The sequence below is a fragment of the Oxyura jamaicensis genome, chromosome 2 (genome assembly GCF_011077185.1).
Source record: "Oxyura jamaicensis isolate SHBP4307 breed ruddy duck chromosome 2, BPBGC_Ojam_1.0, whole genome shotgun sequence".
NCBI lineage: Eukaryota > Metazoa > Chordata > Aves > Anseriformes > Anatidae > Oxyura > Oxyura jamaicensis.
In genome coordinates this window covers 137,018,604-137,144,470 of record NC_048894.1, presented here as the reverse complement: position 1 = coordinate 137,144,470, position 125,867 = coordinate 137,018,604, and the positions used below count along the sequence as shown (strand labels likewise).

General features: G+C 40.8%; 3 protein-coding genes across 8 annotated transcripts; 1 reads left to right on the top strand and 2 right to left on the bottom strand.

Annotated features, from left to right (window-relative positions):
- Positions 1 to 9,844: 9,844 nt before the first annotated feature.
- Positions 9,845 to 69,829, top strand: RNF19A (ring finger protein 19A, RBR E3 ubiquitin protein ligase). Of its 4 annotated transcripts, none has more exons than XM_035317614.1 (11): positions 9,845 to 10,009; positions 12,669 to 12,756; positions 47,870 to 48,631; positions 54,047 to 54,255; positions 56,264 to 56,408; positions 56,959 to 57,121; positions 60,876 to 60,990; positions 64,645 to 64,806; positions 65,825 to 66,038; positions 67,032 to 67,175; positions 67,548 to 69,829. In XM_035317614.1, exons 3-11 carry the CDS (start codon positions 48,036 to 48,038, stop codon positions 68,236 to 68,238), a joined length of 2,439 nt encoding a protein of 812 aa, XP_035173505.1. In that variant the 5' UTR covers positions 9,845 to 10,009; positions 12,669 to 12,756; positions 47,870 to 48,035; the 3' UTR covers positions 68,239 to 69,829. The 4 variants fall into 4 exon arrangements, with proteins under 4 accessions (XP_035173505.1, XP_035173503.1, XP_035173506.1 ...); XM_035317612.1 differs by having other exon boundaries at positions 12,669 to 12,829; XM_035317615.1 differs by lacking the exons at positions 9,845 to 10,009; positions 12,669 to 12,756 and adding exons at positions 23,673 to 23,684; positions 29,226 to 29,230.
- A 6,817-nt stretch (positions 69,830 to 76,646) lies between these two features.
- Positions 76,647 to 119,768, bottom strand: SPAG1 (sperm associated antigen 1). Of its 3 annotated transcripts, none has more exons than XM_035318310.1 (19): positions 119,346 to 119,768; positions 118,103 to 118,244; positions 117,401 to 117,560; positions 113,522 to 113,647; positions 108,612 to 108,679; positions 107,347 to 107,465; positions 106,764 to 106,869; positions 105,701 to 105,831; positions 104,931 to 105,037; positions 101,774 to 101,936; positions 96,732 to 97,094; positions 96,256 to 96,355; positions 92,498 to 92,650; positions 87,424 to 87,599; positions 84,646 to 84,787; positions 83,611 to 83,737; positions 80,284 to 80,448; positions 77,994 to 78,368; positions 76,647 to 77,872 (listed from the first exon to the last, which is right to left on the bottom strand). In XM_035318310.1, exons 2-19 carry the CDS (start codon positions 118,240 to 118,242, stop codon positions 77,741 to 77,743), a joined length of 2,853 nt encoding a protein of 950 aa, XP_035174201.1. In that variant the 5' UTR covers positions 118,243 to 118,244; positions 119,346 to 119,768; the 3' UTR covers positions 76,647 to 77,740. The 3 variants fall into 3 exon arrangements, with proteins under 3 accessions (XP_035174201.1, XP_035174203.1, XP_035174202.1); XM_035318312.1 differs by having other exon boundaries at positions 118,103 to 118,245; positions 119,331 to 119,519; XM_035318311.1 differs by lacking the exons at positions 117,401 to 117,560; positions 118,103 to 118,244; positions 119,346 to 119,768 and adding an exon at positions 116,462 to 117,311.
- A 1,014-nt stretch (positions 119,769 to 120,782) lies between these two features.
- On the bottom strand, positions 120,783 to 124,611 carry POLR2K (RNA polymerase II, I and III subunit K). Its single transcript, XM_035319343.1, has 5 exons — positions 124,468 to 124,611; positions 124,303 to 124,351; positions 122,663 to 122,726; positions 121,798 to 121,890; positions 120,783 to 121,347 (listed from the first exon to the last, which is right to left on the bottom strand). Exons 3-5 carry the CDS (start codon positions 122,721 to 122,723, stop codon positions 121,325 to 121,327), a joined length of 177 nt encoding a protein of 58 aa, XP_035175234.1. The 5' UTR covers positions 122,724 to 122,726; positions 124,303 to 124,351; positions 124,468 to 124,611; the 3' UTR covers positions 120,783 to 121,324.
- Positions 124,612 to 125,867: the final 1,256 nt, after the last annotated feature.

The window sequence follows — 125,867 nt, the reverse complement described above, 5'->3', positions numbered from 1 at the left end:
AAAAAAAAAAAAAAAAAAAAAAAAAAAAAAAAACATTGAACAGGTTTCAGTGTCAAGTGTCATTTCCAACCCTTTAGGGATAAATGTGGTGCAGGAATAGCTTCCAGAAAGCGATGAGTAGCACTGCAGTCTCCAGAGAGGACTCACTTCTGCAGGTCTCGTGGTAGACTGCATCTGCAGTGAGCACAGGATTAGGAACGATATCTGAGGGGAGAAAGTGATCTCCCAAAAAGCAGGTGAAACCCTAACCCTTCCTTCTAATCACCCAGACTTTGTGAGTCATTACCCTTGGGTGAGAGGAAATCTCTGTCCGTATATCTTGGTCAAAATTGAGTGCGGGGGGGCAGAGGGAAGGGCGCAGAGTGAGTGAAGTCTTAGGTGTCATGTGTCCAGCTGATCTAATGCAAAAATAGAAAGGAATCAGGGGAAAAGAAACCCTGTGAAGACAAGCCAAGAGGGAAAAAAAAAAAAAGAAAAAAAAAAAGGAAGCAACACCACCACACACTGCACCTTCTGCAGACATCATCCTCAGAGGAGCCAAATCCACTCGTTCCTGCCTTGATTACTTTGGGACAGTAGGCAAATTCTGGCATAAAAGAAAGTAAGAGGCTAACTCAAGACACCTGGCTGTAGAAATTAACAACTGTGGCCTAAAGCATATGTTAAACGTATTTCACATCAAATCAATTCAGTTTTCTTTCTGAGGACAAGCAAAGCAGGCACACCCCCCAAGAGCTGCATCACCCCATCTGTAGCACGGCAGAGGGGAAGCCAGACGGAGCTTCCTGGGAACCTCATTGGACAGCAGTGAGAAGACATATAACAGCATTTTCCTCGCTTTCTCATCAATGCAAATGCACGTAAACTCCCCCATGAATGAACTGTGCAATATGTTTTCTAGTCCTGTGGTTTTAAGCACGATACAGGACAAGACTCTGCTAGATGTGCTCCAGAGGATTATCCCGTAGCTGGCCCTGTTACGGAAAGCCTTATGCACAGACCCACTGCCCATTCTCAACCATGCGCAGCTGATCCTCTGCCAGGTACCATGGTCTGCAGCCAATCTGAGGTATTCACAGGAATGTTTGGCCAAGAATGTAGTTAAAGAGCTAATGGACAGCATTATATAAAACATCCAGGCCTTCCCCTTGAACCGGTGGGATTCACTTCTTGTCTTTCATGGGCCGACAACCTATGTGTTGTTTCACTGAGTAAAGGCAGACGAGACTGTTCATCCTTATGCAGGCAAGAAACTGAGCTGTCAAAGGCTTCAAGAGTGCAGGGAGGAGCTAGCAAGCAGACAGAAGTACTTCAGCTTCCAAACAAATACTAATAGGTTGAAACAGGTATTGAAAATGCCCGTTTACCCTTGAAGTTGCTCTTCAGGCAAACTGAAAGAAAGGACTCCACAACGCTCCTGGGCTGTTCTCACCCCTCACAAGCCCTTTTGGTACACAGACTAGAAGGAAGAAGCTTGAGGGACATCCTCCCTTCATCTCTCTCCAGGCCTGGAGCTCACGGGGACTGCCTTTGAAGTCTCAGGCCAAACACTTCAGGGACCATCTGCCAGCTCAGCTTCCTTTCTTGAACAGCTATGAAAGCTTATTCCCACCAGGGGTGGATCTGCAGCTGGTGGTAATACTGCTGGATGTAGCTGTATTGCCACTCCTCTGACGTGATGTCCTAGAGGGCCCTACTGCAGCATGGATCCTGAGGATACTTGAAGTCTTCATTGATATTTCCCCTTCCCTGTAGCCTGGTCAGATTGTTGAGTAGCCTGAAAACCTTTGGCTGCTTCAGATACTTACCTTGGGCATGGAAGGGACATTTGAGACCAGCAGTTATCTTCCAGTCATGCTGCATCATGGACAAACTAGGCACGTCCTGGTATGATGCCCACCATGAATCAAAGCTATTTAGAGCTTTCTGTTCAAAGATTTAGCTGTGTATCGTTTGTTCCTGGGTAATCTCACAGCATTGAAACCATTGCCATCCCTCTGTGCAATGACTGGCCCAGGAGGGACTTGAAGTCATGGAAACTACTGGAGAGATTGGTGGATCTGGACCCTCTTTTCCACAGGACCTTGCTCTGTTACTGCCTTGTGTCTGTAGCCAGCTTCATATGAGGGAGCAAGAGGTTCAGACCTCGCTCTGGAGGCAGTCTGGAAGGCCCACTTCTGGCTAGGTTGAGGAAGGAGAGAAAACAGAGGAGACTTTGGGGCAAAAGGTAAAGGCTGCAATTGATGCTTAACGAGGGTCATGCTGAGAGCAATCGCAGTAAACAGCAAACTCGCCAGAGACCTTGGCAAGGAGGCAAGCACAGTCACAAGTGCAATGCTCGTGGTGGAACTGCCATCCTGGTGGTGGCCTGAGCACACAGAGGAGAGCAGCTCTGCCTTGCATGCAGAACTCACCCGTGGACACTGGGAAGGCCCAGACTCCCTCAGAGTGCCCTACTCACATCCCCTGCCCTCAGGCAGTAGCTGGGCCTGCAGGCTGTTTTATTGCGAGTGGGAATTGCTGGACAACCTGGTGTAGCTGTCTGCACCTCCCCACGCTGAGCGAGAATGAGTCTGCCCCGGTGAGGCCAGGAAAGCTGATGCAGTCCTGGAAAGCTCTCCCTGTACAGAGGTCCTGTGTCCTGCTGCTGCTTGCTCCCAGCTCTCAGAGCCTTAGTCGTCATATCAGACACCATTAGCCCTCTAAGCAGGGACTAAAGGCAACCACTCCTCAACAACCTGCCTCTGTCCCTTTCCACCTGATTGTACACACTGAGCTCTGCCTTTATGACCTCATCCTGATATCAGGGATGGTGAAAGCCATGTGGAGTCTCTCCATGATGATGTGTCAGGACACTGAGAACACCCACAGCCCTGACCTCCCCAGGCCTCCCTCCCTACCCATGGCCTAAGACCCCCTTTCAGCCCCCCTGGGACACAAGAGAGTCAGGCTGTGATGGCTACATGATGGCTGATCTAGAGTCAGGCTACATGTCCAGCTGAGGAGGACACCTCCCTCGCTGTCTTTTTTGGACATGGGCTCGGGCTGGACGTGCATTGCCTGGCACAACCGCAGGTGAGTGTAGGGAAATTAAGTGGCATGGTGTCATGCCTACCCAGAATCTCCTCTTCACGTTGTCCAGGCTGGCAGCTGGCATCCTGGGTGCAAACATGGGTCCACTGATCTCCTTGCAGTTGGCTTGAGGCAGCTCATCAGACACTGTGGGGTGCTGCTACAGAGAAATGCTCTGATCAGCGGCCTGAGGACGTGCAAAGGGACAAGACTGCAAGCCCCACTATGACACTTCTGGAGGTCTCTGCACCATCAACAGCAGACCATGGACATAACACACATCAAGGTGGGACCTCCAAGTGCCTCCCCACTGGCCTCCCTCATCCAAGTCCGTATCTAAGCTGTAGATACACTGCAGATGAGACACCCTATCAAGGGTTATGCAGCAACAGGGCAACTAGTGGACTAGGACTTTGGGGTGCAATTAAAGTGTCACCATGAAAATATGAATGCTCTGTTTGTGACTCTGAGGACAGCTAACTCTGAGCAGACTCTGAGCAGAACTCCTCATGGAAGGGTAAACCGAAATATTGTCTGGCTTTGTTGAAGATGGACTGTACATACAGCTTGAAGGGCCCTCTAGCTGATTTGAGACCAACTATAAAAAAATAAGCTTTCCTAAGCAGGGTTATTTCTGCCATGACTTTAATCTTTTCACATCTAGTGTTGCTGATGAAAAAGCTATTTAAAAAAAACCTCAAGCACTTTTCCCTTTATACAATTCTTTCCCCCTATCCCACTGTCCTCATACTTAAAACAGCAAAAACAGTCTTGCTCAAGCTTTCCAGAAACAATTTCACCTTTGGGCAGAGACTAAGCACATAACTCCTCAACCCAGAAAAACAGAAGTTTCAGTCTGTTCTGAGTAACAGAGGAGTAAAGCCCAGGGGACTAGAATGGAAACAGCATTGTGCAATAGAAACGATAGTCTGCTGCTTTTCACAATATTACTCTTGCTGGATTTTTTTTTTTTTTTCTAACAAATTAGAGCTACCCAAGGATACAGGGAATGATAGCAACTGACCTTTAAAAAGGGCTAGCTCCAAGAAAGTACATAGTTATCACATGAGCTCCATGCAACTCCTCACCCATAGATACCTGACTTCCAGAAGTCATCAGAACTTAAACATTATGTGCAGAGGTGGAGTTTTAGGTGTTCACAAAATTTTAAGCTCATTAATGATGCTTCTGCAGACTTTTGGAGCCTTGCAAGTTGAGTGATATCTGATCTGTGTCTAGGAACAACTTTCTGGCACACAGAGTTCTCTAAATCGTTCTTTTTAGGTCTTTTTAGGGGGAGGCATGGCTCTAAAAAACGAGGAGAAACAGTGCATTATAAAAAGACATCTTAAAAAAAAAATGGAATTTTGAAACAGAAAAAAAGAACAAAGAAAGCTCAAGTACATAATTTTACCTACATTGAAAAATGTTAATGATGGCTTTGTTATGCTGCAACAAATGTGCTTTTCTAAAAATGCCTACCAGATTGCGGAGGAACTGGGACGATATAAGGATTTCTAAGATTTTAGAATTAGAAAATACGATTTTTTTTTTTAGAATTTCAGGATTTATTTTTATTTTTATTTTTGGCAGGGTAACAAAGAGTAATTCCCACTTTCCACCTTACATGCTGCTTATGATCATAATTTACCAGCTGGCACTAACACAGAAGAATATGGCTCCCTGCTATGTGGTATACCTTACATACTGTTGTTTGTTTCCAGTATTTCTTGTCAAGCAAACACTGCACATTTCATACACCATGAGATTTCAGTACTGGACTAAATAACTACATAAATAAATAAATGGGAACTTTCTCTAAAGATCATAGAAAGTGCCTTGCAGAGACATCTGGTATGTGCAGAGAGATGGACTGGATGATTTCCTACTCTTTCCCCATGTACACTGTGAGACTAAGAGTTTCCAGAACTTGGCATAAAACACAACCTGTCACCCGAATTCAGTTGCCACATGGCTTGCACAACTCTTTGTTAACTAGTTGTCTAGTCTCTTCAGCGTCGATTATATCAAATCTGTTGTGCCACGAAAAAAAATGTCCATATGACCAGTTGTCACTGTTACTATATTGGATGAGCATAAAGTGCCCCAGAAATGTGACAATAATTAAAATTACTGATGGGAAACTTTAAAAATCAAGGGCTTCCTCCTTCAATCGAGTTATCCATTTACAAGGCTCCAGCTTGTGCCCGTTACTCAGACAGAGCTTGCTGAAGTCAGTAGAACTAACCATAGCAGACAATGCGGTATTAAGCCCTGGGAAAACATAGTCTTCTTTTCCAGTTTCACAAGAGCTGGAAATTAACTTACTCAATTCTTTTAAAGAGATCTTATTTCTTGGGGCAGGCATGTTCTGGGGCCTGCAGTTCTAGGTATCTTATATTTTCTATCCTTTTTTAGTCTTTATTGACTACTACAGTAACTGATTCGAACAGATGATGTAACTGCACGATATAGATGCTTGAAATGGCTATGGAAGCCTTCATCTTTAATGTTTTATGACATGCTGAGAATTTGGAAATTCTCTGCCTGCACATTATTTACTGGTATCTTGCCATTTTGTAGCTTGGATCAGTGAGAGCATCTACCTCATCTTGCTCTATCTGATACTAATCCATTCTCCCAGGCATTTTAAATGTGCTTCTTATTATAGTATTCCTGTATTTAAATATCCTTTCATTTTATCTTCAGGTTAATTATACCTTTTGAGAAAATCTTAATCTGTATTTCTCCCGTTGTATATATTTTTTAATCTACTCCACTCAATACAACTGATGACAATCAGCACATGGCAAAATATTTTTTCACAGAGTCACCAGAAAACTGACAGAATTGAACACCTATCCCAGTTCCTGTGCACTTTGTATCTTGGCCATACTAATACATATTTATCAATATTGACATTTATTAGTATTGCATATATTTTTCATGCCTGGTCTAAAGATATATTTTGCTATCAATGGATTTGGCAGATATTTTACTTTTTCAAAGGCCTTTGTCCTTTCTTCTTCAGGTGCAAGTCAGAGTACATTTCTACACTAAATTTTCTCCAATGGCAAAATTGATCTAAATTCTCTGTGTTTCCCATGACGCTTGCTGCTGCTGCCACATCAATCTTCTGCCATGCTTTTTGTGCAAATACAGCCATTTGTGGGGCAACACTGCAAGACAGATTGGTAAAATGAGGGGTGCTAAAAATAAACTCACCAGAAAGAACACTTTTGGCAAGAGAGATTAGCTGGTAAATGTAGGAAAGTAGTGGATCCTCAAACAGGGGGAGTTCTTCAGAACATGATGAAAGATCAGAGACACAAATGTGTTTGTCAGAAGAGAAAAAGCTGAGGATGTCTCTTTCTCCCTCAAAACAATGAACTGGAGACCAGATGATGGCAGAGGCTGTAGGAAATATAAAATTATCAACAGGAAAAAAAAAAAAAAAAAAAAAAAAAAAAAGGTGATTGGCTTTGGAGATTTTATGTTTAAGATGTTGGAATATTCACTAAAAGATTTCAGAGAGAGTCAGATGTGGGATCAGACGGATGGAAACATTTAGCCATCATGTTTGATTCTCTTCCAATATACGTGAAAAGAACTGAACATAAACACTTGAAGTTCTGGCCCAGGATGCAGTACCCTTTCATATGAGATACGAAGCTATGCTGAGATCAGCAGTCCATACTAGCATAGATTATGAGAATATACTATATTAACAGGTTATCCATGTCACACCCATTCTCCATTCCCTTCCACCAAGGGAAAAAGCACTTTTCTTTCTCAGTTCTGTCCACTCACCTCCTCTGTGCATGCTGATATGACTGCTGCCCTTCCACATTCCACAGTGTGCTGTGTGTGCTTGTATCTTTTTAGGGCGTACCAGCTGCTTTGTTTGGAGGGCAGCATTTTTGTATTCTGATATACTACTTTGTACTTTTCTGCCAGCAGCTGTATTAAATACCCAGCTATCTAGACAGAATGTTTCAATCCTAGATGTTCTCCAGAAAATGATTTGGAAAGATAGTCTTGTTTGTTTTCATAAATTTTGTATACTTCAAAAAATGCACTGTGCATGAGGTATTTCCTCTTTGTTAAAAGGTCTGGGCAGCCCCTACTTTTCCTCAGTACCTCTTTGTCATCCTGTTCTATAATAGTAAGAAGAAAGCAAGCAAACACATAAATATATCCTCCCTATAAATCAAAACAAACGTCTGACATTTTTTGGGTGTATGGCTTGTGTAGAAAAGATTCTCCTTCCTCCCTGTGCTTTCTGTATTTTGCTAATTGACTATTTTGAATGCTTCTGTCAAAAAGCACCTACTTAGCTGCAGGGTCTCTGCTGCATAGCTCTCAGGAGGGCAGCTGGCTGGAGGTTTCTGTTTTGTCCCTCATCAGCTTCAAGGAGAAACCATCTGACCGCCACAATGACCACTCTATCTCCCAGAGCAGAATTTTAAAACGCCTGGACTCTGCTCCCCTCCTGTTTTCCAGCATTAGCCAAGAGACCTCAGAATATTTTTACTGAATTGCTGAATCCCTCTGGACATTTAGAAACCAATACATTACTGCATTACTTTGCTTTTGTTGTTGCTGTTTTTCCTTTTAGTGCAATTGGCAATTGCACATTTGAGTTGGTAAAATGGTCTGCTGTTCCTGTCCCAGTCATAATTTGCCTTATCATACTATTCTGTATGCTGTCTCTTCCCCTCGTTTTCTACCCCTCATTCGTCTTGTCTTTCCTTTTGCCCCCTCGTTTTATGGACGTCACTTCTCTACTTCATTTCTCTGTACCAAATGTAATGCATAAGAAGTATCCAAGACTTTACCCAGCAAAGTTATATATAACATTTTTCTGCTTATCTTGTTGAGATAATACAGTGGCACTACTGACAAGCCTTTAAAGACAGGTACACGTTTGCAATAGCAGAGCCCAAGTAACTCCCCTTGCTACTAGCTTTCACAAGCAAAGAAGAAACTGCCATTGTTTGCATAACAGCAAAACTTCAGCATAATTTTATTGCTGTTACCCTCATTTCCCATTTGCCCTCCCCATTTGTTGTAATTGCCTATTCTGTTATTTCAGATTTAGTGTCTCACCATGGAAAGACTTGTATCCGCACTTAATTTTAATCCACACTGGAAGCAGTCCTGCTGACTTAAATAGATCTATGCACATAAATGAAGCTAAGTATATGTGCAATCCTTTAGCAGACCATACATTGCAAATTCCACAGGAAAAGCATGGCACATTTTATTCATTTTACAACATTTGCACATTAAATGAAGGTTGGATAATTGGTAACTATTTACAGAGTTAAGCTTTTAGGTGTCAAACCAGCTTAACGGAAGCACCACTGTTCATCTATAACCAGGGGATAAACTCCGGTTCTGGAGAATTCAGAGTTGACGTTAGAAAGTATGAATGATTAACTGGAGAAAACAAAAGACACAAGATTTAAGACCAATGTAATAACTACATATACATAACTTACAGCACGCCAGGGGAGAGTGATTTGGAGTTGACCTGAAGTAAAGGTCAACAAAACAGAGGTCAACAAAAAAGACAGCTACGGTATTATTGCAGATAGGGAGTCCTGTGAGAAAAGTCAGGAAGGTCAGCAGCAAAAGGAAAAGGAACCCAAGAGTGGGGCAGCTGAGCACATCAAACACCCCTTTAAAATAATCTATGATTATTCTCACCCCGGCACCCAGAAGCTAGACGCTGACTGCAGTTATGGAAAGGGAGAACAGGGCTGCACAATCAAAGCTGGGGGGCTACTGGGCAAAATTTTGGACCGGGTTATCTTTCCAGTGGCCTGATCATGAGCTGGCAGCGTGCCCAGGTGGCCAAGAAGGCCAACGCCATCTTGGCTTGTATCAGTAGTGTAGCTAGCAGGACCAGGGAGGTGATCATTCCTCTCTGCTCTGCTGATGCCACACCTTGGGCACTGTGTTCAGTTTTGGGCCCCTCAGTACAAGAAGGGCATTGAGGCCCTGGAACATGTCCAGAGAAGGGCTACGAAACCGATGAAGGGCCTGGAACACAAGTCCTGTGTTCCAGGAGTGGCTGAGGGAACTGGGGGTGTTTAGTCTGGGGAAGAGGAGGCTCAGGGGAGACCTTATTGCTCTCCGCAACTGCCTGAAAGGAAGGTGTGGGGAGCTGGGGGTCGGCCTCTTTTCACAGGTAACTTGCAATAGGACTAGAGGGAATGGCCACAAGTTCCACCAGGGGAGGTTTAGGTTAGAAATGAGGAGACATTTCTTCAGAAAGAGCAGTCAGGCATTGGAACGGGTTGCCCAGGGAAGTGGTGGAGTCACTGTCCCTGGGGGTGTTCAAGGAAAGGTTGCATGTTGTGCTTAGGGACATGGTTTAGTGGGTGACATTGGCTGTAGCATAATGGTTGGACCAGGTGATCTTGAAGTTGTCTTCCAACCTTAATGATTCTATGATTCAGTGCCATACCATGGCACCAAAGCTCTGCTTGCTCATCTCCACAACCGCACCAGCCCTCAGCGGCCCGACCCCGCCGAAACGCCTCAGCAGCTCGCTCTCCCCCGGACACCTTTACCCGTTACCGGGTACCAAGTCCACACAGTGTTAAATAATTATGTATTAAATAAAGGACGGCGGGAAGGCACGGCGGGGGGGGGGAGGGCACCCCCAATACCCCACCGAGCCGGGGGTGGCGGGCAGCGACTGTGGCGATCTGGTCCCGCCCCGAGGCGGCGCCGCCGCCGCCATACGCGTGAGCTCAGCGCGTCGCGGAAACCGACGGCCCCGGCGCCGCCTCCCCTCGGCGGGCAGGGCCGGCCCCGGCAGCGCCGCCCCGTTCTCTCTCTCGCCTTCTCTCCCTCACACACAGGGACACGGACACGGGGAGACGCTTCCTGCGCCGGGCCGGCTTCTTCTGCCGCCGCCCCGCAGGTACTCGGCGGCGGGAAGGCGTCGTCCCCCCCCCCCCCCCCGCCCCCGGTCCCCCGCCGGGGGCTGGCAGCCGCCGCCCTGAGCGTGGCGGAGGGGGGCGAAAGGGGAAGGGGGGGTGGAGCGGAGCCGCCTCTGGGCGGGGGAGAGGGGGCCGGGGGGGGGGGTCCGGGGAAGGTTCGAAGGGGGGGGCGCTGCCCCTCGCATTGCTGGAGGGTGAAGTCATCGAGCCCATTGTCTCCCCCCCGGGCGGGGCGAGGGGCCTGTCCCGCCCCGAGGAAGAGGAGGAGGAGGAGGAAGATAGGGAGGGGGGTCCGGCCCGTGCCGCCCCCCAGCCCGAGGGGAGCCGCCGGGTGGGTTTCCTCCTGGGGGTGGTGGTGGTGGTGCAGGGGGGGAGCCCCCGGGGAAGTCATGCGCTGGAACTTGCAGGGCAAAGCCCAGCCGGCCCTTCCCCGGCGCTTCTGCGGCCCTGGCGAGGAGAGGTGGCGGTGTCCGGGGGTGTTGGGACCCCGGTTCCCCCCCGTGGAGGTGCGGGGGGGGACAGGAGGTGGCAGCGGGGGCGGTTTCCTTGCCCCCGTCCCCCCGCAGCAATGGGGGTTTGCACCTGGCAGCGCGGCGTGCTGCGGGCGCGCCGGGAAAAGATGGGGGAAAACGGGGGGAAAAACGGAGAAAAATGGTGAACGACCACGGGAAGGGCAGCAGGAGGGTGTGGGGGAGTGCGTGTGGGGTCCCGGTGCCACACGGTGACCTGGAAAGCTGGGGGGGGGGGGCCCGGCCAAGGGGCAGTGGGGAGAGGGCAGCCCCTGAGCAGAGAGATGGGCCTCCCTGTCCCCGGGGTCGCTGGCTGGAAACGTGCCTGGGTTTCCCTGCGAGGAGCACAGCAAATCCTGGGGCTGGTAAAATACCGGAGCTGGCGTTGGAAGCGATTAGGGCTTTATCTCGGTTGTCATCGAGGACAGCAGTATTTTTTTTTTTTTTTGAAAGGCAAAGGGCAGGTTGGGAAATGGAGCTTGCAGGATTTACTTCTGCAGAGGAGCCTCATAAACTCATGTTTTAAAAATACCCACTTTCATAATTTTTACTTAAAACTTTTTTAGAAAAAAAGTTTCATTTTTTGTCAGATAAAGAGCTGTATTTCCCTATCTGATGAAATGCTGTGGTGGTGTTGTTGCTGCTCAGTGGAAAAGAAGGCTTTCGGTTCAACGTTCAGAGGTACAGAGGCTGAGCTGCCCACTTCACGGAATTCACTTGCATACGTAGAATTGATGGTTGTGTAACAGCACTTGCTGCATTCTGAAGTTTTACCATTATTTCACTCGTAAACATTTATATACTTGCACTTGAAACTTTCAGAAAGCTGAGAAACTGCTTTGTTTTAATTGCACGTGAGCTAGACCCATTTGGACCAGAAAATGAAAATGAAAGTTTTTTTTGCATAATGGCAATAATGCTGCTCTTCAGCTCACTGAAAGGTTTACAGGAAATCCCTCTTCTTTATGTGCGTTTTTTGAACCATGCCAGAGTTTTAGCAGTGCTTTATAAAACTCAGCATCTGTAAAACGCTGAATTCTGACTCTTGTCTTTACGTCGTCAGCTGGTTTTGAGTTTGAGGACATCAGATCATAATTTCTATGAGGGGGAATTGAAATGTGTATATGCGGTTTTCTTCCATCCACTTCCCCTTAAATCCACTAGACAAACAATGCTTTTCTTGTATAGAGCAGTCATCAGATTGTATTTAATTATGCTTGTTGAGGCACAGGAGGAAGGAAGGCACTTGATAGATGTATTTGTTTACCTTCATGGTGTGTACAAATCCTTGTCTCTGCCTTAGTAAATGAATCATTAAAACTCCCTTAGCCGTGGGATTCCCAGTTAGCGTTAAGATATGCGTTAGGACAACTCGTTTTGTGCGAATATTTTCAACTTGTGAAAAGCACAAGTCCTTGAATTCTTTTGTCAGTTGGGTAGAGCCTTCTGATGGAAAATGGGCAAGCTTTTTTACATTATTCATTAACAGTATTTTACTATTTAACATGGCAAAAACTTTAGACTTTGAATTTGTCAAGTGGGTAGGGGATTCTTCCTAACCTTTCATTTTCCCCTTCCCCCCCCCCCCCCCCCCCTTTACTTGAGCTTTTTTGATCTTCACGAAGTCTTATTAAAAAGACTCTTGACAAGGATACCTTTTCTTTCTTTCCAGTAGGATGCCTGAATCTTTTCAAAGGAGACTTCAGAATCCTCAATTGGAAGTGCTAAGAAAGGTCTTTGAACTCTAAACTGCAGCTACGCTGTGCTGTGCCACAGTCTGATGGCTTTTAGCCAAGCTTGTGGTCTCTATTATGGGGTCAGTTTACTCTGGCCCATGGTCAGACATCCGTAATTAGCTTTGTGATTGGTTTTCTGAATTGTACCTAAACACTGCATACCAGCTTAGTAGGAGAAATTTTAATACCTGACTGGAACAAATTGATGGATACGTGTTTTAGGTTTTCCATTTCTTAGTGTGATTTCTGGCATGTAGCTGAGTTATGAGTCAGTCAGATTCGTAGGGTAAGCAAATGCTCTATGAAGGACTAATAAAAATAGTCATTCTAACACTGGCGTATCCACAAGGAAGTTAATGTCACTTTTTTTTTTCCTCTTTTTGTGTTTGTCTTAGGTCTAAGTTTCTGTTGTCACTTCTGTATTAACTGATGGAAGATGTGTAGCTGACTGAAGTGGTGTACGTAACACGGCTTCAAGATCCGGTGAGAATGGTGTTGGGTCTAAAGTCGCTAGATGCGTCTGAATCGCACCCGGAGGTAGACTTCTACTAAGAAGGTAAAATGTTACACTGAGCCTTAGCGAAATGGTTGTTTTTAACTGTGTTGGCCTTTGATTTCAGCAGTGTGCTTTTTGTTTTTTTTTTTCTTTTCCCGTATGAAGAATATGAAGGAGGCTCTGTCAGTTCCTAGGAAATTGTTTTTTTAAATGTTCCTGAGATTTCACAAGAGGGGACTTCCTTCTATTTTTGATTCTTCGAAGTGGAAGTTTTATCCGTCATCTAACCTAATGTCAGTTGATTTCTAGTAGTTTATCTTTCAAGTCATTGGTGAAATAATCTTTAAGGAAAACTGATTTTTTTTTTGGCGTTGTAGATAGGTTAGATTTCATATATTCTGTGCTCTACTTTAACTCAAAGAAAGAAAGCTCCAAATAAATCTGTTTAGTTTGAACTAAGGAATCCAGCCCCAACCAGGCTTCTATGCATTTTTCTGTTCAGAGTAGAATTTCAGTCTTTTCCTCCTAAGTTGTCATTAAAAGGTTACTTCAGAAGATTTCTCTAGTCACTCTTATTTATTCTCAGTGTCTTCTAAGTTATTTGGTCTCTGGTCTACTGCTTATATTTATCGAGAGACAGATTTATTCCAAACTTCTGAAAAATTGACGCTCACCTTGTTATCCTAGGCTTCCTTGTAAGGATATTTTTTTTTAGTTGACAAGATCAGTGGAAGAGACTTTCATCATCTGAGTCGTAAGACGGCTTAGTCTTCTTTCTTCAGTGATCTCTGGTTGTTTCATGTATGTGTGTGGCATTTTTCAGGCACCGCAGAACTGTGTTTCACCTTGGTTTTTATTGCTGGTCCTTCTCTGGCATGCTCACTTCTCTTAGTGCAGTGGGCTCAGTGTAGTGACTCAAGGATTTAAAACACAACAATGATATCTAAAAAGAACTGTAAATGTGATGTGGGACTAGAGTATTACAGGCCTTAATGACAAGTTTTTTATTGTGTGCGTGACTTAAACTAGCTTGAGTTCTTGAAAGACGGAATTGAGAGAAGAAGAAAGCCCCACAGCTGAGCAGAAAGATGTCATTTGTGGTACCACTCTCGCTTTCCTCATTAAGACCAGAGAGGAAGGCTTTCACTCTCTTCTGCTCGACTTTTGTGGAAGTTCTACGAGAAGATTTAACCCTATCTTGAGGTTTATCCACCGAATGAAAAAGTAGGAGTGCTGCTTACGTTACTCTTTTGCAGTGGAAGAGTTACAGTAGGCTTTTCCACTCTTAACCTGTGGATTGAAGTCAGCCATCTGCTGGATGACTCTTAGCATCTTGATGAACGGGGAGTCTAAACACTGCAACTGCAATTGCCTTTTACGAGGTGAGCATAGATAGAGAAGAATATTTTTTTTTTTTTTCTGAAGGATGAGTTTCTAGCAGGTTTCCTGCGTTTCTAGGTATATTACACCAGACTGGAAAGCTGACCGAAGAGTTGCTTTATCCTAAAGCAACCAAGCAAAGAGATGTAATGAAATGAGCTTAAAAAAAATACATGTGCACAGGTGTTTCCTCAGGCATTAAAACTTCCTTTCTTTAGAGGCCATCCTCTAATGATGTCTTCAGCAAGGTGGTAGAGCACCACTGGAGCCCCTCTCCTATGCAGACAGGCTGAGGGAGTTGGGGTTGTTCAGCCTGGAGAAGAGAAGGCCCCGGGCAGACCTTACAGCGGCCTTCCAGTGCCTGAAGGGGGCTACAGGAAAGCTGGGGCGGGACTCTGTGTCAGGGGGTGTAGGGATAGGACGGGGGGATGGTTATAAGTTGAAAAAGGGGAGATTTAGATTAAATATTAGGAAGAAAATCCTTACTCAGAGGATGGTGAGGCCCTGGCACAGGCTGCCCAGAGAAGCTGTGGATGCCCCGTCCCTGGAGGTGCTCAAGGCCAGGCTGGATGGGGCTTTGAGTGTGAGGTGTCCCTGTCCATGGCAGGGGTTTGGAACTGGGTGATCTTTAAGGTCCCTTCCAGCTCAAGCCATTCTATGAATCTGTGGGCATCTTGCTGAAATAAATTTGAAGGGCATCTTGCTGAAATAATTACTTGTAGCAATTGAATTTGGTACAGTCACTTGTTTTTGGTGTGTGTGTTTTTTTTTTTCTGTTTGTTTGCTTCCTACGTGAAGCACCGCTCTGCTAATGCAAGTATCCTGTTATTGTTCAGCACAAACTGTCATTGTGGAACTATGTCAGTTCTGTTTCCATTTATAGTTGAGATAAATTACTGTTAAACAAACATTTTTCCATAGGTCCTTTAGCTGCTCCCATAAGGCAGATTAGAGCTCTTACTCTAAATTGGAGCCCCTGGCTGTCCCCTTCAGTTTTTCCATTTATTGAATAAAGAGCTGCTTCAGCAAGAGGAATAGCTCTGGACACACTGTCTGCCATAAGAATTACGTTGCTTTGTTCTCATTGAGATTCATCGATGCTGCATATTCTCAGTAAACAAAAATACCAATTTTAAGTTTGTCACTTAACGCTCAGGTTTTTCACAGAAAATCAAACTGTGCAAGCCACATCAAGTTAATCAAGCTCTATTTTTATCTGAACATGCTTAATCTGTAGGAGTTCCAGTTACACTGTTCGGAGAGAGGCTTCTGCTGAGACAGATTTACCTCATATGTTTTCAAGAAAGGGTTTGTAGGGAGCGTGATACGGTCCTGCACTCAGGGGGATCAGCTGAACAGTGGAGGCTGAGGTGAGACTGAAGATCCTGCCTGAGCCCTGGGGGCTTTCTGGTGCTACCTGGCTAGCATTTTAGGTATGATGGCATCACAGCATTAGTGCTGCTGCACCTCATTTTTATTTTATACATATTTATACGTGCATGTCTATACATACATACATACATAAATGTGTTCATAAATATAAATTCAATTTGTTAGCTGTCTGCTTTTAGGCAAGTAAGAGTCTTGGCACCATAGTGGCTGCGTTCCAGAGGAAAAGACTTGGTGATGATATGCCCAAATGTGTCATCTGTCCATTTCCTTTGCTGGAAGCACTTGGTGTGCAAAACTTACTGTATGTTTCAGTGAAACTGGCCAAGGGGAGGGATGTTCTGGTAGATCTTATGTATAAATCAGTCTCAGGAAGAAATATTTATACCTTAATTTTTAGGAAGTAAAAGGCTTTTATTCTTGTCTAGATGAGTTAGTTGTTGACTGCTTTTCTGCCATTGCTTTGGGCTTCTCATGACCTGGAAATCTGCGCCATATGCTCAGTCCAGATTCCGTGCTGCAGCTTTTTCTCATCTTGAGATCTAATCGTACCTTGACAGTAAATGTTTTATTGAAGTATTAAGTGGAAATCTGTGAGGGGGCTGTGTATTGAGTGAAGATGCTGACAGAGGGTGGTTGATGCAACATGTTTTTTGGGTTCCCCCCCTTTATATCAAAATCCTTTATGTTGTGAGCTTCCAGCTGTCCCTCAAACATTGAATAGTGGAAGAACATTCAGATGGGAATAAGTAATGGCTGTAGTGAGACCACCCAACTAGCCAAGGGAGTTGGAGTGAAGCCTACTGAGAAACTTTTCCATCTGGTCTGCGGTTGGGAAGTATCTTAAGTTGGACCCCTGGTCTGCGGTTGGGAAGTATCTTAAGTTGGACCCACCTTTCATGTTTCCATGGTGGGCAATCTAATATGGTGATTTATGCAAAGAAATGTCTTCCAAATGAAGTGTAGTCAAGGTTAGTCTTTTTCTTAGACTGTGTTACTAGAAGAATAATTTTTCTCACAAAGACTTCTGTTGTACATCCTGATGAAGGTGTTCTGACTTTACATTTTTCTATTTAAAGTCAAAAAATAAACAGAATAAAGTCTTTAAACTTACTCTTTCTGCTGAATTGGAGACCCTGCTGCAGTTTCACGAGAAGAGCAGTTTTCTTCTCAGTTGTATTTTACCTGTAAAGCTGTATCTAATACTTTGGTTTTGTTTCATTCTGTATTTTCAAAGGTGTCAAGCTTTGCTTTTATATGACGCTGCTAAAAATACATCTTGGGAGACCAGGAGCCCTTTTACTCAGGGTCAGAGATGGAGGTATCAAACTTCTAGGTCCTTTTTAAGCAAAGGGATCTTCAGTGCTTGTAGCCTGTGAAGCCAGACTATTGCTTTCCTGCTATGTAAGATTCTGCAGTGTGTGTGGGACAGCATAGAGAAGAAATCTGAAAAGCTATTGTGCTTGCTCTGTTCTCTTAATTTTACAACACCGTAGTTTTAAATTGCCTCCTTTTAGAGTTTTTTTTTTGTGTCTAGTACCAGGAAGTATATTCCTCCTTAAGTTCCTACCTGAGTAATTACTTTTCCCTTTTCATTCTTACCATTCCTGTTCCTGTTTGCTGTGCTTTTTTTCCCCTTTAAGTGGCAGTACACTTTTGTTTGGACTTTGTGGTGGGTAGTTGCAGAAAAGTAGGCTTTGCCTTCTGTGACCTGACACCAGGCAGCAATTCAGCTAGGGTAAGAATAGAAGAGAGCTGTATAAGCTCAGCAGAGGAGCCCCAAGTCTTTCCATTATTAACAATTAAAGATGATTCCATGATAAATTAGGTAATGGATTAACTAACTAAAGAAAAAAGAGCAAGGATAAACAAAGAGAAGGATCCTGCCTTGCAAGAATTCAGATTGTTGGGATTACATGCTGCCTGCATGTCTGGAAAGGGAAGAACAAGCTCCCCTGTTTTCAGTGTTAATGTAGTTAGTAGCTAAGTTTATCTGGCACATCATACACCGTATCTCTTGCTGTTGAATTGAAGCTTCACAAGGAGGTGTTACTTACTGGGGGCATGGCTTGAGAAATAAAAGCACCCTGTTAGGTCCTGCCCAGCAGTATTGCAACTCTAAAACAGAGTAAGCAGTGACAACGGTTTCTTCCCACCTCCTACACTCTGCCCTAATCAACATAATCTTGTGGCTAGATCTAGACTTAGACGTGTTGTTTGGGTGAAGTATGAGCAGTGACATGGTTTTCTTTTCGTTATAGCTTTTTCCTCTGTTTTGTTTCTAAGGTGTGATTATTTTTTTAGGGCAGTGTAATTAATCCATATCCTTTTTGTTATCTCAAAGGTATCTCAACGTTATCTCAATATTACCTTTCTGCTTTAAGGGTAATAAATAATTTAGATTGAAACTGTGACTTAGAAATTATCCCCCACAGACTGGGAATACTTGTACCGTATGCTTTTCAAAGCCATAATATGGAAAATGATATGCGTACAATTAATACGAAGCCACAATATGCTGCATTTGTGGAGCAGATACTCTTTAACCTAATGTAAATGTGCTTTTGTTCACCTCTGGTGGTTGAAAGTAAATAATAGAGAACATGTATTTTGATATGATTGGCGTTCTCCTGAAGTCCAGGAAACACTGCAGTAAGAGCAGGCAGAGAATGAATGGATTTATTGTGCTAAAAATTGTTCACAAGAGAGACAAATCAGAACTTGAAAAGGAGGGAGCTTCCAGTTGGCAATATAGTGAACAAAAATGCAACAATTTATAGAAAGTAGACTGATGATTTTATCTCTTTTTTTTTTTTTAAGTGATACAGGTTCCAAGCACTCTTTTTTTTTTTTTTTTTTTTTTTTTTACAAAGTCCTTTTGAAGTTAGAACTACATGCCTTTAAAGTTGTGCCTTGGTTCTACAGTTATTGCAGACAATATAGTAACCAGAATGTGAGTGGTTTAGGAATAACCGGATGATGAAGTAAAACCTTAAGTATTGTCTAAATGTATATTTCTAGTATAGCTTTAACTTCTCTAATGGGCAAAATAGTGTATTTTGTGGGTGCAGGATGGCTCAGCTTTTAATAGCGTGTAGAATGCAAAAACTCGGTATTTTGGGGGTGAAGAGAGGGAGAATGCCTTTAGGATGAGGTAGTTTAACTTCATTGCTCAGAAACCATGGTTATGAGTGCACTAGAAACAGGTGGGTATGGATAGCTTCTGTAGAGATTAGATTACTTCTCTTTGCCCTCTTTTAGTAATGGTGAAGGATTGCACGTGTCAACAAAGTGAAATCAATCCCGCCCATTGCACATAGTTTGTCATTTTAAGGTTTCAGGGCAAATTCTCCAAAGCTTAGAAATACCAGAACTAAGGTTGAAGAAGCAACCATAGCTTGATCAAACTTTTGTACCTGTCCTTATTAAATTGTGGTTCTTAATTATGCTGTGTGTTTTTGGTTTCTTCTTCTTCCCCCAGAGAAGTGTTTCTCAGAACACTTTTTGCCCTGTCTACTGGATAGTCAGTCTAGGTTGGGCAGCAGTAAACCTTGTCTCTAGGGCAGTTGTTTTCCTTGGGTTTGGAGATGTAATGCAAATAAACCAGAAGACTGAAATTATTTTCTTCTTCCCTGGTCAAGGCACATGGATAATGGCTATGCATATTATATCGCATCATTTTCCTACTATACAATGGATAGGATATGTTTTCTCATAGGTCAATGTTCAGTGGTATTTCTTCTAGCTTTTTTTTGCATGTGTACCCCCTTGATACTGCAGATACCTCTGGACGCATAATTTGATGTATAACAGTCTGAAAGAAATACGGTTCTAGGGTATCTCAGATCAGGCACCCGAGGTTGGCCAACAGTTCCATGCTTAATCATATGCTTTCATACCATATTTGTTAACAGGGATAACTATGCTGCTTCAATGGGATGAATATGGTATTTTACTGTTTTAGCAATATTAATCTAACGTATTGGTAGTCTGCAGTGGCCTATCAGGAAATCAGTTCCTTCTTGCAGTGTAGCATTATATTCAGTATTCTTTTCTTTTTTTAAGATAAGGGGCATGATCAGTAAGGACAAACACAATATTGAATAGTGACCTGGTAAGTATGCATCTGGCAAAGATTCTACAGGGACAAAAGAGGTAAAAGCTATGCATTTAAGCCCTCGTAACTCATTTCCAAACTGCATCGAACAAGCAGATTTAATCCCTGAAATTATTTCTCATGCACTTTGTGTGCTGTTTCCTAGCTGTTAAAAATAATAATTGCAATCCTACCAGCAGGTTTGGAACCTACTCGCTAGGCAGACCTCTGCTATTTGAGCTTGTGGTATCTAATAATACTCTGCCATGCTTTATAGGGATCAGCCCTAGACAGTATGATCCATGTGCTTATGCAGAGGGTTTTATGGATCTCTTTAGACTCTGGAGGACAAGCTGTAGAGGAAGGCATGCTTTGACAGCACAAGCCTCTTTTGCTGCTGCTTTTTTCTTGTCACCAGCAATGTACCTTTTGCTTTCTGCCTGCTTAAGTGTTCTACCCAAATCCTATTCTTATTTAGTCAGTTATGATCTTAGTTAAGAAGATTTCTTAGCCAATTTAAATTCATACCCTTTCAATACCTAATTTGATGTCTTTCTTTCCTGCCGTTTGGCAGCGCTCCCTATGTCAGCTCTCTCTGTTCTGCTGCCCTTTGTAGGGTCTCTGTGTTATCTGGGCCCTGTCCTTGTTAGCTTGTTTTCCTCTAGTGTTTTGTGATCAGTCAGTTCCCCTGCCTCGCTGTTTTTTTCAGGAGATATATTGTCTCAATTACTTGTGCTACAACTTCCCAGATTACTTCTCTGAACAACTCCTCACTCTGTGATTCCCATTTTTCTTTTATTTTTCCGAAGCAGGCTCTGATGGTATCTGTATGCTGTCACCCAAGCCCTGTGTCCAAGTCCAAGCTTGGTTTGGGTTGAAAGGGAGCTTTGGAGCACATCCAGTCCAGCCCCTGCTCACAGCAGGGCTGATCTTAAGTCAGGTTCTCAGTCCTCAGGACCAACAAGGCAAGTTTGGACTTCATCCACGCTTGCTTTCATCTACTCTTTTTCTTCCTGCCTCCTCCATATTTGGTTAGAGGGTCTTCAGCAATGCCATTACTTTGTAGTGTGATCTTGGAAAGGGTAAGGTAACCTCTGAGCTTTATTTTGGGGTACTTTGGCTTAGCATATTGGGCACCTGGAAATGAAAGGAAGATCCTGTCTGGTTCTAGCCTGGATCAGGTTCAGTACATATCTTTAGCAGCCAAAACACATGCTGTTTGATGGAAACTCTGCATTCCTCTCTTGTTCCCAAAAACTTGCAAAAATGACAATATTGACATTGCCACAGGGCTGATAAAATGTACGTCCTAGATACACAGGTCAGAATCCATGTCCCAGGCTCAAAGCATGCTGGTGCTAAACCTTTCTAGAGGAAATAATTCAGGTTTTGGATTTAGTTTCTTTTCAAAGATGACTTTCTTCGTGTAAAGTGTTGGATTTTTGAGTTGGCTTAAGCAGCTTGGTTGAAATAACTGCTCTGAAAGATCTCGGTGTATAACTTTTCAGCCCATTTTGCTTGAGAAGACTCCAAGCAGATTTGGAAAGGGGATGTTACAATGGAAAATGTCAGGCAATTGTAATAATAGACTAACTGGCCTTTCTTTTAACAAGAAATCATTGCTTTTTGAGATAAATGACACGCTAAACTGTAAAAATGAGGCGAGGCACAATGCGTTTAACTTCTTATTACTTTGCTTTCTGTTTTCAATAGCATAGTTATATTTTTCCATTTTGACTTAATCTGACTGTCTGCTTACATTCTCCTCCCCCATAACATCTGCTGTTTAACCAGGAGGTGCTATATCCATCCTTGCTTTAAGCCTGCTGCTGTGTATGTAGGACTGCTGTACTCTTTTTTTATGTGCTGCTCACGTCTGGCCTGTCGAGTAAGGTCTAAGAAACTTGATTTGGGGGAGTTAGTCCCACAAAACAGCGCAGCATGATAATTTAGAAGCTTAGGTGCTGTCCTAAGGATGCTATTAATTTAGCAAATGGCCTCAGAGTGGTTTAAAATGTTAAACCTGTTGCCACCTCCTATTTATTGCTGTCTTCCTCTCGGAATTTACTAACCTATGGCTATCAATATTATGAAATGCATACCCCTTGCTTCAACTTGGATCTGGAAGTTTAGTTTAAAGCTGTCTTTTAGGCAGTTTATATAGAACATCTAACTGTGCTGTGAAGGGAGTGAGGTGTCTGTAGAGTTGTGGGGATTTGCTGTGGGGTGGGTTAACGCACAGCAGAGACAGCTGACAACTCCCTGTGCTTTTTCACAGTTTAAGCTGCTTCAGTAGGGGCTTTATCTCTAGGAGTCACAAGGTACATAGTGAAGCTTTCTGAAGGTACAGTCCCTTTTATGCCAGAGCATCTTGCTAGGGACCTAGGAAGTGGTGTAGTCCTTCAGTACACGAAATATTAAAGTGCAAGGAAGAAACTTCCCATCTGTAGTCCTGTAGCACTTCTCAGCCCTGTGTCTGTACACACTGAGTTACTGGAGGAACTTCTATTAAAAGAAGTTTAAGAAATTTTTCCTCCCTTGGGGGAAATTCTGTTAAAATTTCAAAAATCTGCAAGCTGCCGGGCTCTGCACGTTAGTAGCGTTTTGTTTAAGTATTTTTTTTCTGCTGCAGAAATACATTTCTTAAAGTTACACAGGGCTTAAGTAGTCTTAAGTAACTCCAGATATTACTGCAACTTGAAGTAACTGACTTAGAAGAAAACAAGTAAATCTGAACGAAAACTGAAGGAACGGTGAAAACAAATGGTGTAGCATCATACAGAAATCTGTTGAATTATATTGCAGCCTTGCGTAAAGTTTGATTTTTTTTTTTTTTTAACTGTCGTGTCCCTAAGTATTTTACCATTTAATTGTGACATCCAGAATTGTCTTCATATATCCACAGCCTCAAGTGACGCTGGAGTTTTCCTGGCACTATGGCCATTTTATTTTTAATTATGGGTCACAGAGCAGTGCTTGCTAGTTCTGTGGAATACTCTATGGCTACTTTCCTTTTGTAAAGTAGTAAGGCAAGTATTCAATTCTACATCCTAGCAAGTAATTTAAGGAAATGTTTGAAAGATCTCCTGTGCTGAAATAAGGTTCCTTTGTAACAGACTTAAATAGCTTTTAAATGAGATTATACACCTGCTTCCTCTAATGTATTTGCGTAACTATTTTCTTTGGAACTGCAGGAGGAAATAAATGGTTTCAAATAAACAGTGAAGCTCCTGACTTCAAAGAACTTCCTTCAAAAGTGAAATAACTTCACTTTCCTTTCTCCAATGAATAAAAAACAAACATACCTTACCTTGGTATTTTTTTTTCTATCTATGTCCACAGGGATTTTCATCTTGGGTTTTTTATAGGAGAAGAAGTAGTGTAGGATGTCTAAATGAGTGCTGGAAAAGATTTATTGGATTTATTCTCATCTGCTGCATATCTTTATTATGGTGATGTAAAAAGATAAGTTCTCTTTGAAGACGGGCTCTCTTTTTGAGAAGAGTCTACAGCTAAATATTTCTGCAGCAATGCTGTAGGACAGTGTCTTTTCTTCAATGACTGTGTACCTGGAGTATCCCAAAAATAGACCAGATGGCGTCTGTTCTCATGCTGTTCTTAACCAGGATGTTACTTAAGGAATAAAATTAAAACATAATAGATTTTGCTGGTGGAGGCTGCTTAATTAGGATGTGTGCAGATAGCAGATCTTCAAATAAGCTTCTGGATACACACAGATCAAAAGTTTAAGTATTGGACACCCATTTGTTTTCATTGTTCTTACTGCTAAAATACAAAATGCTCCTCAGTTTGTTTTTAGGATTTCATTAGTTCATTTCTTTAGCAAATCCAACCTGTAAGGACTACTTCTCACCTGGAGTATGTATATTTTTGCAGTGTTTATAAGTGTATGTTTAACATTTTTAAAAGCTTGATTTTTATTTATTTTTTGCTTTGGTCTGTTACCAGATTTGTGAGTGCACTCTTCTAATGCAAAATAATGCTTACACCGATCTGCTGGAGATAACACACTTTCTAAGACTTCGACCAGTTCAGCGGTGCTTCACAGCAGTTTTTTGTTTGCTTCAGAGAAACATTTTCCAAGTTGATGATTAGCAATATATTTTATTCTTCTTAGCAAGCCAGACCTGGTATGAATTACATATGAATAGAAGGACTATGTTTTATGTGCAGAATGCTCTCCCTAGCTCGGTATACGATCTGGCTTCCTCTTGCTTTAATCAGGGCACAGCACAACTTCAATAAAGTCACTTTAATTCATTTTTCTGAAGGAAGCTTTTCTTCATGAGCTTGTTTACAAATAGGTTAGTGTGCTTGCATCATAGTAAAGTATTGCTTTACATCCTGTATTTGGGGCAGGATTTTTTTAAAAGAAAAAAAAAATTAGAAAACTGAAATAATAATGTATCTTTATATGGCATAAAGGTGTAACTGTAAGGTTAGGTATTTGGTTGAACTTTAACAACCTTGTGCTAGATTTGAGTGAGCTTGCATTCCGCACAGGAACGTTTGTGTGTGCAAATAGTTCTCTTTCAAAAAGGCCCACACTTTAAATTGTTGGAGCATCTGGCATCCAAAGCATCAGTTTAAAAACTTTACTTCTTGCCAGTTATAATAGCAAACTGTACTTTATAGCTGAGATGTTTCTGAGGCATTTAAAATAATGAGGAAAAATAGATTTAGGCTAAAAACAATTCTTTTGAATAATTGGGTTGCTATTACAATATTAGTTATTTTTCTTTAATTCAATTACTTCAATTTTTAAAAATGTTTGAAATATTCTAGCTGTTACAATCAGAAGGGAATATGGAAATAACAGGGAGTTGCTTCGCCCCGTGGTGTGAAGAAAAAGGGAATTCAGCTCTGAGCCCAAGAGTGGCAACTGGAATGCCTGTGCTTACCTGGGCAATGTGTGCTGGTCGTGTAAATCTTAATGATGTGGAGAGTACCAGGATACGTCTTCTGTATCCCAGCTCCTTCTTGTAGTCAATCTCTAGTGCTTGACAAGAAGGCAATTTCCCTTTCCACCTTTAAAACAAACCCAAAGGAATCCGCTCCATCTACTCACCCAGAGAGAAGTTCTGCATTGGGCTTGGAAGACACGTTCATCTCCGACCACTGCATGTGGCCAGCAAAGGCTTTACAGCCTGAGATTAAAATGCTAAAATAAGCATTAATTTCAGCTGAAACATATGCAATATGCTCTGAGGGGATATTATCACAGGCTTAATAATGCTTCACAAAAGAAGGAAAAAAAAATACAATGTCAGATTGCTGTAAAACTTATAAAACTATATTTGTCTTATAAATAAGACAAAAGCCATACCTAGTCAGGACAGTTTTGTTCATTTTTTCCTTGACAGCTAGTTACAATTATTGGGGGAGAAAAGTACTTTAGTCCAAAGCTGAAAATCAAGTGATTGCTCTGCTGTCTACCTGGGCATCTAGCCTGGCTCTGTTCTCCTTCTGTATATGCAGTTAGCTGTCAGAATGTCCTGTGACATCCTGAGTTGAAATACCCCAGCTTTTGACGGTTTCTTTTTTTTTTTTTTTTTTTAATTTTGTAGAAAGACATTTTAAGAAAAGATTTAACATCTCTGTTTTTTATCTCCATGATTTTTGCTGCTCTTGTTCAAGAGATGGGGAAATCAGAAGAAATGGTTCTTGAGGCTGATAGGATTTTGCACTTGGAAAAGTGATTTCAGAACTTGAAGTTAATTTTTGTTGCTGTTGTTGTCATTGTAATTTATCACTTAAAGTTCATTGAAGGAACTTATATTAATTCCTGAATATTCTGTTTAGTGATTTTCAAAGCTCCTCTATTCAGGTTAGTGCTTTGGGAACATAAATGAATAGCTGGATTAGATACAGGCGTTACCTAAGAAAAATAAAGTGTGAAATGAAGTTACTGAGGACAATCATTACAGCATGGAATAAAAGCAACCATAGGAATGAGGCTTGCACATGTAAGCGAGAGCACCCAAGAGATACTTGGGAACTGCTGACTTCCTTTTAGGCTTAGGGGGTGAGGGAAAAAAAATTGCCAGAAGAAATCTTGTGTAAATTGAAATCATGTTGATAGCAAGAGTAAAAATTGCTCATCTTGCCTGTGCAAAAGTGAAAAGCCTTGTTTTCCTTGAACTAATTACAGAAGACAGTAATATTAGAATTAATATTCTAATATTAATACTCCAATTACAGAAGGAGTAATATTTATCTCGTCAATTATGCAGTCTGCCCCCTTTTTAATTGAAGCTCCTGAGAACGCAGCTGATGTCTGAGAGTTCAGCTGTTGGTTTCCTTCGGGTGCATTGCCAGTACTAAAAAGTTCTCCAGGCAAAATTATCTCCTCCTTTTTCTGCTTTTGCCACACTTGTTGTCTTCATTCTGTCTTATACTGTACAGATGCAGATTTTTAATTTAAATAGAACAGTTTACCTTTGGAGGATAAAGATCTACTTCCATCCCTTGATGGTGCTGTCTTTATGGCATTTGTAGCAATAAATAATAGTAAAATGTTCTTCTACTAAAATAAAACAATTTGATAACTAGATTTGATTCTAGATACCGCTGTATGATCAGATTAATCAAGTTTGCTCTCTGTGTGATGTGGGGAGGAACACCGTGAACATCTTTTTGTTGCGATAATTCACTTAAAAACAATACATTAAAAAAATATGAAGGCTTTAAGAGCAGCAACTCCCTACGTAGCTGGTTCTTAATGTTGTAATCTGTTACACAATGGTGAGATTTTAACCAAGGGAAAGCTGACTGCATATTTAATAAATGGAGGAAGTTTTAGTGGAATGTAAATGCAGTATCAACGGCATATCTATAAAACAGAGGCCTAGAGTTGTTCTGAATGAAGCCAGAAATCAGCCTACTGTTGGAAGGAAAATGAGGGTTCGCTGTACTTTGGCACTGATGTTTATTTGGCAACACACCATTTTTTTCTTATCTTGGCTAATGTTTTATCAGTCAGTGCTCTGAGATGTGGATCACTTGAACTCCATTTATTCACTATCCACTTGAAAATGTGAAGCACCAGAAACTATGGGAGATAACCTGTTATATGCCATAGTAAAGGAAAAGACCCTAATTTATTTTCCTTTACTGCACTCTGTATCGCTATGGTGTTATCTATTGAAATTGTGATGTGATACAGATCAATATGTCTCAGCTTCTGTCACTTTAAAAAGAAAAAAAAAAAAGATGCAAGACTGAAAAATTTCATGGTGTTTCTTCTCAAGGTTTATTATTTCAGTCTGATTCATTTCCTGTTTTTCTGCTAATGTACTGACAAAAGCAGAAACAAGTATCCTTCAACTGTTTGTTTGTAAATCAAGAAAATATGTAATTTACTGTATCACAAGTGGCTGTGTGTAGCTGCAAATGGTGCAAAGGTTGATGCAGTCCCTGGTCATGCGTTTCCTTTCCTGGCTCCCCCATGGATCCGGATGTGATGGAGGTGGTGATTCTGCTCAGGTAGGGGAAAGATGAAGCTAGGGGTAGAACTCCTTTTCTCACACAAGAACAAGGAGATAGGTGCTCAGTAAAATAAGAAGCAAATTAAGGCCTGGTTTTAAAGGATTAATCTCTTTTCAAGCCAGGTTTCACGAGACTGTAGAGCTCGTTACCATAAAACTTGCTGAGGATTCACAGCAAGGAGAGAGATTTGATATTTAAATGGATAACAATATACATAGCTAATGACAGAAAATGCTCGAACATACTGGCAGGGAGATAAGCGTTTCTTGGTTTTGAAAGTAGTCTGACAAGAGCTCACATTTAGGGCATGGGCCCAGTGGGAGACTTCTTGCACCTTTCATCTCCACCGTGGAGCCCGTCCTGTATGCTCTGGAGGCAGGATCCTGCCCGCGTGAAATCAGTGTAACTGCTTATGTTCCTGGGAAGTTTGAGGGCAGGCAGGAATGCAGGTGGATGTTCAAATGGCAGTGTATTTTCTTCAGCGTTACTGATACCCTGAAATGTATTAAAATTGTAACATGTTAGCACATTTTTGTAAGTTTTATAATGATTGAATAAAATATGGATTCTCTTAAATGCAATTTTTATGTTAAAGGGGTAGTGAAAGAGTCTGTCTTCCATAAGAGCTAAATCCCATTTCTCTCAAGCAAATGCCTGGAAAAGATAAACACTTCCAGCAGGGTATTTCTCATGATGTTGTAGCTCATACTGTAATTCACAAATTTATGAATTAGGAGGCAGATGGAAGTTTGCAGCTTCTTTTAGAAAATGTAATCAAATAAAGTAATTGTTTAAATGGCCTTTTAAATTAAATTTGGGATTACAGTAGTCTAGTATTTAAATCCTTTTCAAACTTGTATTTCAGAATTAGTTTGATGGCATAGCAGGCGTGGTCTTCTTGTAAATGTTCTTATCTCTCGGTTGAAGAATGCTTCTCTTCGGTGAAGCAAAAACAAGGCCTTCAGTCTTGTAAATTCTTCTTCCAGTTGAGCATTTCTATGTGTTGGTAAGGTTTTATTAGGTTCTTAACTATAGATAATTTCATCTAAAAGTATCCACCTTTTTCTGTTACAGTGTATGACGTTAGTACTGGAAATGTCATTAAGTGCTTTGGGATTGTCTTTGCCCTTTTTCGTTGAGTACTTGCCTTTCTAGATGTGTGGGTCCCTGACGGATGGGGAAGGCACGCTCCTGAATGGCACAGAAAGCCTCCAGGCTGCCATTATGGACCACGTCTGCTGGGCAGAGAAAAACTTCAGGGCTCTTTCTTCAGTGATGTCAGTCATATGGAGGATGTTATACTGTAAAACTAGCAGTTGATTAAAAAGGAGAACCAATCTGTTTCTGCTGTGGATAGTTGAGAAGAGACGATGTGGCTAAGTATGAGGAAGGAAAAAGCACGCCTTATTTCTGTTCCAAACGGCAGTGGGATTTATAAATGTTGTTGAAGACAGCCATGGTGATGAGAGACCAGACTGCTGTGCTACATATCCAGAGTACAGGCAGCTGAGTGCACGTTGTGAAGTTATTGTGGCTTAATGCTTAGGGCTTGGTAGCTCAGCTGCAGGAGGCTGACAGTTCATGTGATCCCCAGCTAGCTGAGAGATAAGTCACGTCCTCCCCTGCCCAGAGTCGTCCTTGTGCATTGTCAGTGTGAGAGCTTGGCAAGTCCCAGTATCTGTCTGCCTCACCCCCCTATCTGTGAAACAAGAGCAAGGCTTCCTTTCTCTTCGTGCTTTATTTTTAGAATTTAAACTGCCCGGGGAAAGCCGCAGTCACACACATGTGATGTTCATAGTGGTCTTGGTAGGCCTTCCAGTTTGATTGAGGCTGCTATTGTGAAGTAAGCAACAAAGAATACAGCTTTTTAGGAGTGTATGTCCATGTGTGTACAATATTTGGGACTATCAGTATCTCCTATGATTAAGATTGTTTAACACTTCACATCGTAAAAGCAGGCTTTCAGGTTTTTGATTCAATCTCATTCAAAAGGTAAAAGATCTGAAACTTCTATCAAGGTTGAGCCACAAAACATTAAAACAAACAAAAAACCCCACCCAGTCATTGTTTCTGACAACAGAGGGAAGGTTTCTTAATGATTAAGAATATAATCCCTTGCAGCTGCTCTGATGGAGCTATGATGTCTGTGTTCTGGAGCAGAGGTGGTTGGCTCTTTCTTGACCAGAAGCCTTGCTCCATCTCTGTTCGGTGCCTGTGAGAGCTTGCAAATGATGGCAGCTTTTTAGAAAACCGTTCTGAGCATTTGCTTTAAAGACTGGTTGATGTGGCACCTACATTTCTGTGTATTTCATATCTAACCCCCTCAGCCCCCTGCTAAGAACTGGCCAATGTGTGGGCCAGCGCAGTGTCATGGGGATTTGGTTCCTGGGGAGGGAGGGGGGGAAGGCTAAATGAAGCTTAGCCGTGGGTAGCCCTCAAAGCTACCACCCTGCATCTGCTGTTGATAGACCGTGGATTTATGTTGTGGCTCCTTGTGTTCTCCTCTCCATGGCCCCTACTTTGAGCAGTGCTGCAGTAGACGGCAGTCTGTCTGAGGGGAAGGCGTTCTTACAGGTTTGTTTTCCTCTTTAGAAACCCATCGGCCAACATCAATCAAACGTGATGCGGGGATAGAAATCTCAAAGAGAAACTAATTCTAGCTAATGCTAGCTAAGTCTTCTCTCTTGGTGTCTGCACATTACTAAACCGCATAAAATTCATACAAGAAAACATATTTATGCCCTAACCAGGGAAAAAAGTACTGTTGATGTTTAAATCGTGATAGAAAACAGCTACGTATTACACCGCAGAGAGCTGCGGTGTAAGCTTAGGTTAGGAAATGCTAGAGTGAGAGGTCTGGTAGCCTCGTTCGTAGAGTTGTGTACGTGGTGTTGGGCAAGGCCCTTAAGGACTTGTTGGGTGTTTCTTCTCCTTAATGCCCATCTCCAGGTGCTAAGGGGTTGATTTAGAAGTAGCCACCACTGTCAGTGTTTAACAGAAGCTTTGAACCTGTACAATCCTATAAAGACACAAAACAGCCTTACAACTTTGCAGCCTGCATTGTCTTATTTTAGGAGGCAGTTTTGGCCTTAGTGTCTGTTTCCCATCCTGTAAATTATGAGAAATAATTTTCCATCACAGAATTTCTATGACGACTTCACAGGAGTTCTCCAAAGATTGTTTTGTTAATAGTTTTGAAGTCTTTTTAAAAAAAAAATAAAAAGACTTGTATTTATGAATTCGGTGTTGTATAATGCTGTTGGATACAGAAACAAAAGTACCATAAATAAGGCGTGGGGCCTCATTTAGCAAGGAAATGAGAATAGCCATCTGTGGAATGAGGCCAACTCAGAAAGATCAGTATGGGTGTGATCCTCCACACAGCTCAGAAGCCAGACCCAGCCTTTAGGATCCTTCTGCCTCGCTTGGTGCCCTTGTCCCCAGGAGGTGGGAAATGGCTGCTGGAGCACTAAACTGCATCCCAACAGTATTTGATGGTGATGTGTCAGGAGCAGGTAGTACGAGTGAGGGCTTTCTGGGGGAGGGCAGAAGAGGGAGAAGATCCTCTCTTATTTTGTGATGTGATTGTGGTAGCCTTGCTGGGCTGCCCTGTACGGCACGGCTGCATAGGGCTCTTACATGTGGTTAAACCTCTTATGGGAAATAATTGATTCCAAATGGAAAAGATTTCCCTTAGTTAATATAAAAGTTTTGTTGCCCTATTTGCTAGTGGAAGACATGGTAGCTCTGCTTTCTTGGTGCATCTTGCTGTTCTAAGCTTGATGTTATAGGCAAATGTAAGCAGGTTAGAAAAGCTGTTCTTCAGCTGGGAAGTTAAGGTAGGAAGCCCAGGTGTCAGCACTGCTGGAAAACGGGCTGGATCCAGACTTCTGTGTTCATTTTATTCTTCATTACCAAGCCAAACTTAAGGAGGAAGTAGAAGATGTCACTTACACAATTATTTCAGACCAGGCAGAGAGAGTACCTAATGAAAAAAAGGTATTTCTGAAAACTCTTACACTTTCTTCTTGCTGACCCAAGAACAACTTGCCAGGTTTCTTCCCCTCCCTATCATTTGTATGCTGCAGTACGGTTGGTGAGCTGAAATGAGTGAACAAACAGTATTGCATCAATGTACCAGTTCTGCAGACTTATGACTTCTCTGTTAGCTTATCTTTCACTCCACCCATTTCACATTTCTTCCGTCTGTCTTCTTTTCCTCTCCCTTCCCTGTCTCAGCAGCAGAGCTCTCCAGGATTGTGGTTCCGGCGGTGAGTATATGAGTGGACGTTCGGGCATTAAACGGAAAGGAGAGGGATTGTACCCAGGCAGTGAAAGCTCTAATTAAATTCTAATAACTTGCTAGTTTTTACTGGCACAAACACTTTTCTGTTCCATTGAAAAGCCACAAATGCAGCCGGAGCGCCTGCGAACCCTAATAGGGAAGTGTGGGCAGATACAAACTACTCCAGTTATGTGAAAATTTAAATTTAAGCAAAGTGCTATCTTTTTGAATGTAGCTCTTATCTCCCTCGTACGGAACAATGTCAGCCTGACCAGTTCTGTAAAAAGGCTTCGCTCTGTGTACGTTTCGCTTTGAGTTAAAGCTTGCCCGGTATAAGTAAATAATGAAAGTCTTGTGATGCGAGGCAGAACAATTCCTTCTCGGACAGCGTCGTGCCTGATATCCGAGTAGAGTTGGCAGATCATTACTCTAGTTTATTTGTGTTTATTATTCATATTCTCCACCAGCTTTGATGTAAAATCCTTTTGAACGCGTCTTGGCCTTTCTGCACGCTTAAATTCCATTGCTCAGCTCTCTCAGTAATACAGCGGTGATAGCTACGAGGTGGTCTTCTGCTGGGTAACGACAGCCTTACTCTTCTAAGGAGGATTCATCTGGAATACTGGCTAAAAGTTTGCAGCAGAGTACTTCTATAGCTGTGTGCAGTTGTAAAGAGTGAGGAATCATTTGTCTCTTGGTATTGGAATGCTTTCAGTCAGCAGATTTGGAGCTTCTAAATAAGTATCAAATCATAAAAATTAGTATTTTAAGAGCTTGTGTTAAGATGATCTGGTTAAAATGCCTCACTTTAGAGCATTAGAACTTTTTAACGTTTTATATGCCTATTTTTTCCGGGTGAAGTTGCTGAATTTCAGGATCAGTGCAGAATAAAGTTATTCCTTTCTTTGTACAATGGAACCAGATGTGCAACTGGAGTTTTTACAGGGAGCTTTCATTTTTCAGGAACAGTGATTGGGACTGCTTTATTCTCAGTATTGGCACTGTTAGAGCACATGATTCATTTTTGTCTCATGCTAGCTGTAGCAAGGAAACCACATGCGTATTGCAGCCTACCAAGGTTAGAGAAGTACGTTTCCAATTGCATGCAGACCAGCCATCGAGGATACTTACTTATTCCATGGAAGCTGCGTCCTGTGGTACAAAGTAGACTTGGGAAAAAATGAATCTCTTGCACAGATGTGTTTTGCCTTTGCTGTAGGCAGCAGTTCTGCACTGTATGAAGAATTGAGCTGACGATAATGCTCCATTCTTGAAATTTGGGTTAGTTTTTGTAGGTTGTTTATGCTGGCTGTTTCCCCACCCTCCCATCCTCCACCACAACCCCGTGCTGCATTTGTTGAATTTGTTTCAACAGCCCCTGGAAAGGGCTGAGTCGGGATTAGAGCCTAGGTTTTCTACCTGTGCAGTAATCCTTAGAGCTGAGGGGAAGGGCTTTTGTTGTGATAGCTGCTGGAGTCTGCTAAGAGCTTCTGGCATCATGTCGGAGTGCACTGTATTGATCCGGGCTTGCTGGGAGATGGCAAACGCAAACACAGGTTTGTCCAGATCACAGTCCACTGAGCTGGAACTCTAGGTGAACTCCAGATAACTGGGTAATGTTTGATAAAGTCGATGGGTTATCTGGAAGGAGACGTGGCCCTTTGTGAATCCGAAACCCGAACCTCTTCAGCTTTGGTTTTCATTTGATTGCCCGCATCCTCTCTGGTTTGTCTGGTTTCTTTGTTAGACACTCGTTTTTTCTCCCAGGAGCTGCTTTTTTTTTTTTTTCCTTTTTCAAGAACCAAGTCATGTTGGCAGGAGCTGTGGAAGCTAAATGTCGTTCTCCTTGAATGTTTGCATGCAGGTTTGTAAAATTCCTATTTTAAATCTGTTTCAGCTATTGCAGGCTTTTGTTAGGGCCCTTCTACCTGACGTATGGTGCCACGTGAACCAGAAGCACTGACAGAAGTGGAAGGGGCTGTTTGTTATAAACACCCATGTCTAGCTGGGAGTAATGTGTGAGGATGGCTCACAGCATCCTTACAGAGTGAGCTGACTGAGGGCACTTCCACGCACAGCTCAGCTCCGGGGGTCTGGCACAGCCTCTGTCAGGTTTGTGAACGTGCCTTTGTGCCTGCACACAAAGCAAACGCCTACATTTGGAGTGGAAATGCAAGGTATTACTGCTGTGGGACTGCAGCAGAGGGGAACCCCTGCAAGCTGTAAAATGTTGAGTGGATAGAGGGTGCCTTGGGGTTAATTTTTGAGGAGTTTTAGTAGTGCTGTCTATTCCCCAACCAGCCGGTGTGAGGTATTCTGCCACTGTCATGGGGTCACTATCTGCCGGCTGTTTGAGAAATCCCGTAGTCTTAAGTGATCTGCAGTGCCTTCAAACTGTTAGCTTTGGCTCTGTTTCCTGCTTTTAGAATAATTCAAATGACTCTTTCCTCCTTGAGGCGTCTGCTTTGTTTTTGAAGATGGGAAAGAAGACAAATGCCCTGCTGTCTGCCCTCCTTCTGTCTGGGTCAGGCTGCGTGGCTGAAGGGACGAGGTGGGCGGCTGGGGAGCTCGCGCTGCTTCCCTGCTGAGCCGATGGGAGGATGGGGACATGGCAGCAAGCTTCACTGCCAGCCTCTATAGCTCTTGCTGCCACTGCTTTGTTCTCCTCCTGGGTCTGGCTGGTGCAGAGAATTCACCTGAAGCCTGGAGAGTGAGCCGGCTGTGTGGGGAGCGTGCCTGATAGAGCCGTAGTCTCCAGCTGCAAAACTGAATCTGTCCTCCCCCTCTTCCTGCTGCTCTGCATTCAGCTTCTGAGTCGGGAATGCAGCCTCTGAGTTGGGTGAAGTCCCCGTTGTGCTCTGCAACTGCTTCCAAAGCATCTGTCGGCAAGGAAATCTGACGTCAGCAGTGCCAGGGCGAGGGCTGCCTTGCGCACGTTTGCTCCCCTCGTTCGTCGTGGGTGATGCCTTGTTGGGATCGAGGCAGAGTTAGCAGGGGAAGGAAACCATCGCGAATGCTGTCTGCAGCCTGATACTTGCTGTGTGTCTTCTGTGGGTAGAAAATGTACCTGACAAGCTACGTGTATGTATTACAGACAATTTCGGATTATTTTCTAAACATTCGTGCTTGACGCGCTTGGCTTGCAGGATATCGCTTTTAGCTCTGCAGCAGCAGGAGTTCTTTGCTGGTGTTCGGAGTGAAGATATCTTTCAGAAACAGGAATCACTCGAGTTTTTATTTTTTTCCCAGTGTTAATACAAGGTTAGTTTAAGCAAGAAAAATAGAAAATCATACTCTGCAGTTTGAAATTCACAATGATCACCTTGCAGTAGAAAGGAAGCAGAGGGTTAAAGGTGCTGTGTGAACTTAGGATCTGCCAGAGAAAGCGGTACTGTGTTTTTAAAGATGAGCAGAGGATTTACTTTTGCCTTTGCTGATTAAACAAGTCTATTTTACTTGGAAATAAATACGAAAGCCTGTGTGTTTGGCTGAATTTAAGATGCTTGTTTCATCTGAGATTTATTTGGATGCAAACGGTTCAGGAGAGCTCTATTTAAGGCGATCAGAGCAGAACCGTGGGTGTCACTGACAGAACTCAAAGTCAAGCTGGAGGATTGCAGCCGATTTAAAACAAACAAATAATAAGCTTTTGTAGCTTATACAAATTGTTTACTCTGCTTTTTAAAGAAAAATTCATCCTGACATTTGAGGACTTTATCTCAAGCTCAGGTTAACAACTAGTCTTGGCCTGAGGCAGCATCTTCTGTACTAATTCAGTTTACCAGATCTGATGTTTCTGTCATCTTAGGAAGCTTTTAAATTTGACTTTATTTTTTTTTCTTTGTTTTTAAGGTTTACTAAAAAGGATATAGTTGAAGGCATGTACCAGTGTTACTGCTTAAAAACCACAAAGTATGGTTTTACCTCAGAACCTGAAATAACCCCCCCTTGGTTGGAAGTTACAATTAGAAAGTGGTGAAGCTGTTTTCAGTGATGAAGAAAATAAGCACGGTAGCTTTTCTAGGAATTGTGTTATGCTCGCTTCATTTTTTTTCCCCTCTTGTAAGTGCTTGAAATGGATAATGTGTCAGTGTTGCACAAGGCACTCTAACTGATGGATGCTGCTGTAAATGTGTAGAAAAAGCTCTTTGAGATGAAGCTGAGTGAAGAAAAATGTAATGTCCAAGAAAGCATACTTAAAGAGCTGTTAGAAGGAATGTGTGGGCTTGCATGTGGATTTGAAGGTTAGTGTTGTGAGGGGGAAGAGTTAGGGAAAATGCTTTGTAAGCCCCCTTAAAGGCATGAAAGCAAGGGAGCTGCATTTCAAGAATATTCCGTGTGATTTGGCCTGACAATGGAGATGTAACTTGCTCATTCAAAAATCATGGAATAAACATAATAGTGTGCAAGCACACCTTGCCCCACAGTTGCTATTCTCCTTCCCAGCAGTTGCTCACTGAACATTGCTGCAGCATTCCTCAACTGTTGGAGGAAAATATTATCTGTCCCCTGTGCTTTCTCTGACTTCATATTCTAATATTTAATATATTAAGCACAGCAGTGAACCTCCAAGTATTTTTTTTAAGCTTAGGTTTAAATCAGGTGATAAGGCTTTCTGACAGTGTCACAGCATAAAGAAACTCCGCTCAGCCCCGAGTCCGTGTTACGGTTACGCTGCATTGCTGTCGGTGAAAAATGTTTGGAAAAACTTGCATCAACCAAGCTAAACCCTGCTGCATGCTGACACAGCTTATTTTTTGGCATTGGATTTGATGTTGTAGGTGGTAAAACAGCACTGGCAGAGCAACTTCCCCTGTTGGCATATACTCTATTTCCAGCATAGGTACAGCATCAGATGTACTTTTAATTGCATACATTCAGCATTTTCTTGTTTTGTGCTTTTTTAACTAGCATTTACACGATTTATACTGCTCATGGAATGTGTCTGTGAAGGCTGCTAGATCATTCCCCTTCTCTTGCCCTGTCTCTGCTGACTGAGCTCTATCTCTTTCAGCCCAGCCTTTTCTGATTTACTGAATTTCAATAGGACTGGAAGAACCCTTTCCACTTGCTCTTTTCCCCAAAGAAGCATCTGTAAGATCAAACTTTTCACCTCGTGTATTGGTAAGCAAAGATTTAGTGCTTTATGGCTAGCTGATTTGTCTTTGCTGCCATTTTCTGCTGTTCCCGTTTCTTTCTGCAGCAGGTTATGCTGTGAGATAAGTTCCGTGGTACTTCTGCCATTTCCTGACGCCAATGGTTTTTCTGGAGGCAGCGAGTGTTTCCTGTCTGGAAGCTAGAGGCAGTGTTCCTGGCAGGAGGGCTTATTTTTGTTTCCCTGGCTAGACCTTTCCCTGTCTTTTGTTTTTGTCTCTTTCTTTCAGTTGTTTGTTCTGTTTTGATCTTGGTCTGTCCTTAAAATTGCACCAGTTTAATGAGGAAATCATCAAATAAAAATTCATCCATGCAGGACTTTGTAGCTAAAGTTTGTATGTTGATGGAATCCATTCGTAGGCCAGGCGGCAGTGGGATTGGGCACGTTGTGGTAGGTTTTGCACTAATTTCACTTCAGGAGTGAACAGAAGTGGTAAGTGCTGCTGGTACCTGGATGCTCTATAACTGTTTCAGTCCTTATGGCATTAGCCATGACAGCGTTCAGGAATCCCTGCTGTGGGCTTGCTACTGCAAGCATGGGCTGCCTTGGGTTGTTCATTATTCTTCTGAAAGTCTTACACTGAGTTAGGTACATCAGAATGATTCGTTAATCTGTAAGGAGGCTTCTATCAAAGGAGACCTGTGCACAGAAGCTGTTCAGCTCCCAGGCCTGAGATGCACTTTCAGTTTACAGCATCTGTAGCGAAGTTGGTGTGGGTTGTCAAATGGTGGCTTCCAGAAACCGTGACCAAGCATCTATCCCGTGCCCTGCTAAGGCAACCTGACTCACTCTCCCTGAGAGAAGTCAGAACCTGCATCAATTTGCTCCCTTTTTGAGTTAGTGTGGAGTACTTTACAAATTTTATTTGAAGTATATATATCCATTTTAGTAAAATTGATAAAATAGCACCACGGAATTAGAAAGTAATACACGAATAGTTTCCAGCACACTTTGAGACATATTTCGGGAACAGTGTGCCTTTTTGTTCCCCACCCTGAAAATAGGGGTTAGTTATGCCAGAGGAAAAACTGGAAGAGAGCTGGAAGATGCTATCAGTCAGCTGGTCAGTAACATCTTGCCTCAGTGCAAGACAAACTCCTGGCTCTTAACAAATTTAAAACTTAATAAGAGCCAGGACCTGAGATCTGTTAGCTCCTATGTATTCTTCTTCCCCCAAACCGCTGCCTCTGCGGCATGGTGTGCTGCTATACAGGATCTCTGCGCCGTCTCTGGCACTCCTGCTGTTGGTTTTATATCCCACTGCTGTAATATTTGTCCCCTCTTACACTGTGGTACGTTTTATTTGGTTTGTTTTTATAGTAGGGCAAATTACGGAGCTTGTTTGAAAACAAAAGCTTCTCAGAACTCATTGTGTAGCCATTACTGTTTGATCAGACATGATTACAGGCCTGAAATTACATCTGCATATTCTGGAATTTTATGAAAGTCTTGGTTATTTTAATTTTGGAGCAGCTTTTCCTGAAGGAATGATCTGAATGTTCAGAAGTGTTGCAATGTTTTCCCCTTGCAGGATTGGTGACACTTGCAGGAAACAAAACCTTCTGGCCCTATTTCACCTGTGTATGTGTTTATTCTGGTTATTTTGCAATGTATAGTTCAGATTAAATTGCAGCTGAAGTAAATGCCAAGGCATCATCCAGTGGTAGATTTAAAGAGCAAAAATAAAAGCAGGGAATTTGACTGTGACTAAAGTAAATGCAGAGCTGAAAAACTCCTGCTTTGAGATTTTGCTTTAAGCAAAGAAAACAGGCTTTGGGATTAGTTTGATACTGCTGCAAGAAGAAAACATCACCATCACTTATGCAAGACAAAACTCTGGCAGTGTGAAGCTTTTAATGGTTAAAGGGAAAAATTTTTTGGGTTTTTTTTTTTTTTTTTTTTTTTTTTTTTTTCTTCCCAGGGTTTCCAAGACTGGTTTGTGTTGGCAGAATTTGGTGTACATTTGCTTGCACAGTACCTAGAATAAGCATTTTTTTCTTGTACAGTGAGAGTGCATGGTTAAACTAAGACTGCTCTGCTCAGTTAGATAAGGGAAAATTGATCCTGTTAGTCTTGTTTGCAACAGATGTAGGCTTGGAGATTTATGAATAGGAACAAGTCTGTCTCCACTGAGTTGTTAGTTTTGGTCAACCATTGCGCTCAATGTATCCAGATTTACTGCTGCTGGTTTGGAAAATTAATGTTTTTAGAATTTCAGGAATTGTTGCCCATTTGTCAGCAAAATGCGGGCATACAACGTGGGCCCTTACAAGAATATCAGTCAACCTCCATTTTACCGTGGCTGACCTCGCTTGTAATCTACATCTGTGCAGAAGAAAGCTTTTACTGGACATGTGAATTGTAGAGGAAAAGATGTTTCTCTCCTAAGCTGCTTTTGTTTGATGACAGAGTGTTCCTTTGGGATTTGAAAGGACTGCGTGTGTGTGTGTGTCCCCAAAAGAAAAAAAGACAAAAAAAAAACAAAAACACACAAAAAAACAACCAAGCTGAGCTGGGAGGTACATGAGAATAAGAGCATGCAAGAGCAAGGGGAACAGTTTTGCTGGAGCTGGCAGTCAGTCACTTAGAGACTTTCAGAATGAGTTGAGCAGCTTGCAGGACTTCCTTTCCTAATAGCAGCTGTCATGGACACATGATACAGGATGTATTGCGCATAAATTTCTAAGGAAGAAGCATAACTTTTTTATAAGCTGTTGAAGATTTTTCTAGCTGTCAGGATTGGTTAGTCATGCTAAATACCATTGTGAATTTTAAAGTAGAACATCGTATATCAGTTAACTTCTGGCATTTCTGCCTTGTTTACTCTGCAGGGTTCTGTATATTTTAAATACTGTCAATCTTTTGATTTTAATGGCCGGTCAGTCTGACTGTCTTAGGCTCTGAGCCCAAGCGGGTCCATAGTCTGTCTGCTTGCTTCATTGTCTTACAAACAATTATGGTTTTGTTCAGTAAGTGAAAATAACATTTCCAGATAATTGACAGAGAACTGCAAGGAAAAATGCATTTCAATAGAATAAACTGGGACATAACCTTGCAGCACTTAGACTTTTAAGGGATTAAAATATCTCTTCCTTGCAAATGTTTTTCTTCTTAAATCCGTGTATGTATTTGAAGCTGTGAAAACCAAATTTTTCTAATAACATGATCTGGAATATGGAATAATAATGTAGGCATAAAGTCTATTAGAGAAACCATAGTATTTCTCTTTAATGTTTGTTGATGGATGTGTTACAGATGAATTGCAGTTGTCTTCCTGCTTTAGTGGACGTCCCAGTTGAAGTGTAGATTAACAGCTGAAAACAGGCTGCACATGATCAGGGACTTTTGCTAACTTTTTTCTGTTTTTGGTATCTCAAATATTCTTTTGTTTAATTCTAACAAGGTATTACTTATTTCTAAACCAATCCTAATTATTAAAAGACTTTGAAAGTAAACTGACCCTTGTTACAGAAATTCCCATATGTTAAAACAAGTCCTTTTTCTCCTGGGAGATCCCTTGTTTTTCACTTGGCACTGATCTAATGGCCTACTCATGTCAAGCTGGCTCTTCCTAGATGCTATAACTCCCTTTCAGTGTTGGGATAAGGCCCCTACTCTTCTGCTTAACAGTTTTGTGCCGATACGGGCATGTTTGTGATCGTGTCAGCACCTCTGAGTCTGCTGTGAACTCCAATGTGAACTTAGTGAATGTTAGGTGCAGTACCCGCAGGCAGCTCAATTCCCAATCTTTTGAACACACAGAAGTTAAAAGTGAAAATTATTTCCCTAGAACTGTTCTGTTCAAATGGTCTGTGTGCTTAAAGTGAGGCATTCGTGTATGTGGCGGCTGTTAGAATGACCTAGGGCGCGAACGTAAAGGCATCTTGCACAAGTGTCTGAAAGATAAGAATTACTTTTTGCTTACATCAATTTTGGGAAATGTAAACTACCATACTGGTGCCCTCTTTTTTGAAAAGTAGAAAGCCATAGTGAAGTAAATTTGACCTTAGTATATACTTAAAGTAGTTTTTCACAGCTCAGTTTGAGGTGAATCAATTATTTAGGTCACTTTGACTTCACATTTTTGCATCCTGGCACATTGTAAGAAATCACTGTGAATGGTAAACATAAGTTTCTCAAGGTCTGGGTACTTTTTATAGCTTGAGAAAGCTTCTGATATTCAATAGAAGTCAATTTTATAATCTCTTTAGTTTAAAGAGTTTATATTATTTGGATTACGTTCACATTTTATTAGAAATTAAAATTAGAAGGCATGAAAAAAATGCACAAACTGCATTTCATAGAATCACAGAAAATCCTGAGTTGAAAGATCCATAAGGATCACTGTGTCCATCTCCTGGCTCCACACAGCACAACCCAAAAATCAGACCATGTGTTTGAGAGTGTTGTTCAAAAAGCCTTTGGACTCTGGCAGGCTTGCTGCCACGACCACTGCCCTGGGGAGCCTGTCCCAGTGCCTGACCACCCTCTGGGTGCAGAACCTTTCCCTAACCCCCAGCCTGACACTCCCCTGTCCCAGCTCCATGCCGTTCCCTCGGGTCCTGTCGCTGTCCCCAGAGAGCAGAGCTCAGCGCCTGCCCCTCCGCTCCCCTCGTGAGGGAGCTGCAGGCCCCATGAGGCCTCCCCTCAGCCTGCTCTGCTCTGGGCTGAGCAAACCAAGGGACCTCAGCCACTCTTCATGTGTCTTTGCCTCTAGACCCGTTACCACTTTTCCTTTCCTCCTTTGGACACTAACAGTTTTATGTCCTTATATTGTAGCACCCCACACTGCACACAGTGCCCAAGGTGAGGCCACACAGGGCAGAGAAGAGCAGGACAATCCTTTCCCTCACCCAGCCGGCGGTGCTGGGCCTGAGGCACCCCAGGGCAGGGTCAGCCCTTTGGGCTGCCAGGGCACGCTGCTGGCTCATGTGCAACTTGCTGTGACCAGAACCTCCGGATCCCTTTCTGTGGGACTGTTTTTCAGCCTCTCATCCCCTGGTCTGTACATAAAACCAGGGTTGCCCTGTCCCAGGTGTGTGCAGAATCTGGCACTTGCTCTTATTAAGTTTCATATTGCTGGTGATTGCCCAGCTCTCTGATTTGTTAAGATCTCTCTGCAAGGTCTCTCCGCCTTCAAGGGAGTCAGCAGCTCCTCCCAGTTTAGTGTTATCTGCAAACTTAGTGTACCTTCAAGTCCTGTATCCACGCCATTCACGAAAACATTAAAGAGGCTGGCTGTGAAAAGGAGCCCTGTAGAATAGTGACTGGCTGCCAGGACGATGTAACCGTTTACTTACCCTTTGAGCCCAACCCATCAGCCAATTGTTCACCCATCGTATTATGTATTTATGTAGCTGTGTGCTGGACGCTTTGTCCAGAAGGATACTGTGGGAAGCAGTATTGGAAGTTCTGCTGAAATCCGAAAAGACTGCATCAACTGGCTTCCCTCGGTCAACTAAGAGGGTGACCTGGTCATAAAAGGAAATTAAGTTTGTTAAACAGGACTTTACCCTTGTGAACCTGGGTTAGCTGTGACCAATGACTTCATTGTTTTCAGGTGTTTCTCATTAACTCCCAGAATAAACTTCTCCATAATTTCATCAGGCACTGAAGTGAGACTGACAGGCCTGTCATTACCAGGGTTGTCTTCCTTGAAAATTGGAACAGTGTTTGCCAGCTTCCAGTCAGATGGGACCTCTCCAGATTCCCAAGATCACTGAAAAATAATTGAGAGAGGTCTTGTGATGACATCAGCCTGCTCCTTCAGTACCCTGGGTTGAGTCCCATCAGGCCTATAAATTATCAGCCAGTTGGCACAGCAAATCCTGTACAAGCTTGAAGTTGGCTGGGAGTTTATCGTTACTGCAATCATAGTCTTCCAAATTGCCATAAAAATTTTCTCCCTGCAATGGCAAACAGCATCTGTGTAGTCCTCCAGTGTCACCCAACCTTGCTTCCAGTGGCCATATACTTTGTTTTTCTATCTAATATCTCAAATAAAATCCCTTCTCAGCCAAGTTGGCCTTCTCCCCTGCTTGCTTGAGTTTGACATTTTGGAATTGCCTTCTCCTGTGCTCTTAAGTGGTACTTCAAAAGTGACCATCGCTGATGGACGCTAGTGTCTTTAAAAGCAGCTTTTCAGAGGACCCGACTAACTATTTCCCCTAGCAGCCTGAAGTCTGCTCTCCTCATACCCAGGGTTGAAATTTTGGTGGCAGTTTTCTTCCTATCACCAAAGACTTTAACTATGGCCAAGATGGCCACCAATCACCACTTCCCCTATGGGATCCTCTCTGTTGAGAAGGAACAAAGGTACCAGGAGGGTCCCTTTCCTAGTTGGCTCCCTTAGTACCTGTACCAAGTAGTTATCATCAAGGTGTTTTAGGAATCTCCTGGCCCTGTTTTTATCAGCTGTGTGAAAGTCACCCATAAGGACAAGGGTGGCTGATCTCTTAAATATATCTTTAGTCTTGTAAACATTAAATGGCAAATACGGTGCTATTTTTAAATGCAGTTTTTGAGGGGAAACACATTGAACTGTTCTTTGAAGACTGTTCACTGTTTTAACTCTTCATGATACCAGAGTTCTGGGTGAAACAGTTTAATGGCAGTAGAGGTATATTCTTCAGAAATCCTCAGACAAAAGTGCTTTTTTTCCCCCCCAGTTTAAAGACTGTTACAGAGTGAAATGCCACTTAAAGAATGCCTGTTGGAGCCATAAACTTGATTGTTGTTTAAAAATCATGTTCATTGGCATTTAATTTAGTATCTTAAACTTTTGCATGTTTTATATCATCCCATTTTATTTTTTACAGTTTTTACATTATGAAGTAAACAAAACAACAGCATGTTTTTGTGATGCCTTCTATAGATGTTTATCTGTGCGTAAAGAACATCATTAATTAGAAATTCCAGGCTACCGTATGATCACAACAGGAAATCCTCATTGGAATAGGGAGGCAGAAATGAATTTCAGATCTGCAGATGCATTGTCAGTGGATGAATTTCAAGCTCTGGGCTTTTTTGCTACAGTTTTCTTCAAGGTGAAGTAGCACATCTCACAAAACAACTACAGAGCATAGGTGTTTGGAATTACAGATGTCAAAGGAAGCTGTTACTGATCAGTTTTAATCAAGAAATTGCTTTCAGTACATCAGTGCAGAGTTGACGCTTGACTAAATCGCCAGGAGGAACAAATGCGTGAGATGAAAGGGTGTTCATTTGCAACAGGAAAAGTCAAAATTTGCAATTTAAGCATCAATGACGTGAGGGACTATTAAGGGTTTTAGTGAGGATGTAGTTGCATCTACCTTTATGCTGTATTTCTCCTTTCATACATGAATACTTAAGCCTGCCCTCATTTTGCAAAAGTATGTGAAACTACTTGTACTAGTAGCTCAGAATCCCTTATTTGTTGCTTCTGTCAGTGCATGTGTGGTGCAAGAGCAGGCAATGTGTTAAGTTTGTGCCTCTGTGTTTGAAGGACAGTTGGCAACACGAGCAGTCTCCTGTAGAAAGTAGCTTATGGAACTAGTACCTTATTGTTCCTTTCTTGCAAAATCAGTAGGGTTGTACTTGGCTGTCCTAGAGCATTTCTTAAACTTTAGAAATTGGTGAGATCTTAATGTTACGTTATAAAAAGCCATACCAGAAGATATTTTCCTGTTATCGTGAAATTGAAAACTTCTCTCTTTCAAGATTTTCAAAGCCTTATTTACTTTCCTGCCACTGGGTTATGTGGTCAGCAATAGCATTTACTTAAGGCAGCATGATCAAAAAGTTACAAAAGGGAATGAACTGGCTGTAAGTTATGTTAGATTTCTCCATCAAATTGTTTAGGGGACATTACTGAAGGAACGGAGAGCAGTTATGTGCTGAGCTTTGTGAGTTACGTCTACAAATGTCACTTGTGCTTTTGGAAAAGTTCAAATTATAAGGTGTTTCGTGCTGTGGTAAGCTGTGCCTTGTGGTAGTCTGTGGCATGAGGAGAATGCGAAGAACTGCTGGAATCTTGATTTGTGGTAGGGTTTTAGGCATGGCAGGAAGCCAAAACCATGTTTTTTCTGTAGTCTGTAAGTGCTTTTGAGGAAATGTTGAGGACAGTGGTGAATTTATATTTTTAGGAATTATGCTGTGTGTGTGGCTTTTTTTTAATCCCTTCGCTGCTGCCTGTATTCATTGCTTCTGTATGTTGACAGAGCTTATACTGGGCTGTACGAGTGGTGCAGAGCTTGGGATAAATGCTGCTCAAACTCAGATTATTGATGTTCATAACCGTGTATCGCAGCTCCTTTCGAGTCCTTTGATTTCACAACTTCACTTTACACACAGTGTATCTCCTTTGTATGGGCTCATTGTTACTGGAATAATACAGGCATTGTGTTCTCCCGCTGTACAAAATGAAATATTTTTTCCTTCTCCTGTCAGCACAAGCATGCAGATGCTGCGTTGGGTTGGGCAACGGGAGGAGAATCGGCCAGGGCTCCACACGGCGCTCGGAAAGCTTTTGTGGTTCCGTACGGCTCTGCTCGTAATTAGCATTGTAAGGCTTGTCTTCATTTCTTTCTGTCATAAATCATCTGCCAAGTCTTCTCAGCAAAGTCATCTTTGAACGTCACTAAAACAGCAATCCAGAATTACTATATAAGGAAGAGAATGGCTTTTAGAACCAGCTTCGTGCACTTAAATCTGGAGAGAGTAATTGATAACTGCTCTTCTAAAGAAAACGGCGGAAATTCAGTCAGGACTTCGAGAAGTTGCCAGTTATTTCAAGACAACCTGCTGTTTCTGAGAGGTTGCTTATTAGATTGCATTATGCGAAGAGGGCTATAGGATCTAGCCGTCTGCTTCTGGAGAGCATGGGAGAATCTTTGTTTATTGAGGGAAAAAAAAAAAAAAAAGACCGGTTCATCATCACCAGAGCGTCCATTACTTGATTTCATACATCTGTTGGAGCTGGCAGAAATGTTGTAATACACATTCTTTCCTCTCCAGAGAGAGGGAGGAGGAGGCTTATAGTCACAGATTTGGCTGTGTTACTGTGTTTACTTCCTATTTTTTACACATATTTAGTTTTATTTAAAACAAAACAAAAAAACACCTTTGTGCTTGAAATAAATGTTTTGATTTCTGTTCCTTCATGGATTCTCCTGGCTGAAGAAGACTGGTGCTTTCCACTAGTCTGGTAGTATCTGTGTGAATATGCAAATCTTACAAAGTATGTAGTTATCTTTTAAGGTTATTCTTGCACTTCTAGACCTACAGGCTGAATTTATAATCAGCTGTAGGCTATAGGAGCTGTGTTTCTGTAGTGTATTTCAGACACTATCTACCAACTGCTAACAGTATCTGTGATATGATGTCAAGATCCTAGACAGAAGAACATTCACTTCTGGCATCATTGAGCAATTTTCTTGTTTCACCTTTTTTTTTTTTTTAAGACAAGGGAATGTTACAGTTCACTGTGAAAGAGAAGCAGTGGCAGTAAAACCACGGAATTGTGTTGTGGGGGAACAGAAGCAGGTGAAGCATCCAAGATGTTCCCTCTGGGAGGGAGACTTCCAGAGAGGCTGTGGGGTCTCCTCGTTGGAGCCCTTCAGAAGCCTCCTGGACGTTGTGCTGGGTACCCTGCTCTGGGTGTCCCTGCTTGGGCACGGGAGGCACCAGGTGGCCTGCAGATTTCTCTGCCAGCCTTAGCCACTCTGGGGTTCTGCTTGGCTAGGTTTTAGGCTGAGAGTGTTCCCTCAAGAGGGAAGAATATGTTCCTGAAATTGGCTTTATTTTAAACAGACCTTGGGAATAAGACTTATTGCATGGTGTTCCACAGAAGTAAGATTTTCCATTATTTAAAAGAAAAAAAAAAGTAATAATTCAACACTTGGAAAAAACAAAATACAATGTCTCTAATTTTTCCTTAGAAAAGTCTGTTGACCTGAAACATAAGACCTCTTTTAAACAAAACCAGGAGATAGTGGTGGTTGTGGTGGTGTTTTTTCTTTTAAATTCTTACACTTGATGTAGGTAATGCTCCCGTGGGGTACTGCTGTACCGGGTGGTAACGTAAATGCCATCATGCTGACTTGGCTGCCTGCTGGCTCCTAGTCTTGACCCAGTCATGACAGAGGTGAGGCCTCGGATGTGCAACACACGATATCCAGTTTCTGATTTTACCACACCATGGTAAAATTGTGGACTCCATGCAGGGGGAGGTAAAGTGGGAAATGCTGAGGAGAAAAATGGTGCCAGCAGTCGTTGCATCCAGCCATGTGCTACTGATGCCTCCTGAGAAACGTCTTCTCTGTCTTCTGTCACAGAAGTGGTTGACTAAGAATTCTTCTTGTACAATTAAGCTGGCAAAAAGTGGGAATATTTGCATGTTTGGGGCAACATGGTGTTTTTGGTTGGAGATGGTGTGCTACTTGTAGCAGTCAGAGGAAAATGGGAGAACACCTTTCTTCCTCCTTTGAGCCAGTCATTTAAACAGTAGGGAACCCCTCTGTCTTAAAGAGAATAATTCAACCTTCGTATGTGATGGGAATCTGTTTCTTTTGTTGATGTTTTTCCTCTTTACTTTTTTAAATGTCATGAAAAATTCAAATGTCATCATCTTAACTCTAGTCTTTGCTTAAATTGCAGTATGGAAATTGAATGGCAAAGCAGTGTTGTCTGTCACTCACTCTCCAGCTCTGCTTTCTGAAATATTCAAGTGCTTTACATATAAAAATATGCATCTGCTTACTGCTCTGTGAACCCTTAGGATATGAGAATATCCTGAGTTGTTTAGTCACAGTGACTTGGTTTCTTTTGGTTGTCTAAAGAGATTCAAAACACACAGAGCACTCCGTAGTTTCTTTTAACTATCCGTATAGGCTTGAATAATTATCCAGTAATGTATGGAAACTGTAAAGTAGAGGAAACAAAAGTTTCCAACGCTCTCAGCTTGGTAGGGTGTTCTGTGCAAGAACTGGTTATACATTTACTCGTCACCTTGGATTATGGCGGTTCCTGTGCACGTGCAAACATCCTTAGGGAGCAGGGGGGTGAGGTTGCCATTCTCAGCACCACCCAAGCACAACAAAGACGTTCCTTGCCCCCGGGAAAATTTCAGACTTCTTAAGATGAGGATGTAATGGATAAAAAAAAGAAGACAAGGAAATATTGGATCAAAAGTATGAGAAGAAGATGGTAGTAATAGGAATAGCAGGTCATTAGAGTGCTGTGATGTTTCAGAAGCAGAGTGATGGATGTGATTCTAATCTATTTTTTTCTTTTCTCCTAATTTAGGGAATTCCTGTGAAGAATTTGCTGCAAGGAAAGATGTGTGAATTTTCTGCGTGAAGGCTCTCAAACTGGATTACATAATAATATGACTTAAGCATGTATCCTCTGGCTCTCTTATTTTGATCCTTAAAAATGAGTAGGGTTGTATGCGAAATTTAACCCATTTTTGATGAGTGATTTAGACATGAGTTTACATCGGCAAATGGGCTCTGATCGGGACCTCCAGTCTTCTGCTTCTTCTGTGAGTTTGCCTTCAGTTAAAAAGGCACCAAAGAAAAGAAGAATTTCCTTGGGCTCTCTTTTCCGGAGAAAAAAGGACACAAAACGCAAGTCTAGGGATTTAAATGGAGGTGTTGATGGAATTGCAAGTATTGAAAGCATTCATTCAGAAATGTGTACAGACAAGAACTCTATTTTCTCCACGTGTACCTCTTCCGATAATGGAACAACCTCTAGCAGCAAACCAAGCGGAGACTTCATGGAATGCCCCTTGTGCCTTTTGCGGCACTCCAAGGACAGGTTCCCAGAGATAATGACTTGTCACCATAGATCTTGTGTGGATTGCTTGCGTCAGTATCTCCGGATAGAAATCTCTGAGAGTAGAGTTAATATTAGCTGTCCAGAATGCTCAGAACGATTTAATCCTCATGATATCCGTTTGATATTAAATGACGACATCTTGATGGAAAAATACGAAGAGTTCATGCTTAGACGATGGCTAGTTGCGGATCCTGATTGTAGGTGGTGCCCAGCTCCAGATTGCGGGTAGGTTGTTTTTCCTTCCATATCTGCAAAAGAGGTGAGAGCATAAATAAGATAACGTGCCTAGCACCGTGCTTTTTGAAAAGTTAACTGCTTTACCTTAGTATTTTGAATACTTTAATATTTTGTTATGTGTTGTATGAGTGGGTAGCAAAGAGAATTCTCATTAAAAACAAACACAAAAACCTTTCCCCCTAGTTTTTCTTCAAATAGGACTTTGTTATTCTGCACAAAGAGAATTTCATTAAATTAATGAAATTTATTGGTAGGTTGTTGCTATATGTCTACCACAGGGAAAAGCTTCAAATGTTGCACTGTTAAAGCAAGAGTGCAAAGCTCAGACTAAAATAATAAAGTTGAAAATTAGTTGACTGTACTTTTAGCTTAGTCCATTTATTTGGACTTCTCATGGAAGAGAAAGCAGGTATCTTTTTTTTTTTTTTTTTTTTTTTTTTTAAAACAATGAAATATGATTGAAGATTTTCTTCTTACAAAAAGCCCTCTCCAGCTTCAGATATCTTCTGGCTGGTTGACACACCACTTGTTGCCTGTCAACAGAGTTCTGATGTAAGATAATAATCAGTTTGTTCCTGCTTATTATCTCAAGAACGTAGTGTTTTAACATTGCTTTAATATTTAAACAGCTCTGAAATCATTCTGAATTCTGACATGAGTAGGCTGAATACTACAGCGCAGCTCATCACGCTTTTCTACCGTTGGTGGCTCATAATGCCATTTATTCAGCAAGTTGCTTTTTTAGAGGTTTTATTTTGCATTACGATAATGCCTAAAGGTTATAGCCATGACTGCAATCCAGATGTGCAGTGCATGGTAAACCCTCTTGGAGAATATCTCTATTTTCGAGCGTCACAAATGAGCAATAAGTAGAGATAAAAGGGAGGAATGTTGGAAGAATACAAGTTAAACAGGACAGGCAATTAGGTAGATTAAGCAACCTGAACATTACTATCAGAATATTTAATGTTTAGGAGGTTTTTCAAATTTGAACAGTACATTAAGAAACATTTTAGATGAAATACAATTTTGCTTTCATACTTTAAATGAAATAGAATTTGCTAATGTGGATCAAAAGCAGGGACTGGAAATACGACAGCTTCTTGGGTCCTCTGGTCCGAAGTGGATGGCACTGCTGTGGTCAGTTTGAGTAGAGGAGGAAAAATGACTTGGGAGAAGGATTGGTTGCATGACTTTGTTAGAAAGTCACATGGATGAAATCAGGAGAGCTTCACTACTAATGAAAGCAAACCATGGAAAGCATTTTGCTCAGGATTCCCTGAGTTTTGGTGTTCTTGAACAAGCTGGTGTTGCTCAAGGTGTGTAGAAGTATATAAGAACATGGCCACGTTTTCTGTTGAACCATGTTGCAGTGATTCAGATGGTCTTAGTGAAGTGCTGAAAAAGAAAGGCACAGATTTGTTTAATGGAGAATTTTTACTTTGCCTTTTTTTGGGGGGGCGGGGGGGGGGGTTGACCTCTGTTTTCTCATCTGTTTAAAGAAAATCCTGAGTCTCTTTAAGCAGTTAGGAATTATAATGGTAATCCTATTGATAAATTATGGATTGGCTCTTCAAAGGGAAGTTAAAGCTCTATGCAGTCATGTGGGACCATAGCCATGTATTAGTACGTAGCAAAATACTTAAATCTTTGCTCCAGAACTGTCTCCTGCCTGCTCCTTCCTCTGACCAAGGGTGGAGACCCACAACAAACACAGTGTGTTACCATGCTGTCAGACTGACAGTTTCTTGAGAGGAACAGACTGATGTATTACATGGGCATCCTTAACTGTACTTCTGGAAACCCTCATGGTAGGAAAATGTTTTACGTGGGATTCAGGTTTTAGTGCATAGATCCTCACCGACTTCTCATTGCTAGTTAAAAATCAGGAGAAGTTGGTTAATTCGATACTTCTTGGGATCATTTATAACTGTCATCCTAAATAAACCACCAGGTGCGACCATGTGTTGCCTTGCTCCCTTCCTCCTCTTGGTTGCTTTTGAAACCTTCAGTGCTTTGAAATACATTTGGCAGAGGGAGGTCAAGCTCTCAGCATAATTTAATCCACTAAGTTTTGTGGAAAAAAAACACACAATAGTTGAGCAGAGGAGACACCCCCAAAAACGCCTCCAGCGAGGGAAAAAGGACCATGTGTGAATCCAACGGGTACCTTCTCCAGCCTGGCCCCAGGCAGCACCGCAGCAAATGGTTCACAGATGTGCTCCCGGCCGGCAGGGCAGCTGCCAGAAGGCACCCGGCGGAGATGGGAAGGAGAAGCAGCGTTGGAATTAACAGGGATTTTTATGGTGTAGTGAAGAGGTAGAGGGTGGAGGGAGGAGCAGGACAGGCATGAGATTTAAGGAAGCAAACACGATCCAGCTTTTCGCTGAGTAGCTTATGCTAGCAAAGGTTGTTTGAAGACCCATGCCACATACAGCAGGCACAAACCTCAGCAGACAACTGCTTTACCAGTGGTGTGGTGCGACAGGAGTCACACTTTTCCAACTGCTTTGGCAACAACTCAGCTTGCACAATATCCAGTTAAAATTGAGAGCTTTTCTGATCAGTTTTTGATGCTTACTGGCAGATTGTGTTAAGGCCATGATGGTAGCTGACCTGATTTTAGGACGTATTGAAATTTTCCTGAAGGAGTTGGATGGCTTGCGTTTACTAAACTTGCAATTAACCCCAAAGTACGAGAGGTGCAAGAGCTTCAGGTGCAGGGAATGGTGTAGCATCCTTTGCTACAGTTGAGCATTTCAGTAGGGATAATCTACTGCCCAAGTAGGTAGGAGAACAAACCGGGTGGCTGCTGCGTGACTGTGCTGCTGTGCAGCATTGACAGAACATCTGGCGTGGTACTGGCTGTGGGGAGGGAAAGGAGGGAAGCTAGATGAGGGTAAGATTAGATAAATTAGGCTAGATTAGGGTTTAGGGATTAGGTAAAAGTCTCTGGACCAGCTGTAGCCTGCCTGCAATAGGAGATATTGGCAAATAGCTGGGGATAAGGAAACCTCTTGGGCCTTTCTTCCAGCCAAATCTTTTGAGGGTTCTGTTTCAACATTTTGAGTTGTCAAATGTAATTTTTATAAGCCTTAGTGAATCAGTATTCCAGAAGTGGTTCGTCCTTTATTCTTCCTGAATCATTTTTTTTTGTGTGTGTGTGTGTGCTGAGATTTTATTGCTGACATGATAAGAGAGCTGCAATTCTCAGATTTTTATCTTTGTCAAGCAAAACGTAGATCGGGGAGAAGAGTGCACATTTTTTGTTCCTGTTCTGCTCCCACCATATATCACTTCTGCAATTAATTGTCCTTTTTTTAACTTGCTGTTTCCCTGAGTTGAGTTGTTTGTCCCTTCTCTCCTCTCAGCCTAACCAGAACTTAAAGAATTTCCATGCCCTGTAAAATGAATGCAGATTAAACCTGTAATCTTGTACAGTTTGACCAAACACTTGCCCTGGTCTAAAAGGTTACTTCTAGAGGTCTGCTAATACATCGGTCCCCAACAGGGAGTGCTTTCAGGGATGTGTCCATCCCTTGTTAGCCGTTGGAGGCAGCAGATGAATGGGGACTTCACTCGGCAGCCTGGGCTTGAGATGCTTTGATACAACACTAACGAATCGTGGATGTGTCCCTTTGTGCTGAAGAAGTTTGGACCAGAGCCGCTTTGTGTACATGCAAAGTAATTAGCTCTTCGGTTGCTCTAAGTGAGGCAAATTGAGCTGATTAACTTGGCAACCGTATCGAAGATTCCAGCAATTACTGAGACAAGTTTTTGCTTGGAAAGTAAATTGTTTGAAAACAGGCAAGCATGTGTAATTTTGTGTAGCTACATCATTTGTAACTAAAAGGTTGAAAACTCCTGCTTGTTTTGCAGAACTCTTAAAGAAGAGCAACCTCCAACATGCTGGTTTAAAACACTAATAAAAAGGATATCACTTGCATTAACTTTATGGAGCTTCAGATCTATCAACTCTAAAATTAAAACAGCCAAGTATAAATACCCGTTGACTCTTTCTCAACCGGGTGCTAGTTTGATTTCATGTATTCCAAAACCTGTACCCTTTTTCGCAGTACTGGTACTTCAAGCAATTGGTCTCCTCCTAAGGGACATAGTGTACCTATTCCCACTGTGCTGCATCCAACTGTTCCAGGGCATTTTTTCAGTTTCTCAAGACTCGTCTGAGTTCTGGCAGTCTTGTAGTCCGATAGGTTGATATTGTCCTGAAAGAGGACAATAGACATGCTTTCCTCCTTCCATCTTCCAACTTAATGAAAATGCTAAACATCTGTGTGGAAATATTTTTAGAATCATTACTGAATAGATGTAGAGATTAGATGTAAAGCTTAGGGATATGGTTTAGTGGAGGACTTGTTAGTGTTAGGTCAGAGGTTGGACTCAGTGATCTTGGAGGTCTCTTCCAACCTAGACTATTCTGTGATTCTGTGATTCTGTGAATATTTTTACATGAATTTCATGCAACTACTATAAATGGGGCAGTGTATGTTGAAAATTAACAATTTACTCTTAAAATAAAGTTACTTCCATTTGAACAGCCATAAACTTCAGCCCTGCTGTACTTAGAGATCTGCTGAAGTCTGTACAGGGGGACTGTTTGTACGAATAGGACTATGCATCTGTTCTAGGTGTTCACAGCAGTGGGCATAGTATTGTTTTCTGCTCAAAATAAAGCTATTGCATAAAATAACTGAAAATAATACAGTGGGTAGGAATTAAAGTTAATTTAGCAAGTCAAATCCTTATAATTTCTCTGTTTTGATATTTTCACATGTAAAGAGTGAGCAAACATTTGTTTAACGTAGATAGCAGCATTCATGGTAGAAGGCAAGCAGTAAAGTACCAAACTGTCATGCAGTACCAAGTCAGATGCCTTTTGAGGAGCAGATCCCCCTAGAAATGATCATAGAAATCATAGAATCATAAATCGTGCTGCAGGGATCATCCCAGATTAAAGAGATGGTCAGATTTAGACATGTCTGTAGTGACTGGGACACTTCTGAAGCAGTAACATTTTCTGAGGTACTTAAACAACTTTTTTTTTTCTTCCTACTCTTTTAAACTGTTGTTGCTTTGTGACCTTAAATTTCTCAGCCTTAAATACAGCGTGTTTCAGTCCTGCTTGAAGTCATTAAGGCTGGGGAGAGCAAAGTGCTGCCTTGATTATCGTATTCCTGTGAAGTCTTAGTCTAACACCATTAACTTCCACACCTGTGGAAGATAAAGGTGGTAAGGAGTTTGTGCTGGCCACATGTCAACTCCTGATCCCTGCTGCCTTTGTGGCTGCTTTACCTGCTCTGGTAGTTCTTTTTAGCTTTAGTCTATAACTAAAACTCATTTTACTAACAAAATTTTCTCTTGTACCCCCCTTGATAATTCAAGATACGCTGTGATCGCATTTGGATGCGCCAGCTGTCCCAAACTTACATGTGGACGAGAAGGCTGTGGGACTGAGTTTTGCTATCACTGTAAGCAGATCTGGCACCCAAACCAGACCTGCGATGCGGCTCGCCAGGAGAGAGCTCAAAGTCTGCGCCTGAGAACAATCCGTTCTTCGTCTATCAGCTACAGCCAGGAATCTGGAGCAGCAGGTATTTATGATCAGGATACTGGGCCTGTAAGGTATCTCTCTGCTACGTTTGCACAATTAACTCGGAAAATGAAAGAACTGAATGGTAGCTTGGTAGATGCTAACTCCTTTGTGCTTCAGAAATGTAAAATACGCAGTTTTAGGTTTGGATTCAAATTTTTGATGTTAATATTTGAAGTACTCTGTGACCAGAGCACCTGACTTCGACCTTAGAGGCATGTCAACATTTTGAACTCTTACTTTGAAGCTGAAAAGTGGAAGCTCTAAGGAGCTTGGTGCAAAGCATTCTCTGTGTTTGACAGGCTGACTTCATTACCTCTATCCCTTACACTCTGGGAATGTGTATTTTCTACACTGTAGGTGAAATTTCACGAGGCTACTACTAATAAATGCTGTTAAAAAAAACCCCCACAACACTAATGTCTGCTTCCAGAAGAGACTGTTAGGCTGAGGCCAGCTCTGCTGTTTGACATCTATGTTTATTTTTTTTTCCTTATGAGTAGGCTACTCCCTGTTCACAGGGAGTTACCTAGTTTCTGTTTTTCAATAAAACACTCATTTTTCTTGGCTATCTGAAACAAAGCAATTCCAGCTTCTGAAAATCTTGACTTCTTCATAACTTAGAGGGAAAAAAGAGGGGTTGGGGGGAAGATAAACTCTTCAGAGCAGTATGTTGCAGAGTGAGAGTCCAGTTTGCTATGGGTGAGATTTGGCTTCAGCTTTCACCACATTCTGATCTATTTGGCAGCTTTGGTCTGGCTGACCAAACAAAGTGCATATTTTGGGGAAAGAGCCTCTTGCAACTTGAGTGTAGTTAGAGCTGTCATTCCTCAATACAGCTGTAGCCTTGGGAATCTTTAATTTGTTGTTTGCGCTGGCTTGTTTTAAAAAAGGCATACCATTTTGCCTTAAATTGGCATATTTCTCTAGTGTTCAAATGACTTTTTTTTTTTTAAAAAAAAAAAACTTTAAATTAGTATGCCGTCTCCTTTCCTTTTCCTTTCAATCCCTGCTAGCTTGAACACCAGTAGCACTGCCACATCCATGCTCAGTTTAGTTGTGTCTCTTCCCATCCGGGAATAGCTAGTGCATCCTTTCAGCTGCTGACTGTCCAGCTGCAGTGGAGTTAGTAGAGTTGATTTCTGCCAGTTCCTCACCTCTTTGGATATTCCTTACACCAGGTATAAGCTGCATCCCCCTTTTCCTTTTATCCTCACTAGTAGCGCAAAGGTAGGAAACCGGAACTTCTGCACGAGGAGCTGCAAGTTAACTTCAGCTGCTGTGTATAAATAGCTTGGCTCAGAGTGCACATGCTGACCAGTGATGTAAAGGAACGATGATCACAACTGTGATTGTGTCAGCATACAAGTATTTTGCTGTTGCGCAATGCCCCCTTGTTTGCTAGTGATAGAACTAGCTGCTTGACTACAATTTTTAAATATTTGTCTTAGGAACAAGGAGAGCCTCTGGAATTTTCTTATTTCTTCAACAGTTTTTTTTCCTAGGCAATAAGTATTTCTCTTCTGTGAAGAGAAATCAAGAAGGGAGTGGTGATGCCAAAGAAATGTAGAAGGGGAGATGGAATTATAATAAGAAGAAATAACATAGTAGAGACAGTACTCAAGCAAAAGATTCATAACAGCATGATGTAAAAAAGGATTATATTTAGAGAGAGTGCTGTCAGTCCTGTATTAACATGCAAGTTTAATATTTGACTTTAATATATATTGCATTAAGCTTTAGAAAATCCTTGAAGTAACTGAATCCTATTCAGTTACTTGAATGTGATCCAATACACCTTGTTCTGATTAATGTCACTTGGTCCACGGGTTTACAAGAAGCTACCAAAGAAGTCATTGCAAAGCCATGCTTAATAAAGAAAACTTACAATAAACTTTTTCCATTTTTCAGATGATGGTTCAGTCAGCTTTTCCAAATATCTGTGTATATTTTGATTAAATCTGTTTGCCTAAAGAACTGATGCAATCTTAATGTTCGTTTTTAAACAGCTGATGACATAAAGCCATGCCCACGCTGTGCTGCTTATATAATAAAAATGAATGATGGAAGCTGCAATCATATGACTTGTGCTGTCTGTGGCTGTGAGTTCTGCTGGCTGTGTATGAAAGAGATCTCAGATTTACACTATTTAAGGTACATCCAAGAAAAAAGATCTGTATGGTTGGTAACTTATTTTTTTCAAGTGTGTAGAAGTAGATTCCTGAGTGCTGTAAGTCGGGCTTTCTTCCTGTTGGAGTAGAGAACTAAAGCTGAAGTATCAATGTCTGAGAATTAAATTAGTTTTCAATGCAAGTACTTAAATTAGTACATTGTTTTATTATAAACAATTTTTCATGCATGCAATGTGTACTTTGTGCAACAAATGAAGTGTTTTAGATGGACATAACCACTGTTTTTACTGACAATACTGCTGAATTGTGTTTACTTAAAGTAACACAAGAACTCTGATTATAATGCGTTACCTGTGAACCGCAGATTAGCACATGGTTCTGTGCAATATGCTTCTCTGTGTTTCCAAATATTCTCTAAAGCCACTCCTAGAAATCTGAAGAAATAACTAATAATTTAGTATCTATTAGTTGAACATAAGAACAATAATTTTGTTACTAGAGAACAGTTTAGTACTGTATAGTTATGTCAGTTTACTTGCAATTTCTTTACAGTTTTCCTACTTTTCTGTTAGCCCATCAGGTTGCACATTTTGGGGAAAGAAACCATGGAGCCGTAAGAAGAAAATACTGTGGCAACTCGGGACGCTTGTTGGAGCTCCTGTAGGAATTGCATTAATAGCTGGCATTGCTATTCCTGCTATGATTATTGGAATTCCTGTGTATGTGGGACGGAAGGTAAAATGCTGTGTTCAGTTGGTTGTCTTCACCAGCCTTTTTTTTTTTGGAAAAAAGACAAATTACTTAAGAAAAGGTTGATGTCAGTTGCACAGGAAACAGTGTTTTTAAGGACGTAGTTTATCTTAAAAACAGGTAGAACAAAATGCTGGAAAAGGATTTCTGTACGTTGTCATGGGAGTTCTTATATGCGTTTTCAAAATTGCTGTCTTTAATCTCTGGTTTCCATTGTGTTCATCAGAACTAAACAATATTTAGAGAGAAGGAAGGCAAAACTAGAAAAACTTTCTTTGTAGAAACAGATAATTACCAGTACTCCAATATACAATTCTACTAGTACAGGTTTGTGCATGCATACACACGTCAGTGTTTTTATCGGGTACCTTGTAAATTCCCTCAGGCCAGCCCACCATGTGCAACATGGGCAGGGACATCAGCCTCTAGAACCCATCCAAAAGGGCCCAAAGCCCCATCCAGCCTGGCCTTGAGCACACCCCCAGGGATAGGGAATCTACAGCTTCTCTGGGCAGATTGTGCCGCTGCTTCACCACCCTCTGAGTAAAGAATTTCTTCCTTCTATCTAATCTAAGTCTGTCTTCTAGTTTAAAGCCATTCCCCCTTGCCCTATCCCTACACTCTCTGGCAAAGAGTCCCTCCCAGCTTTCTTGTAGTCCCCCCTTTAGGTGCTGGCAGGTCTGCCCAAAGCCTTCTCTTCTCCAGGTTGAAGATACCCAGCTGTCTTCATAGGAGAGGTGCTCCAACCTTTTGATCATCCTCGTGGACCCGATGATCTCTTGAGGTTCCTTCAGACGCCTTCGATTCTATGATTCCCTTCCTTATTCACCTGTCATAGAAGGCCACCAGATTTGTCAGGCGTGATCTGCCCTTAGTGAAGCCATGATGGCTGTCAGCAGTCACTTACTGTGTCTTCCATGTGCCTTAGCATAGCTTCCAGGAGGATCTGCTCCATGATCTGGCCAGGCACAGAAGTGAGACTGACTGGCCTGTAGTTTCCCAGGTTTTCCTTTTCCCCTTTTTAAAAACTGGGATTGTTCCCTATCTTCCGGTCAGTGGGAACTTCACCGGACTGCCATGACTTCTCAAATAGGACGGATAGTAGCTTAGCAACTACATCTGCCAGTTCCTTTAGGACCTGCAGATGAATCTCATCAAGTCCTGTGGACTTCTATGCCTTCTAGTTCCTTAGATGGTCTTGAACTTGATCTTCTAGAGTGGGCAGTTCTTTATTCTCCCTGTCCCTTCCTTTGCCTTCTGCAGCTTGTGCTGTGTGACTAGAGCACTTGCTGGTAAAGACTTGTGGCGAAAAAAGTTGTTCAGTACCTTAGTCGTCATACCTACTTTGGTGTTCTCCACTCTGAGTACAGCAGTGAAGCTGAGCTGAGCTTGTGCTCAGTTAAACGAAAGGGTGACCCTCTTTGTATAAATACCCGTTGACTCTTTCGCAACCAGGTGCTAGTTTGATTTCATGTATTCCAAAACCTGTACCCTTTTTCGCAGTACTGGTACTTCGAGCAATTGGTCTCCTCCTAAGGGACATAGTGTACCTATTCCCACTGTGCTGCATCCAACTGTTCCAGGGCATTTTTTCAATTTCTCAAGACTCGTCTGAGTTCTGGCAGTCTTGTAGCCCTGATAGGTTGATATTGTCCTGAAAGAGGACAATAGACATGCTTTCCTCCTTCCATCTTCCAACTTAATGAAAATGGTGAATACTCTTAGATTCAGAGCACATCTCTTGGAAGGAAGAACAGGTGAAAGAGTTTCAATTCGGTGAGTTAAAAACGACAACAACAACAAAAAACACAACCTAATAACAAATCTGATGTTTTTCTGTCGCCTTTACATGAAGTTAATAGTTCTTTTCTCCAGACTGTTTTTTTTTTTCAGTCTGGACCATTATAAAAAGCATCATGTAAGAAAACTGTATGTGGCATCTGCTTCACCCTGTCCTCAAAGCCAGTCATCCTCTCACTGAAGAAAATGAAACTGATTTGCTACTGATTTTTTTCTCAAACATTTCTGAATAATAAATTTCTAAAATTATTATTAATGACTTGAAATTGGGCCTGATAAGATATTTTTCAGATCAGCTCATGCAATTATGCTCTAATGTGCTGTTTTCCTACAGATCTTACTCCTGTGTCACCAATCACCTGTCTCACAGGTAATCTTCAGTGACATCTGAGGGGAGAAAGAAAGGCCTCCAATTTAGTTTGCTAGCTCTTCCTTTTTGTTAAATAGCAAACTGATCTATTTTGGTCTTCCTCTTACTAGCAGTGTACTTTTAGAATAATTTCTTGTTAGCTTTGGCCCTTGCTCTTTTATTTCCCCTATTTTAACCTTTCTGACTTTGTCTTGACGCCCTCATGCTGTTCCTTTGTACTTGTTGAAAGTAATCTGACCTACTTTCCTTTTTTTATTGCTGCTGCTCCTTTAGTAAAGGAGGCTACTTTGTTCTTTTGCAACATTTTCTTCTGCACTGGGAGAGTTCGTGCTTGTGTTCCTATAGCTTCCTTAAGGAAGCACTCGTTATTCTCACTCGTTTTCATATCTGATCACGTACCAGTTTTCTGCTGTGATTGAAATCCCTCTTCTTTTGGCCTGGTGTTCTTATTCAGGTATTGCTTCTTCTTTCAGCATTCTGAATTCTCTGATCTCATTGTCATTATTACCAACGTCAACCTCTGTCTTCATGTTTTTCATCAGTTTCCCCTCTGTAACCATCCCTTCCATTCCTTTTTGTTGCTTTGTGTTTAAGGACTCCAGAACCCTTGCATATCGTTTTTTTTCATATTCCTTTTGTTTTGGGTAAAGTTGCCCATACCAATAAAATTCAGTGCCTGAGATGATCCTGCTTAACGTCTCACAGAGACCCATAAAACCTGATCTTCCTGGATTTGTAATTCTTCCGCACTCATGCTGTGACAGTGTTCCTGTTCAATTTTTCCTTTTAATCTGTACCTGCAGGCTTTCCAGGTGTGTTCCACACTCAAGTGCCCCCTTATTCCATGCTGTTCTCTCAGAGCAAGTACATGCCTTCTCATTGTATAGAAATGCAATGTCTTCTCCCTTTCAGAAGGGAAGACTTGAACCATCGGTAAGGGTTTTGGTTAGCAGATCCTACAGTAGATAGTACTGCTAAGACTCAGGTTTGCTAAACTATTCCCTACCTCAACAGCTCGTCATGAGGAGGTGCCAGAGCAATGGAGTCCTTGCTGTTCTTCCCTCCAGGTTATGTTTGGTGAAGGCTGCCTTACTACAAGATTTTCATTATGTTCTCTCAAGCTGAGTTTCCACAGGTGTAATCTGTGAAAATTTCACTCTGTATTGTTCAAGGAAAAGATGACAGGGAAGAAGAAGGGTCAGTTTGCTCAGGAGTGGCAGTTCTCTGATCGAGAAAATTGTTGACTTTTCCCAACCATGTAAGGTGGAGTAATGGTTCGACAAATAAACCAAAAGCTGTTCAGTGTTTTAGCTCTCTCAGCTTGAGGCTGAAAGTAAATGTTTAGTTGCTGGGTTGGAGGATTTCTAACTTTTAAGACAGTTGTGTAAAATTGAGTATGAATTTTCTTGTTCTTTGAGAAAGGCTAAAAAATAAATCACGACATAGAACATGGTCTGTATGGAAGAGAGCAGGATACAGGTTCCAAACCATGTCAGTTCTTCTAGCGTTGCAACAATGTATTATTGATTATTATAATACTCTAAAAACCCTTTCTTCTCTTCTCTCAAGATTCACAATCGATACGAAGGCAAAGACATTTCAAAGCACAAGCGAAATTTGGCCATAGCAGGTGGTGTAACCCTATCTGTAATTGTTTCTCCAGTTGTAGCTGCAGTAACTGTAGGTAAGCAAATATTTCTGTTTTGTATATTGGTAGCACCTTGCAACCAGAGTTCTATAAACACTTGTGAATAAAACCCAGATAAGCCTGATAGCGTTCTTTTGCAGGTGAAGAAACCAACACATAAAAAAAACACATGAAGTGTCTGAGGTTATACGTACATATTCGTAAAACTGACATATTTAAAGCTTTTTCTTAAATGATTGACCAAAAAAAAAACCCGCTGCAGAGTCTGTTCCTATTTGAATAATTTCACATCAAGCTTTTCTCAACACAGAAGAAAAATAGTCTGTTACATTTAACATTACAGTAGTTGATAAACCGCTTGCTATGCACTGGGAGTCAATTTGAATTTTGCCATGTTTTTTTCATAAGGATGTGGAGGATGGCATTTGAGGAAGATCTGGCTCTGCATTACAACGTTCATCTTCTCACCACATAGCTCCAAGATCACTGTAAACAAACCCTGATTTTGAGACCCCAGTCTGACTCACCACGCCATTGTGTGTGGAGTGTTCCCCGTTCTTCCTTGCGCTAGAAATAGTGCTTAGAGATATGAGTGGCCTTGGGAAGAAAGGCTCACTTTTAGCAAGTGATTGTCTAAATTGGCCATGAAGCTGGGGTTTTAAACTGCATGTTAACAATGGGGGACCACCATGCAAATGCAGATACACTAGTCAACATACTGTCTCTGGTGACTTTCAGTGTTGCACTGATTACTCATGTAGCTGTGGCATCAGATTCCTGCTAAACAGGCAGTGGGACGCAGTGTCTCAGATATTCTTACAGGTCTGCTTTACTCCATGATTTCAAGCTGTTCCTTATTCTTCAGTAGAGATAAAACTTGGCTTTTTAGGGTAAGAAGTTGGTTTTATTTTGTGGAGCTTTCTCAAATCACAGAATCATGGAATGGCTTAGGTTGGAAGGGACTTTAAAGATCATCGACTCCCAACCCCCCTGTCATAAGCAGGGATGCCACCCACTAGATCAGGCTGCTCACAGCCACGTCCATCTGGTGGTGAACACCTCTAGGGATGGGGCATCCACAGCTTCTCTGGGAAACGTGTGCCAGTGCCTTACCACCCTGAATGAAGAATTCCCTCCTAACCTCTAATCTAAGTTTCTCATCTTTTAGTTTAAAACCATTTGTACTGGGTCTGGCTGGGATGTTAACTTTCCCTGCAGCAGCCCACACAGTGCTGTGCTCTGCACTTGTAGCTAGGACAGAACTGGTATCACACCAGTGTTGTGTCTGCTGCTGAGCAGAGGTGGCACAGCATCAGGACTCTCTCTGACCCTCCTAGGGGGTGGGCAAAAAGTGAGAAAGAAACATCACCAGGGCAGCTGACCTGAACCAACCAAAGGGATATTCCATACCATATGATGTCACACTCAGCAATAAAAGGTGGAAAAAGGAAGGAGAGGGGAGGGGTGGGCTCTCGTTGCGAAAACGTCTGTCCTCCTCCCGAACACCGGCTATGTGCGTTGAGGCCCTGCTTCAAGGAGGTGGTCAAGCATCGCTCATTTGTGGGAAGTAGAGAGTAATTTCTTTCCTCTGCACTTCCACATAGCCTTTACTTGTTTTGTTATTCCCTTTCCCCCTCCACCTTTTTTCCCTTTAGTTGAATTATTTAATTAATAATATTTCCTTAATATTTTTTTCCCTTTAATTAAATTATCCTTATCTCAACCCGTGAGTTGTTCTCTCCTTTACTTCTTCCCCTCCTCATCTGAGAAGGGGGAGTGAGAGAGTGGTTGTGGTGTTCAGCTGCCTAGCACGGTAAAACCACCACACCATTCCCCCTTGTCCTGTCATTATCTGCCCAGGCAAAAAGTTGTTTTCCACTTTTTTTTTTTTTTTTTTTAATAAGTCCTCATTCAGTAATGAAAAGTTGCAATGAGGTCTCCCTGGAGCCTTTTATTCTTCAGGCTGAAGATCCCCAGTTCTGTCAGCCTTTCTTTATAAGAGGGGTGCTCCAGCTCCTTGATCATCTTCGTAGCCCTCCTCTAAACCCACTCCAACAGCCCCGCATTCTTCTTGTGCTGCAGGCCTCAGACCTGGATGCAGCACTCCAGGTGGGGCCTCACAAGGGCAGAGCAGAGGAGGACAATCACTTCCCTCCCCTGCTGGCCACTCCTCTGTGGATGCAGCCCAGGATGCAGTTGGCCTTCTGGGCTGCAAGTGCATGGTGCTGGCTCTTGTTGGGCCTTTCATCCACCAGAGCCCTCAGGTCCTTCTCTACAGGGCTGCTTGCAGTGAGTTAGTTGTTCTCCCAGTCTGTTCTCATGTTTGGGATTGCCCCAACACAGGTGCAGCACCTTGTACTTAAACTTGCTGAACCTCACAAGGCTCACATGGGCCCACTTAACTAGCTAGTCCAGGTCCCTTTGGCTGGCATCCCTTCTTTCTGTTGCATTGACTGCACCACCCAGCTTGGTGTCAGCTGCAAATTTGCTGAGGGAGCACTCGATCCCACTGTGTCACTGATAAAGATATGAAATGGCACTGGTCCCAAGACAGACCGTGAGGGACACCACTCGTCACCGACCTCCACCTGGACATTGAGCCACTGACCACCACTCTCTGGGTGTGGCCTTCAGGCCAATTCCTTATGGACCGAATTGTCCACCCAGCAAGTCCACATCTCTCCAATCTGGAGATCAGGAGGTCACGTGGGACCGTGTCAAGGGCCTTAGAGGAGTCCAGGTAGATGACATTGGTTGGTCTTCCCTTGTCAACTGATGCGGTCACTCCATCACAGAAGGCCACCAGATGGGTCAGGCACAATTTGCCCTTGGTGAAGCTGTGCTGGCTGTCCCAGATCACCTCCTTGTCCTGCATGTGCCTTGACACAAAACAGTGACCTCAAGACCATGCATTTCCTTGTAGAATGCTGAGGAGTTTCTCTTGAAGGGGACTTCCAAGTGGAATGTTTCTTTTAGTTTAGACCAAGGAGTCTTTGCGTTGGGTCTGCCTCTGTCCTGTCTCTTTCAGAATGTGCCAGCTTGCCATTTTTCAGTCTGACGCCTTTCTGTACCTTCTGTGTGCTTCCATCAATGACGTCTTAGAACGGTTTAATTCATATGCCCAAGGAATAACTTTCACAGTCCACTAGAAGTGGTGGGATAAATGTGCACATGTATCTGTGTGCATCTTAACCCACGGTTCTTTCCACTGTGTTCCCTCTGCTCCCTCCTGCCTGCAGAATTTAAGGAAAATTTGTATAATTCTTAAATGGAATTAGTATGATTCAGAAAATGTAAAAGATCCTATGGTAATAATGACGTTAAGTCCTACTGAATCAATAGCAAAGCCCAGCCTGACTCCAGTGAATGCAAAATCCAATAGAACTTGCATGAACTTTAAATATAAAATATTTGAATTTTATTTATGAAAGATATTCCAGACCTACTGGAAGTATTAGTTCACCCAGCGTTATGCTTCTCCACCTACTGATGCTGAGAGAGGAGCCTTCTGCCTGCTGAAATTACCTCTCTGTCATTTCAGCTAGTGATTTATCTGTGCCTCTTAACTTTGCCCCCTCCTGGTTTCTTTCAAGTGTGAAATACTTAAGTAATCATGGACTATGAGATACTGTTATGAAAGAGTGCAAAATATAAGTTGTGTTTCATAAAAGATTGTACTTCCCTCTGCAGGTATTGGTGTTCCTATTATGCTGGCCTACGTCTACGGAGTCGTTCCAATTTCCCTCTGCCGAAGCGGAGGTTGCGGTGTTTCAGCAGGCAACGGGAAAGGTGTCAGGATAGAATTTGACGATGAGAATGATATAAACGTTGGTGGAACAAATGCAGCTGTAGGTAAGAAAAATGTTTCATTTTCTGTGAACGGGGCTTTGTGACTTGTATTTGATAGCCTCAGATACCCAGAGTACCTACTTGCAGAAGAGGTACTGCAGTCAGGATTACCTCCATACTTCGCTGAAAGACCAGCTCTCAGATGAGGGTGGCTGCTCTGCATTCGTGTTACACTGCGTTGTAATGCAGCACCTGCTCATTTGGACATAGGGCAAAACAATCACAGTCGTCTTGTGTTTTTGTCCTAATTCTGACACAGCACTAAGTGAAAGGGAACAGCAGGCACATTTAATCTCCTAGAACCCAACCGTGCACTTTGATCAGTATGACTGAAAGGTACCTGAGCATCCCACTTGCATTTTACTTCCTCTCTAATGGTCAGCGAGATCTCAAAAGTGCAGAAATGGAGGACAGCGCATCCACAGATTAATCTTAGGTTAAAAATGATTAAATGATATTTTTTTAAAAAGCAGAAACATTTTCTAAGTCAGTTTTCAGAATCTAAATTCAAAGTAGTGATGTATTAAAGCTCTGCTGTGCCCATTTTAACCAAAGCCAGACTCATGTAATGTCCATTCTATAGGTAAAAGTTTTAAGATAAAATCAAAGCTGTTTTTTTTTTTCAGAATACTGGTTTGTGGAAGCTATACTGGTTTGTGCAAGCTTGCTGAGTTTCATCTTTTTATCTATAATTAGAGAACTAAATACTTGTAGCTGCTGTTCTGGTGCTTTTTTTTTTTTTTTTTTCTTTTAATTGCGTAGCAATACCCTTGGGCATTGGGTCTCCCCGTGTTGCTTGACTCCATATTGCATATCCTGTGGTTAACTTTTCAGTGTCTTTAGTATGTCGTATCAGGCATAACCATGATAGCAACCCTAAGAAAGGTCCAGTTTTCTTTGACAAAGTTAGTTTATAAATCCTTTTTCTCCATATAACTCCAGGGACAGTTTCCAAGGTCATGCTCTTAGAAACTAGTAAGTTCTGCTTCCAGGAGTAACGAGCCTTCTTCCTTTCTTCTAGACACCACTTCAGTAGCAGAGGCACGCCACAACCCCAGTATAGGTGAAGGGAGCGTCGGAGGACTGACGGGCAGCTTGAGTGCAAGTGGTAGCCACATGGATAGGATAGGAGCCATCCGAGACAACCTCAGTGAAACTGCCAGCACCATGGCCCTGGCTGGAGCCAGTATAACAGGGAGCCTCTCAGGAAGTGCAATGGTTAACTGCTTTAACAGGTAAGAGACATCCTTCCTGACATACAGGATCCATCTCTTAATGTAAGCAGAGAAAGTTGTATTACTGGGTTTCTTGATATTTGCTTTTTTGAAAATTTAAGTAGTTCCTGCTAAAAGGCACTGTCTCTGAGATAGAGTTCGACTATGACAAGCTTATTGATTTCCAAAAGATCCTGCTGCACCACGGTCTTCAAAGAGTTTGCGTTCTTTCCTTCTTCCCAGGAGGCCCCTCACATTTAACACAGCCGTGGCCTCTAACAGGAGAGCTGTCTCCGTGTATCTCGTGGCACAGTCAGAACTTCTGGCTTGTTCAGTAATCTGCAAATAGCAAATTGTCCCTTCTGAGCACCCCAGCCTTGCCCAGGTGACAGCTTTTTGTCACCTAGGTGCTCAGTGCCTTCTGTGGTTGGGGTCTTACTGTACGTTTCGGCTGTCCTGTATGCTGAAGAGACAGAGTATCTGGAAAGGATACTCCTTTTTAGTCCTTTTTAGGGATCAGGATGGAATGAGCTCCTTAAGAGAATAAGTAGTGTTTAGCACCTGGTTTAAGTAACTCAAAAGTCCAGGCTACGTAGAAAAAGGAAATTGTCACAATAAATAAAATGCAATATAAAGCAGAGTAGAGAACGCAGTTCTCTGACGGTTATTTCATCAGTAATAATTTGCAGCTGTGGAAACATGGGAACTGTCTTGAACTTGTGTATCCTTCTGATTGTTTTGTCCATTTTTTTAGAGGACCGTACATTATCTGCAAACGAACTGTAGATTAGTCTGAAAGTTGTTCTTGTAAATCTCAGGGAGGAAAGCATCCAGAAACTGTTGTTACGTGCAACGTTTTGCTCTGCTGGGTACTTCGTCTATTTGGGGCTTTAACTAATAAACTGTGCTTACTACTGAATGGGGGAGAAATTTTACAAGGTGACAGTAATTTTCAGCTAGGGTGCTTTAACTGTAGTAGCAGGATATATAACCTATTTTTTCTCTCTCTCCAAGACTGGAAGTGCAAGCAGATGTGCAGAAAGAACGATACAGTCTGAGTGGAGAATCTGGCACAGTGAGCTTGGGAACAGTGAGTGATAATGCCAGTACCAAAGCGATGGCAGGATCCATTCTGAACTCCTATATGCCTTTGGACAGGTAAGAGAGATGTGCTGAAAACAGAAGATCAATAAACCTTGCTTATTAAAGGACATTCTAAGTGTGCTTCATCTGCTCTACTTAAAAATTTGAAGCTACATATTTGTTGTTACAAATTGAATTATGTATGATTGCTTGTATTTGCCAAGGTTATTTCCAAAGAGGAACGCACAATCGTTGTAGCTGAGTCAAGCATTTGATCTTTCAGACTGCGTGCTTCTGTTTGGGCTGTTTGTTTGGTTAAACACTTCTCCCAAAATAAGTCACATCTCTGTAACTTCTGCTCTATGTATTTTGGAAAGCAGCAGGAGTTTGGCTACGTTGGCTGGCTTGTCTTAGATGACCAGACATTCACAGGCTTTCTTGTTGTAGGGAAGGCAACAGCATGGAAGTACAAGTGGATATTGAATCAAAGCCAGCCAAATTCCGACACAACAGTGGAAGCAGCAGTGTTGACGATGGCAGTGCTGCGGGTCGCAGTAATGCTGGCTGTTCCTCGGCCTGCGTGCCAGAGAGTAAATCTACTGCCACCAAGTGGTCCAAAGAAACAACAGCAGGAAAAAAATGTAAAGGTAAGCTGAGGAAGAAGAGCAGCATGAAGATAAACGAGACAAGAGAGGACATGGATGCTCAGCTGTTGGAACAACAAAGCACAAACTCCAGTGAATTTGACTCTCCCTCTCTTAGCGATAGTATTCCATCTGTAGCAGATTCTCACTCGAGTCATTTTTCTGAGTTCAGTTGCTCAGATATGGAAAGTATGAAAACTTCCTGTAGCCACGGTTCCAGCGACTATCACACTCGCTTTACCACGGTCAGTGTTCTCCCAGAGGTGGAAAACGACCGCTTGGAAAACTCTCCCCAGGCGAGCGGAATCCCTGCGCCTGTTCCGCCAGCCCCAAGCACTGACGTTCCGCAGCTGAGTTACATCGCTGAGGAGAGCGTTAATAACGCGTCTGCGACAGACGGAGATCTAGGTGTTGGTGAAACGCTGAAAGAAACAAACAACAACCATTCACAACATGCTGCGGAATTAAGCACTGCTATTCAGACTGAAATTTAAGCCAAAAAGTGCTGCAAAAACGTATTTACCACTAACGAACCCTGCCTGAAAGCTGGTTGAATGACAGTGCGATCGATGACTTGGGTAAGTTTCAGGTGACCAGCAGAAGCAAGGTTTTGATACAACTGTGTTTTACAGATACCTGTCTAATAAAGAAGAGTACTTCGTATGGATCCTAGACCTGCGTGAAGGGGCACGAAGGCTTTAACAAGTGCATTACAGCAGTACAAATACATCCATGTTTTTTTTATTATTTTTGCCACGACTTTGCTTGAAAGCATATGCTTGGTGTACTTAGATACAAAAATAAATGAAAAGATTGGGTAATCGTTAATATGTTAAATGCTAAAATGAATACTATGTCCTGCACTGTTCACTTGAAAAATACGGGGTTTGGGATAAATGGGTGTTAGCTGAGCATTAGTGACTTAAAACCATTCTAGTGTGAACTCTAAGGGAAGCAAAAGTTTTGCAGAGACCTGTCCAAACATCTTTCAGCAGTGAATATTCATAAGGATCATTTTGTTTCGTAACTGGACACACTATTCAGAATGCATGTAGAATGAATTGCGTGTCTTCAGGTGGATGTAGCCTGTGTCAGAAGTGTTTGCGTGTACACTTAGAGCAAGGTTACGGCATTTTCCATAGTTTTGAGACAGAAGAAATTGGTACTTAACGCGTGGCGGAATGGAGACATCGCCAGTGAAGAGCAGTGGGGTCACTTGTTTATTCATGCAACCAACCGTGCGGCAGATAAGGCTACTATATATTGTGTAACACCCGAAAAGTAACAATCCATTGATTTGTAAGTGTTGTAGAAAAGCAGATGCAGTCACCTTTCGTGAGGGGGGAAAAATGGTGCCCCATCAATTCTTGGTGCCTTCGGAAAAGACTGGGTTTGAAGTGCCTGGTCGTTTGAGGATTTTACTGTAACGTTTTCCAGAATGTCCTCTTTGGCCACCTTCAATCACAAAAGAAAATTCTAGTGAAAAAAATGACTGTGGTAGATAAATGTATAATAATAATGAAGTATTAGCCTACCAAAGACTCACTCAGGCTTTCGTGAATGACGTTCACGTGACATCTCCTTGCAAGACCTGCGTACCTGCAGCCCCCGAATCCGAGTGCAGTGCAATGACTGCCCACGTGCAAAGATGGGTTCCAAATATGCTGGCTTTTTTTTGTTTCTTTTGCCTACGGAAGATGTACAGCTGAACACAAGCTGGAGTTGGCCAAAGCGCCTGCACTGTTAATTTTTGTTTTGTTTTTTTGTTTTCTTTTGCTATGTAAATCACTAAAAATGGGAAAAGAAATTGTGAATATCAGAATAACAGTTAACAATGTTCTGTCTTGTGTTTCATGTATTGCCATTATGGTGCTACTGGAAGTTTGGTCGGATAAAAAGAAAATGCCATGAGCTGCAGTCCTCTTCCATGACTTACCCTCACCGGTTTCATAAATATGCTTATAACACTAGTGCCAGTTATGGTATTTGATAATGCTTGTTACAGTATTTGTATATTTGCAATTCAGTTTCGCTCAATAATATGCGTGTAAACTGCATATCTGAAATAAATGTCTAAGTACTGCCTTCCAGTGGTCCGTGGTGTAGCGTGCGGGTAGCCTTGTAAAAACATCCCTCTGTTCCCAGCGGGCTCCCCGCTCTGTCCGGTGCTGACGGCTGTTGCCTTTTGTCTTCAGTCTTCGTGTTGTTTGCCGTGCTGTGGAAGTTGAGTGCTCTGATACTTGGAAATACGAGGTCTGAAGATGCTTGCGTTTTTGTGCAACCTCATTTCTTCTCATCGTACGGAAGGGCAGTCTGAGCTGCCTGCAGGGCAGTAAGTGATTTTCAGGGAGGACGTGGCTCTGGCAAGCAAATCATGCCGTTTAAAAGTGCACCGTCTGGTACGAGTGGACGGGCTGTGGTTGTACTGCTGAGCTAGAGCGAGCCCTAATTTCTCCTCTGTCTAAGCGGACACTCATCAATTCACACGGCCTGGAAGAAGTCCATTCTGAAACTCTGCAGGTTGCCCAGTATTTCTGTGATTTTTTTAATGGCCTGAGTGTTCATTAGGTTTGTTTCCTCACCTACATTTTGACAGGCTCAGGAAGTAAAAAACCAAAACTGGCCGGGGTGCTGTGACACACGGATCCCTAACCCATGGGTAAGCTCTGTTGGTAACAGACTGAACAACAAGGTAACTTCGCTGGGGCAACTCTAAATCATTAAAAAGCGTTGAGTTTTTCATCCTGTTTCCAATAGCGGATGCTCCAGGAGAAAATAAAAAATGGGATGAGTGAAACCTCGTGTACCCTGGGAATGGAGGCAAGGCATAGAGGCAGTTTGCCGTGGCATCAGGTGCTTTTTCTAGGGAGCGCGGTGTGAAGTTCTTCTGTGCTTTATTCGGGACTATTTTTTTTTTCTCCCAGTCTGATTGCTTTTAAAAATCCGTTGCTGCTGAAGAGTAAGGTGTTGAATTAGGTTCAGCGCTAACCAAAGCATTTGCTGTAAATCTTACAATGCCAGTTTGAGTTCTGTTGTAATTTTTCAGGCCTGTGTAGCCCCTCGGTTAAGATCAGGAGTTAAAGTATTGACTGATTCCTTTAGGTAGAGGCTGGAGAGTGAAGTCAGAGTAAAACGCCACTGACTGGGTGAGCCACCCGTGTTTCTGTCACTGTACGTGCCACAAGTTCAATTTTTGTGGGGGTCTCCTCTGACAACCTGCAGGCAGTCACCTTCAGCCAGCAGTTACTTGCTCCTTCCCGCAGAGCGGGAGCTGAACCTCCTCTTTTGGCTTCTATTTTCACTTCAGTTTTGAATCTGATGCCTTACGCGGTAGCAGTGAAGTTCTTGCTGGTGTCTCCAGCTCTGAAAATGTCTGGTTTGGCTTCGTGCAGCGTATTCACGAAATGACAAGAGCACGTCAATTTACAGTAACACAATCTGAGACTTGCAGCAGGGAACTGGTGTTGGAGGACGTGCTTTGTTCTGTTCTCTCGGTACCTCTGCTTTGCTGTGCAGGAAGTAGAAAACAGGGCTTGCTCCTGTAAAAAAGCTTTATCAAACGATAGTAGTGTTTTCAGTCACTCTGAAATCATCTTTGATAATTTATATTTGCATTAAAATGTAGTTAATAGAGATGAAGTATTTTTGTAGCAGAACACTGTTGTGCAGATTCATCTGGTATCATTCTTTATTCAGAGGTAATATTTCATATGCGAGGCAATCCAAACAGCATGGTCTAATAAATTTAATTCAGCATTGAATTGTTTGGAATCTATAAAAAAAGTACAAGATGTATCAGTGTATTGATGGAAGTGCTCTGAGTGTACTGAGGAGAAGATGCCTCTCATTTATAGAATTACCGAAATAGAAATTCACTTAAGCAATGGGTTTGTTCTTGCACTGAAATAAACTACAAGAGAAATCAATTCTCATGAAGTAGACAACTGCTCTCCCAGCGGGCTGGTAGTTTTTCAGGTATTTTTCACAATCAGGGTGGTGAGGCCCTGGCACAGGCTGCCCAGAGAAGCTGTGGATGCCCCATCCCTGGAGGTGCTCAAGGCCAGGCTGGATGGGGCTTTGGGCAGCCTGGGCTGGTGGGAGGTGTCCCTGCCCATGGCAGGGGGCTGGAACTGGGTGGGCTTTAGGGTCCCTTCCAACCCAACCCATTCTGGCTCAGGGTTCCTGGACAGTTTGACTAATTTATGACAGATGATGAATCATGAGGAAATTGTTTTTAACCTCTGCCATATCAGAGAGTACTTGAGATAGTGCTGCAATGTTAAGTAGATAAAAACTGCTGTGTAAGCCTTCTGACCAGTCTGCAGACTTTTTTTTTTTTTTTTTTTTTTTCTGGAGTAAAGCATCTGGACTTGTACATCGCTTCCTTTCATTGAATGAGCGTCACTAAACTGTGTGTGTGAAAGGACAAGTTTGTTTTTTTTAAACTGGTTGGTAAACATTTTTGACTATGACATATGTCTCTTCCCTCCCAGTAATTTCTCATTATGCAGACCCAAAGTAATTTTTAAATAGTTGCCGACTGAGTAATGCTATCGCTTTCATGGGTAATGATGCTTTATGAGGATAACCAAGGAGATGGCTGAAAAATTAACCAGAGTTAATGAACTTAAAAATAATTTCCGGATAAAAATTCTGTTGTTCTGTGTTGAGGAGATTGATTATAGTTGCCTTGCTAGGAGAAAAGAAGTTGCAAGTTACAAAATTGTCTACTTAAATTTACACAATAATATTTAAGCCAAATCATATTGGGAAGGGGGAAAAAGGGAACTGAGCAGAAAATAAGAAACAGAAGAGGTGAAAATAAGGAACACTCCTGAGGAGGTGCTTGGAAAGGAAAGTTGTATCCCAACTGGGTTTTCGGTCCGGGTGCGCAGGTGTGCTGTTGACAGGTCGGTAGTGTTGTCCTGACCAGGACACACAAGTCCCTTTTTTACATGAGTTGGAGTTCAGCACGCAGACGCGTCCCTGCTTCGGGCTGTAGCTGTGTGAAGGGTTCTCTGCTAAGAGAATGAGAGCAGATGGCACCAGGAAGCCCTGGGGCTGTGCTGCAGGAAGCCTCTCTGAGTTGCTTTCAGACCTCCTCATCATTGCCTTCAGATGGACTTACTGCTAAGATAGCTTACGTAACATGGCAATTGATCTCACATACTTCATTAAATCGAAACAGAGGTATTTAAGGTGCCCTTGACTACTAGGAGCAGCAACAGAGTTCTATTTGAGGCTGTTGAAAATTTTAGAGCCAGGACCCAAACTGCTGAGTTGTCAGGGATTTCATAGTTTAAAAACTATATGTAAGTGTGTGTGTATATATATATATATATATATATATATATATATATATAGTTTTTCCAGAGGAGCCAGAATTTATATATATATCATGCATTTTTAAATGATTTAATTCTATTTCTCTACCCCTTCTTGTGATTTGCTGCTCTATATAAAAATGCTTTGCATTAGCTTTTTAGAAGGGGGTTGTGTCTTGGTGGAAGTGTCTTGTGGGGATAGGACAAGGGGCAACGGCCGCAAAATAGAACACGGGAAGTTCTGCATCGACATGTGAAAGAACTTCTTCACAGTGAGGGTGACAGAGCACTGGAACAGGCTGCCTAGAGAGGTTGTGGAGTCTCCTTCTCTGGAGATAGTCAAGGCCTGTCTGGATGCCTACCTGGGCGGCCTGCTCTGGGGAACCTGCTTTGGCAGGGGGGTTGGACCCGATGATCTTTCGAGGTCCCTTCCAACCCCTACAGTTTGATTCTGTGATTCCGCGAAGGCTGCTACATGGGCACAGCAACCCTCGCACGCAGGGATGCACAGCCACGCCTGCAGGGATGGATGCTCATCGAGCAGTGACCATCCGCAGGCTCCCTGCTCTGGTGCCCAAGCTGCTTCCCACCCTGCGCTTCAGGGCTGAGCAGTGGCTAGCTGAGCAGTGCTGCGCAGGCAGAGACCTGGTAACTGAGGGAGTGGTTTGGGATAAGCATTTAACACTTCTCCAGCCAAGCATCAGGGTCTGATAGCACGCTCCGAGCTGTTTCTCCCCACCCAGCCCTTGGGTGGGGCAGCGCATGGTCCATCAGCACTAAGGCAGCACCAGAGCAGCCTGTACAGCCCTTGGCCAGGAAGGACGCAAGGAGAAAAGTCAGGAGCCTGCATGGAAAAAAAATCCACTGCCCTGTGCTGGGCTGGGACCACATGGCTGCACTCTGGCCAGGAGGCTGCACCTCCCCACCTCACATGGGTGAACAGCCCCCTCTTTTTGGAGGCAGACAGTTACAAAATCCATTCACATCAGTTCATTTTTCTTCTGTTGGTTTTCTATTATAATGCATTCTTGCATCAAGCATTTTAAAGGACACTGGTGTTTCTAAAACCGTGCATGTCAAGTCCCATGCTGCTGCAGCATTCTTCTATTTTGGTTCTTCTGAGTTCTGTTGACTCAACTCATAAGTCTTGACTTACAAGCGGGGAAGGACTTTTGTTCCTGCTGCTCAAAATATGCATTTTGTTTATTTTAAGAAACAAGTCTAAACAGTTCAGCTTGCACCCTTCAGCAAGGCCTGGTGGACACAAAGAGTAAGCAGCCCTTTTTTTGTGTGTGTGCACAGGGATTATGGGATGCAGGGCAGGTTCTGCATTCCTCCATAAGAGCAAGGCGTGTGGCCTGCCAGTACTTGGCCCATGCCAGCTTCCGTTGCTTGTGCCACTATGAAGGAAGAACACAAAAGTGTGGTGGTGATGTCCTTGCAGTGAATCAGCTTCTTGGGCAGAGAAGCAACCTGACACTACCTGTCCCTCCTAGGACTTCTTGCAATTGCCCTTTGTGTGACAGCACCCATTACACTTCGATACAGGGATATTTTGCAAAACTTTTCAGGCTATCTACTAACCAGCCTTCTGGGTGGGGTGGTGGTTTGGCTAAATGCACACCTGGGCAAACCTTACAGCCTGCCTTAAGCTGAAAAGGGAAAGCAAAAAGCCCTTTGTTGCTGGATATCTAGCTAGCACTGAGACCTGTCCTATCGCCACCTATTGAACTAAGGACCAGCTCTGTACTTCGAAGATGGGTAACTTCAAAGCAAAGCGCTGATTAAATAACAAACATCCTGATCCGAATAATCTTTTGCTGACTGCACCTGGAACACAAAGCTCTGACTGCAGCTGGTGATGACTCCCCCCCTGCCAGCTGGGCAATGGGTTTGCTCGCTGTGGTTCTTCATTTAGCATTTCTTATCAAAAGGTAATTTTAGCTTTCTGCTCTGCTATCTCTGGCATTGCTGCCTCACACTGAGCAGACCTCTGTTTCATCTGGCGTTCAAGCTAGAATGTTTTATCGGAAAAGTATCTTCCTGGAGTGCTTCTAGTAAAATGACTTTTTTTTCTAATCCATGCTTTACTAATGTATCTCCTCAACTTAGCAGATATTTACTATGTTCAAAACCAGTTTTCCTCAGATAACCACACTTACCCCTTCCACCACTAAAAATGCTAGAGCCATTGTTAGAGAAATAGCATATTTTAAAATCTTATATCTTTTTGAACTCCTGACTCCATGTAATAGTGGCTCTTGCACGCTTCTCCTGTTCCAAGAAGATGGCTGAAGCAAATTGTTTTGTTGGCTATACCCCACCTAGAGTCCTTGGTCCTTTCTGACCCAAACCATTCCGTGGTTCTGAAATTGGGACCAGTTATGAGTGATAGGCCTTAAGGCTGGGAAATACGGCAGGAGAGTGGTGCAAACACAAACCAGTAATTAATCTTTTATGTCAGCATGTGATAAAATAGAAAATGTCATAATGGTACTTCAAATAATTTTCCACATGTCCAACTTTGTTACATGCACGCCTCTGACATGTGCTGTGCTCAAACCTAGGTCACCGTCCCCTGTGAAACCTACAGAGGCAAGAGTCCAGCATCGCTCTTGATGGGTCACAGTGACAATAACCGCTTTGCTTAGAGAGGCTGGGTTCTTCCTCCCTTCCTCTAACAACTGGGTTTCTCTGATGAATTCTGACAATTTTTTTCAATATTATAGGAAATTTAAAACTTTAAAACTAGCAGTAGAAATAATCTTGTTAAGTAAAACATCCTTCCTAACAAATGTTGAAATACACCTTTTAAAAATCAGTCATTTTAATTTTTTAATCTGTTTCTAGTGAGGAAAAAAAAGTGTTCTATAAACATTGGAGAAAAACTTCAGCAGGATTTTACGAGAAAAATATTCTGACAGCCAAATAGGAACTACAAGGAACCTGCCACATTGATCAATAAAATATTCTTAAGATCTGTAATTTACCACCACCTTCAGCTCTGTTCATTCAAAGCTGCAAACCCCAAAGCTGAATCGCTTGAAACAGAGCTGCAGAAACAAAAGTTACCCCTGGGGAACTATGGATGATCTATGTAGTAGAGCTGTATTTCTGTTGCAGAAGGCAATACCATCCACATTTGATTAAAGAACTAAGTCTCCATGCCAATCCCTACGAACCTGATAGTTTAAATTGTATTGCATTTCTACAAATGGAATGGAAACAAAAGGCTCTCAACCCTAAACCATGTCAGTAAGCTGCACTGGGAATGACTGAAATCATTGTAATAGAAGTCAGTGAACAAGAGTATCTTTGCCTCTACAACTGAAGAATAAACTGCCTGGCACTGCGTAACTTGGTTATGCACAGATTAGATCTCCTACGGAGCTCTCTTGGACACATGACAAGCTCACAAAAAGAGGACATTTAAGGACAAGAAGCATCAGTTGTGCTGACAGTGTTTTAGGAATTAAAAGCCACATTCTTAGTATTCTACTTCAAGACAAAATTCATAAACCATGTCAGATTTGCAAGTCTGAAGAGTGTAGAACCAGAAATAAAGAATCCATAATCTGAACTTTTCAAGAAATAAAACTTTAATTTTTAATTAATATACATCTGAGAAAAATAGTTTTAGAACAACATCCTTAATGATGATACTGCTGCAGTGCTTGTGAGTTCGATAGAGATTTATATCACGTGTGCAAAGAAGGCATTGGGGTATTCAAAAAACTTTTAAGCTTAGTCTTGAGAAAATGCAGCTTTGTCTAAATCATACATAAAACATAAGTACTGCCTGAAATAAAACAAAAGTCACATTGGTCCACAAAGCAGTTTTAGTTCTAGCTTTACGAATGTGTCTGCAAACAGAAATATCCAGTGTTTTAAATAATCTGATTACAAAACTCGGAGTTAAATATTTTTAATGTTAAGTGCAGCCACTTGTTCTCTTTTTCACCACTATTACTTTAAAAGCTGTGCAAACCAGCAATCCTACACACAGAGAAAATAAATAATTGTCTGTGCACTAAAAATTACTCGCTTGTTCGTCCTTTAAAAAAACATATCCATTCATTTAATAATTAATTATTTTGATTCAAAGTGTTCCATGGCAAGCTAATGTATTATTCATTCACCTTTGCTGCTAAGCAGTACTGCATCAAAATATTTAAATCTGTTTTGTGTAGATCAGATGGTGAAGAAACAGATGGTCTGTAGTAGTTTATCTGAAAACTGTTTATACTTTTGGTAAACTCATTTTAGCAAAGCTATTGCTAACTGACCCGTTTACCTTGAAGACGCTTCTTTATCACAAGAACATACAACCCACAAAATGATGACTAAAAGTCTGTTATCTATCGTACCATCATGATATTTCACATTATATACAAATGTAAAATATGTATTTTATCTAAGTCTAAATCAAATCAGTATGCCAAACTTGAACTCAGTTACTGAACACAAAGACATGCATTAAACTGTAGAGATTAAAAATGTGTACAACTACAAAAGAGCAGCAAGTTTTAAATGTGCATATACCATCAAGACAGAATCCAAACAGTCCACATAAAGACCCACTTCAACCTGTTCAAGCCTGCAGTGTTTATACAGCTATCTCATAAACATCAGCTATATCCATGCAACAAATAAATTTTAACTTAAGTTTTTCTTAAAGTTCATAAACCTTTTTAAGTCCCTCAAGATCTTCCGAAGAGCATTGATGATTCTGGTTTTCTCCAAGCAAGTCAAACAGTTGCTGAACCTGTTCTTTTTCGTTTTTGCTAAGAAGGCCCAGCACCACCTGAGAAAAGAGATTATTTTATAATTACCACAAACAATTGCTGTATTGTTTCCTACAGAAATAGGAAAACTTCCCCTAAGTTTCTGTTCAACTTAAGTACTCATTCAACCTAGGTTCTTACCTTGAATCTTTCTGCTTTGCTCAAGTAGAAAAGATGCTGATATACAAGACTGGGATCTTTTCCAAGTACATAATATTCCAATGACTGGATAAAAATCAAAAAGGTCTCTACTTCAAGTTTGTTACTTAACAGCACTGGTAATTTTTTTGGATCAGTAATTGTTAGAAGATCTGCACAAGCAACTTTATCCTTATTGGCATTTACTACATTGATAATCTGACCGAAGTCGTAAGCATTAGATGGTTCGGAAATCGTCAGTTTTTCAAAGGTCTTCAACGGCTTGCTCTCTTGAGCCGCTTCTTTAGAAGTATCATCATCAGTCACATCTTCTGATGTAGCAAACTGCCTCTCTTCCTGTTCATCAGATTCAGTCACCTTCAGGGAAGAAATAGCATCAACTCATTAATTTCATAAGCTGCATACATATATTGAATAATGTCACTTCATTATAGTTCACATTTTACTCTTCATAAAAGAAAGGCTCCTACTTTGCTCTATATCCTACTTCCCCCCGGAATGGTACCTTTCTAATTTAGCTTTACAGGCTTCTAGTCAAAAGTGTGTATTTTATATTTCCTTTCACTGCAGGAAGACATCTGAAGCACCCCAGGAGATCGCTAAGGAGGACTGTATGCATGTATTAAACGTGAAGTTGCAGAACACAGGCACAACTGAAGTTTAGGCCCCAGATAGCGCTGTTTCATTTTACTGCCGTGACTTCAGAACAGTACAGGCACACAGCAGCGGCATCAGGCTGCTGTTTAGGCTTGTTGTGGAAGCAGGAAGCTCATCATGGTGTAACTGCGTGAATATCCACTTAATGTCTTCAGAGCTTGCAGCCTGTACTGAATTTCAGTACTGTACTGCAAGAAAATTAGCCTTGGGATCAACCACATCTGCTAAAATCATTTCAAACTATCAGGAGTCATGGAATTAGCACAAACTGACCAAAACAAATCATTGAAGGGGATCTCTCCAGCTGATGCCAAGCTTTTGGAAGTCTGAAGATACTGCGTTGTACAGTATCAGTGCTGTGCTGGGAGCCAGCTTAGTCATTTCTGCAGAGCACTGCACTGGGCTTATAGAGCTTTTGCTCTCTTCGTCAATAATCATTAGCATCCACAGAGATATCTGTCTTATATACAATTATAGCTTGATTAAAATGCAATAATGATAATAAATCATTTTCTAATTAAATTTTCCTTAGTTATCTTTGCAGTCCATTTTCATGGAATTCCCATGTATTACAGCAGATAAGACAGGGACCGCTCTCTAAGGGGACAGCTATAATTACGATAGCAAACGTAAATGCTTCCTGCCCCAGCCCTGGAAAAATTACCACTGCCAGCAATGCAGTTAGCTGGTCTCTGAACAATGCCTGCACTTCCCAGATCTCCTCTGAACACTCTCCAAGTCCCTTTGTTTGTCACAACTCACAGCTTAACTAACAATATTCCCAGCTTACACCAGTTACGTAAAATCCCATGAATTTGTGACAACGTGAAGTGTATCAATAAAACAAGTTGTTTCTCTATTAATATTTCTGTTACACCACCATTTTGAAATTACACAATCGAACTACAATCTCAGTTTCATCCTGTATAGACTACAACTTGCATCTTTTAAAGAGAAAAGGGGAAAAACACCCACATTCTTAAAGGACTAGCAAAGTTACAATCCAAAAACATCAGCTGACTGAGAAAATCCCTTCATCACCTAATCCAACACACAACTCCACAAAGCTGATATTTTGATCTTCAACGTAACATTACATCATGCAATTCTTTTGTGAGATTCCACAGATGTTTCACCCATACCATTGTTCTTTAAGGCAGGATTTTATTCTTTGGAGCAGTAACTTTACTAAGGCAAGAACAGCCAGCACGTCTGCTAACAATGAACCTCTGCCAGAGGTTTCCTGAGTAGCACGGACTTTAAAAGAAAAGTGTCTATTTGTCAGCCGCATTCTGTAAAATAGGCATTTCAAAGTAAGCAGTTTTTGTTTACAAGGAGCATATATGCTCAAGCTTAATGCCATCTAAATGTACTTCTTTCATTTCTGCTGTGGTTATGAACGTACCTCAAAGCATGCCAAGCTTTACTAAAGAGCACAGTGGGTGCCAAGCACATCTTATATAACAATCTTCCAATATGCCCTTAAAATAACATTAAAAACACAACCCGTCTCCCAAAAAGTATAAAGCTAAGGACTGCAAAACAAAACCTTTAACAATATCTTTTCAAATGTGTGGCTTCAGTACCGCTTGCTTTTAAAAATGAACAGATATACCTCTTGTATGGTTATTTTCTTCCTTTGCTTTTGTAGACTGCCAGTTACAGCGCTGCTGCCGGGGTTAAGCAGTTGGGTTACCTGCTCTAGTTCATTTTTTGCCTCAAGAACATTTGGATCTATTAGAAGGACTTTGTTGAGATCATCAATGCTGGCTTGATAATTCTGCAAGAAAAAGGGAAAATATCTTTTTTCATGAACACACCACTAGAAATATAAATTATAATTACCATACTGTCCTTTCCAATTAAGAGAAACAGAAGTACTAGAATCTTGACATTAAGTAGAAAAAATAATCTAAACACAGTGTAATTTCATTAAAGGAAGAAAAAAGTGAAACCACAGATGAATATTTTGTGACAAAAGACTTCCTTATTAAATACATACTACAAAATAATTTATGCTCTGAAAACCATTTTCCTACATCGGTAAATGGCTTATTGAAGGCTGTTGCTTTTAAGCATAATTGCTTAATGCTGGAACATCTCCTCAAGATTAATAAGATGCTTGACTATTGACAGTTTGAATATTTGCTTTGACAATAAAAGAGAGTCACTGAAGTTAAAAATCTGCCTAATCTTCCTGGGCATTGCTTCAGTAGATAATCTCTTACAGGTTGACGTGGGAAATTTCTGGTTATACTTGAGAAGACTGAGATTACATTATGAATTCTGGGATAACCGTGAGAAGGACAAATGAAGAGACTAAATGACATTAGGACATAATTCCTTCAAGGATCAGTCTTGAGATTTATTTAATGTTTTCACTTCTAATTTTGGCATTAAATATTAATTGTCATATTCATTTTTCTGGAGAGATGAAGTTAACAGCAGCATCAGTTCTGAGGAAGACTGAAACGCCACATGAAAAGAAAAATCAAGATACCTCAAAGGCTGGAGGATCAAAAATAAGGATGACAGGTAACAGCAGATAGTGAAAGACTATGCAGAAACACAATTTCTTCAAGTGAGAGACTCAATATTTCTTCTGTTCCCAAGCAGTATCACAAAGTTATCATAAGTCATTCATATTACTACAGAAAGAAAGAGTCCTCTGATGTATATCAGTTGAGGTAGTTCCTCTGCAGCTTAACTGCAATTGAAGCACCAGGCCACAGGACACTCATTCTCTTTTCTATCCAGAATATTCTGTTTAATACCAATTAATTGTATTCAAGGTGCAGAGACATTGCAGTAAGTCTGCAAATGAACCGAAGTTTGCTGTATTACGAACAAAGAGTTAAGAAAACCATTTGTTTGCAGAAGCTAAATAATTCTGCAGAAAGGAGAAAGATTGCTTTCATCAAAAACCAGCTACTATTTAAGCTAAACCATTCGAACTACAGATGTGAAGATTCACAACTACAGAGAAATGAGGCTCCAGAACAAGGGTCAGAAAATAACCAGTCCGCCTGGGTTTCAAACAGCAGCCTGCCCGATTTCATGACAAATTCATTTGATACAGTTGTACCCAAAGCAAGGGACTATCAGAGATACAAGAGATACAAGCCAGTTCCATGTCCCATGTTATAGACCTAATTCACCATATGAGCATGATTTCCATTCTGATCTCCCTTCAAATCTCAGTAATCTATAAAAATCATTTACTACATTAAATTCCACTGCAGCTTTTTGCCAAATAAATACCCAGATATTTATAAACAAATAACACTTTCCAGCTTAGTTACATCTTTGCCAAAACAGATGCATCTAGTTAGTAATATCTTTTGTTACATAGTCAAATGTCAACCCTGGATCACTTTTGTTGCTTCCTCTGGTATCACCACTCACTCACATCCCTAGAACTTGAAGTAATGAAGGTATTAAATCCAACCAAAATGTTTTTTTTTTTTTTTTTTTGAAATTTCAACAGCATTTTTTTTTAATTTCTACAGAAAAAAATGCTAAACTGTTTCTCCAGTTCTTGACATTCTTCACTTGTTTGTAATTCTTTCTTTTTTTGACCAGTACATTCACTATGTCTTTGCTTCTATTTACACTATTTATTTATTTTTGTTACTAACTCCAACAGCATACAGTTACAGATGATTAATACCTGGGAGCTTGGAACAGCTACAAAAATGATTTTACACAAAATGAAGACTTTTCACCTTCTCTGAAGGAAACCTTCAGAATTTTGTAGCTGCTTAATAGAGGAACACATTTTTCATCAAAACGTTCGCATGGTTACTAAGACCTACATTTGGTGTTGTAACACGGTATGTGAATAAGCACAAAAAACTGTTCAAATGATTTGGAGGCTGAGTGAATGAATTTTTGTTAAGGCATCAAACATAAGGGAGCTCTGATTTAAGTATTAGTTTGAAGAATGCTGCTAGAACTTGGTGGATATTTAGAGTGATCACCTCCAGTTACAAAAAACACAGGAGAAAGCAGTTAAGTTGGTTGTTTAAAGACACTTGTACAATATAATACAACGTAGATGATGAAAGCTGGCATCATAAGACAACAGAAATGAGAAGCTGATCGTTCAATACAAGGGTTGACAGGTAAAGTAAGGATTGTTATGAAGGGATTATGAAGTACAGAAAAGCAGTTAACTCACCCAGTGAAGGAGGGGGAACCAACAGTGATGGACAAAGCGACGGTTCAAGTGATGTAACATGACATTTGCAGTCACACTCAGGATGGATACAAGCAATGTAAGACTGTGTTTTATCAAGGTCAGATAGAATGATACTCAAGAAACTGTGATAGGACGGGGATGGTACAGACAACTTCAATGTGAAGAAGGAAAATAAAAGGTTCAGTTCCCATACTGCCCACAGACTGAGAAAGGAACTCACTGACAAAGGTTTATAATGTGTTTAGAGGAGGAAGAGGGAAGAGAATGAAGATAATTAAAGGCCTGGTGCAGTATTGACAAGCAGTTATATATGAGCAGATGCCAAAAGACAGCTTGAGATTTTAGTTTGGACAGATGAAGACAGACTTGAAAAGAATCTGTGTGTCGTTAGCAAAGATATAGTGAACACCATGACAGAAAAAAGAAAAACAGACTGTGACACCCAGAAGTCTATTAGAACATTAGAACAGAGTTGAAACTTGCTTAGCTAATCTCCAGTCAAAGCTCATTTGTTCCAATATTCTTGTCTTTTCTCACATTACTGCAAGTCAACATGAAGATTTTTATGTTCCAAAAATATGTGTATTTTATGTATGCCTAATGCTTTACAAAAGTAATAAATCATCAGCATTGCATACTTTGCTTGTGTTCACTCATTGACTGTAACTACCTGATTGCCTTTGAAGAGGATAAGCAAGTTTAGAAGTGCTTAAGAATACCTGTCACGTTCTTTTTCCTCACCTGTAATCCTTTGTACGCTAGTGCTCTTCTATAAAAAGCTTTAATATTAGAATCTTCTATTTGAAGAACATGATCACAATCTTGCTTAGCCTCTTCATATTTATACAGTTTCAAGTAACAGAGAGCTCTAACACAGAAAAACAGAATACACTGCAATATAAGTAAATTCTAGCGTACTGTAGTGCCAACAGTATCTGACTCATAATGTTAATTACAATATTTCACACAATCTTAAGATTTTTTTTTAGACTACATCAAAACCAGTATTAATGACACCACTGGATGGATTTAGAGAAAGCCAATTCTTTTTATTAAAAGTCAAAATTCAAGTATGAATAATGCTTGAAGTTAAGCAGGTACGTATGCATTTTAAAAGCGGAGTCTATCTTAGGTTTATATGATAGTAATGGATACAATATGGATCCTATGCAGCCATTCTGGGTAAAAAAAAGTGCTCTAGATTAAATAACCACTACTACCTTCTGTACCTAGTTATTACTTGGAAGTCTCCTATTCAAGTATTGGCCTAATCAAATCCTTCTTACTTCGTGGAAGCTGATAGGATTACAGCATAAAGAATTATGTTGCAGAATTAGGTCAACCTTTAAAATAATGCTGCTGTGTGACCAGGTTCCTACTTTTATTTTGTCAGTATGTACATTTTCTCTAAATTATTATCCTTCATGGTTGAGATACTGCTACTGCACATTAGTTTTTAATTAAAATCATACCAGTACTCTCAAAAACAATCTGCAAAACACTATGTTAATTATAACTTTTACCATAGCTTATTTTACGTATACCTTAAAAGCTTTATATAAATATCAGTGACATTAATACTTGCTCCCCTGGGAAAGTAATGCTGTTTATCCAAAAATCAGTTTTGTTCTTAGAAACCCATCAAGCGGAAAAAAAAAAAAAAACAAACACAACTTTCTTTACAACAGTGATTGAAGTGATAAGAAATCTCTATTTGCAGTAAGAGAACATAAGTATTGTTATCCCACAAAGGGGGGTTAAATTTTAAACCTTTACCTGTTAGTGTAGATTGTACATTCGTTGTCATTTAACTTCATGCATTCACTGTATTTATTTACAGCTTCTTCGTATTTACCATTCTTTACAAAATCATTCCCTTCGTTTTTTAATGTCTTGAACTCTTCCTCTGCTTTCTTACCTATGTAACAGAAGAATCACAGCGTTACCTAAGGAGGTCAGTTCATTAAGGGTAACTGAGCAGTCTACCCAGACTTAAGAATAAATGTGTGGCATCTGGAGGATCTTTTATCAGTCTGCACATTACAATTTGTATTCCCGCTGCTACTCTAAGAAAGGCATGAACTAACATATACACATTTGGCACAACACAGACCTCCCTATGCACCAGGTTAACTGTTTTGCTGAAAATAATGTGAATGCAAATGGAGAGCTCTACACTTTTACCTCTTCCTGTCAACCTGTTCTGTGCAGTACAGAGGGATGATGTATCTCCACTGACATACTGATTTTATTTATAGTGGTGGTGATTTGATAAGCAGGCTTAAAGGTCTTCTAGATCTTCACCATCACACCAAAAACCATAATTTCACCTAATATTCTTTCTGCAAGCAACTGATCCATCATAATTTTTATGTTAAACTGACTGACAAACAAATCATCGCATCAGTTAGGGTTAGTGATACATCAATAATAGTCTGTTAATGATTTCCTATAAAAAAAAGATGCTTTCAGAGTAACCTGAAAACACCTATGTATTTTTTTATGTTGTGTTGCTCTTCAATAATTTTCTTTCCTTCTAAACTTCACGTCCTTTGTTACATGTGCTTCTGGGTTAGTCTGCATTTTTTCATGATGTTTGCAGTGGAAAGCCAATCCTGACTGCAGTTTCATGTCTAAGTGTGAGCAAACAATAATTAGTAACATAGCTTCCAGTAAATCATATTGGAAAAATCTATTTTCTGTATCTTGCTAAACAAGTATGAGCCCTCTGCCAAGCTTCAGGTTTTAAACACTGCATATAAAAAAGACCATTTTAACCAATAATTAAACTCAGTGAACTCATAAAAAAATATGGCAGTCTCTTATGCCAGAAAACTACATGCGGACTTGGGAAAAACAAAAATAACCATTTGAAAGCAAAGCAGATTTAAGCAGGAAACATGACTACATTATAGCTCAAGTTGTTAGGGCACAAAAAAACAACACAATCATTGCAAAAAAAATGTCAGCCACGCATTAGGTTTATATAATTACTGAATGTTATTGCTGGCACGCTTCCAGTGCCAGCTATTACTGGGAGGTCTCACTGATTTAATACATGTCCTAGAAGGCAACCACAATCTTTGAGTCAGCCTTCAGTGAAGAAAACGGTTACACAGCTTCCATTTGGTATTTCTAAAAACAAAACCGAAACAAAATCCACTTATTTATTTGAAATAAATTGATATAAGCTTTTTGTATCAAAATCCTGTGGACCACACTCCATGAAGACATTAATGGCTGATTTCAGAACAGGTTTCTGTTTCAGAACAGGTTAACGTGATCACTAGTGTTCTGAGGAACTGCTTATCTTCACACTTTTCACTATGACGATCTTCAAATTATCTCTCTTCACGATGTTACACAAGGTTATATAGATGTAAATTTAATCCTTACTAGTTAAAAGGTTTAGATTAAATAGGTTGGTTATACAATGAAATCAACAACAACAACAAAAAAACAAGTCGCATCCCTTAAAAACAAAAAAGCCTGGAGTACAATCACTACAACAACAACAAAAAAAACAATTTTCAACCTAAGAATTTATGTTTAATAACAATCCATTTGTGCAAAACATCAGTTTTCTACTGTATTTCAAAAAAATGCTAAATCCAGTTATAACCCAATCCTAAAGAGTGATAAATCAGTAATGATATGCATCGACAACAACTGTAGTGGAAATACTTCAGTCACTGGAAATTTTAAGAAGTAACATTGTTAGGAATTTAATTGAGCTTAAATTATACATTGACATCCTTCATGTTCCTGAAGTGAAAAACAACTTTCTGTAGCATTACCATATTTCAATTTGCACTGTTATTTAGATCATATATACACAATGCTACTCAAAGTTTCTATAACAACATTTTATTCTTGAGAAAAATGTCTAATTCTCAAAAATGCATGCATTTGTAAGTTGTCTGTTCTACATCTGGAGGAATGAAGTCTCCTAAAGGAATAAAGCACTTGGTGCATATGCGTAAAAAGTCTTAAAGGTTTTGAAAGGTGACTACTGAATAGTCACTGTCAAGGTTGAAAGCTGTACTAAAAAACATCAGAAGTGTTACTCTGTAGCTTGTTTGGTCTACCTGAAAATCTGAATTATATTTTGATACTTTGAAACGATGGCTACATATTATGCAGTGGATTATGCCACTGAGGATGGGTTTCTGGTGTCAGTCTGGGGTTGTTTGTTTTGCAGGGGTGAGCGGGGGCAGAACTATGTTATAACTGTAGCACAAGGTCAGGGAAACCACTGACACTTGTGATAGGACTCAACACACTGCTGGTGAGTATTTCTGTTATATTTTATGTAGCTTTAGAAATTACTTGCTACAAACTAAATCATCTGGACTAAAAAAAATTCCTGTAACTGTGGATCCTTAAAGCACATTAACCCTAATCATACAAAACACCATCATTTACTTGACTTTTCAAAAAGATCTCTGGTAAATATTTTCTAAAGATGTTCCTTTGACATTATTAAATTGCATTCAAATTTTCAATTAACATTATTTTCTTGTATGTACATATACTCGCATTATCTATACGTACGATTCATCTGCAACTGTTCTTCTCTGTTGGTATCTGTAGTACTGCTTGGCTTAACCCCTGAAGTAAAACTTCCTCCATCCCACCTGTGTAGCTGAGCAGCGACTGGGACAACTGGAATCGGTGGCAGTTTCTCCCTCCAACTAGAGCCATCCTGGTCAATTAAAGTCTTTGTTATTCTGAAAAAGAAAAACTCCTATCAGCATGACTTTTCAGATATTTATTTAATGCTTTAATAAACTACAACCAAATTAATTAATGCAACGTTCCAATTTTCCCCAAAACAACCAAACAGTTATCCTTAAGACTAATGAAAAAAGTGTCACAGCAGTCAACACCACTAAATTAATTTATTTGATTCAGACTTTTTTTCCATTTTAAATTAAAATACTTACGCTGGTATGTATGAGACAAGAAATTAACATCAGCCAGATCTATAAATATTTAAGCAAATGACTTATTTTGCAACCAAGCTCTAACTGTTGCATGAAACATGCAGTCAAGAAATAGGGGAAAGACATTTATTTTACTTAGTTTTCTTAGGTGTTCATTGGTTGTTATTGAAAGCATAAGTAAAATACAACGCACTCATATAAACAAGCCGTACCTAAATTTGCCAGTGTCAAGCAAAACCTCTTACACAATAATTACCTCTTACATAACATTTTGCAGATAACCAGTGCAGGTTATAAAGTATATATTAAATTGCATTTTATACAACAATCAGAATTTTTTCAAATGATCATTCTTCATCCCCATTTAAAAAGGCAAAGAAAAATATATTTGGTCTTTTCAGTCTTTCTTTAACCAATGCATTTATTTCCACATGTGAGAGGTTCAATTCAAAATGCACTTAAGTAGGAGTTTCCTATTGCTGTGATGTGTTTTGGAGCAAGACTCTGGCTTTTACTCGGCTCTGGTGAGGCCACACCTCGAGTACTGTGTTCAGTTTTGGGCCCCTCACTACAAGAAGGACATGGAGGTGCTCGAGCGAGTCCAGAGAAGGGCTACGAAGCTGGTGAGGGGCCTGGAGAACAAGTCTTACGAGGAGCGGCTGAGGGAGCTGGGCTTGTTCAGCCTGGAGAAAAGGAGGCTCAGGGGTGACCTTATCGCTCTCTACAGGTACCTCAAGGGAGGCTGTAGCGAGGTGGGGGTTGGTCTGTTCTCCCACGTGCCTGGTGACAGGATGAGGGGGAATGGGGGATGGTGGAGTCACCATCCCTGGAGGTCTTTAAAAGACGTTTAGATATAGAGCTTAGGGATATGGTTTAGTGGGGACTGTTAGTGTTAGGTCAGAGGTTGGACTTGATGATCTTGAGGTCTCTTCCAACCTAGAAATTCTGTGATTCTGTGAAGACCTAAATAAACATGAGTAAAGTCACACAAGACTTTGTGTTTCTGTTACAATTTCTGCAGTGTTTTAAAAGACAACAATCAAACAAAAACCACAAATTAATCTATGATGAGAATAATGTTGATATAAATCTTCTGATATCAAAATAAACTTAGCTCTTAAGTTCAACTGGTGATAAGTCTAACATATGCTTTAATAAAGAAAAATCCTCAAATCAGTAGTAAAGCAAGTCACATTGATATTATGGAAGTCAAAAACCTGAAATTTGCATAATAGGTGCATTTCCATTTAACACAAGTTTGAAAACATACTACATGAATACTCTTCAACAAAAAAAATAATTGTTACATTGAATATGACATGAATGAGATAAAATGAGTATAAATAACCCAAATAAAGTTTACTTCCTTGATTTTATTCTCTTTAAGTATTTGAATAATGGCTATAAAATAATAATAATAAAAAAATCCTCAGCATAAGATTATGGCCATAGAGTCAAAGCAATTAAGACTAAATTCTTTTCAAATTTGGGTCTGAGAGACGAACCAATACAAAAAGCAGCATCTGGTCTACTATTATTTCAGGCTCATGGAATGGTTAAAGTTGGCAGGAACCTCCGGAGGTCATTTGGTCCAACCCCCTGCCCAAGCAGAGACAACTACAACAGGTTGCCCAGAACCATGTCCAAGTAGACATTTATTGTAAAACAGAAATTACCAACATATCTCAATGATGTAGATTAAAAACACTGTTAGTGGAGCAATATAACGTGATTTTATGTATTGCACAAAACAAAATGTACCATTTTGAATTGAAAATAAGTTCTTCATATGCAGTATATCGCATTTTGTAGTATTATATATCTGCTCCTATTCTTTCTAAGTGAGCAAGACTATTTTTCTATGTATTAGCTGCACATGCCCTTCCAGGGCACTCCTCTATCTGGATGATTAATAAGCAGTATTTTATAGGACAGCAGAGAAGCTTGTCCAAGTTCTGTTTTGCTCTAATTTTCCTTAAACGTTAGGTTTTTAAAGCATCATACAAATGCAATTGTTAAGAAAAAGGTGGCATACCATCATAAATTAAATAGCTCTATGATTTACTTTTTTTTTTGATTAGAGAAGAAAATTGTATATAGTAAAAAGGCAATTATTTCTGTTCTGCTGCTTCTCATAGAAAGTAACAGAGTTTCAACTGTAAGCCAGCATCCCACTTCCTTCCTGTCAGTTCTTTTCCACTTATCATAGTGGCTTTAAAAAGAAAGACAAAAAGCCTGATCTAATTCATCAAAATCTGATATTTTTTAAATTATTTTTTATATTTTTTTTTTACAAATGATTGATTTCTTGTAATAGGGTAGTCTCTTCTTAGAATGGCCTTCTGCAAAAATGCATACCTGTGTACCGTGGCTAATTTAACAAAGCACAGGTATCTCACAAAAAAGGCTGTGACAGATGCTCATTCCCCAACACTATCACCCTAACTTGACCTAACAATCTCCTTGCAGTTTTGGAATTTATCACAAAGATGTAGTTGGAACACTACAATACTCATATGGGACTTTCAATAAAAGTTCTCAAGTTGCCTAATACAATTTACTAAATGACATTAGAGTGGTTGAGAGAATTTTGGAATGAAACTTCAATTTAGTAAATGGAAATGCATGAATATACGCCCCCCCATTAGAGCTTGTGTATTTCTAACAATGAAAAGCAAATAATAAAACAACCACTCAAGAGGAAATTAAAATACAAAGAAAGTCACTGATGTTCACAAAGCTAGTAAAACGACACTAATTAAAAGTGTACTTGAAAGACCTTTTCCTGTGACTTGGCACAGACCATTAAAAGAAACAGTCCTTCCAATTTAACTAAAAGTCACCTCAGAATAACCAATAAAAGACTGATCATCATCTAATCATGAGAAACACTCAAATAATTGTTTATATTTGTTCTCAGTTACCTTTTCATAAAAGTATGTATTTACATTCCTTTCTCTGTTATTTTCTTTTGGTTGTAAATTGTCAGGTACAAGCTTGAGCTTAAAAAATTCTGCTCATCTTTTACCTGAGAATTATCTGAAATGGATTCTAAGACTTCTGGAAAGCCTGCTTAGCTAGGTAAGGACAGAAAGACAAGCCTAAAGATTCAGTAAACCTGCCTTCAGACAGAAGTAGGAAGCTCAGTTTTTCTGTCAGCTTCCTACAGCATCACCATCAAATTTCCTCTAGGAACTTAAAACCAAGTAAATCCTCCAGTAAAAGCACGCTGTTATGACCTGACATTCCTAATAAATTCATAGAGCTATTTTGGGGTTGTCCCATTAAGTTAAAAGGCAGTAGAGTAACTAAGTTTTTTTGAGTAAAATTCATCTGAAGAAGATGTGTTACTTTGGAAATTAAAATTGATACTTTGGTCAACAACTTAATTTATGAACGATTAATAATTCAAAAGTAAGTTATATTAAAAGTTCAATAATGCAGGAGGTCTATGCTCTAGAAACTAAGAATTTGCAAGCGAAAATGAATTACCAGCAGAAGAGAAGAGAAGAAGGAAGAAGCAGCTGAAATAAGGTGATGGGTTGCCAGGGAGGAAAGAGTAATAAGCAGTGAAGCTAAAAACGTAAGGAAGGCCTAGAGGGGAGAAAAGGAAGAATGTTAAGGGAAAAGAAGGAAATAAGTTTATTACTAAGCAAGTTACAAGTCATTGTCAGGAGAAACGTGAAAAGAATATCTGCAGATAAAATAAGCCAAGAAAATAAAAAAGTACAGTAATTCACTCAGGTCAGTAAGTTGTTTCAACAAACCAAATGGTCTGCTATCAATGCAGACACGGTAACTATTTGTTGTGTGATCAAACTTAAGACTTTTAAGAGGAGATATTAAAGCAGAGCTTAAAATTATTATGGCCTCTTTAACGAAACATAGAGAAGATTGTAATCACTCATGGTGTTGCCTTAAAAAGTACTAGATTCCATTGCAAAAAAGTGTGTGAATGTGGGTTCCTGCTCAACAATTAGTGTCTGTTCTACTTTCATAAATACTTCGTTCAATAAAAGAAAAAAGGAAAGAAAGGAAAGAAAAGGGAATGGAAGTACTTCCTATATGTTAATGAGAATAAATTTTTAAACGCTATCATAATTGTGAACTATTAAAATACAGTGACAGAAATTGTAACACCTCTCTTTTTGAAACACCTCTCTTGGCAGCAAAAGTTAATGTTGGAAGCATCAGATATCAAGTCAAAAATAAGATTCAATTATATTTTTTACACTTCTAAGCTTTGCAGTCAATCACTGCATCAAGCTGCTTCAGTTTCTGCACAACTGAGACATAATGGAGGATTAACACTTAACATACATCTTCAACTGCTACAGGAAGAATGCTAATATGCACAGGAACATCAGAGAGAAGAGGACATAAAATATTACTGTACATTGCATCAAATACAAATTCAGAAAGAAAATAATTTGAAGAACCAGTGCAAAAGAAAGCCTTTTAAATAATGCATTTTTGAAATAAAAAACAACCTACTGCTGATGACAGTGGTGAAGCAATGGGAACACAGCTAAATGAAATAACCAGTCCACCTGTTAGAACATATTAGTTGTGATGACCCTGTCTCAGGCCATGTAGAACAGAGGGAGGGTATGCCCCAAACAAAGCTGACTCCTATTTTTCTATCTGGACTGATGAGTCAAAAATGTGTGAAGTGCACTTACCTATTAACGCTATCATTTGCTGCTTGTATGCTGCTGTCTATTTGTAGAACTGTTTTATAATCAACGTATGCCTGTCGATACCGCTCCATGGACTCATATGCCATTGCTCGTCGTAGGAGAGGCTTAAGGGAAAATGCCTGAAGCTCCAGAGCTCTGGAGAAAACAGAAATATATGGTATTGAAACAGAATAATGTAAATAACAACAGCAAGAATATTTTATGAGATAAGACATCTACATGGAACAGCTCTGTGATTTCAGATGGGTCATACAGTAACATAACCCCAGAAAACACACTTGGGTGGTTTAGTATTAATACTATTAATAATAATAATTGAGATGCAGTTATGTAATTGTTTTATTTTACTACAGCTTACTCTGCTTAAATCCACATCTTCCCTCTGCAGAACTAATGCTTTCCTGGTGATGTAAGTAATATAATGACAGCTGTTAGGAAAAGGTTTTTTTCCTTAAGTCACGTCTAGATCATAGAATGGCTTGGATTGGAAGGGACCTTAAAGATCTGTGGGGATTTCAAGTATACGGTGCTTTTACCTACACAAATTTCAGTTCTTCTTCCTTACATGAAAATATGCATGTAAAAAATGGATATAATAAAACACGCATGCACCCTTATTTTCAGCTATTAGGTTTATGCCTGTCTTGTCGACTGATTCCTGTTCAGCAGTGAACTCAATCCCCGATACTGTGCAATCAGAACTTCTGAACACCATGTGCTTTTCCAGCAAAGTGACGAAGCAGCCCACAAAGGCTTTATAGATTAAAGATTACCTTTTATTAATCAATGATTCTTGCTAATGAGACAAAAAGATAAACTGAAATACTGAAATTAGGATGAGTCTAGACAATTAGATTTCAAAGAATCATGAGGTAATTCAGGTTCAGAGGTCCCTAGCCCAACCTTCTGTCAAAGGTCACCTCTCAGATCAGAAAGTTGCTCACAGCTTTATCCAGTCAGGCCTTGAGAACCTCCAAGGAAATCTCTGCACAACCTCTCTGGGCAGCCTGTCACAATGCCCTGCTGATCCTGCGGGGAAAAGTTGTTTGTTCTTTTTTCCCCCTAACATGCAGTCAGAACCTCTTGGGTTTATTTCACCTGTTGCCACTTGTTCACCCACAATGTATGGCCAGAAAGAGCCAGGCTCCATCTTCTGGACAATCTCCTCACAGGTTCTAGCAGGCTGCTGCTAGGACCTCTTGAAGCCATTCTTTAAGCTGAACAAACCCAGTTTCCTCAGTTTTTCCAGGGAAGTACTATGGAGCCCACAACCTCCTCAGCAACACTTCACTGAACTCACTCCAGTTGATCAGTATCTTTCTTGTACAGGGAAAGCCAAAAAAACAACACAGTATCATAGATGTTATCTATCAAATGGTGATTACAGGGGGATAATCACTTCCCTCAATCCACTGGCTATGCTCCTCTTTGTACGGCCCAAGATGCTGTTGGCCTTTTTTGATGTAACTTAGTTTTTCGCCATCACTCCTCCATTAACAATAAAGAAACAATGATTTCCAGAACAAACATTTCCATTTCATAAGCATTTCCCAGCACTCCATTTCTCCTTATCTTGCTGAATGCATTTGCAAAATTGCATATCACAGCCGTTAAAAAACCTCTGCAAAAACGCTTCGCATTGTGTTTAGATGCGAAGCGTTTAGATGTATAGTATATAGTGTATAGTATATACTATATAGTGTATATAGTATATACTATATAGTGTATAATTAGATGTAGAGCTTAGGGATATGGTTTAGTGGGGACTGTTAGTGTTAGGTCAGAGGTTGGACTTGATGATCTTGAGGTCTCTTCCAACCTAGAAATTCTGTGATTCTGTGTAACTCAGATAAAAATTAATACAATTTCCAGGTTCCTAAAACTAAGAAAGAGGAAAAAACACAAATACACTCAGGGACTGAAGACACTGCTTGAGGAATAGTATCAGTGGGAACGAAAAACTCCCTTTCCATGGCAGAATATGAAGATAAAACTTAGATACGCTCTACAATTAGCTTAAAGGAGGCTATAGTGAGGTAGGACTGGTCTCTCCTTCCAAGCACCAAGCAATAGGACAATAGGAAATACCCTTAAGTTGTGCCAGAGCAGGTTTAGGTAGGATATTAGAGAAAATATCTTCACTGAAAGGACTGTAAGGCATTGGAACAGGCTGCCCAGGGAAGTGGTTGAGTCACCATCCCTGGAGGTTCTTCAGAAAACTTGGAGAGCTTAGTGACAAAGTTTAATACAGGACTTGGCAGTGCTAGGTTAAAGGTTGGACCAGATGATCTTGGAGGTCTCTTCCAACTTAAATCATTCTATTCTATGATAATACATCCATGACCCAAGCAACACCAGTATGTTAGAGAAAATAATGCTAGCACGTAGGAGCCCTCTGTAGCAAGAAATACTAGCACTCCAAATACTAGCTTCACTCTCCGTAGCAAGAAATACTAGCACTCCAAATCAGTCTTGAGACAGAGACATCCAACAAAGGTTTTTTTTGACAAACTTCTAAGCCCTACATAGCTAAAACTTTATAAACGTTCAATAAATTTATATACTTTCTGTATCACAAGCATAAGCACTAAGCCATTTTTTACTTTGATGACCTCTTCATAGATTATCCCTTTTGTTGTGTTGCCTAGAGTAGATTTAATTGACATTGCCTAATTTCTGTGTTTGAAGTTTTGTGGTTCTGCCTCCCAGTCTCTACATTCTGTTGTGCTAAGCATTATGGGTCCTCACGGATCCAGAAAATATGCATGAGAGTAAGAATACTATGTAAGTAATATGAAAACCAAGCTTCCAATCACTAAGAATAAAAAACAACAAACTGTATTACTGACTTTGGTTGAAGTCTTACATACTAGAAACCTCCTGAATTGAAGAATGTCATGGCACTTAAGTATGCCATCTTGTCTCATCAGCGAGCTATGATCCTGCATCTACTTTAACAAAATACTGATAGCCAGTCAATTTTTTTAGATGACATGTGCAGAAATCTTTTTTTGTCAGGCAAGTGAAATATTCAGTTAGTATAAAGTTACATACATACTTAAAAAAAAAAAATCTCATCAGTTGGGTTCAACTATATTAATAAAAAAAAAGATTTCTGATCATCTTGGGCTCCTCTTTAGCCCTTTAAGCCTCAGTCTTACTAGTGCTATTTAAGAAAATATAACAAAAGACATCTAGAAATACACCAATAATTTAGTTGAAGGCAGTGTTAGGAAGCTGCTGAAGGTGTCTGATCTTTCACACCCGCGTCCTTAAAAGCCACTATAAGCAGAAGGATTTGAGCTCAATTCCTTAACAACTGCAATCACTGTTCCTAACTATGCTGAGTTTATATTAAAAAAACAAACACACAGAACACACATATTCACCACACAGATGTTTGAAAGTAATTTCCAACACTACGATAAGCACTTGGTTTAACAAAATTTTTACATACAGGTTACAACAGAGCATTACTGCAGTAAGCCTGCTTTTATTATAAAGATTTTAAGTTTTCTATGCCTATCTGTGAATGTGATAAGTCTAACAGCTGCCTTCACACAGTAAGAAACAAAATAAAACTTACTCTTTCCCTAGGTTTCATGTGATTGTATTCATAAATGAAAAATAAAGGTATCTGTCATTCAGGCAGGGCTTCAAAGTGCAATAACAAGATATCACTTAAAGTGTTTAATCATCATCAGGAATGTTGTTGCTCTACATAGGAGGTTGCAATTTACCTGTTACAATCCTGAATGCAGTCACTGCAGTTGCCCTCTTTGAGGTAACACGCTGCTCTGTTCGAGTACAGGATACTTAAATCATCTGGAATTTGTTCCCCTAAAAGAAGTTACAATTAAAATCAAAGACCACTCTAAAATGACATTGGAGAATTAAAGTAGCTGCACAGAGCAAGCTGAACTGCAGTGATGCAGTTTGCTGATGCAAAGCTGTAAGGAGCTTTCCTTTATCATGTCGCCGAGAATATGGAGTTATTCAAACATAAAGAAATGCAAACATCTCTGTCCCACGGAAGTTGAAAGATTACTTCACCCATCTTCCTACATTTTGTATGACATGAATTGGCTTCTGCTGCCAGTGACAAGTAATACGGCACAGTAACTCCTGCCAAAAATCCAGGGATAGGCTGGGTGACTTCACCTCTAGTTCCCTTAAACCACCTACATAAGGTTTAAGTAGAAGGTATCACACTCACCTAGACCGACGACGTGTTCAATGGCTTCGGAGTATTTGAGCACAGCTTCTCCGAACTGTCCTCCCTTAAACAACTCGTTTCCTTCCCTTTTCAGTGCCGCTGCTACCGGCGGGAGCGAGGTGGACCCGTCCCCGTGCGCCCCGGGTGGCTGCTGCTCTGCGGGGCTCCCCGTCGCTCCTTCTCCGTTCGAGTAGCCATCGGCTTCACCTTGCTGCTCCGGCTTCTGCGCGCCTTCCTCAGCCGTGCCCTTGGGGTCTGCGGTGCCGGCGGGGTCCCTGCGCTGCTCCTTGCCCTCGGCCTTGGCGCCGTGCGCCTTCCTCTGCGCGCTGCCCATGGCGGCCGGGCCGGCTGCCTGCCGGCGCCCTGCGAGGCGCCAAGGGGCGGCTGAGGAGAGAAGCCCCGCCCGCCGCGGGGGGCCGCCCCGCCCGCACCACGCCGCGCCTCACGGAGGGGGTACCCGGGGAAAGGCGGGGAGGGGGAGAAAAGTTAAGGATTCGGGGCAAAATGACCAAATACAAACTCTAAAGAATTTTAATTCATGTTAGTAGTGGGGGAACCGACTTAAAATGGAAGGGCTGTCAAAAATCAAAAGCTCTTGGATACTCTGAAAGGAATATTTGACGTCTATTTATGTAATGGGTGACATCGTTCACTGAAAAAGAATTCTCAGCTACTCGAGGTATTTCTCCTTCAGAAGCATGGCACAAAAATAACGCTGGCACAAGGAAAAGCAAAATATTTCAGCTCACAGAATCACAGATGTTCCTTCCAACCCCTGGGGACAATCGAGTCCAACCCCCTGCTAAAAGCAGGTTCTCTACAGCAGGTTGAGCAGGAAAGTGTCTGGGGGGGTCTTGAGTATCTCCAAGAGCAGGAGACTCCACAACCTCTCAGGGCAGCCTTTTCCAGTACTCTGTCACCCTCACTGTAAGGAAGTTCTTACGCACATATGTGTGTTCTGGTTTTTGGCCGGTGCCTCTTGTCTTACTGCTGCACATCACTGAGAAGAGCCTGGCCCCAAAGTTCAGTTCACAATGAATTCATCTATGATGAAGTCAGGTTCCAATTCTTTAACTGCTCTGGAATATCTACAGTTGAAGGCATCTGGAATGGTCCAAATCTCCACAGATTAATGTTTAATATATTTTTAAAATCTTTTTCTTCTTTTGTGCCACACACTGTCAGTAGGTCTGTTTTGTATTACATGTTCTTGGTTTGTACCTGGATTTTTCTAAACCAGAATACATAATGAACAAATTTCTTAAACAATTCTGATCTCTGACTGCTGCAGTGCAGTAGTGAAGAATGAAAAAAGACTTACTGATCAATATTTATGCTGACACGGTAACTGAGGGGTTTTCTTTACTTCAAGAAATTCATTACAAATTAAATTCTGGAGTTAATTTTCAATGCTGTTTATTTTAACATGGTCTGATTTCTCATATAGCAAGCTTTCAATAGAGGCTAAAAGCTACAGTGGGTTGGGCCCTGTTGTGCTAGACATTATACCAATCAATTATAAATGAGAGTTCCTTCTTCATAGAATTTACAATCCTAAAAATTAAAAATAGAAAAAGACACTGGAAGGAGGAACAGGGAATACAGAATAACTATGGTAATGGGTAACAAGGTGGCCAAATGTCCTCATGCAAGACTCCATTAATAAGACTTGTAACCGTAAGGAGAACACAATGACTTATTCAAGGCCACAGTGTCAAAGAAACTTCCTATTACAGTAGAAGTCTGGTCACAGATTACTACAAATTAAGATTTGGGTAGATGCATATTCATATATGGCATAAAGGCCAAGTGAGAGAGTATACAGAGCTGCTGCTACTAAGTATCAAGAAACATAACATCTCAATTATATTAGAGGCTCAGTGGTAGAGGAGAGCATAAAGCAATGCCAAAAATACATCAGCAAGCACAACTGATCACTTGAGAGGAAAAAGCTCTAATCATCTCCTACCCACTCTGTATTGTTCCTAAACAAATCAGAAACTTCAAAATGCAAATCTAAGACCTTACTCAGTTTCCTGTGAAAAGCATTAACACGTATGTTGAAGAACTATCTGTAGCATCAAATAAATCTTCTGTTATTTCACATGGGATAATTCAAGAAGTAAAAATAAGAAACCAGTCCATTACATAAAAAAAAAAATTGTCCAGGTCCTTCTGGATGGCATCCTTTGACCTGGACAGGCCGGACAGTTGGGCAGAGAGGAACCTCATGAAACTCAAAGCCAAGTGCAGGGTCCTGCACCTCAGAGGAATAAAACCCTGTGCACCATTACAGGCTGCTGGAAAGCAGCTCTGTGGAGAAAGACCTGGGGGTCCTGGTGGACAGTAGGTTGTCCATGAGCCAGCAGTGTGCCCTTGAGGCCAAGAAGGCCTATGAGATCCTGGGTTGCATTAGGAAGAGCACTGCCAGCAGGTCAAGGGAGGTGATCCTGCTCCTCTGCTCAGCCCTGGTAAGGCCATACCTGGAGTACTGTGTCCAGTTCTGGGCTCTCCAGTACAAGAAGGAAATAGAGCTACTAGAGTGAGAGACGGGATACTAAGATGATTAGGGGACTGGAGCATCTGTCATATGAGGAGAGGCTGAGAGCAGGGAAGGTGTCAAGAAGATGCGGCCAGAATCTTTTCAGTGGTGCCCAGTGACAGGACAAGAGGTAACTGGCATAAACTGAAACACGGAAGTTCTAGCTGATTATAAGAAAACCCTTCTATACGGTGAGGGTGACGGAGCACTGGCACAGGTTGCCCAGAGAGGCTGGGGAGTCTCTCCTCCTTTGGAGACATTCAAAACCTGCCTCAGTGTGATCCTGTGCAACGCATTCTAGGTGACCTTGCTTGGTGGGGGGGTGGACTAGATGATCTCCAGAGGTAATTAATTTGGTACTATGAAGTAGAAAATAGACTGATAAAAAAATTACAAAATAATTCTCTGTAAACAACTTCTGTGGCGTCAAGTAAATTTAATACCACACAGGAAGTAAACCTAGAAGACTACAATGCTTAGTCTGCTCATTGCTGTTCACAGAGCATATCAAATTTATTCAATAGCCGAATTTACTTTGTTTGCAGATATACTTAAAAACCCACAGTAATCTATGAAGATGCTTGCCTCCTAAATCTTAAAAATACTTAGGTAAATCACATGAACACCTTACATTGATGGCAGTTGACAATCTTCCCTATGTTTAAAAGCCTAACCTTTCATCAGATGAATGGGAGTCTTCCTGTGGAGCTAAAAGGCACTTAGTCACTTGAATGCTCCCAACTGCAAGCAACCCCCACATTACCTATATATAATGTTAGGGACGTGACCCATCCTTTCCTCCAGGGTATTAGCTGAGAAGACTTAGTGAAAACCTACTGGTTTTGAAAAATATATTTTGCCTAAACTCTCGTGCAAACAATGCATTATTAAATCACTTATTTAGAGACTGATATTCACAATTAAGTGGAACATCTTGATTACTGCAAAACCAACAGACTGATTTTAATTTCAAGACAAAGAACTACATAGGCCATGGAAAGCACAAAAGCCACTGCTGTCTGGCCAAATTACCTTAAAGAACCAACAGAAAGAGGTAAAGGGTAGAAATTAACCCAGGGATGTTATTCTGTGGCAGGCTTGAGTCTAGACATGTAGCCGAACCCAAAAGCAAGCCTCAGAAGTATCTGCTACCCGACTTCCTCCTGAAGTCATGCATTCTGATCAAGCCAGCAGTTTCATCTCAGCAGTCTTGCAGTTAATCACACACTAATACAGGAACAGGAGCTGCACTTCAACTGCTTGTGAGCTACAAACAGTACAAGAATTACAGGTTGTTTTTCTCTAATATATACTTTCAGTGCATGCAGATGGCCTTGTGTTAAAAAACAAAACAAAAACAAACTTGAAACTGTTTTCAAAAACAACAACAAAAATCAAGCGCCACTTGATCAGTTTTAGGCCCTTTGATCCAATTAAGAGGAAAAATGCAGAAGAAAAAAAATGATGGTAGGAAGGTAGGAGAGCTGCACAAGAGAAAGATCTAAGGAACACCAGATTTTCTCTAATCTCAGAATATTCATGGGGTCCTTCATCAAAGGGAAGGTATAAAATTATACAGGACACAGGGAGGAAGGTGAATTTTAGCAACATTTTTCCATGTGCATTTGTTATACCTTTCTTAGAAATATTTCAAAAAATGTCTAACAAAATTGGATTCTAGACTTCCTATTCAGATCTACTTTAAGTAGTGAATGTAGAGAGATTCGGACAGATTAGAGAGCTGAGCAATCGCCAGGAGGGCCAACCGTATCCTGGGGTGCATCAAGCACGGCATTGCTAGTCGGTCGAGGGAAGTGACTGTCCCGCTCTGCGTTGGTGCGGCCTCACCTCGAGCACTGTGTGCAGTTCTGGGCACCACAGTACAAAAAGGACATGAAACTATTGGAGAGTGTTCAGAAGGGCTACTAAGATGGTGAAGGGCCTAGAGGGGAAGACGTAAGAGGAGCAGCTGAGGTCACTGGGCCTGTTCAGCCTAGAAGAGAGGAGGCTGAAGGAAGACCTCATCACGGTCTACAGCTTCCCCACGAGGGGGAGTGGAGGGGCAGGTGCCAAGCTATTCTTTTTAGTGACCAGCGACAGGACTGGACGGAATGGTGTCAAGCTGAGGCAGGGGAGCTTCAGGCTGGATATCAGGAAGAAGTTCTTCACTGAGAGGGACGTCATGCACTGGAACAGGCTCCCCAGGGACACAGTGATGGCACCAAGCCTGTCAGAGCTTAAGAAGTGCTTGGACTGTGCTCTTAGTCATATGGTTTGAATTTTTTGGGTAGACCTGTGTGGTGTCAGGAGTTGGACTCGATGATCCTTATGGGTCCCTTCCAACTCAGGATATTCTATGATTCTATGTATTTTTACTCTTCAAACAGGGAAAATTATTTGCAAGCAAGTATGGATGAATTTTGTGAATAAAGATTACACTATCAAAGGCAACAACTTTTTCCTTCAGCTTAAAATTAAACAGGAAGTGACATGACATTACCTTTACCTCCACTACTTCTTCCACATTCCTCTGCATTTTCTCCTCTTTCTTCACCACCTTCTGAATCCTCTATCTCTTCAATAAGTATTCTTTTTCCTTTGCTTTCAGTCTTAGATACAGGCTTTAAACCTTTCAGTTTATTTTCAGTCTCCAGCAGATTTTTCTGCAATAGAGAAATAAACAGTAATAGAAGAAGCTTTTTTTATAGGTATATAAATTGTAATTTATACCCAGAAAGTACACTCTGTTAAATAATACATATAAGGTCCTGAATATATGATTATCCAGATAAATGTTACCAATACAAAAAAATCCGACTTCTCCAAGAGTCAGTATTAAAACCAAGATTAACACTCAATTTCTGTCTCTTAGAAACTTAATTAGAAGATACCACACAAATAAATACGTTCCTTTCTTTGCTTAAGCATAGATAAATAAATAGAAGTAGATTGCATTAGTGTGATATCTGGCATGGTCTACTCAGAAGAGACCCATGGAAAACAGGTTCTTTCCAGAATCTCTGAAAAAGCCCAAAAGCAGTTTATCAAAATTTATGTTATCAAGAACTCAGCACCTGATAGACATTTGATAGACTAATGTAACTGGTTGAACTAGAACCAAGAAAGACAACAATTTCTTAGCAGTGTAGCAGAAGGACACTGTTGAATAATGAAAAGCTTTGCTCCTTTAGTGAGAACTACAAATTAGATAACCAGACAGCCTCTCATTTCCATAAACATTTTTGGATGAATCAAAAAAAAAAAGAAATGCTCCAACTGCACTTCATGCTTTCAGAACAGAGTAAGACACACCTAATGTTATGCTCTATTCTGTTTTGTATTCAGTGCTCTACAAGGAAGTGCCATTTCAGTACTCGCTTCAACAAGAGAAAGATAAAGGACAAGAAAAACCAAAGATTCATGTGGAAAAGTACATTAAGAAACTCCAGTTACTGAGAAGTAATATACTTTCTTTCAGTGACTCTACATACAAACATTCATTGTACATGTGTTCCACGTGTTTTTAATTAGCTCAAGAGGGTTTTGAGGATCTTTCAAGCCGAGTAACTCAAAAAAAAAAAAGCACTGTGTCACCTATAGATGTCTCAGCCAAGGCAAAATAGCTGGCATGGATAAGAGCAGACATTTGCTTTCAGCAACAGCAGCATTATATTCAAAGGTACTAATGTATTTGGATCCCTGGAAGAGTGTACTCACAATGAGTATCATATGTCTGGTATTATAAGAAGTCTCAGCATAGCCTTCACACAAAGACTTGTGGAGTTTGTCAGCACAGACTTAGAAGCTATTTAGTGGTTCAGTCTTGTAAAGGTGAAAACAAACAAAAGTGCTCTTTCAGAAGTCAAATCTAGAGAGATGTGTTCAAAAAGGAAAAGAGAAAAAAGTAGGCAGGTTGATTCCTTGGTTGATGTGAACTCTGGAACTATTCTGGATAGGAATTTAGCTGCAAGAACACCACAATGGGCATGAATGCAGTAGGTGGTGAACTTGGTGTACAAGCTTGGACCTCCCTAACTTTTCTGGTGCAAGCAACAGCAGTATTGGATCGAGTAACTCCACAGAAAGAAGTACTAATCAGTAAGCTGCTAGCAGCTTAAAGTGTGCCAACAATAAGAGCTAAATGGAATTCATGTGATGAGGCAATTGCACAGCATCCAGGAGTCATATGTTATAAAATTGGGGGGTAGCAACATGATGGACTCCTAATTAACAGGTGAAGGGCAGTTTAGTATCAAAACTGACTAGTACTGAAGGTTCTCAGGAGAGGTAGCATCCAAATTTAAGGACCGGGTTCTCAGCCACAAAACACCCTGAAGAAAATACCAACAGAATGATACAAACCAATCTTTTTCTACAAGGACCACATCCTGACCTTGAATTTTCAAAGAAAGCATCCTGCTTTTTTTAGGTCCAAAACTGACCTAGAAGGGTCCATATTTATAAGAAGGTATGCAAGGCTTTTCAAAGAATCACAGGATCATAGAATGGTTTGGCTTGTAGGGATCTTAACGATCATCTAGTTTGAAACCCAGTCATGGGTGAGGACACCTCCCACCAGACCAGGTTGCTCAAAGCCCCATCCAGCCTGACCTTGAACACTTCCAGGGATGGAGCATCCACAGCTTCTCTAGGCAACCCGTGCCACCCTCAGAGTAAATAATTTCTTCCAACTATCTGATCTAAACCTACCCTTTAGTTTTAAAAAAATACCCCTTGCCCTCCCACTATACTCCCTGACAGACTTCCTCCCCAGCTTTCCAGTAAGACCCCTTTAGGTATTGGAGGGCTGCAATGAAGTCTCCCCAGTGCATTTTCTTCTCCAGGCTGAACAACCCCAGTTTTCTCAGCCTGTCTTCATAGGAGAAGTGTTCAAGCCCTGTGATCATTTTTGTGGCCCTCCTATGGACATGTTCCAATACGTCCATGTTCTTGTGCTGGGGAACCCAGAGCTGAACACAGTACTCTAGGTGGGGTCTCAAGAGAGCAGAGGAAAGAGGGAGAGAATCACCTCCTGCTGGTCATTCTTTTGGTGCAGCCCAGGTTATGGTTGGCTTTCTGGGCTGCAAGTGCACACTGCCGGCTCACATTGAGCTTCTTATCAACCAACACCCCAGGTCCTGCTCCTCAGGGCTGCTCTCAATCCATTAATTTTTATTCTAGCATGGAGATGTGAGACAAGTATTTATAACATCACATTGAAGTGCAACCAGAATCCAGGTTTTCCCCTTTCAGGTTAACTTGACCAGCACAACAATAAGAGTCTGGCATCTCCTTTGATTTTTTCTTGTGAATTACATATCAAATTTCAAATACTCCTATTTTTGACAGAAATTTCCAAGTAACTTTGATCAGCCAATGAACTAATACTGTGAGCATGTTCAGCAGCTAAATTATTTTAATACAGAAGACTTCAGTGCCTACATGTTCTAACAAGTAAGCAAATAGAATATTTGATCACATTCAGTTACCTTATTTCCATCACAGGCTGCTAAGCGGTCTTTGGAAACTGATCACTGGCACAGTAGATCAGTCATCCTCAGAACTCATATTCAGATCAAACAATATAAATGGTATGCACTTTATTCTACAACTGCTTTCAACCTTTTTCTAGTCATATGTGGGTGATGTATCTTTACCTTAGCTACAGCGTTTTCTGGTTCAATGCACAATACTTTATTCAGATCCTCTATAGCAGTCCCGTAATTCTTCAGCTGATTGTTAACAGTGGCACGGCGCATCAGAGCTACAAAGGAACAGAGTATTGTATATACTTTAAAAGCATTAAGTGAATAACTAGGCTATTTTTCTAGACATGAAGTACAAGTGTATGAAGTATAAGTGTAAAACAATTTTTAAGATTCTGAATTTCCTTATAATGACTCTGTATTACTAATTACTGTTCCCTTGCCTGCTTTTAATGACCTAATTTCACTTGCTGAGATAGCAATCATGACTTGTAAAGCGCCTTCTAATACTTTTCCAATTTGTCTGCTCCTCACATGCAAATACTGTATTCAGGCTGTATTCAAGCCTTTGTCTTCAGAGAGGAAGAAATCAGCAACTTTCATTGTTTACAGGTTGCTTGTACGGTAATTAATACTTCAGTGTTGTGCAATATGTTGTTTACATAATGACAAATATAAGAGCACTTATTGTCATCATATAAAAAATGAGTTGCTCCATGCTTCTGCTTAAGAATAGCCATTACAGATCAACAGGATGGACTGCAAAAAACCTCCCTGACCCCCAAAATACCGTTGAAATTATTTTGGGGAGCTAATTTCCTCCTTCTTCATACCTGGAGCTGATCTAAAGCTCGGTGAAATCAAGAACATGAATAGATATGAACCATTTTATTTGCTAGAAATAAACTAATACTTAAAGGCACATTTATGTTAAACTTCACCTTTTACGTTGCCAGGTTCCATATCTAACACCTTCTCACAATCCTGCAAAGCACTGTCCCAGTCCTGAAGTTTTATTTCTGCTTGAGCTTTGTTATTGTATGCAGCTGCAGTGGGTAGTACTGATATACTCCTGAAAAAGATGACCATGATGTGCTCATCGTTAGAAAGCCTGAATGTAGAATCATAGAATCATTAAGGCTGGAAAAGACCTCTAAGATCATCTAGTTCAACCACCCACCTACCACCAATAATGCTCAATAAACCATGTCCCTAAGCACCGCATCTACTCTTTCCTTAAAGACCTCCAGAGATGACGACTCCACCATTTCCCTGGGCAACCCATTCCAATGCCTAATCACTCTCAGTGAAGATTTTTTTCCTAATATCCAGTCTGAACCTCCCCTGAAGCAACTTGAGGCCATTCCCTCTTGTCCTATCGCTTGGTACCTGGGAGAAGAGGCCAAACCTCACCTCACCACAACCTCCTTTCAGGTAGTTGTAGAGAGCAATAAGGTCTCCCCTGAGCCTCTGGACTAAACAAACCTAGTTCCCACAGCTGCTCCTCATAACACTTGTGTTCCAGACCCTGCACCAGCTTCATTGCCCCTCTCTGGACAAGCTTCAGGGTCTTGATATCTTTCTCATATTGAGGGGTCCATGATTAAGCTGCACACAATGACTTTTAGTTCTCCTAAACAGAGCTTATTAAATCAATTTTAATTTAAAAACATCTGAAGTAATCATATTGGTTGTATTATCTCAAAGTAATTTCTAATTAATTTTCTCCACCCACTGTTTATCATTTTATTTTTGTCAACCTGCCCTTGAATCTCAATGGTTTTGAAAAATCTGAGTAACTCTGTGACACCCACAAATTGTCTTATCACTATTCACCCACTTCTTCCTCATAAATAAAAAATCAGTATCAGGATGCAACAGTGCTTTAAGTATTCTTCTGTAAAACCTTTTTGCAATGTTGAAAATAATCTAATTGTCCCCATTGCTCTAAAAATAATGTTCACAAGTAACAGCAATTAAAATAATACAATAGTATATACTCACCGAGTGTAATATGTCACTGCTTCCACATAGTCTCCACTGGCAAAAGCTTCGTTGCCCTTTTCTTTTTCACGAGTAGCAATAAAGATCTTCTCTTTCTTTGTCATGCCTAGAAAAAAAATTATACATCACAACAATTAATGACTTGCACAGATGCAATCACAACATTGTCAGCTAAAATACGTTGAATGTCATATTCTTTAAATTACTTTTAAAACGACTGGTATTGTTAAAAGACAATTTTTATTATGTTTTCTATAATAAAAAAATAAATTCTTTTGATAGGCATACAATTCAGAATACAAGATGAAAGAGGTTACCCCACCATTGAATTATAATAGCAGAAGTGTGCTTTATATTTTTACCTGGCTCTCCCAACCTAAATGCAACAAATATTTTAACTGATTTAGTAACTGATTTATTTTTTTAAATATGGCTTCACTCTCAGTTGACTTTGTAAGAACTTTTATAATCTCTAGCTCAAACATATAGACAACTTTAACTCTATAATTTACTTCTTCAATTTAGATTGACACTCTATAACACAGTATTACAGTTAAAGAAACAAATGTTTCTAAGACATTACCAGTTGTGTCTATTTTCTTTTCAATGAGAGGTAGACTTGGCCTATTAAAGAATCTTGATTTTGAGTTATTTTCTTCACCTCCTTCATCAATTTTAGAACACTCCTTTTCCACGTCAAACCTTAAATTAATAAAAATGACAAATACAATGATGTTGCACAGTAAGAGTCCTCTACTAATAGAAAGGCATGCTTTCTATTTCCATTTTAAACCAAAGGTAAGCAGGCATAAAGGTAGTGTTCAATTATCCATGATTAGTTAGGAAAAAAAAGTTTAGCGTTATCTCCTTTCCTCATGTTATTTTTCCATTTCTCCTGCATATATATTACCACTCCTTTTCCCATCCCTTCTTCTCAAAAACAAACAAACAAAAAAGTCTACCTCCCCTCCTCGCCATCTCCAACAAAAGACAGGTGAAATTTATGAAATTGTATCTTTAGGTTCGATTCCAATTCTATTGAACACCAGTATTAGCCTTTATTAAAAAAACTGAAGAAATGTCTTTGAAGTGATTAATAGTGTAATTTGAGAGAAATATTTGATATTTGAGAGAAATTTGAAAATAATCTCAGACACTTCCAAGATTACTATGAAGCAGCTTTTGAAAACAGCGTATAGCAATTTATATTGAATAAATATTGCAGCTATAATCCTATTAAAAATATAGGGTAATATCCAATTCTTACACTAAACTTTTCTGTTTATGACAATGAAAGATAGCCTTTGATTTTCACAATAGTATTCTCACTAGAATAGATTCTACAGCATTGTTTAAGGAGCTGGAGGGAAGCCACTAGCACAAAAACCAGAAGTATGCACTTTGCTCCTTCCATAGTCAGTACTTTGGGGACATCAATCTGTCATCCAACTGGGAAGGGTAATATGCCACCATTACATTATTTCAAAAAAATATATATAAATTGAGCTATTTTTAATCCCCCCCCCTTTTTTTAAATGTACCTCCATAGACTTGTATCTTAGAGGCTAAAAGAAAAAAATGAAAAAAAAAAACAAAACACATTTTATTTATATTTTCTGTTGACTTGTAATACATAACGCATCATTTGCTGTTTAACAGAATGCTTATTATGAAAAACATAAGTTTCACTGAATTGTTACAATTCCCTGAAAAGTTAATATTATGTTTCTGGTAAATACTTAAATAACAACTCCTCCCCCTCCCCCACCCCCCCCAGTGGTGTTCCATTATAAAATAAATAAATGAGTTAATAATAATAAATATATATATATAAAGGGCTTAACATACTTGTCCCATTCGCTGTAATCCCGTGGTATGTTTTTCTTGTTTCTTTGTTTGTTTTGTACTTTTTCATTCTGAAAGAGAAACAACCAGCCTGTAAGCCTGTATGACAATATTCAAAATAGGAAATTCACAGCTTTTTTATTTATTTTTTTAAATCTGCAATACATATCCATGCTAATTAACACTGTTCATGACTAATTCCAGCATAGTCTTGAAAATTTAATTCATCTTGCTTTAAAGAACATCTTTATGTATTTGATGGACCATTGTAATCTGAGTCTCACACTTTCTCTCCACTGCCCTGTTACGTGTCACAGAGGTGCTGGATTAAACTTTCAGATAGAAGAGACTGCTCTTCCTAATTAGTATCTTGTGTTGCCATCTTCTAAACCATCCTTTCAATACAGCAACGAACTCTACTTACTCTTGGAAAACCCCAGCCTTGTAATGCGATGTTTATCACTGAGATTGAATCAGTAACCTCAGTTTAGCCTTGTCATTCCTAAGAGAATGCAATGCACAGATTCTGACAGCCTCTGGAGCCCTCTGAACAAACTTAAAATAAAAATTTGGTTTGATTCTGGATAGTGTCTGTACTTATTTGACATACTCCAATCAAGCTAAATCCCAAGATAATTTACTCTCATTCTAGGTTTCAGACAGCTTCCACTGTTGATATTTGCCTTACCTAAAATTTATCCTTAGGACAATTTATCTTGTAGCAATCAGTCCCAGTAACTGACTCAACTGACTTGTATCGCAACCCAGCTCCTATCCTAATGGAATGTATTTCCATAGACACCACCTTTGGCGTCTCTTCCACCTCTGTCATCAGACTATGTTTCTGATAATGTCCCTCCCTACTTGTTGACTTCAACAATATTCAGCAGCAAGGTGTGGTTCCAAACAGGTATTCTATAGTTGTAGAGCCAGTTCAAAATATTCCCGTCTACTCTTTGCTAGCTGTTCAGCCCTCCTCTTACCTTGCAAACCAGCTCTCACCAAGTTAGACCAGTGTAATTTCTTGTAGGATTGCAGACTTAAAATTATCTGGGTTCAAACAATTTAATAGACATTATAGTGCAACCCCTAAATATCTGTACCAGTGCAAGTGAGCACGTGGTAAACTGAACCAAAAAAAACAAACAGGAACCTCTTAAACTAGTTTTACCAGTGGTGACACTGTTACAAGGAAACACTTCTGACCTTGAATATAAACACCTCAATTTATATAATGCAAATGTGACCCTTCCTATGAACACCTAGAGCTATCCATAATGTTAGGTTACACAAGCTTTTGTAGTATTCGACTTCAGAATTACACTTAAAATTCCCAGTCATTCAAGAAGCTAGACAAAATGACATACATTTAGTGATTAACGCATGCTTGGAGGAGGTAACTCCTAAATATGGCTTCCTGGAATTACATCATTACGTATGTATCCTGAGGTATATTACAAACTTTGTGACTTTTAAAAATACCAAATCTTTTTTCACATCAGAAGCCCTTAATTTAAATGAGCACAAAAAAGATGAAACTCTCAGAAGAACATTTATAAAATAATTACAAACTTGAACACATTTTTATGGATTAAGTCAGAAGCACCGACTTAAAATTTCAAAAATCCTTAATACTCTAGGCCTCATATTCTTGGGATCATTGTAACCAAATTGTGGCTCCAATGGAGTAAGGAATTTCTCAATCAGTAATGTTTCAGAGCATCTCATCCAAGAGCCTTTCACGAAAAAGCTACATTTGCATGCTGTATTAACTTTTCATTGGTACTTAGTATTAAAGGCAGAGAACAACAACAAAAAAAAACTCTGCCCTTGTCATGTTTCTTGCCAAAACTCAAATTGCATGGATCCCACAGGGTTTGAAGCCTAGTGAGTCTTTTCTGGATCAAAAAACAAAATACAGACTGGATTTAGTTCAGATGACAAACAATTTGGCCTTGGTTCTCCTCTGGATCCCATACTAACACATTATTATTCTGTGTCAACTAACCAGTATTCTTTTTCAATTTGGAGTATCCAAAATAATATGAGGGCTATATAGATAGCATCACAGTACAGTTTCATAAAATAGAACTTGGAATATGTGTTGCATGCCCTGGACTGTAGCCCATTGTGTTTGGCAAAGGAACCTATGTCTACTGAAATCTCATCTGTACAATATTTTGGAATTGAGTATTTCTAAACCCATGCTTCCAGGGCATGCTTTAGTTCTGGAAAAAGGGAGGCAGCAAAATTGATTAAGCAATATGGACAGTTAGAAACAGAAACACTCTAGCTGTCTCTCCAGTCCTCTTTTATTCTACAGTGTAGTTGTAACCTCAAAATCCTAGGCAGTGTGAAATGAAAACCAGGATATTAAGAAACTTCCATATTGTGTAAAAAAAGGAAAGTTTTATGTTAATTATTTATCTATTCATTTGTGGAAAATCTTTCCTATGACTTCACAGCAGTAAAAAGAAAACACTATATAGAGATATAAGCTATGTAGCAAATCAAAACTGTACTTATATATATAACTATATAACTGTACTTATATTTAGTATCAGCATGAAAAGCTGTATAGACACAAGATGCTTCTATTTACCAAACCTGTACCCACTGATGTCAATGGTCAATGTTTTATGGTCAATAAAGATTTCCAGAATTGGCTTCACTGAAGTTCCTGGAATTTTTATGTACAACACCAGGTAAATATACACAGTCTCCAGTCAAACGGAAGGGTTTGTGGATTTCTCTCTCACAGAGAGGATTAATTTGTCATACCAACTTTATACTTGATGTCACATTACAAAGTTATGTGATGCTAGTGTAAAAGTTATTTAGTTACAGACCTAATTGATTAACAATGTTTAACAATTACTACCTTGCCCATAGCTTTATAAAATAGAAACAAACACCACACACAAATAACAACTGATTCAAAATATTAATCTTCTTTTTTGAAATTTAATTTACAGGTGTCTTAGTGTACACTATAGAAGAAGCCTCCTTTTATTTGGTATTGATCTTGAATTCTAAAACACAATTTCAGGCCTCTCTTTTCTCTTCCAGGAAAGGTTACAATTATTTCAGAGGTAGTCTTCATTGGCAAAAGGAATGAAAATCATATATCACAAATAACACAAAGCTGTATCTGCGTTTCCTTGGTAATAACACTAATACCTAAACCTTGCATGGAGAATAAAAGTAATAAAAATTTATAATCACTGAATAATTTAGGTTGAAAAAGACCTCTAAGATCATCTGGTCTAACCGTTAACCTAGCACTGCCAAGTCCACCATTAAACCACGTCACTAAGTTTTTTGAAGACCTCCAGGGATGGTGACTCAACCTTTTCCCTGAGCAGCCTGTTCCAATACTTCACAACCCTTTCAGTGAAGGTATTTTTCCTAATATCCAACCTAAACCTCCTCTGGCGCAACTTGAGGTCATTCCCTCTTATCTCATCACTTGGTGCTTGGGAGAAGAGACTAATGCCCACCTTGCTATAGCCTCCTTTAAGGTAATTGTAGGGTGTGATACGGTCTCCCTGAGCCTCCTTTTCTCCAAGCTAAACAACCCCAGTTCCCTCAGCAGCTCCTCATAAGACTTTCTAGACCCTTCACCAGCTTTCTAATCCTTCCTTAGACATGCTCCAGCACCTCAATGTCCTTCCTGTAGTGAGTGGCCCAAAACTGAACACAGTACTCCAGGTGCAGCCTCACCAGAGCTGAGTACAGAGGGACAATCACTTCCCTAGTCCTGCTGGCCACACTGTTTCTTATGCAAGCCAGGATGCTGTTGGCCTTCTTGTCCACCCGAGCACACTGCTGGCTCATATTCAGCCGGCTATTAACCCCAGGTCCCTTTCCACTGGGCAGCTTTCCAGTTACTCTTTCTCCAGCCCGTAGCATTGCAGTAAGCCTGCATACTTACTGAGGATGCACTCAATTCCGTCATGCAAATCATCAATAAAGATATTAAACAGGATGGGTCCCAATACCAACCCCTGGGGACACTATCCAGTATTGAACCCAACAAAGCATACACCTGTCCAAGCAGCCAGTTTCTCTTTGTATAGTACATATACGTAGGCGATAGTACATATATATGTATAGTACATATACATAGGCGATAACTTTGCATTCTCTATTATCTTGGTCTGGTGTTTAAATACTGGCTGACAATAAGAAGTAGTTTCTGACAATATAGGAACTCAAATCTGGCATTTACTAAAACATGGTAATTTAAATCAATAATTTGAATGTGTTACATAAACAATTAAGAAATACCACATGCTCCATAAGGATCTGTTCTAATTTAAATTTCTAACTTCCAAAAAAGAAAAATGCTTCAGTGAATTTGTTATGACAGTGTCCCAGAATTACAAACAGAATAGTGGGAATCAAACTGAAACCATCCATAGTAACATCTGACAATTCAAAAAAAAAAATCCCATTCCCACACCTACTTTTCTGTCAATCCTGCCAGTAGCACTGTATTCAGTATTAGTAAGATAAGATTATATATTATATCTATAATAGCAAGATACAGTAGAATGGCAGAAAACAGCTCCTGGCATAGCTTCCTCCAAAAGGAACCTAGTTCATCTGCTTTAACACCACTCTGAAACATGAAACAAACACATGAAGGGTGTTTAAGGAGATTTGCTTCAGACATAAGTTCTTGATCAGAATTATAACTTTACTACAAGATGCATGCTAGTACTAAAGAAGCACTTCTGTTTAAGCATTGGTCTCCTGAAAGACAGCTTGAAGATTCTTATTTTCTGGTTAACAAAATATTTAAAAGAGGCTCAGTGAATAAAAGTTCTTACAGATGACATTTTTCTGATTTTAGAAAGACATATTTAACATACACTTGTAAAAATAAAGCCTTAGAAAACTGGAGATACCTGATTAGCAGGAAGACAGCTGCTGGAACAACGAATAGGCGGCAAGTTATCTTGTCCTTCAAGCAGCGTGTCTGTCCCCAAAAACTGTGGTTTAAGATCATCTTCATGCATTTCTGTCACCCAGCTCTGAAAATAAGTAATACATCCGTACCTTAAAGCAGTAGAACAGATATACATAGTCTACAATGACCCAAACAATTATCCTTATGATGCATTGTTTTTAATGGACAATTGCAATTACGATGAAAATTAAAGTTTAAAATCAAGCTTAAAAAAAATAAACATAAGCTTAAGTTCCATAGTCTAGGTTAAAAGGGGTTATTTTCGTAAATCACATTGCCAATTCGAGCAAAGATAATGATGAACACAGTAGAAGTTACATCCACACTTGCCTTTATTGTTTTTTAGAGTCAGGAAATGGGAAACATTTTAAAGACAAATACGCAAAACAAAAGCAAAACTGCTTTTAATCATTCATAATCATAGAATGACTCAGGTTGGAAGGGACCTTAAAGATCATCTAGTTCCAGCCCCCTTGCCATGGGCATGGATGCCACCCACTAGATCAGGTTGCTCAGGACATCATCCAAGCTGGTCTTGAACACCTCCAGGGATGGGGCATCCACAGCTTCTCTGGGCAACCTGCTCCAGTGCCTCATGGCTCTCTGAGTGAGGAATTCCCTCCTAACCACTAAACTAATTTTCTCCTCTTTTAGTTTAAAACCGTATTCCTTGTCCTGTCATTATCTGAACGAGAAAAAGTTGTTCTCCATCTTTTTATAAGCCCTCTTTAATTATTGAAAAGCTGCAATAAGATCACCCCGGAGCCTTCTCTTCTTCAGGCTGAACAGACCCAGATCTCTAAGTCTTTCTTCATACAAAATGCATCTGAGCATCTTCATGGCCCGGCTCTGAACCCACTCTAACAGACCCACATCGTTCTTGTGCTGTGGGCTTTCTTGTGCTGTGGGCTATAGACCTGGACGCAGCACTCCAGGTGGGGCCTCACAAGGGCAGAGCAGAGGGGGACAATCACCTCCCTCCACCTGCTGCCCGCACCACTGTGGATGCAGCCCAGGATGTAGTTGGCCTTCTGGGCTGCAAGCACACACTGCTGGCTCGTGTCAAGCTTTTTGTCCACCAGAACCCCCCCCCCCCCCCAGGTCCTTCTCTGCAGGGCTGTTCCCACTGAATTCTTCTCCCAGTTTGTTCTCATGTCTGGAATTGCCTCAACACAGGTGCAGCACCCTGCACTAAGACTTGAACCCCATGAAGCTTACATGGGCCCACCTAACTAGCTAGTCCAGGTCCCTTTGGCTGGCATCCCTTCTTTCTGTTGCATTGACTGCACCACCCAGCTTGGTGTCAGCTGCAAATTTGCTGAGGGAGCACTCGATCCCACTGTGTCACTGATAAAGATATGAAATGGCACTGGTCCCAAGACAGACCGTGAGGGACACCACTCGTCACCGACCTCCACCTGGACATTGAGCCACTGACCACCACTCTCTGGGTGTGGCCTTCAGGCCAATTCCTTATCCACTGAATGGTCCACCCAGCAAGTCCACATCTCTCCAATCTGGAGATCAGGAGGTCACGTGGGACCGTGTCAAGGGCCTTAGAGGAGTCCAGGTAGATGACATTGGTTGGTCTTTCCCTGTTAACTGATGTGGTGGCTCCATCACAGAAGGCCAGGCACGATTTGCCCTTGGTGAAGCCGTGTTGGCTGTCCCAGATCACCTCCTTGTCCTGCATGTGCCTTGATGTTGCTTCCAGAAGGATCTTTTCCATGATCTCCCCAGGCACAGAGGTGAGGCTCACCAGTCTGTAGTTTCCTGGGTCCTCCTTTCTACCGTTTTTAAAAATGGGAGGGATGTTTCCCTTTTTCCAGTCACCAGGGACTTTACCTTCACTTCACCTGACTACCAGGAATTTTCAAATATGATGGAGAGAGGCTTGGCAACTACATCAGCCAGTTTCTTCAGGACCCTGGGAGGCGTGGCATCACGGCCCATAGAATTATTCTTGTTTATTTTCATCAGGTGGTCTCTAAGCTGCTCTTTGCTTGCAGTGGGTGGGACTTTACTTCCCCAACCCTCATCTACAGGTTCAGGGAAACAAGGGACATTGGAAGCCCGACTGTCAGTGAAGACTGAGGCAAAGAAGTTGTTGAGTACCTAAGCCTTCTCCACATCTCTTGTTACAAGTTCACCCGTGTCATCCATCAGAGGGGGTATGCGCTCATTGGCCTTTCTTCTGTGACCAACATACCTATAGGCTCCCTTCTTGCTATTCTTTGCATCCCTTGTCAAGCTCAGTTCCATTCGTGCCTTGTCTTTCCTGATCCCATCCCTGCACATCTGGACTGCAACCCTATACTTTTCCCAGGCCACGTGTCCCTGCTTTCACTGCCTGTGCATTACTTTCTTGTGCCTCAGTTTGACCAGCAGGTCCTTGCTCAGCCATCATTGTTGTTTGCCCTCCCTGCCCACTTTCTTACACATGGGGATGGAGAATTCTTGTGCTCTAAGGAAAATATCCTTAAAGAGCTGTAATTGTCCCTGAGGACAGTGTTCCAGGGGATCACATCTCCTAGGTCTTTAAATAGCTTGAAGTTCACTCTTCGAAAGTTTAGGGTCTTGACTTCGCGCTTTGACAGACCCATATTCCTCGAGATCACAAACTCAACCAGGGCGGGGTCACTGCAGTGCAGACTGCCTCCAATCTTGACCTCTTCAATGAGCTCACCTGCATTGGTGAGCACCAGGTCCAGTAACACTTCTCCTCTGGCTGGTTTGTCTAGTACCTGGACCAGGAAGCAACGCGCTCCAGGAATCTCCCAGATGGCTTACAGCCTGCTGGGTAGCTTTTCCTGCAGACATCCAGGTGGTTGAAGTCCCCCATCAGGATGAGAGTGTGTGAGCATGATGCTTCTTGTACTTGAAGCAAGAATGCCTCATCCACAGGCTCCCCTTGATCAGGTGACCTGTAGCAGACCCCAGCCAAAAGGTGATTTTTATTGGTGTGGTCCTTAACTTTCACCCACAAGCTCTCAACCTGTTCATAGCTTTTTCTCAGAAGCATCTCTTCACAATCAAATCTTTCCCTAATATAGAGGGCAACATCCACCTCCCCCCCTTCCCTGTCTATCTCTTCTGAAGAGCTTATTAAGCACTAGCAGAATCTTCCTTAAAGGACTGGAAATAAATGATTTCAAACAGAAATAGCATAATATGATTAGAACATGTTATACACAACATTGCCTCTAAGTAACCCTAAAGATTCGGAAAGCAACAAAAAGCATCTGCCTATCTTCTCACAGAAGATAATTTTGCTGCTTTACTTTTTCCAGCAAAATTCAATTCATAGCATGTTTGCTTCTGGGCCAGAAAAACAGTTGATTCATATACACATTTGGATTTTTTATCACATGTAAGGGGTGCTAGTGTCATTCTTCACTATAAGAGAATCTGTTTTTCATATAAAATACCATAATCTAAAATGCTTATGTCCATCTAGACTTCTTCAATATTTTCAGCTGGATAAAGTACTCTTCAGTTCCTACAGTATAGAAACAGTATAGAATATTCTTCTGCTTTTACATATATAGACTGAGATTTCACAAATGTAGTGTGCAATTATTTCGTGCTTTTTTGAATGAAAAATAATACATGAAGAAGTTCTCTAGAGTTATAATGGGCATTAAAAATTCAGTAGCGTTAATAAATTAAACAAACAAACAGAATTCTTCTATCACTTCCTGATTTAATCAAATAATCATGTTCTACTTAAGTACGAGATGAAGTTGAGCAATCACTCCAGATTGATACATCAAAGTGATTACATTACTGACCACTATAAACTAGAGTAATACTGTACCATCAGTTCACCATTAATTGTTTCCCATTCTTCAGCTGTAAAATCAGAAGCTGTGGCTGCAGGCCTATCTTTCCTGAGAGCTCTGTTCCCTGGGTCTAAATGCTCAATACGCTTTTCACAAAACAGTGTCAGGTCGGGATAACATCCCTCTTCACCAGACCTTTAAAATGAAAGATATTAAAGTTACAAAATAAAAATCTCCATTCCTTTCTGCATGCCACAGTGACTACAGAAGACTGTTTTCCTGTTACAACTGAATTCTATCATCTCCTAGTATCATTTTGATCAGAAAATTGCAGCAGGTTAACCTTCAGCCACTTTCCAATGGACATAAATACACAGTTCACAGTGCTCATAAAAATGTTGTTTTCAGGAAAAGTAAAACAGGTATGGCATCTGAAGTTAACACAAATATGCAAGGTAGCTTCATTATATATATATATATATATATATCTCCAGGGGCAGCATTTGAGAAAAAGATGGAATTGAGTCACTCAAACCTCTTTAATGGGTTAAAACAGGACAGTTTAATCATCTGGATATTTTTAACATGACTACTTCAACATCGTATTTTAATTTCTAGTTTTTAAGTTAGAAAGGCACAAAGAGGTTCAAAGACAAATAGAATATTTAGGTCCAAGTTCCTCTGAATTTTACAGAAGGGGAATAAAATTAGTAATGAAGTTAAGAAAATATGTTTACCTTAATACCCTGAGAATCTTTTCCAGGTGTTTAACATCTGTGCATTTTTCAATGAACTTGTAGTCCAGATGACCAATAGGTATTTGATAAGTTTTTGTAGTTCCTTGGTCCAGCAAATATGGTACTGATTCATCACCCATAACTAAATATTAAAAGAAGAAAAAAAAAATCTATGTACATCGTTATCTTTTAAAGCAACGGTAATTTAAGGAATAGTCCAGCCACTACTTTGTTATGCAAGCAAAACTATTGCCACAAAAGCAAAAAAATCCAGTTTGAAGACCTGATCATGCAAACGGTTGTTGACAGAGGTCTACTGAGAAATGTATGGTTACACATAAGATATATTTTAGACAAAGAATATGCACAACTTCACTGGTTCTGCATGGCAGAACATATCAGAAAGTCTTAAAGTTACCATATTTACACCTACCCCATTGCCTGCTTTTCTTTAAACATGGTATGGTATTACTTATTTTAAGCAAGGGCAGTCAGGATAAAGAAGATGCTGGTGCAGGGACTTCTCTCTCTTTTTTTTTTTTTTTTCCCTTTCCAGATGGAAGATGATTCTCTGCATCTTAGGGAGTGATAGCCCTTGTCTTCTCTGTAGCCAAAACTAATCTGATTGTTTGCCTTTCCTCACTAACTGCATTTTCTAGTTCTCTGATTATATTACCGTACTAATACGGCTCTTTTCCAGTATGTCTGTAACAGATGAAGTGAGGTGTTCAAAGCAGACATTTCCTGTCTCTCTGTACCTTTGAACTGCTTTACTGCATTTTTTTTCTACTTGATTTCCAAGCGCTGCTCCACAGAGTATGTTACTTTGTGCTTAATATGCAGTTATTTTAACAGGTATTATAAAGGCAGCCAGCCAGGCAGCAAGTGATGATAACCATGTGCAGATGCAAATCTAATAAAAATAATTCTGTTCTAATGTTGTGCATAATTACACATATTAGTTTGTAATAGAATGAAATGTTTATAATGTAGCATCATTTAAATAATAACCTGTCATAATTAGGTACTGCATAAAGACAAGATTTTGCCCCTAGAATCTACAGTTTTGGTATAGGAAAAAACACAAACGCATGGAGAGACAGAGGAACATGCGAAGTAACTAGACAATAACAACACCCAACCCGGGCAGCAGTCACAAAAACGGAAGCGTTTACACAGCTGCAGTATTTCCACAAGTCTCCGGAACGGGGAACAAAGCAGCCCTCACCCCAGGCTCGCTCACCCAGCCCTCGGGCAGTGCGGTAAGGAGGATATCGGGTTGAACGGGAACTCGCCGCCCCGCTCCCCGGCCCTGCAATCGGAGCCTTCGTCCTGGGGGCAGCGACCGACCCCCGCCATGGCGGCCGGCCTTGGCAACCGTTGCTATATACAAGATGGCGGCCGGCCCCGGCAACCGTTGCTATGTACAAGATGGCGGCGGGAGGCGCGCAAGGCACGGGGAAGGACGGGGCGGGCTCCGCACCGCCCTCCGCGGCCGCCCCACACGCGAGGCTCCCGCAGGGCCCCGCTGGGTCTCGGCGGAGCCCCCGGCGCCGCCTGAGGGCTCCCGGCACCCACCTGCCCCGTGCCGCGCTGCCTCCAGGACGGCCGCTGCCCGGCCCGCGTTTACCCCGCGCAGGCGCAGCGGGGCTATGGCGGAGGGACACTGCGCGGTGCGGCTCGGCGACGTCGCTCTTTCCGCCAGACCTGAGGTGGCAGGGGCGGGGAACCACAGAAAACCCCTCTGTGGCTATTATAAACACATGCCCCTCGTTATGTTGTGTTACATAAAACGTCCGTTGTTATAAATAAAAAGCTCTTTGTTTTTAGAAGTGATTTGACTCTGGAGAGTTTATTCACCCCAGAAATACAGCAGTTAGGGGGTTTGGCCCTCATAAAACATCAGTTTGCTTTCCATGTACAATTTAATCTAGCCTAAATGTGGATTTATCTATCCCCTCGCCAGTTTCTCCCTGACTGTGGTAAATATAGCACCATCTCTTTCCTAGCCTTGGCCCAGACCCAGCCACATTTGCTTTCCTCAGCAGCCTGCGCCCGCTGCTCCCATCTGAGCAGAGGCTCCTCCATACCGCCTGGCAAAGGGGCCCGGACGCGCTCCCACCAGGCTTTTTGTAGCACGATCACCTACCTGTCCCGCGGGCGGTTCCTGAGCAGACGCTCAGGAAAAATAGCTCAGCTTCTGTTCTTGTCTTGCACGCAGGATGTACACGCTTATGCACAGCACTGCTAAAACTGCAACTGAAGCTTTATTGCAAAAATACCCTGCTGAATGTACTGCACTTCCAAGGGAGATCCTAAATAAATTTCTTACCGGGTACGATCCGATAAAATAGCCAAGAAAACAAAACAGCTCTAGAACGTTTTTTTTAAAATCGCATTTCCTAGAACAAGCCACTGTAGTTCATTTATGAACCAGTATATGACCATATATTGCATAACAAAGGTATGTTACTATATTGATAGGAAGTTAAACATGTCATTATTAAAAGCATCATTGGCACTATTATCAAAATAATAGTTTACCCTACCATTTAAGTAGGGTAAATTAGTATCAGACACAATCCAGCAGCATTTTATAATAAATTTCAGTAAGAAGGGTAAGATTCAGTAAGATGGTGCTATTACTTAACACATTCTGAACAGTCAAACAGATGCAGAGTTCTGGCTCATGAATACAAAACAAGCACTTTTTATTACAGACTTGCAAAAAGTCATCTGAAAAGCAAACGGTATTATTTTAGCTTTGGGACCCTTACCAAGGGTATCTTTAAACTACACCGGATGCTCTCAAGTCTTTTGATACTCGCTCTTTTGAAATCCAAATCTGTGTTTCAGACCTAACTTTGTGTATCATTCATTTTATTTCCACTGGGATTTATTCAAACCAAGATTTTATGCACTTCAAAGGAGTCCAAAGAGCATTTCATAAAGCTAAGATGCAAATAAAGTTTAGGTGAGAGTCATGAAAAAAAGATTAACTTAAAACCAAATACAATACCAATGAATTTAACACACTTCTACGTACTCTAAAATTTAAGTCACAGCTTTAGAAACCTGTAGTAGTACCAACAAAAAATACTAAGTGAAGTTTAATATTTTAATATCTTAAAACAAAAATATGCATTTGTACACCAATAGATTTACAGAGCAAAGTCAGAAATACTGAAATGCAGCATAAAATCAATATATCTTCAGCTCACGTCACCGGGCATCAAAAACCACCACTGGAATGGTGCAGTTAAAGAAAAACGTGTTGTGGTTGGGAAGGGAAAAAAAGAGAGAAAGATCAGGGAGAGAGAAGGAGGTAGCAAAGGAAGACTACCCAAATCTAAAGTCACAAGTAACTAAACAATTTGGAACTCATTTTTAATTAATCCTACAACACTTTCCTTTTTTAAAAGGCTGCATGATATCAACCATATACTGTACGTCACCCACAAGACTATTGTGGATTATTACAGTTTCCATAGAAAATGGAAAATGAGACAATGTACCAGGAAACAAGGTCCCCAATTACACAGCAGAGATGTCTCAATAGTTTGTTCTACTGTATTGATTCTTGGCTTTGAAGGATTCTTGCACAATTACTCAGATTTTCCATGTTATTTACCTTTGATGCCTTACCCCAACTCACATCTCCCCATATGCATTCATGCGCCTTTGTAAAAGGATACATCTCTTTGTCCTTTTCTTGTACATTATTCTGTACCCGCATTCCCGGCATCTGATAGGATCTCTCGCCTTTATTTCATTTTCTGTATGACATTCTGATGTGACAGAGGAAAATAATGGGAGTGAATAAATAAAAACAGCATTGTTAATGCATAGACAACTTTCAGAAGTCTTAATTCTTATTTTTTGGAAAACAGAAAGCATAATCAGAAAATAGTTTGTAGTGAATTTGTATAAAGAAATGAATGATATTGATTCTGTTCAAAAAAATAAAAAGATTGGCAAACTTCACTTTTTAATATCAAAGAGGACCTTGCTAGAAATCACCAAATCATTAGTGGTACTGAGAATGGTATGTATTCTGTACTGTAACTGTCTACTAATGAAAACTTCAGCTCAGCCCCCCCAGCCTCCCGAGTTTATTTTCTTAAGTCTCCAAAACACCTTGACTCTTAAGCACTCAAATTCTCTAATGTTTACATTATTAACTTATCTATAGGTGAAAGAAAAATTGTCTACTACACTTTAGTAAAAGCTGAGTGGCCATACTGTATTTCCAGAAAATCCTCCCCCAAAAATGCACTAAATGGAAGTTTGTCCCGTGGAGATGCAGAAGTATTGTTCTCCGGAGTTGCAGGACTTCCACGCAGCAACAGAAGCTCTAATGAATTACTTCCATATCACTGTCTGTATGTACTATTATTATGCAACCATATACATGGTAGCATCAGCAAGTAAAATTTAAAAGATCATCAGGATTCACAACACTATTTTCATTTCTTCAGTGCTATGATTATGAATTCTTCATTATAAGAACACGAGATCTCCGGTAACAAGGAAAAGAATTCACTAATATCTTTTGTTTACCTCCACAAATGTAAATCATCGGCTGCTGCTTTGGAGGCTGAACATCCTTCTGTGAGTCCATGTTCTACGGAAACAGAAGACAAAATATACACAGGAGTTTTTTTTTTTTTTAAAGGCATACACAAATACTGAAACATCTCAATCAAAAGTCAGCAGAAGATGAAAAACTTGCTCAAAAGTAAATACAAATTCCATCTGTATTTGACACACACCAACACAGGATGACTCACATTGGAAGAGGCTTCAGAAACTTATCTTGTTCAACTGCCTTCTCATAACAGTGTGATCAGCTTCAACGATTAGGTATTGAAAAAAATTCCAAAAATGTAGTCTGTGTATCATTTTGTATTAAGGATAATTTTAAACACAAGAGGTAAATAAATATTATTTTCTTTCCTCCCTTCAACCTTGATTTAAACAGATAAATAAAACACTTCATGTATCACTCGTGTAACAACCGTGCTATCACAAACAAGATAATCCTTGTTGCCTTTTTTCTGCTCTCCGACAACACTAACTAACCCGATCTACTTTTTTACTGATCTAATGGATTAGAAATCCTGGGAACAGACTGCAGGTAGGAAAGTAATAGGTATTTAAATAAATAAAGAGGGTCCAGAGAGAAGAAATTCCACCCTCAAAACCCCAGGATAGGTCTCTATACCTAACTGATCATGAGTTAGATAACCTAGTGGTACACTTCAAGCACCTCTTAGTGCTCTATTGTAATGGCTTAAGTTGTTCAGGCTTATTTGGAGGCAAGTATTCCTTCACGTTATCAGACAACAGTTACGTCTACTCCACAAACATTTAATGGAGTTTTAAGTAATCCCACATAAATATGTTTGTAAGCATCAAGGTTGTTACAATAGAGCAAACACTTTTTCTTCCACCCAGTCTAAGTCTATGATAAAAGATAAATATCTCCTTATAGGTTTCTGAAGTTGTTGTTTCTGCGCCCACTAACATAGAGTTCCTAACTAGGAACATAGGAATTCTTAGCTATTATGTCATTAAATGCTTCACAATGCTTCCTCATGAGCATGAGTCCTGGACGCTTTCACTTAATTCCCCAGTATATTTCTCTCTAGTTTTGTCCAGTATAAATGCATTTGGGGCTTAGGGACAGAAACACGGGCTTGACATAAACAGTTCACCTTTTGCTTACAAGTGTCTGATCAGCAGGTGCCAATTAAAATAACACTGTACCATTCCATTTTAGAAAACTCTATTAGCTAAACTCTACAGCTCTACCGTTATAACAGTGGCACTTTAAAACACACACATTATAGTCTTATTGTATCACAAGCTATATATAGTAAGGTATTGGCAGTCACCCCCTGGCACTTGAGAAGAGCAGTACCTTCAATGTGAGCCAGACTAAGGAGGACCAACTACCACAGATTACATCTGAAGGCTGAACTAGCACAGTTACAGCTTACTCGAGGCAGCGCTGGCCATGCAGCACAACAACACAGCTGCAGGACACAGCAGTGAACTAGAGCCCTGTATTTTGCAGGGAGGCATCATCATTTCGATAGCGTTTACACACCCAGCAGCTAAAGCACAAGCTAGCACAACGAAAAGGCACACAGACAGACCTGCGTGCTACAAGCATTAAAGGCCACACCACAACTCACCACGAGGACGCGGAACTCCAGCCACGGCCGCCGAGCCCTCCAGGCGTACCTGAGGAAAAACAAACGCGTTCCTCGGTGTCTCGCTGGGGCCAGGCTGCCCTCCTCGCAGCCCCCTCGACACCCTCTAGAACCCCACAAGGATTTCAGCGAAGCCTCCCCACTCACCCCGGCCACGACGGGAACCGCGGCGCTTCCCGGCCTCTCGGCGCCGGCTGATGACGACGCGGCGCCGCCGCCCCTCCGAGCGGGCGGCCCGGGAGCGCCGCCGGGTGGCGGGAGCGGCCCCGGCGCCTGCCGAGGAAACCTGAGGGGGGTTCCGCGCCCGTCCCGAGGCCTCAGTGCTTTGGGTCAAACTCTGTGGTTTTTGGTTGGCTGTACCTAACCTCTGTCTGTGAAGACTCAGCCAAAAATCCTGCTGCAGCTCGCATCGTGCGACTGCAGAATTTTAAGCCGCTGGGGTGCCTCACCTCACGGTCCTTTTTGTTTTCAGAAGCACGTTATTTAAGGTCCTTGGATAAAGCTAAATTTGGTACCTTGCAGGCTGTGTGTGTTCCCGCTTCAAACAAAATTCCCAAGCTATGATACTATGTATTTTAATTGCAGGATCGTATTATGGAAGAGGTTCTAATTTCGGTGATTCCAGCATCCTGAGCCAAAATATTTCAGCATACTGAACTGAAATAGTACAGCCAAAATATGGAACAGTACCAGCTCCTTTCTTAGTCACCAGTGTTACAAATGACAAATATTCAGTAGGCATTTTGTAGACTTAGTCCTCTTTACTCAATTTCACAAGAATTCCACCTCTGAAAACAAATATTGCTTTGTAAATATGCCGATTTGACTTCATCATTCAAGAGACTCCCTTGTTTAATGAAATGTTTCTGAATGCTGAATAAAAGGCTTTTTCTGAATACTGAAAAAAGTAAGGACTCTTTCTGACTACCGAATAAAAATTGTTTTCTGAGGAACCAAATGGGTTGTTACCACACGAGTTTACCAGTTATAACTCACGGATGCTCTCATAGTAGCAAATCACCCTCATATGTTACCTATAACTTATCTAAAATTAACTTGAGGAACAATAAATATTCGCAGTTTTCCTAATTTTGTATTTAAGTTACACGTAATTTTAAAAATACATTCAAGATTTTGGGCAGCTCGCCTGATTTTCCATGCTGCCGTGTATAAATAAAGCTACATATCACTTTTAAGTGCTAGAATAAAACGCATGCAAGAGAAACGACAGGTGAAAGGCAGCGTTATTCGTCCTGATTCGGGCTCCCCCAAATTTTCTGCCTGTGTCCTCTTCGCCACGGTTTTCGTAAGCGTGAGCTGGCGTGAAGAGTTTTAAGCAGAGGAGAAAATACAGCCTATTAACCATATTAACCATATGCAGCCTATGGTTCCATAGCTTCACTTGATAATGCATATCAAATAATTAACATCCCAGAAGTAAACAAATAAAAATCAACCGATAATGTTTCTCCGGGCTAGTTTTTTTTTTTTTTTTTTTTTTTTTTTTTTTTTTTTACGGGGTTTTTTGGGGGGGATACTTTAAAACC

Excerpts from the sequence above, each read along its gene's own strand:
- RNF19A (XM_035317614.1), top strand. The coding sequence starts at position 48,036 with ATGAGTGATTTAGACATGAGTTTACATCGGCAAATGGGCTCTGATCGG. Across the intron at positions 48,632-54,046 it reads TGCCCAGCTCCAGATTGCGG|ATACGCTGTGATCGCATTTG; the intron begins GTAGGTTGTTTT and ends TGATAATTCAAG. Across the intron at positions 54,256-56,263 it reads CCAGGAATCTGGAGCAGCAG|CTGATGACATAAAGCCATGC; the intron begins GTATTTATGATC and ends GTTTTTAAACAG.
- SPAG1 (XM_035318310.1), bottom strand. The coding sequence starts at position 118,242 with ATGGGTGATGAATCAGTACCATATTTGCTGGACCAAGGAACTACAAAA. Across the intron at positions 113,648-117,400 it reads CAATTAATGGTGAACTGATG|AGCTGGGTGACAGAAATGCA; the intron begins GTACAGTATTAC and ends ACTTATTTTCAG. Across the intron at positions 96,356-96,731 it reads TGAACACGTCGTCGGTCTAG|GGGAACAAATTCCAGATGAT; the intron begins GTGAGTGTGATA and ends AACTTCTTTTAG.
- POLR2K (XM_035319343.1), bottom strand. The coding sequence starts at position 122,723 with ATGGACTCACAGAAGGATGTTCAGCCTCCAAAGCAGCAGCCGATGATT. Across the intron at positions 121,891-122,662 it reads GATGATTTACATTTGTGGAG|AATGTCATACAGAAAATGAA; the intron begins GTAAACAAAAGA and ends CTGTCACATCAG. Across the intron at positions 121,348-121,797 it reads CAAGAAAAGGACAAAGAGAT|TGGTGGTTTTTGATGCCCGG; the intron begins GTATCCTTTTAC and ends GCACCATTCCAG.